This window comes from Dermacentor andersoni, chromosome 8 (assembly GCF_023375885.2).
Source record: "Dermacentor andersoni chromosome 8, qqDerAnde1_hic_scaffold, whole genome shotgun sequence".
Taxonomy (NCBI): Eukaryota; Metazoa; Arthropoda; class Arachnida; order Ixodida; family Ixodidae; genus Dermacentor; species Dermacentor andersoni.
This window is the reverse complement of record NC_092821.1, coordinates 58697741-58821184: the sequence shown is the minus strand read 5'-3', so window position 1 is coordinate 58821184 and position 123444 is coordinate 58697741. Positions and strand designations below refer to the sequence as shown.

Here is a 123444-nt window from a genome sequence, read left to right as displayed (position 1 = left end):
TCTTTCCACTGCATATCATAGGCAAGTGTACAAAAAGTGTTCTGTAGTCTCTGGTAGAGCGCACCTCTTGTGGTCTGAACTGTCTGCAGTGTCGACATGGTGTAGGTAATGCCTTGGCAGTTTGTGTAGCAGCACCCACCCTAAAAAATGGAGTAGATAGAAAAGGGGAGTGTGCAGACCACAAAATGAATGCTTCCCAACTTGCTCACTGTTTGATTTCAGCTTGAGTTTGGTAACACCGAGTGAACAGGCAAATGCTTGTTGTACTGAAATGAACAAGTACATGAAGCTTCTATTAATGGCTCCATGGCTCAAAAGCCATAATGGTTGCCATGACCACCAAAGGCATTGCTTAGTCTAGTGACACCAGGGGCCCTATTCTGAAGCAATCCACTTTGGTAGTACTGTCACCAACGCCACACCTTCGCCACATGCGTGCACTAATTGGCTGTTTTAGCAAAATTGGATGACCTGCATCATCCTCAACCAGCTAATCTGCGCGCACCCAACGGCGAAGCTATCGCCGCGGCGATAGTACGTGGTTCGTTTCAGAATACAGCCCTAGGTGTTTCACATGTTAGCAACCTCATTCTACGACACCACTCAAGGTTCCACATCAACCTGAAATATTTATTTCTGTGCCTTATGAGGAAATGGCAGGCACTTTCTAATGATTTTCTCTTTTCTTTAACAACCAGGAACTTACCTTTAATGGTATGCAATCCTTCAGCAGTTGCATGAAAGACTGCTAAAAAAAATATTTAAAATTTTCAATCTTAGGTGTCCTCACATTAAAAAATTCTTTAAATTATGGTTTTGCTAGGTATCGACCAAATGTCCAAGGTGAGATGTGCCCTGAATTTTTTTTTAATATGTGCCAGGGATGTATGTGGGACGTAGTGACCTTGGCTAAATGGAGTTGTGCGGTATGTTGTCTGACGAAATTCGGACTATCAGGAAGTATCTGTGCCACTTTAGCATGTCCGCAGAATCTATGAGGCATAGTTATTGTTGCTGGGATGGACCTTCGTAGCCCACAGAAAGACTCGCACTTGTACAAAAACGCCTAGTGAGGGCTGCCATCGTTCTGTTCTGCTCTAATATGAGTGGGACGGTGAAACAGAGGCAGTCCTCTGCACAATGGTGCTGGCGGATCCAAGGGGCTACCCCAGGGGGTCTGGGCGGCTGGCATGCTGGCACTTCTGTTGCACTGACAGCATTGTGCGAGCAGCGAGTACCTCCTCTCCCGACAAACCTACAGCAGTGGAAACTGCTGTAGGTTTGTCGGGAGAGGAGGTGCAGTGGGAACTGCTGTAGGTTTGTTGTAGGTAAGTTGCATAATGACAAAGCAGTACAAGGTGCGCATGCAGAACTTTTAGTCAGCATCATTTGGCAACATTAGTGTGGAATCTTGCCCCCACCTGCGAGTAAGTTCTCACCTGTAGCTAAATTTATATCCTCGAGCAAAGTTGCATACGCAAGCAGTACTTGGTGCCATCTTGTGTGTTTTTGCACCGGCGATAGTTGGTACGTATAGTATTCCCTTAGATGGGAATGTTTTCGTGACAATGGCCAGCATAACAATAAGCAAAGCTGGGTGTATCCACCAGAATATGATGTATATGATATGTTTATTCAGACAATGAGGCACTAATTGTCCTGGACACTGGCAAAAAGGCAAATAGGTGCTTTAGAAAGCACCAGTTACCCAAAGGCACTTCCCTACCCTTAAGGAACGACACTCATTGTGAATAACGAGAGAGAGAACAATGTTCACTGCATGCAAAAGCAAAAAACAAAGCAAAGTGGGAACTTGACTGTAAGAAGCTAAAAGTCGTAAAAGCCCCATATAGGCTACAAGGGTACACAATGCATGCGAGATATTGCAACATCAAGAGTTAAATACTATTCAAACACTAAGCGATGTAATAAACAAGAATGCAAACAATAACAATTCCTTACAACAAAAGTCTGTAATCGATTACCTAATTTGTCAGTACTGAATCTTTTAAAGGTATGCGTGCATACCTTTTCCCAGGCACGGACAGAAGTGCTTTTCTCTATAATTGACAGTAAAATGAGGTGTTTAAGAAATTTGGTATTAAGGAATCTAGCTTCCGGGTGTCGTAGTCAATGTGCAGTTTGGCCTTCTTATAAAACGTATGTCACAAGTCATGGTAGTCGTCTCTCCGGAGGTATTTATTTACCAATCCAGAGAGACCAGATATACTCTGGTTGTATATTGGACTAGCTTTCTTCTTAATCAGTGTATTAGCAATAGTCAGCATCTGCTGCTTTTTAAATATTGGAGCTGTGTGACAATGGTATGACTTACCTTCGCTAATATGCAAGACTCTTTTTCGGAGTACGAGTCGAGCCTTTTCTACCTTGATATTGTCACGTGGTCGTGACGTCAAAGAACACAGTAGCAATACTGTGAAAGGCAAAACTAGCTTTTATTGGGCGAACCTGTGCCCACAAAACAGGCTACACTTAAAGCACAACGAGAGCGGCAAACACAGTCGGCGATTGGCGAAAATCTGATCAACTGGTCAAGCGCGTCTGCTTTTATACATCAATCGTCGAATGTTCCAGACTGATCGCTGGGACCCGCGCACCTTCCACAAAGTTCTACATTATTCGCGTCGCGCACACATGCAATCAGATTACACAAGTTACGGCCACAGACAGTGGATGGAACCATCAATAACATTCCAGAAACTTCCCACACATGCAAGCGCGTCCTGCGCTGTGCGGTAACATTTGTTAGGCGGTGAAACATGTCGCCCGATAAAGACAAGTACACGTGTCAGTATTCATTATACATGCAGCTACATCTAACATGCATACATCCTTAGGTGATATTTAATATTGCACATGCTGCATGGCATTCAGCTCCAGCATCAAGCAGCCTCATTCGGCAGAGCACAGCGGTGTACATGACATGCTTGATGAACAGCGTGATAGCGCATGAGTGAAATCGCAGGCACTTCAGTTAGAATTTCTGGCAGTAAGCCACAGAAGTTTCACTGCTTTCTGTCATGTAGAAAACAAAATGGGCGGCACAGAAAGTGGAATGGAGATGCCATTCTGCTTATTACGAAGCATCAGTTTCATGTATGATGTTTGTTCCGTGAGCGATGGTCTCCAAGACTGAATTTAACTGGCAAAAGGGGTCATGTTGGCTAGAACACACAGTGTGACTCAGTTGAAGATGTTGTGAACAGCGATCGTGCCTTATCGAACTACAGTGGCATAGACACATTCAGAGCATCATGGATAGCATGGCTTATGCTAGAAAGGGAAGGTGGAAGCATTTGTGACAGCAGAGCGTTGCAGCAGATGTTGCCAGAAGTGGCGGTGTGGCTGTCGGTACTTGGATTGGCCTACTTATGCAGTGTGCTGGATGAGCACGACCAGACGGAAATAATAAAACAAACCCTGCAAGAAAGATGGAGCAACCTTGGCAGGGCATGTAGAAATCCAGGCACAATGCAAAAAATATGCATTGGGATTACTTTGCGCTCGGTATGAGTAACCGAGCAGCATGTAAAGCATTTACTTTTGGTCTACTACTCAAAACGGGAAGATACGCAGACCAAGCTGCTTTTTCGTTTTCTACGTCGAATGGTGTATGGAGAGGCCATAAAGTGCCAAAGAAAAAGGAACCAGAAGAAGTAGCATGCTGCAACGCCTACTTTCGTGCTGTCAAGAGACAGACTTTCAGAATTTTTAATGTTTTTGATATATTTGTGCATAGATGCACTTATCTAGAACTGATTTAATGTAAAGTTAGTCTTTTTTTGTATTTTGACGGGGGCTATGTTGCAGCACATGAAAAAAAACTAGACAAGAAAAATAACTTCTCCTATTTAAGCCGCCGATAACCCACAAGTATGACTTATTCAGTCACTTAACTTTCTTAACCTGACTTCCCATTCACAACATGGGTTTAAGAGGAAGCTTTAGCTCGGGCCCAACTCCGACGCGGCCTATTCAAATACATGTAAAACGCAAAAACATTTTTATGAGATAGCCCCTGCACCGATTTTGATGAAATTTGTTGAATTTGAAAGAGAAAGTTAAATTCTAGTGACTGTTGGAAGCGGAATTTCGATTTAGGGCTTGAATTTTCTTAAATCGATTTTCAAATATTTGACCGTTCGAAAAAAATGGAAGCATGAAGTTTACAAATTCATAGCTCTGCATCAAGAACTGATATCGCGGTTCCGTAAACGGCATCCATTAGATCATTCAAAGCGGACAAATTCAATATGTCATTTTACATCTTAAGTGAATTTGTTACGTTGGTTACAACGGTTTTGCAAAAGTTGTATTTCTCTATGATTAAATTATTTTTATATTCATGTGTAACATATCAATTTTGTCCGCTTTAGATGTACTATTAGATGCAATCCACAGAATTGTATTATCATTTTTAGTGGTTGAGTTACAGAGTTGTAAACTTGATAGTTTCGTTTTTTGAAAATTTTCGATTTTTGGCAATTTTTAATAAAAATTTCACGACCTAACTCAAAAATTCGAAACCAACAGTAACTAGATTTTAAGTTTGTCTTTCAAATGCAACAAACCTAGTCAAATTTGGTGCAGTGGTTGCCGAGAAAAACGAATTCTCCTTTTACATGTTTTTAGATAGGAGCACTCGAGCTAAAGCTTCCTCTTAACACCGAACGATGAATTTCTGTTCGAAATGCAGTTCAAGCAGGGCTGATATAATCTATCAAAAGCCTTTTCCAACTCTGTACGACTTGTGCATATTCAAGAATACTAGTTGCTGACAGGGTGCATGAACTCTCTTATTATTCTTTTACCCGGGAAAAGATACACAAACGCAGCATGGTGTATCTGAAATTCAGTTTTATAGGCCTATTATAAAGCTTGGGAAACATGAAATCTGGAAAAGTGATGAGGAAACAAAGCACCATGTCGGAGCACATGTCACACGATTGAAGCTTCAAGTTGCGTATTCTTTCTCTTCTGCCATTCCTCACTTCGTTTTCTCCTTTCACAATAAAATTTAGCCCTGTCAGTGCACGGAACTTTATATAAGTCTGTTAGTTACATTTGTCCTAAGTTTGCTGCAACCAACTGCGTCGAGCCTATTGCTTATCGCTTCTGTCTTGAGGGTGCATGAAAGTTGTTCTAAACAAAGTGACACTATGGAATACGCCGAGAAAATGGGAGACTCAGCACTGTGAAAGCCAGCTAACACTGTTGCCACCTGAAAACAGCCATTAAATGAATTACTACTACACTCAGCTAGGGTTGCATGACTCAGTGTCGCGCGGTGACCACTGCAATACCCCCCCACCTTCTAGCCACCATAGCATGGCAGCTGCAACAAAGCAATCATTGAGAAACTGTCACATGGCTTTGACAAAAGGATGTGGGCACTGAAGCAAACCAATGTATGTGAAGCAGTGATGATATACGGTAGAACCCACTTATGACAACATTCAAGTGCCATAAGATTGTTGTAACCAATATTTGTTATAACTTGGTGGCACAAAATAAGCGAAGGGGACAAGAATTCAAACATTTTAACTAGAAATGCAGTCAAACCTACTTATAGCATAGCCTACTTAACCTACTTATAGCTGTTGAGGTGTCTACAGTGTGTGAGACAGTTACCATGGTTTTCATCTTTTTATAGCCACATCTCTCTCTCAATGAGAGGCGGTCAGGTACGTGAGGCCGGCGATACAATACGATAAAGGCATGCTGTACAGGGTGCGCGGCATAAAAGGGAAGGAATGACAAAGCGACTCGCCTTCTTTTTCAAAGGATTTTGCGTTCCTTTTTCTTTTGGCACACTAACACTGTAGCCAGATTTAACTGTTTGAACAGAAAATGTGGCATAGGAGCATTGTAGTAAGCAGTTTATTTTACCATAGGACACATACAAAAGATTACGGTGCATCGGCTGCTCATTGTTATATCTGATATGCTGTTAAAACCGGTATCACTGTTAAGTTTGCTCGACTGTATTATAGAATGTTTGTCATCATGTACTGCCATCACTTATAGTGGTGTGTGATAAACGGGACAATGTGACAACACAGTTACATATACAAGCAGTAGTATACAGAGTGTTCCACGTAACTTGAGCCATACTTTAAAAATATGCAAATGCCACGTAGCTGGACCGAGCCAAGGTAATGTTGTTTGCCATTGCTTGGAGATACTCCGATTATTTTTCGCATTCTGCCTAATTAGATAATTAGTATTCATTAATTAATCAGCATCTCTATTATTATAATTAGATGTGTCAATGCAAAAATTGTAGAGCAACATGAAAACCCCCTGATACAGCTCTTTGTTGCTCAATAAGTGCTACATAAAAGTATTTTTCTGAGAGAAAGAAGCTCACGAATAAAGGCAAAATTGCCACGAGGCACTTTGCATGTATTCGCAGGCTTTCACGCTTGGAAGAGCACTTTAATCTAGCACTGACTTCAAACTGAAATTTATGTCGCAATAGAGTGGAAAATGAAAACAAGGGTAACAAAATGCATGCGTGTTCACATGCAAGGACACAGGGTTTAGGGGGTACACTCTGAATTTTGTAAGCAGGTTCACTTCACTTTTGGACACGTTCAGCTCACATGAAGCTTGCTATAATTAGCCCCATAATGACCAGTGTGTGTTTTACATACAGTGTTACATGCACAACTTGAAAAATACTTGGGTTTCAGTTCTAATGAAAGCGTTAGTTAAGAAAACATGAGAAGGCACTCCAATTATATTTTACAGCAAAACTGTTATTGTGAGACATTGTGAAAAAGATTCACTCTAAACGTCAATGAAAAGTCACTGAAATAACTACCTATTTAACCTAATGTAATAAAATTTGGAACGGATGTTGAATATGCGGCAAACGTTAAAAGCGTGGGATAGCTAGAGGGATTGTAAAAAATCCGCAAAATTGCATTAATTTCACTTTTTGTGCCATACAGAGAGCTGTATCATCAGTGTGTTGTATCATAACTATTGGATTTATTCAGGACAAAGTACATAGTTATATAGAATAACAGTTGTATTAGGAGGGACATGCTTTAGAAATTTCAGTATTGTATATTTGGAGCCACTTTAAGGAGTTATAAAATTTATGTTAAGTGGTGGCTTTTCTACACTTCTCAGGGGACAAAAACATTTGCGTTTTATGAACCACTAGGTGTATCGAGAGGAAATTTTTTACAAATAATGTGCGTATTTGGGGAAACATCTATCTAAGCGAACGTGGACAGTGTACGATGGTTAGTAACAAATTGGGAACTAGTCGCTGACTGATTTAGTCAGCCAGACACCTGGGTGTGAACCGAGGGTCACACTCAGGTGTGACCCTTGGTAGTCATGACTACCAAGGGTCACACCTGGTACCAAGGGTACCAAGGGCCAGTCAAGACACGTAGTCATGACTGGCCATTGACTACGGCAACAGGATTTGCTCTGTCTTTTATCTGCCCATGCTTCAATGCATTCTGCACTGTATGAGAGAACTACAGAACGTAGCTGTGAGCAGCATGGCTGCCACAAACCATGTGCTTGTTGGACTTCAGTGGCTATCTTTACGTCAGCGAGTTGTGTGCAGCCAGGGCTACTCCCACATGTTGGAACACAATTGAACGTGGTTGAATGTTGTTACCAGGTTGATAAGACGGTGCACAGTTGATGTAGGCACATGTATGTGAATGTAAAAAAAATTCAGAATAGCAAAGATTGTGACACAAATGCAAAATTTACTTTCTATATTCATCATTACATATACATCATTCAGCTCAGACCGTAAATTAAAGACACATGGTGTAAAATTGTGCAATGAGCAATGCCCAAAAGTTGATCTCTACATCTCTGCAGAAAGACCATTACTAACCTTTTACTATAGCTATTTATAACACAGAAGATTCATAGGTTCAGGTTGGATTAGTAAAAGTGGATACCTTGTCTTGCCTGTAGTCTATTATTTTGAGTTCCGACAGCCTTATGCAACATTAGAATGAACTGTAGTTTCTTTCACTACAGTTGTTCACAACCATGTGCACACATGCAAGTTATAGAAATTTATGCCAAATACTTTTTGTATTTATCCAAATAGTATGCACAGGTCTTGGCATATGTGACTATGATAATGAATTATGAATAAATGGGATGAAAGTTCTGTTGCTTAGTCTCATTTCGGTGGATCTGTTTTTAAAATAGAAGCAAACTAATTATAGGCATGGAAGAGGTGCTTATATCTAGATAAGACGTAAGACAGACTTCTCTGCGCTGCCAATTATAATGCAGCTGCTTTATTAATTGTTACTGTTTTGGAGTTACTAGCAAAGCAGTCCCATCAGTAACAGTTACATTTTATGTTAATAGATATAACAATTAAGTAATGATATGTCTTGAATTTCCTGTAACTACTTATGCATTTAAAATCTCATTAACCCTTTAGGGCACTGTGTACACATTCGTGTACACTAAGATTGTGCATCAACTGCAAAAGCATTGAAGAAAGTAATGATATTTAAAATGTGCAGCATACTTCCTGAAACACTTCTGATTGGAATTGTGCTGCAAGCTTGAATAATATGTGTAAAATGTTTCAGTAAAAGGATTTGGAAGGTAGACGGTTGGGTGTTTTTGCTTGGTGTGAGTATGTCATTGTATGCAGCCGGTTGACTTCTTTCATTGTTTCTCACAACGTGCTGCACCAGGCATAATTTTGAAGTGGCTTGACAGGTGCTTTTCAAGCCTGCTAGACATGAAATGGTTGATGTTCTCATATCTGATGTTTCCGTAGTGAGTTTTCGCATGGAGTCTGCATTCCATAAACTTGACAAAAGACACTAAATAATTTAAAATTCTTATTCTATTCTGCAGCTGTTTGCTCTCTTCAACGCGACAGCCTTAAGAGCCTCGTGTTGCAGAAAATCAGACGACAGAATTGTCCGTGAGCGAAAGTTTGCATACATATTTAGGTTTATGTATATGCCACACCTTCCTATATGACATGCAGTATGTGCAGGTTATATTGCCACACCATTCTGTCACTAAAGTTGCACATACACCTTGTCTTACATTCGTCACAAAGTTATTCCTCAGAATTTCGAGAATGACAGCCCACAAACAAATGTCATGAAACAAAACACCGACAGCGCATGCCTTTTATGTTAAATCTTCTCAGACTTAAATATTAAAAGCGCGAAACAATAACAGAAATCTGAAAATGATGACATTTTTCTGGCGCGGCTGTACAGTACCTCTGGGAACGGCCCATGCAAGAGGCCGCGTTTCACCAGAAAGCTCGCCTTCGTGCATAGTGTTTGCTACCAGCATTTTCCGGTAAACATTACGGTTACATAAGCGACAGTTGCTGGGAAGCGTGAGAACCAGTCAGGGATCTTTGAATGCTATTGCGTTCCACTTTTAAGGGCAAAGCGTAAGCATCCTCTAAGCTTTTGCGATTATGAAGATGCAAGATATGTGGTGAAATTAAGTTTTAAATGGAGAATATATCGGCCCCTGAAAGAGTTAAGCAAAATTTTCCAATAATGGATATAACCCTTTTAATGCGTAAGCATTCCTTGGCGAGCACCCCAGCCCTGTCACGTGAAAAGTATAATGCCTTGTATCTGTACAAAAATGCATAATTTGCAAAGTTAAGACATTGAATTGTTACGATAGTGTAAATGTAAATTATTGGTAGCTTTTAAGCGATAAGAAACAGTTTAAAGGGAACAAATTAAATAGAGAATACCCATAGAGATACATAGGGCTCCTTAGAATATTCATGGTGAAGCTAATAGTAGGGGTGAGCCAACTGAAATTTGGGGTTTGGTCAACTTGAAATTTGGGGTTGGGCCAACTTGAAATTTTGCGTTGGCCCAATGTCCAATTGAACATTGCTGATCATCCTTCGAGTTATGAACACCTTGCGGGCGCTGCCTCCTTTGTTACAATCTCAGGTGCTCTCCCGAGACCTCCGTTTGCCAGTTACATGTACCCTCCTGGAGCAGTACTTTCAAAAAATCCAATCTATCACCGCGACGAAAAAAGCGCCCCGCGACTTCTACAACACCAGTCAGAACATTGCCCGATAGCTAGGGAACACCAGCAGGTGCCGCAGGAGCGCAATCGTACCAACGCGTTGATACGCTTGGCACGTTTTCATAGGGCCTTACCGAGGCGCTGCCAGAACGCAGACGAGAGCTTATGTGGACAAGGAACGCGCGCATAACACAGGCTTGCGAGAGTGAGTACAGCGCAGGTGACACGGCTTCGCGGCGATGCACTCTCCCCTCACGCAATAACGTCTCACGTGCTCCTGCGGCACCTGCTGGTGTTCCCTATCTGGCAATAATGTTCTGACTGGTGTTGAAGACGCGGGGCGCTTTTTTCGTCGCGGTGATAGATGGGATTTTTTACAAGTACTGCTCCAGGAGGGCACATGTAACTGGCAAACGGAGGTCTCAGGAGAGCACCTGAAATTGTAACAAAGGAGGCAGCGCTCTGCGCAGGATCTCCAGGGCACCCAAGGGGCAGCGGGGAGGCAATAGCTGGAAGCAGGGCGGCCCGTGGTTGGGGCTGCCGAGATCGAAGAGTGCCAGGGGGTGTTCGCACGAAAGCGGACAGCCGAAGTTGTGCACCCCTGGCACGCGCAGGCCTCGGCAAGCCCCAACCCATGGACCAGTCCGAGTACGTTCTAGCTTTGGTGTCCCCGTTGCCGCTTTGATATGCTGGAGGCGCCGGCAATAATACGAAATAATGACGTTACAACTAGCAAAAAAAAAAAAAAACACGATTGAAGAAATGTAATTGTGTCCAGTCGCTAACTTGTGACGCTATAAGTTCAGCATTACCACACCCCGCGACTTCTACAACACCTGTCAGTACCTTGCCCCCTTTCGACCGCTCTGCGTTTCGGCTCAATTTGGGTTGATTGCTCATTACGATTGCCTTGAGGGGCCGGGTGCAGTGAGAAAAACCGGGCAGCTTTCTACTAAAGCCTATAGGCGTTCTTTGCCGCCAGAAAGGCCATGGGTGCATGGACGCGCATAAGCTAGGAAAAGCAAATAAGCAAAACTAAGCGAAAACGAAGCCACAGCTAGCCGACCCAAACAGTGCATACACATTAGCAGACAGTTCTCAGAACTTGTGTAGCTTCTTTTTTTAAAGTTAATAATGAAGATTTACTGATTTAGCCCCAGTTAGCCATAAGTCTGGCAGTGCGCGATGCTACTCATAACACGCCAAGTGCAACAGTTCAAAACTCCCGCAAGCTGTTGGCCAGCTGGCAACATGTCAAACTGGCCACACCGTATTGTGTGGTATTGTTGGCCATGCCCCAACACTACGGGACCGCGCTGTCTGGCAGTGTCCCATTCTGTGATTTGTCATGGTTCGTTGTAGCTTTTTGGTACATGGAGGAGGGACGGTTCATACATGCCACACATACTAAGTGTGGCCATGATAAACTGCTGCACATGCACAGAAATGTTTTATTAAATTTTTTTGAGGTTATGAGAGCGAATTTCATAACGATCGAGTTTGTTTTCCAATATTTTTGCACTTTGTCACAGGACTGATCACCATGATGCCTTTATCACCAGGATTATTCGGCGGGACAAATTATGAGAATGGAACATTTAAAAGCACACAAAATTATCTGGGGTTTTACGCCAAAACCAGGATATGATCATGAGGCGTGCCGTAGTGGACGGTTACAGATTAATTTTATCCACCTGGAGTTCTTTAACGTGTGCCCAATGCACGGTACATGGGCGTTCTTGCATTTCGCCTCCATCGGGATGTGACCTTCACAGCCATGATCTGATCCTGTGCCCTCGAGCTTAGCAGCGCAATGCCAAAGCCACTGCACCTCCAGGGCGGGTAAGGATGAAAAATGACATGAATCACCACAAAATGTAACCTCTGAGCCTGTATTCTGTGACATTCCCTAATTGCTAATTCTGTTTGTAGTAATTAATATGTAATTAAAATATATGAGACATCATTAAGCTTTCAAACATGCTGGAGGACACCTTTAATGGCCCAAAGGAGTTTGTTTTCCAACCTCAATGCACATTCATTTGCCTTCTACGTGGGCATGCATTTTGGTAGCTGAAATTGTCCAGAAGCACTTGCTTGGTTTACAGCACATACAGGCACTATTTATTTAAGCAGCGCATCATATATGAGGGGCCAGAGAAGTGCATTGCACCAAAAGCATTCTTATTTTCTCGATTCACAAGTCCTGCGCTTGGTGCACTGGTGTTGTCACCTTTTTCTCCCGACTTGCCAAGACTTATGAAAACAGCTGTGCTACGCGAGTTTACGTAGTACAATCGAAGCAGATGGGAATGGCCCCGCAATGGTGCACTGGAGTGCGATACCTTTATGAGAGTGGCGACAATCAACACCTGCCAGTACAGTGCAGTCTCATTGATACGATACAGCATTATATGTTTTTCAGGATAATATGCGTTTTATTTTTTTCGGACCACTGTCCCACAGCAGCAATGTATCTTCATACAGTTATTGCAATTGCGTATTGGCCTGAAATTGGATGATACGACTGCAGAAGTGGGCGCTTCCTGGTATTCCTAAAAATCATAGCTTTATGTTTCAGTGTACTTGCTTAAATAACATTCCAACAGCCCTCGAATGTGTTAAGCCCCAGCCACACTTAAGGAAAAACGCACGCGCCGTGCCACTGGCGGTAAAACGCCCCCGAGGCAGTGTGACCGCACCGACTGGCAGTGCACCACTGCTTGGCTGAGTGGGGAAATGGTGGCGTCTTTTTCAACTTCGAGACTAACTTTTTTTTTACGGGAATTGAAAATAAGAGAGTCCAGGGCAAACTGCTGAGCTATATAAACATTGCTCAATAAAAGCGCGTTAGCTGCAGGTCATGTGGCGTCGAGTGATGCTGCTCCCCATAACATGTTACGCAGAGCAGTATCATTCGACGCCACACGAACCTTTGCTATTTAGTTTGTCACCGAATACGCCTATTTTCATACTTTTTGTAGCTTGCTTTGGATAATGCTATTTTCGGATGATATGTTTTAGTTTATGGTTTCCTTGAAGATCGTATCAACAAGATTCCACTGTACTACAGCAGAACCTTGGTGATACGATCCCGTTTCGTACGAATGTTCGTGATCAAGAACACGAAAAAAAATGACTCGATGCAGTTACGCTTTGTAGACCGGTTAATATGTTCCCAAAAAACACGATATTTTGACATCAACAATCAGTAAACTGCCAAACCACGACTGTACGACACGTTTTCCGGCCGCTGGATCCTATGCGAAGAAATGGCGCTTGGCATGTGCAATGAGAGCAGTAAGCGCCCACGACGGCAGCTTCCCCCCAGTATGCACCCAAACGTACCACATGAAAATGCCCCCACACACCGCCTTACCTCAGAATTTCTTTTCCCATACCACCAAATCTCCTCGCAGGTTGCAAGTCGCATTCACCACCGCCAACCCTATTGCGATAAGCCTCTTCACCTATCAGTTCCAAAGCGTGTGTGGCATAATTCCGTTGGAAGTGTTCTACATGCTTTCAATATGCGATAACCCAAACGTGCCGCCGGTTCCTGCTGCAAATAGTGCAGAGTGAGCATTGTGTTTCGCTCTGGCGGCATCGTATTCCGGTGTTGGCAATGAGCTCGATCTTGTTTTGGTTTCCCGTTGTCGTCTTAAAACACTAAGCAATAAGAAAACAACAAAGCACCTCTTGTGCCGCTCGGGCCCCATCTACTCAATGCACGTAGGCATCTCGCATCGTAACAATGCTCTCGGGCTGCTTACCACCAGCTCGGCGTGCATTGGCGTCTCGTGCTGCAACGATTCGCGCAACACTTCGCATTAAGTAGATGTCAATAAGGTGGGTGTGCCAAATTTTCAGCGATTCAGATCGTATGTTTTCCCAGTTGGTAAGTTTTCTCTTACGTTTCTTTCCAAAATGTATGAATGAGATTCTACTGTACATACTTTTACAGTTACATGATTTTGTGACAGGGAATAGCCCATAACAGTTATTGCTGTAAAATACTAATGGCCCAGTAAATGTACGCTAATGTTGCATAAGTGAAATTTGTTTTGAAATCATTACAATGTCCTTTATGCAGGGGATGTTTTAAAAGTTAAGCCATCTTAAGTTGGTTCAAATGATATTTGTTTAAGTGCAGTATTGTTAAAACCCTGCGCAGTGTATGTATAAGCTTTGTGGTTATGTTTCTTATAATCTTACAACACAAAAGTAGGCATATAATTTTCTCTTCCAAACACTTGATGGTGAGCACACTCTTGTTTTTATTTCCTGAGAAGGCACTTTCAGTAACTTTCTAATAAACTAGTGGCAATTGCAATTATATAAAGCAAGATTACCCCTCTCATGCATGGAGGTTAGAAGATGCCTCACTGGTGGAACTTGTGCCTGCCAAGGCCATAAAAACGAATGCCAAAACAATATGTATGTACACAACAGACCATGTAGGCTAAGGAAAACTCTTTGCACCATCTCATATAACAAAATCACACAGAAAGAAGTGTACACAACAAAGATTTTTCATGTACACAATAGTCCATATTTAATAATTCAACATTATATTGCAACATCACAGCCAAACCATTCCTACTAGCAACACAACAAAGATATTAAGCTCGCACTTGCAACTCATGCAGTCATGCCCCTACCAACATGGAAGTTCTGGTTTGGTCACATGTGGGAGGAAATCTGCTCATGGCACATGAAGAGCTGTTTACACTTACAGTACAGTATAATGTTAAAAGGGACACCTAATTTGTATTCAAACCAGCACAGCATGAACATATGAAAATTCATAGAAAAAAGTGCTTGATGTGATTTGCTTACTGGACCTATACAGTAGAATCTCGACATAATGAGCATGGTTATATGAATTATAAAATATATAACAATGTAACTCAATTATTTTCAGCCATATTAGAATGTAATATGTGCTTGTAACAAATATCAGATATAACGAAGGTATTTTCGCATAGATGCGTTATAATGAGGTCCGAGTGAAACAGGAAAATATTAGTGCTGATGACTTTGTGTCAAAACTGGGCTGTAATCGTTGAAATGCTAATTAGGCGCCCCCAACAACAGTGAATTATACTACATATGTATGTCTCCACACCATGTGGCTACCTATCACATTAGCTAATTAGAGATGCGCAGCAGAAGGTATGCAACAATATAGAAATCACAGCAAGGAACATCATGTGTGGAACACATGAATTGCACAACTAAGTTCCATTTAGTGGCAATACAGGTGCATGACCAGGCAACCAAAAGCAACCATATCCTTAATGCTGAATGAACGTGGGGTAAAAAAAAATAAAAGACAGCCATGAGAACCCATGCAGGAAATGATGAGGAAACACACTCTGTCTTTTAGGCTCACAGATATAATTCTTTCCCAACAGCAGTGTTAATTGCATTGATCTTCTGGACATTCATAGCGATACTGAAGCGACAAGGCCAGGCTGTCTTGGCTAACGTTTGTTTTAAAGGATTCAAAACAGCACAAACATAACTAACACAAGGGACACAAAAAAAAAATGCATTGGCGATGCTTCTCAGACGAGTATCCCATGGGAAAGTAACTGAGACACAGACCTGCCATCCTACGAATGTAAAAAACACTACCACCAAAGCTGACAAATACTAAAATTTTGCGAGAAATACTAAAAGAGGTCTTGACTAATGAAACCACTTTTAGTGGTTTCATTAATCAAGACACACATACTATTAAGAAATTTGCCTGACCTTGTTTCGAGGGGGCTGTTCTCTATGTTCACATGAAAAAATTATTTGCATCACGGAAAAATGGAAATGTTCATGATGTTCGTTCGTGAATTATCAATGTAATGGCGGCCTAAATTTCACTTGCCATCTTAGTGTTGCTGCCGCTGGTGGTAGGTTAGAATAATCGAGTGGGTCCAAGAAGAAAAGTTCTGAAAAATCGCTCGACGATAAAGGCACTTGTGTTCATCAGAGCCTTGAGGAAGGCAAGTTTTCCTTGTCGAAACCTCGGCTCTTGACCGAGGCTTGACCTACTATTAATCAAGCCACATGTAAGAGCACACATATGAAAGCATGCACCAGTCTGGTCTCAGCTTTTTCTTTCTTTGGCTGTGCCTTTGTACAGCTGTTATTTCTCCAACACAGCATAATCAACCGAGAGTGTTTTTTCCTGTCCTTTGTCCCCGCATTCCTCGTGCAGTTCTGAATCTTTTAAACTGAACTTGTTGATATATAAAAGCGAAAAAAAAAAAGAAGCGAATCTTGCTTTGAAAAAGAGATTTCTGAATGGGACTAGTGAAGAGGACTGTATTCAGGAGACATCATTCTGCAAATGGTGAGTAAGAAATCGTTCAACCAGGCTTCCTCACACATCTTTTTCATGAATGAGAAGGTTGCTATCCCATGATACCGTTTCCAGCTCAGCTTGGTGACCAGAGAATGGCAACTCTGTGCATACTGTGCATCTGTGAAACAGCTGAAATCACGAGCTGCACACTTCACAATGTGTGGCTGCTTTAAAGCGAATTAGACACGGTGATAATACTTCGCTTTTTCTATAGAGCGAATAACAAAAGCAAGAAATGGCAATACTGTGCATGGTCTAGTTTTTCTTTTTTATCAATTTGTCTTTCAGCCAACTGCAATGCAGAAACGATTGCCTACGAGCATACTCGTACGGGCGATTTGGAAATGCACAATTCACCGTAGGTAGTGCCCGGAAAACAAGGACGAAAAAAAGAACCAAGCCATTACAATGCTAACATTTAGTTCATGCTGCAGCGGTGCCTCTACGTTGCTTTCATTTCAATATGCTTTCAATTTCTCATCTGCAGACATATCGTCTTGCCACTGGCCCGTTTAAATCAGTCAATCATCTTACACCGTCAAATGTATTTTGTGTCGCCGCTCTCCTTAACATTAGTCCTACTAAATTTGTGTTAAATTCTTTGGTACCTGTAACACAAATTATGGTCGACATACTGCGCATTTTTCTGCTCACATTAAGTCTTGCATTAACCACTATTCCTCACTTGGTACTTTGAAAACCAAAAAAATATTAGTTTACTTAATTATTCAGTTTCACACTTTCTCTTTTGAAAATCGTTAAATGTTTATAGTTCTCATATTGCTTTTCCCGATATGTGTGTTAATTATTGTGTTACAATGCAACTAAGTTTACTGATGTTAGAATGTTGCTTTTGCAACTACTCTTGATTGTAATCTCCAACAGGAGGTCTCCCTCCCTCTATCTATTTATATGTATGTTGTTCTCTGCCACAAACTTGATTCTAATGGGAGACAGGGACACAAGCACTGCCAAAGCAAGTGAAATTTAGCACTACGTGTGTCCCTATCTCTCCCACGTCCTTGTTTTGCATGCACCACCCATGTTGAATTGACTACACATACTCGTATACACGACTGCTCGTTTCCTCATCATTTTTTGCACTTCATAGTTGGCTCTTGCCTGCACTTTGTTTTTCTTATGCTAAAAAAAGAGGTCAGGTGTTTCTAAAAGATGTTCAGTCGAGAGATGGCATCCTTTTCATCCATACTTTCCCATGTCCATGCCGTGAATGTATTCCAACTTGCCCACTTCGCGATTCCTCTTTGTGCTTACCACTCGTCCTTTAATTTCAGCACGAGTATCACAGCCTGGTGTCAGCCATTGCCATTGCACTGGAAAGGCAACAGTGTTTCTGTTTCTGATGATTGGAGTTTTTTGGCGCAAGGACCAGAATCGGCCAAAGAGCGCTGAGGCTATGACAATAGGCTGCCATTGGTAAATTAATAAAGTGTTCTGTTGGAAAGGTGCCGAAAGGTAGATGCTTATGCTCCCAGTGGGCGTGAAGCATAAAAGAATGCTCGCATGCTCTTCCACGCTGTACCATCCACTACGAGTGCGCAAGTCATTGGTTCATTTTCTTTTTTCCAACTATCTTATTGGGAATGCTATGAACATGTGGAGGAACCTAGTTATATAAAGCTGGAGTTTATCTCTTTCACTATCAGGCTTGTTAGTTGAACGTTTTGGAAATACAGCAGTGCAACAGGGGAAAGGGGAATAGAACACATACAGCAACGACTTCCATTGCTTTGTCCTTAGTGAGCAAACATCTTTTAGGAAAAAGAAGTGTTGGAAGTTGGCGCTCCGTGTGTCCTCTTCTGTTTACTGTCCCGTGTTATGCTGTTTTAAATTCAAGATTCTCATCTCTTGCCTGCAAAATTTCGTTTCATTTGGAATACCGTCACCTCCTGCTGGGAAATCTCAAAGTGGTGTGTGGCATGACTTCGTAGGCCTAAAAACAATTTTGGCACTGGTGAATGACCACAGAAGACAGTCACACTTCATCTATCACAAATCACTTTTTTGAGTACGGTAATCATACCAGATCTACCACTGGCTCCTTCTTCATTCAGGTAGGAAAAAAAAAAAGGAAGCAGTTACATAATTTGTATAAACTGGTAAAACTATCAGCAGAGATCTGCTTATCCTATAATGCAGTACACATCACAATGAACTGTTAACACATCTGTTAAGGAAGTGCTGCTTTTAGTAAAGCCACCTGTAATGTGTACTGGTCAAGACAGGCTTAGCTGCTCTTTTAAACAATAGTAAATAGAGCAGTAAAATGCATGTACAGTTCACAGGAAATAGGCACATGGCATACACTTTCTTTATGTATAGCTTGTGGCAAGCAATGAATACAACATGCTTATCTGTTCTTGTTCAACAAACTTTTGTACAGCAACAAGGTGAGTGTATGTACAGGGCATGGGTAGTACACACGTGACACATGCAATGCTTATATACAAATAATATATATATACATATACACAATAAATACCAGGGTGCACAGGTTTGGAATTGTTCACTTTGGCTCATGAAGGTCACTCGAGTGCCGTGACGCACATCATGACTGCATATTCTTGAGGTACGGGTTGGTGGAGTACATTCATGCTAGGAACTCTTCTTGGGGATGGCAGGCCAAGTGGTCACCAAATCTCACCTGCCATAACACGAAGAAATGGTAGATGCAGCACTTTGCTAGGAATTGAACACAAGCACGCGACCGTCATCCAATCCAACAGCAGCCACCATTGATCCAGAGAGCTCAGTCATTGTCACACTTGTTGAACTGCGATACCACATGTTGGCCACGGGGTTGCCAGTGAAGATGTTCCAAATCCGTACGCCGTAGCCCGGGGCGACACATGCCATGTAGCGACCTTCAACGCGAATGCTACACGACCTGCAGGAGAAATGGAATTCAAAATCGGGGCAATAAAATTTGTGTGGTGATGCTATTTGCAGCTACGAATAATGTGAAGGCACACTAGCTGTGCATCAATCAAATCTGACTGATGACTCTTTCCTAGTGAGCCAGTGGCCGTATGTGCGTGACGGCAGTTCAATTTACTCTCAATACAACGAAGTTGCATTCGGTAAAAAAATTTTACTGTTATATATTTCTTTGTTATATTCGATATTTGTTCTGAAAGAAGGAACAAAGACTGGCATTGATCAATCCTCAACAAATCTCAAGTTCCATAGATGGATAAGTCAAGGGGAGCACTGCATGTCAAACTTTTCACAAATGCAATTCATTAAAAAAAAAAAATTATTATGGGGTTTTACATGCCAAAACCACTTTCTGATTATGAGGCACGCCGTAGTGGAGGACTCCGGAAATTTCGACCACTCGGGGATCTTTAACGTGCACCTAAATATAAGTACATGGGTGTTTTCGCATTTAGCCCCCATCGAAATGCGGCCGCCGTGGCCGGGATTCGATCCCGCGACCTCGTGCTCAGCAGCCCAACACCATAGCCACTGAGCAACCTCGGCGGGTCAAATGCAATTCATGGCCAAATAGGATAATGTATTGAATGAATACGTTATTGTAAGGAGCAAGCCAAAGGCTTTATAGATAATTGCTGTTGTTGCAGCCCGTGTATAATTGCTGTTGTTGCAGCCCGTGTCATATGCGAGTTCTGAACACTTCAATCAAACTAGATTTTTGTCACCATACCTTGAGCCTCCAGCTTGTGCCTTAGTAGCCAGCTTCCAGGACAAGCTGCTGACTGCCTCAGCCTTACAGCTAAATGGGTTCATGGCCACCAGTGTTGACGTCACTTCATCGAATGACTGCATTAACACGAACAACAGGCCCTGCGAGGTAATTGTACAATCATCCAAGATCATTAGCAACGTGTTCATATGAGATCGTTGGCACATCTTGTCAGACAGCAGATCTTTTGAACTCTTTGACGCAGGATGATTTGATGCACTTGTAACCACTGCTCTGTCCTGTGCTGCGCTGTACAAAACATTTTCTGTGTGACAGGATCAAGGATCCATTTATAAAGGATCCATTTATCAAGGGGTGGTCTAAAACATTTAAAAATTAATCACTGAAGCCTGGAGCATCATCAAAGAAAAATATTAACTCGAACTAGGTCGGCAGATTATTTGTCTAGAATTCTATAATAATTTTCTGTGTGCCAAAATGCAATTTTGTCACATAGAAAATTGCTGCAAGAGATTTCATTCCTGCTCCTCAATGTTGAACTGCCTTGACCAAAAAGAGTTAATGTTATCTCCATGTGACCTTCCTCTATGGCGCTCTCTGTGAATCGGATAAGTGCTGATGTCACAGGAGAGGTACCACAGTCCAGAACAGGTGGCACCACTCCAATTTCTCATTTCCTTCATTTTATCGCTTACAAAAGCTCTGTTCTCACTGCGAATGATGAATTCATTCTTACGGAAGACTAATCCTTCAATCTAGCTCCCTTTAACACCAGCTGCAGAGCGTGCACAAGGACATGACATTTACACATGCAACTTTGGGATGCACTTGTAACCACATTGTCCACATTGTCCCTGCAGCTTATGGCTAGCAGGCTGCTGCTACCTATTGTAAATAACTGTAACTCTGCTTATATCTATCATGTTTCAAGAAAATGCTAATGCAAGCGTGCAGGGAAACCCTGTCTATACAACTTACCCATGGTGCCACTGGCAAGGAAGCATGAATTTTCCATTTAAGGCAGGGGCCACTAAAGAGAAACACAAAGCTAGTTTCTACTAGTATTCTTTCAAGACTCTATTTTCATAACTTTCGCAGTAACAGGTTGATTACTAGAAAAGATATTGAAGGCCACACTTTTAAATCCTGGCTGAAACCATTGACGCTGATGGTGGCTATGAAGTTAGGCATTTGCAAACACAGTTTTTAAGTCATACTTGATTGCACCATGCGCATAATTTTTGAACCAATCTTATTCGAAAAAAAAAAAGGCCATGCATTATGATAAAGTAAATACTGTAATTATTCATTCTGCACTACCAGTCCCGCTTGAAACTCTTCCTATGACAGGCCAAGAACAGGCATTTGCAGCAGGAGATATGGTGTGTTCGATGTATTCACTGTTTCGCAAGCTCCACCAAGACAAGCACTGCTGCAAAAAGGGTCGTGGTTGGGGTTACCATTAGGGTCAGGGGCGTGCATGCTGACCAGACAAGTTCGGATTATCTGGCAAAAGCCAATTTTAGGATTGAAGCAATGAAAGTTTGGGCCCATAGATATGTATGGGCACAGGCTGGGATCGGATTAACCTAAATTTCTAATTAACTGGAGTCGAATAAATAGAGGTAGGTCTGCTGTGTAAGAGGAGGCATTGCAAGCCAGAAAGGATGCAAGAATGAAAACCAGATGGCGACACTGCCCTAAAGTTGCTACACTAACTTGATATTCATGTGCTAATGTCATGAATTTTGACAGCATCTATGTGAGCGAGCCTACTGAACTGTTTAAGGGTAGGAAAAGACTTCATTACATTCTAAACGAACAGAAGACTCAACCTAACAAGTTTTAAAAAGTTTGCCTTTGTGAAAACAGGCTAAATTTACAAGAAAACAGAGTCAATGACCAATTAACCAGACACCAATTAACAGGACACCAATTATTCGGACAGCCCCATGGCAATGCCACTAGCCCCATAGACTTAATGTATAAGGATGACCGAAATTCAGACATCTTACAGTGCATTGTGTGATAATTCGGACTTCGACTTCACAAGCATGTGCTAATTTGGCCACCAAGTCAAGCAGAAATAGGGATATTTTTGCTTTGAGACATCGTTGGTGATGTTGCTGGCACTCAGTGAAACTGAAACTAGCAATACCCAGGCAATAGTTAATAGCCAACGAGAATTCGGTGCGTGCATTGGGTGTACCTTTGTCGATGTGAAGCAAAGGCATGAAAATTGTCGAAATACGGGCTGAGATTTTGTACCAACGCTTTCCGCTCGATTCTATGCCACCCTTATCATCCACTGTTCATGGTTGGCTGATCCAGTTGATAATGCCTGCAGAGCACCGCTCTGACCACTGACGAAGCATGAAAAAGGAAGAACATAAAATGCATTGCTAGTAAATCATGGCCCTGGAATGTGTACACCAAAGACAAGTGCCATATGCATGCAGCAACATGAATTGAGAAACTTGGGTCATATTCTTGGACAATCATTTTTAAAAGATACTATCATTTCTGCAATATTTGGAGTGACAAGCCCCGGATGCGTAGACAGGCAGCATTTCCACACTGTGATAAAGAGAACATGCTTGGCACTGGGCCTAGGATGACATCGCTCGTAGACGCCGACACATCTTGCGCTAGTCACGTGAAAGGTAGCATGCTTGGCACTGTGCCAAGATTTCGAAACGTCTTGCTTTAGTTGCACAAAATGAAGATATCTCCGAATGTGACGATCCGAGAATACAGCACACCTTTCTTGGCCAATTGCAGAATAGTCACTTATTTTTGGCCAAATCCGGTGTTTCAGACTCCCAATTATTCGTAAGTTTTGGTGGGCACTATCGCGTCCAAATTATCGGTTGGCGACTGCATAACAAAATTTGTGACGTCTCCATGAAGTACCAGCAATGAGAACATTACACAACATTCAAAGGGATGTTTGACATTTATTTTCTCTAGTAATAAGCAACCTTTTCCAGCTTAAAAGGAGTAAAAACAGAGTTTTGAAAGACTGCCTTACCGGCATAAAGTAATTAAGAATTCCTTTTTGCTTACGAGTACACACAGCACAAGCAGGCGGAGATTGAGCAAGACGCAGCACAACAACAAGCCCGAGGAGACCTGTTACCTCCTGTTTACTGTCTCTTTAAATTATTTTCTTGTAGTATTTGGGTTGTTAGAGCATAGTAAGAGATGTAAACATTCGCCACATATAGTGCAAGATGACTTCTTCTTGGGCGAGTTGGTGTTTAGTGCAAGAGATGATTTTTGCAACAAAAAAATTCAGAAAAGGAACAACCAGTGAAAGAAAAGAGCAGACAGAAAGACAGGTGCTACTCTTCTAATGGCGCCGGAAATCCCCCGCTTTTTTTCTTAATGGGTAGAGATGTGCCACGACCTGGCACTTGCTTGTTCATATGGGTTCTCATCTCGAAAGAGGGCCCTATAGAGATTTGCGAAGGTCTCTGGGTGCCGCTTGACCCACCACAGCTGCGGTGAAATAGTTGAGCATCCGTCACTGCTGTGGGAGGCACACGAGTGCTGCTGTCAGATACCTACCAGTGAAATAGGTACAAGCGTGCTCCCAACCAGGTGCTCGGCAACTACGGGAGTTCCAGACACTTCGAAGGATGCCCACCTATTGGGAAGTTGACGGCATGGGACTGCTAGACCCCTTTTTCTGAAGAGTATTGGTACTTTGTTCATCTTGGTTCTTGCAGAGCAAGCATGGTGGTCTGTACGAACCTTTCCCAAGCAATGCACCCATGGAGAGCCAGACCCCTGGCCAGGGGGCTGCTTGTACCAGTCTTATAAACCAATGGTCATAAAACACGCACATGCCTTTCTGTCTGCTAATTTCTTTCACTGGTTTTTCCTTTTCTCAATTTTTCTCCTACAAAAATCATGTATGGCTAAATATACTCTCTGGCTCCTCTTAATTACAGCATACTTTATCTTCACCGATAAAAAGAGCAGACTGCGTCAAATTTACGATGTCATCTCACGAGCTGCTGCAGAAACTTCCAAGACAGTGGCACTGCCACCCATCTTTCGTTGTGTCCTTTCCTGCTTATAAAGCTCCCTCTCATGGTAAGAGTGGCTTTTTTGGCATCGTAAAAGAATAATTTGCTAATACAGCTCAACTTTTTTTAATACAACTCATCTTTTTTTTAGGTGTCCCTTAAAAGATGTTCAAACATCAACTGTCTTAAATTTTGGCAGCTGCATTCCTCTGTTGCTGTCAAAGGATAAGCCAAAGGCTGCCTGCTAAAGGGTTTCATGCTTAGGCCCACTATCAACAATCACACAAGGTCTTTCTTCGCTCACCCTGTCAGAGCAGCACCAGGAGATGTGCTGCAGGTCTCCAAACACATCTGGCTCGTAGATCATCTTCTTCACCAGCACCCTGTCATTGCAGTCCCTGGACAAGAGAAAAGTCTTGGTAAATTTTCACACCAGGACACTGGGCATTTTCGATTTATTGTCCCAGAATACCTAGGACTGTCCCAGAAGCTGCGTATGCCCATGCTTATTGGCTGAAGATGGCAGCTTGGACAGTTAGGGACAGTCTACGACAACAAAATAAAGAGACCTACCAGCACACACACGGCACAATTGATGCGCTACTCTCTTGCCCCTGTCAGCATTGGATTATGGTAGGATCCCATTATTTAGACTCCGGTTAATTCTATATATTACCGAAGGTTGCAGCCAGAGCCCATGCATTTCTATGAGCCCAAATGCTTGTTATTTTGAACCCGAAATTGGCATTCGCCAAACAATTCGTACTTGACCATTCAGCACGCATGCACCTGACTCCTATCGTGACACCAAAAGTGACACCTTTAGTGGCCGTATGTCTCAGCAGAGCTAAGGGAAAAGCAAATGCGATGAACACACCTCACCTCTCATCGAAAATGATGATTTTCGGCCCGCCCTAGGAAAATTTTCAAGCAATACCGATCAGTCACAATGTTTGATTATGGTATTTACCTAATTCTAATGCATGCCTTTTGTTTTGCAAGAAAATTGGGTCGAAAGTTGCCTACGTGGTGCGATTGGATACGAAATCAAAACAGCTTTCATGGCGTTCATATGCTTTACCACAAACAAGGCTGTATAGTGGCGAAGCTGACTTCAGAAAACCGGCTGCCATTCTAGCAGATTGGATGCAAGTTAGATTTCTGCTTTGTTTAGGAGCTTTAATGTCATCTCTGTTAGTTTTCTATTCGGGAAACACAGAAAAGTGGGTGCATGTTTGATTCGGGGGTGTGTTAATCTCTCGACAATGCTGTCAAATGAATCAGCAGTGTGCAGTTTTTTTCTGCATCTTGTTTAACTCCATCCGCCAGAAAATTCAATCAATTTTGTCGGTCCCATCAGGATCGAATTAACGGAAGTTGACTACTCTTTCGAACTCGATGTTAATTAACCAAGTGCAAGTTACAATGACATGGTCATGGCACAAATGCGTAGTAGATGCTTTTCCTAATCTGCAAGAGGACTTCTCTGCATTGCACATCTGCCGAACTACACACCACTTGTGGTTCAAGTGAAGAAGAACATGCGGGGGCTTCACTGTTGCATATGGTTTCATCATGTGAGCCATGCCTACATTTTTCATGTCATAAGACAAGCAAGCTGTGCTTGTATGTCATCATCAGCCTATTTTTATACGCAGTGTATGACGAAGGCCTCTCCCAGTGACCTACACTTATCCCTGTGTTGCACTAACTGGCTTCATCCTAAGCCTGCAAATTTCCTAACTCCATTCCGCCACGTAATTCTCTGCCATAACCGACTGTGCTTCCCTTCCCTTATCACCCATTCTGTAACTCTAATGAACCACCAGTTACCTGCCTTGCCCATTACATGGCCTGCCCAGCACCATTTCTTCTTAGTGTCAACAAGGATATCAGCGACCTTCGTGTGCTCTCTGATGCACACTGATGTCTTCCTGTCTCTTAATGTTACGCCTATCATTTTTCATTACATTGCTCCTTGCGCAGTGCTCAACTTCTTCTCAAGCTTCTTTGTTAACCTTGAAGTTTCGACTGTATGTGCTTGTATATGCTAACTGCAAAAATTACTGCTGCCATTAGCTTGGCAAGCTGCCTCGAAATGAAGGTTACTTTGCAATTACAGAAAGCTCTCGTTAACTTGAACTCTGATTCCTTGAAATCGGTCATGTTGAAAAATTTTGTTTCCCAGCATGGCGTCAGCTCCATGTGTGTTTGGCCTCTTATCTTAAAAATGTTTTGCACTGGACTATGGATACCTTGAAATCTTGAATGCAAAAACACCAGGGAAAAGTTGTAACCCAAAGGCTTCCATACTTTGTGTGCACCTGCAATATCATCAAAAATGAAAACAGAATTCTGTAGCTATGGCAACTTCCAGTTAACGCTTTGAGGGTCAGTGCCATAAATATATGCCATCGCGAACTCGTCCAAAACGGTCAATGCTGTATATTTACGGCGCTGTCTGTATGTTCTAAAAACACGCCAATTTTTGAACTCTTTGTTGCCCTACAAGTGCTGCCACCCTGTGTGCATACAGGACCTTTTTTTTATACGAAAGCAAAAAATGACTCACTGAGCAAGAAAGCAGGTGTCCAGCGTCTGTAGCCGCCTTAATGCCAGTTCACTGCAATGCCATGGCATGAGTGCGCCTCGACGGAGCAGAATGGGTGAATCCAGTTGTTGCGTGAGGCGAGAGGGCATCGCCACAACCCTACGTCACTCTTGCTCTTGTAAGCCTGTGTTATTGGCGCATTCATTGTCCATGCAAGCTCTAGCCCGTGTTCTAACGGCGCCTCAGTAAGGCCAAATTAAAACATGCCAAGTGTCTCAATGTGCTGGCTTGCCCACGAGGAATTCATGACTTGAAGGACCTCTCGGCGACCTTCAACTGGACATTAATGCTTTCGCATTCAGAACTCTTAAGAAGTGCTCAGGTGTCCTCGGATATTTTGCTTCCTGGTCTCTTGGTTATCGTTCCACAGCTTTATGCTGGCGTTTCAGTGACCACTCGCACCTCCGGTTTGTATCGTTAGTATCGGTTAGTTTTGGTTTGGTTTCACAGGCTGTTTCCATTCTACATGCTCGTAATAACTGGCTTCTAATCTCTCAAAGGGTCACCGCTATATGCTTGCTCGTTTGTTGCTCACAGGTGGGTGCTTGTACATACGAACAATGCTGCCATGCCTGCATTTCTTTTCTCAAGACTCGCTCGAAAACTGATGGCCCTTTGTTGGTGATGGAACAAAGAATTAATGCATGTCTCTGACTGCCTTGGCTTTTCTGGCGGGTGCACAGACATTTCTTGTGTATGCTCACATATACTGTTTGATTACGCTATGGCTGTGAATGCTGGTTGCTCTGCTACAAGTAAGTCAAGCAGCGATTCCTCCGATGCAGACTACTACAGTTGTTAATTTGGATTTCACAGGTCCAAAAGAAATGTCTGAATTAACCGAATGCCGAATTACTGAGGGTATCAAAAAAACAATAAACAAAAGCTTACTTCACCAACAGGCCCTTATTCACCGAATTAATCAGCAAATCCTCTTTCCATTTTGCAAAAAAGCAGTGTGGAAGCTGCAATTCTCGTCATCTCATGACTGATTGGCGCTTGCAGCAGCGAAGGCCTCATGACTGCCTTCACAGCGCGGCTGTGGCGCGCGTCTTCATCTGAGACACTCTTTTCACTATCGCACGCGCATCGCAATTACTTTTCCGTCAGTTTCACTAGGTCAGCGTCCATCGCGATATAGACGGTGGTCTTCATCCACGGTAGCTCTGCACTGAGTAAAAACAAAACTACTCTTTGCCACAATCAATGCGGATGAAACCGCGGCCGCTGTCGGAGCGGTCATGGATGGCGATCTTGCGGTTCTAAGGCGTGCGGCCGATGCATGCACCAAGTCAAAACGAAACTACCATTAGCTGCAAATGCAAACGAAACCATGGGCACTAACTGTGATCACGGATGGCAACTACGAATTTATGAAGGCACGTGGCAGCTGGCGTGCTATGTGCGACGGCAAACGCAAGAATAAAGGCTTTGAAGGCACAAATAGGCATGCAGCGTTCTGGCGTTGCTGTCATTCACGTACGATTTCCACTAATGACTAAAGCGATGCAAACTCTGCTGCTTTGCTTCGGTGGACACCAACGCCATTTTTGCTCTTTTGCGTCACACGTTTGGGCGGTCCACGCTCGCGGAGCTCCGGGAGTTGTCCGAATTAACCGATATGCACCCAAATGCATCCGAATTAACGAGTTTGATTGCATTAAATAATGCATACACCTGCCGTGACCAAAGGGCGAGTCTGAATTACCTGATTTTCTAAATTTACGCGGGTCGAATTACCGAGGCTTTACTGTAGTCGCCTACCCAAGTGATGAATCAGAATATATTTACTTCAGTGCATCTACGTTTTTATTTTAAGTATTTATGGAAGCCCACCTGTATTCACGAATAAACAATGTATGCTTACCTATGGAAAATGTTTTTTTGTCATTTTATGGTCACACTAAAGAAATTATGGCAATATATATATGTGTGTGTATGTGTGCATATATATATATATATATACTATATATATGTATTTTCTTTTTACAACAGGTCAGTCTGAAGGTTTTAAACCTGCAATAAAAAAAATTTGACTCTGGGGCTTCCCATTTGGCGAAACAAATTTGGTGAAAAAAAGCAACGTCAATGAACCTTAGCGTGCACCTTGTGTTTGCAGCAGGTAGTGCAATGCTTGCAGGAGAGGCCTGACGTCAGTCCCGGTGAAGCACGGCTCCACACTTTGCGTCATGCCACCCGAGGTTGTGTCAGAGAAATTAACTAGCACCTTTAGCAAACAATGCTATTTGGCCCAAAAACAAGGAAATCACACACAATGTGCGTGGAACTCTTCGTAGGTGACTGCTTTCCTCTCTATACAGAATACAAAGCACAGCAAGAACAAAGGACAGGTTCAGACAGGACAAGCGCTGACTTTCAACGTTGGTCTGTGTGACGATGTACTTTATCTGTTTCAATGCAGATCTGTATAATGAATTCCCAACATGCCCAAACCTATTCCCTTCTCCTCCCTAGGTGCCCTATTTCACTCAGAGTGGAGCCCGCCTCCTTACTTTGCGCCGTGCCAACCATGGTTACTTCAAAGTGAGCAACCAGTGCCCAACTGTTGCTATTTAGCCCCACGAACGAGGGGAAGAACTTACATGACTTTTGCCAAACTGTGATAGATTGATGGGACCACTTTTCGTACACAATACACAAGATTCAACACAAGACTTCTACCACTAGTGAATTGTGCCACAGTAAATCACCGATGTTTCATGTAACTTCTTTTAAGTGTTACGGATATACCTCATGCTTCTCCTATGACCCTTCTACGCACATAAACTGTACACCTTTTATTTCTAACCACCACATTTTAATTTTATGCATACATTGATGGTGCAAGTGCACAATTTCTCATGTTTTGATGCCCATTAGTTGTTGGTATGCAGGCATAGTCCAAATCTCAAATAGCACGCTGTAAGGTGTCCGAGATTTCTGCCATGACCACACCACCAAGGCTGTGCAACGTCAAAAGGCACACATTGGTGGTGGTCAGAAGTGTGTAGATAGGGTGTCTAGCGGGGCTGGCGCGTTTCTTTTGTATTTTTTAAAGTTATAAGCGGTGCACTTGGTATTTTCTTGTAATTATATGCCAAAGTCGCAACACGTCACGTGGGAACAACAATGTATCAAAGGGGATTCCAATACATATGTCTACGATCCCTTTGCTGGGACTGAATTTTAGTGATATAATACCCAGCAAAAAGTATGAACAAGGAACAAATTAGCAGAGTTCTACAGTATTTACCCAATTTCAACATGCCTTCAAATCGAACGCGCGCCTATTTTCTACGCATCAAAAGTAGAAAACTAACATAGAGATAACATTAAATCACCTAAACAAAGGTGAAATCTAGCATGCCTTATGTTTTAGCAAGAACGATGGGCAAGGGTGTTGCACAGTGGCGGCCAGTTTCTTAAAGCCAGCTTTGCCACACATTATTTTAAAAGTGAACTTTGCCGCAATAAAGCTGTGTTATTTGGCAAAGCATATGAATGCCACAAATGCAGTTTTTAGCCAAATTTTCTTTTAAAAAAAGCACATGGTCAAATCGGGTAGATACCTCAATCAAATATTGTGAGCTAGTGTTACTGCTGGAAAGCTTCCTAGTGCAGGCCTAAAATAGGTGTTGTCGATGCCGAGAAAGACGCTGCCAGTAAAAGGGTTGTTAGTGGGGTCAACATAAAATCCCACGTACAAGCGTTTGCATCCTGACCGGTCAAGTTCAAATTGTCCGGTGAAGGCCAATTTTAGCATTGAAATTACGTAAGTTTGGGCAATAAACATGCATGGGTGCTGGCCGAGACGTTTGGTCAGGATTGAATTTACTGAAAAATCAAATTAACCAGAGTCGAATTAACGGAAGTCTACTGTATCTGTAAAGGGGACTGAGCCCTCGTCTGGCAATTTAGCCTTCAGCCTAATTTCAGCCAATTTAGCCTTCAGCCTCGAGCTGCTCTTTAACATTGTCTAAGGAATGAAATGAAAATATCAGTACCAGCTGCCCTGCTATGTGCCTTGGTAACTGGGCAACGTCGCCAGTGTTGCTTGCACTCACTTTTTGTTCGGCGGGAGCAAGAAATTGAGGAGTTTTTTTTCGAAATGAGCCAAATCCACAAACCGAAACTGGGTCAGATAAAACGGTAATGACAAGAAAAACTAGGCAACTTTCTCATAGAAAAACCGTTGCAACGAAATGGGTCAAATAACGCCAGGCGAACGTGTTCGCAGATCGTATTTTGTATCGAAATTGAGCCAGATCCAGCTGTTGCACGGATCAAAATGAGCCAAATCCATTTGCCCAATAGGAGAGCGCTTTTGGCATGACGTCATTTAGCCATCGCTGCCTCCTTGTCAGTTCCCGCCAAGGAGTTGGTTCCCGCCTGACAGCTCAGAGTGTTTCGTTCGTGTTTTCGCGAGTTCTTCGCTTTTTTGATATCGTTGTTCATGGATTCGGATGGCAATGAAGAGATCGGCGAAAGATCTATCCCTAGACGTCGACGGCGAAGTGAAAAAAAGCCGCATCACCACCGTAAAAGCAAGAATGCGCCGTTGCCAAAATGTAAACACGCGAAAAAGACTCTCAGGTGTGCGCTTGTGACAGAAGCATCCACTAAACGTTTCAAGGAGAAGTTTTACGAACTGTGTAGCGTGGAACAAAAGGCGTTCGTTTTGATGTACTGCACGCCAACAGCCGTAAAACGTAGGAGAGGAAAAGAAGCGGAACCTCGTCGGAGCCTTGCTGTTGTTTACAAGGTACGGATAGAAAATGGCCAAGAGATTCGTGTTTGTCGCGATATGTTTTGCGCAGTGCTTGATATTAGTCACAGCACAGTTACTCGCTATATAAAGCACAAGCATGAAAAAGGTGAAGTGAAAGCCGACAGTCGTGGAGGTGACCAGAAGATCAAGCGCTACGGTCGAAAGCGATCAGCTGTTGTGGGTTTCATTAAGCGACTTCGGGCAAGAGAGTCGCACTACAACCGGAAGAAGACAAAAAAGTTATACCTTCCAAGTGAGCTGAAGAGCATCCGAAACCTGTGGCAGATTTATAACCAACAAGCACCCGAAGATGTGAGGGTGAAGTATGGCTTCTTTCACGACATTTTTCGAGCGACGTTCAATCTTTCGTTCAGAACACCGAGGACAGACGTTTGCTCTGTGTGCCTGAAAAATGCGTATGAGATGAAAACTTGTGGAGATGTTTCACAGAAGCAGCGTGTCATAACAGAGCAACGTGTACACAAGTTGAAGTATAAGGCTTTTTATTCCCTGCTGCGTGAGAAGAGGGAAGACTTGAAAACATTCTCATTTGATTGCCAACAAAATCAAGTGCTCCCCAAAGTTCCGGACCAGGAAGCCTACTACAGCCGCCAGCTCTATCAGTACCACCTCTGCGTGGTGGAAAACCAGGCAGATGGATCAATGCCCAAAGAGGCCATCCATTCCTACACATGGAGCGAAGATGAAAGCTCCAAAGGAAGCAACCAAGTAGCCAGTGCGGTACATAATACACTTCGAAGCGCTAACTTCGAAGGAATTAGAGAGGTGCGGTTAGTAGCCGATGGCTGTGCTGGACAAAACAAGAACAGTACTGTGCTTTGCATGCTTCTTTGGTGGCTCCAGAATGAGGCTCCAGCAGGTGTCTCAGTAGTTTCCCTTGTGTTTCCTGTCACAGGACACAGTTTTTTACCCCCAGACAGGGTATTTGGCAGAATTGAAAAAGATGTTAGACGACACGAAGAAATCCTGAATCCACAAAGCTACCAAAGGATTTTTTTAAATCACGGCACTGTGTTAGAGCTTGGAAAACATTGGCATGCGTACGACTGGAAGGCCTACTGCACGGCGGTGATGAAGTCGACATCCAGCTTGCCGTTCAAGATAACCGAAACGAAGGTCTTCTACATTCAAAGAAATGCAGCTGGTAGGAGTCCTCAAATTAGAGCAGAGCCTCACTATAAAGTTTCTGTGTCAAATTTCGTGTCAGTGCTAAAAAGGGGAAGGTCCCTTGCACAAGCACCCATAAGATGTGCACTGTACGCACACCACGTCAACGAAATGAAAGTCAGAGATGTGGCCAGCCTTCTTGTGAAGCATTTCGGAAATTCCTGGCAAGACAATGAAGAGCTTGCGTACTTCGTTAGTGTCTTCAGGCGCGCCCAAGGAAATGATCCTGCGGAAGAATTAGAAGAGAGCTGCTTATGCTGCCAAGAAGACGCACCTGCTCTTCAAGTATAGTTCTATTGTTCTTGAAGCACAGCAAAGCCCTGCTGCCAATGTTATTATAGCTTTTCTGTCATTATTACATGATGCCATTCTGGAAAGCCAATTTTAATAAAGTTTTCATAACAATACCGCCTAAAATCCAGTGTTTCAATTCAATACGAGCCAAATCCAGAGTTCTCACCCTAATATTGGGCATATCTGCCGCATAATTTTTCATTACTTGTGGTCGTAAACTTGCCCTAGCCGACATGTAAAGCATATCATATAATAGCTTTGCTAGCGTTGCATTTAGGTCCGGTAACAAATTTTTGCTTTTTTCTCAACTTTTGTTTACGTGGATTTGACCCATTTCGAAAAAAAACTCCTCAACTGCACTGGCGCTGAGCTGCAATCTCTGCTTATTCTTTTGCTCTCTTTTCTGCATCCCCACTTGTATGCACTTACTCACCTGCTCGCCACCACTTCATTGTGGCCTTGCGCAGCAGCAATGAGCTGGGCACCGAGCTTTCGTTTTTCTGTTCTTTTATTTAGGACACTATGAGTGACGCATCAGTGTGGTTACAGCATATTAATTGTTAACTTTAGCAGGCACGATCAGTTCATGCACTGGCCTCAAATGAGGTGAGCATTTGAGTTCACAGCATTTCGGCGACATCGCGGCTTGATAAGGATCCTTGCTTCATGCTCGCGTGACGGTGAGGCATAAACGACGCGCCACTTGTTGCTGGCTGCTAAAGGCGTGACAACTGTGTTCCGAGGTACAGTTTCAAAATGTGTGGTAGCGTGATCAAGCAGGTGCCGAGAGGCCAGGTGAGCAAGCATCCCTTCCTCTCGCCCAGCCGTGACTGTGCGCAGCTGTCAGTTCTGCCGAGCTGAGCATATCTTGGAGGTAATTTGTGACAGGTACAAATGCTAAGGGCGAGCCGAGATGGCTGGTGGCTTCATGTGCGTAGTGATCCCACGTGCCTAGTATTGGAAGTTGCGTAATCTCAAGTTTTGGAGACACGTTAAAGTGATAGGCAGCACAAAGTGCTAGCTCCCCATTGCTGAGGCTCTTCATCACGACAGCACTGTGAAAGCGAGCGTTTGATGTTATCAAGTGAGATTTGTTCATGTTGCACTGTGTGTGCATGACACTATGCTTGTTAACTTAAGTAGCAGGTTACTCTTTATTGCAATTTACACAGCCAATAAAACTGTGAACCTTAATACGTGTAGTCTAATACAGTCGAAACCTACAATAACGAAGCCCCATGACAACTAAATTCTCGCGACAACAAAATATTTGCACATCCCCGGCGAACGCCCATAAAATTCAATGCACTTCGCACCTCTCAACAACGAAATGCCGCTGGACTACAATCTCGCATCAACGAAATTTGCCACAACGTAACCCCACATATTACCTACTCGCGTAAGGCTAGCAGCTCCAAAATGTGCTCAAATGCGATTGCTTTGCGCCAAAATTGCATAAAATACCACCATATTACACTTGTGTGGGCACCGCCATTTCTGTTTACAAAAACAGCCCAGTGCCGGGAGCAATTGTGCGCACCAGAAACATGTCATGGACGCCATCTTGTTTGATGATCACTGTTCGAAACGGCACGCATGTGACTACCAACATGTACCGATGGTTTTTGCACACTTAGTGCAGTGCGTAATGTGCGCCACGAGAAAAATGCAGCAAAAACAAGAAAATCCATGTCCTACCAACCTGGAATTATTTATGGCGCTTGAGATGGCGGTTGCAGCATAGAGTGCCACGCATCGGGCTGTGATTGAGCGGTTGCCCGGGAAGACGCATTCCTTGCTTCAAGAACGCTGGTCTTGATGCAACCCAACAGGCATTGTATGCGGATTCGGTGCCATGCGTAAATTTGTGCAACGGGGCCGTAATCTCGAACAATTGCCTTCGGGTATACACGATACGATCACTGTCGCACACGGCACCGGACGCATTGTTGCCTACAAGCGACAGCGTGCAATGGAGAAATGCTGCTGCATGCTTGGAGCACTGTTGCTCTGCGTCCGGTGCCGAGTTATGCAAAATCTAATAAAAGTTATCAAATGTCCGAAAGCAATTGACTGTGAACACTGCTGCACGGCAGTGGTGCCACTTTTGGTCGACACATGCGGCACATCTTTTGTACTGTCGGCAAGTGGTTTTATATCCTCGAGCTAGCTTGCCAAACTAAGCTAACAGAATTTTGACAGTAAAGTTTTGTTCTGCGACGTATTACCTACCTGTGCTGTCTCATTTCACAACTAAACTCTTGCGAAAGCGAATTTTTCTCGTAGTCCTCACAAATTTCGTTATTGCGAGGTTCAACTGTACTACTCTGCTATTCCTATCAATGCTATCACTTGTGAGCAAAACTGAGGCTTTTTCTAAACAGTAATTCCAGTAATTCATCACTTTGCCTTGACTAACTTTTGCCTTTGGTTTCTCTCCAGAGTTCACCAGCTCAGCATGTTTGGTTTGATGTTAAGGATGGTAAAACAGAGCGAATGACATGGACAAAAGGAGAACGTGAGACACACACGCAGGCCCTGACACAAGCTCAAAGGCACAGCAATGCCTGTGTGTGCTCAACATTTTCCTTTTACCTATGTTTTCTGCATTCCTTTACCATTTTTAATACTCCAGAACACTCAATCAAACCACTGTCCATTCTGCAATATGCACCTTTGCACAATTAGTTTTTCTTGGAGCAACTTGAAAAATGCAGAGAAAATAAACTGTGCTTACCACACGTAAAATATGTTGGCAGAGTTCCCGAGCAGTGCATCACGTTGTCCTTCAATGCTGACAAGCGAGTCAAGCGGGCTTGATGTGCATCCCAGCAAATCCGTCTCATCACCGAGTTCTCCGTGCACGTGACACAGCCGATGAACGCGCAACAGCGTGGCTCCGCCGGTGGTCCTTAGCGCAGTTGCGAACCAGCCCTCTCGGCTTAGCTTGGCTATACGATAGATGCGCTGACTTCTCTTCAACGAGAGGCCACTGGGAGTAAAAGCAAAAGGGGAGAAGGGGGGAAAGAAAAAGAAAGAACATGAGAAGGGTTGGTTTAAGAGGTTGAAAGGAATATCCTTGTGATATCGTTTACTTGTGTTTTTTTGCTTGAAAGGTGAACTGCGATTATATTTTGTGCTGCATAAAAAACCTAGTTTAAGACAGCGTCTATATAAAGGAGCCTCTGTCCAAAATTTGATGTTTGAAATACAAGAGGAACCATTACGAAAAGGTCTTAAAAAGGCAATTTTTGATAGCAAAACCTAAAAAAAAAAAAAAACATCTGCCATTACCGCTCGCCAGAAGTGACATATAACCGAGAGTGCACAACTCTGTGGCACAACCACCAGGATAAGACGGTGCTCGCAGGTGACTGTGCCGCGCTGAAAAAACTCGGAGGAGGTGTGCTGGGACTTGCGCCATAGTAACAACCAACAGGTGCACGTGCCATCTGTATAGGTGCTGGCTGCTAACAAGAAAACTACAGAATTAAAAGCGCTGCAGCTTCCCAAACATTGCTTCTGTGGCATACACTACTCATCTATAACAAATTTAGACAAAGTGAAATTTCATTGCAGTTAGCCTCTAAGTGGAGGCCGTTGACCTCCCTAGAAACCCTGGAAGAAATACTGGCAAAGCTCAGAGTGCCCTAAGTAACTTACTGTAATAGCTTTTCCACCATTCAGTTTTGGTTGCTTTCCCCACCAGGTGTGTGCCTTGTCATGTCGCGGCATAGACATTGGTCAGGGTGGGCGCAGGAAATCATGATGCTTTGGTGCCTGTTCTGGCTCGCTTGGTGTCCTGCTGTGTTGCTGCTTGTTGCGCAGCCCAACAGAAGGCCGAGCGAGTCAAAGCGAGTACCAAAGCATCAGAGCCAATGCCACTTTGCTCTTCTTCTTTTTTATTTATTTCAATAATACAGCACAACATGAGTTCACCATTTACTGAGGGCTGCTTAGATTAAGGGAAAGGGAATGTAAGGTGTGAGTGTTGCTTTGATATCTCTCTATCGCAACAACCAGAAGTCATCAGATACGGCTGTCGAAACAGTGACATAGAAAATTAGACCTTGCACAGTTCAGTGGTAGTCCAGGCAGTTTCGGATTTGAAGCAATTTTTAGAGCAGGAAAAATGTTCTCGAGCAGTTCAGCATCAGCCACACCAGCATTTAGGAGCAGTTCTGGAGCAGAAAAAGTTGTCTTTTTGGAACACTTGGAGTAGTATAACAGTAATCTGTAGCCATTTGATGAAGCATGTAATTACTGTGCACTCAGCAAGTGCTGCTCAACAGTGAAGCAAGACATAAAGTCAACAGCAACCAATTAAGCTTGCCTTCCTATGGGCAGTATACCATGCACGGTATGTTGCAAACATTTTTATTTGGGTAGGCAAGGAACTTAATTTTGTAAACAATTAAATAAAGTTTTGGAGGCTAATGAGAATAAAGATATGTGCCTGGGCGCAAGACAGACATAAAATTACAAATGAGCTAGAACAATTTGCGCTGTCAGGCACAAGACAAAAAGTGATGGCAAATGTCTTATGTGCATTCCAAATGACGGGAAGTGCTTTGATATGCTTCATTGTACTAGACAAAAAGTGTATTGCACCCAATAACAATGCTAGAAGCTCGACAAGAGACTGTGTCTCTGAACGTGACCAAGATGAGATGCCACCGTACGATGTGTCGCAAAGATAATGATGGCAGTGGAGAACAATGTTCGTACTGTCCCGTACATTTGCTTTTGTTGTGAGGTAGTTTGTCAGCTTCTCGTGTGTCATGTGGCCTCTGCAAATAGATACGAGTTGATTCGGCTGTTGTTGCCCATACCCGACCGACCTTTCGAAGCACTAACTTTTACTGCCACCAAGGGCTCAAATCGCCACAGGCACGTGCGAAATAGCTCTGAAGGCCTGCCAGTACAATCACTAGGCATATCGGTGCGCGTAATGTGACAGGAGACGGCGGGTGCATGCGTCTATAATTAAGGAATACATACTCTGTCTCGTGACAGTTGCCTCTTCCCACTCTTGGTATGCTTCACCGCAATACTTCACGCATGCTTCACCGACTAACACTTATGTACCGAGGCGAAGCTGACTTTCGAAAACCGGCATTATGCAACGCGTGTGCTTTCAGAGCTTCAGAGCCATTGACGAGGATGACAAAGGCGGAGTCGGTGCCATTGCTAACAGTGGCGAATTGCTTTAGAGAAAAGCACAGAATAGCAAGAAGCTTGGTAGCGAACGCCGAAGTAACTAGGCCTAGCGTTGCCGTGGTAGTAGCTACATCTGCCAGCGGATCAGCATGCGAGAGCGCCTGTTAGAGGCGGTGAGTTAATCAAAACGGCGGCGGTGGTGGCTTCGCTCAATGCCGTTTTGGACCTGCAGTCCTGGCAGAAAGTCTGGAAAATCAGATGGCAAAAGCTTCTTGCGTTCGAAATTTCAGACTTTGTTATACATTGACTCGATGGGGTACTGTGGCGCCACGGTGCCGCGAAGGCGTCCGAATTATCGGGCATGTCCGAAAAATCGGCGTCCGGAAAATCGGTCATTGAGTGTAGTTGCATAATTATGCAACAACACAAGCTTGACTGCTTGGTGTGCCCCAACACCTCCTCAAGGAGCATGACATCCACTCCTTGCTGGTGTTGCTACGTTCCCCAAGAACAGAGCAGGAATTCACTCCAACAGATTTGTGAATAGCCTGGAGCAAAGACGAGGAGTGAAGGCACATACAAAACAAACAGGAATTTACGATGGCTCACTCTGCACTGCCAAGGCTGCCCAGTGTGAGCAGGAGCTGGCTACCATCCTGGCCATTGTGCGTGTACCACTCCAGGCATGGCAGTTGCATGGGCGTCCTGGCACTCAGGTACACCAGGACGGTCCACTGATCACAGCTCAGGAGGCAGTGGTCCTCTTCCACAGAGAACTGCAAGGTGGCACCAACATTCCTTTCATCGCCACCTTCATCAGCCTAATTTATGCCCACTGCTGCACAGAGGCATGTCCCAATGATTTCAAGTTACGTGAGCGTACACTTCGTTAGTCGACTCTGTCCTATGCCTCCGAGCGTATTATCTGACCAAGGTATTCCTTGCTGTCCTCGAATGTGCTTTCCCACCCTTGATACTCAGTCTGTTAAAAAATATTAGGTTATCTGCTCTGCACACTACGTGACCTACCAAACACCTCTTAATCTCAACTGAAATAATGGCTACATCTATTTGTTCTCTGACTTCGGGACTTCACGCACACAACTGGTAGGAAATGTCTGGTGCACTGAGATATGTGAAGGAGACATGATGTAAAGATGGCAATCGACCGAGTCGTCCTGTCGAAAGCCTCATGGGAGTCAGTTTGTGTAAGCCTGAGTAAGCCATGGGACAAGTTCCGACTCACTCACTTTGAGCTTTCTCATCACCAGGCTGTGTTGCCAACCGTGCTGCTCCAAGTGCCAGACATTGATGGCGGATGCTTGCACTGACACCAGGAATGGGTGTGTCACTGCTTGGACCAGGTGCACACTTGTTATGGGCTGCTCCTGCTCACACTGTCCATATGGTGCAAAAAAAAAAAAAAGCTGGTCAGAAAGGGCAGTTATGATTGCATAACTTACAAGCTAACACTCTTGTCTTCTTACAGCTATAGCTGCTATGGGTTATTTCCATAATAGTTGCCTACTTTTCACTGCTCTTTTTGTTATTTGTATTAAATATATGAGCCTCTCTCACAACTTCTCAAGGAGTTCCAGGGTTCAGCTATATAAGAATTCTGTCACGTTCCTCTTGTTTACATGAAAATACTTGATTAATTTCAACTTTTCTGTCTATTGCATGAGCCTGGGCCTAATCCAGCTATGCTGTTTACAACAGAGGGTCTGTCCAAACCCAACAGTGCAGAAGGATCCCATCCGGCACAATATGGAAGGCAAATAGCTGAAGCTAAGCTCAATTATAAGGCATTGCGCTGGTAATGACAAAGAAAAAAAGACTTCTCACATACAGAATATATTTCACAGTTATCTTTAATTACAAGCTTTATAAAAATATGGGGCTACAATATGCACAAGACATGCAGTTCATTGGTTGTTATACTAAAGGCTGTTCACCGCTTCTGGCTTCAGACAACTACAATGCTGCTACATTATAAATTCTAAGCACTCAAGGGTTGTTTGCCACTTGTATTAATTTCTAGAAATACCAAGATTTCTTTCACCAAACAAAGCAAGCTGGGGTAGTTGGTCTAGTTTGTTCTTCCAGAACTGTTATTCAAGTTATTATGGTAAGTATTCACTACGGTCATCATGTTGACCATTTTTGCATGGCCTCTGTGTTCCAGCCTGGAGCTTGGCCTTTGCATGTGGCCCAACCTGCCCACTGAAAAAATTTGGAGGACGCTTAAGCTTTGCCTTTAAGAGTGGAACACGACAGCATTTAAAGATCCCTGACTGCCTCTCACGCTTCCCGGCAACTGCAGCTTATGTTACTGTAATGTTTACCGGGAAATGCTGGCAGCAAACGCTATGCACAAAGGCGAGCTTTCTGGCAGAAACGCAGCAGCCTATTGCGTGGGCCATGGATGCACGGAGGCAAGCGCCATTTCGATAGTGCTGCAAGTAACTGGGTGCGCCGCACAATGAACAGTAGAAAAGCTGGAAAAGGGGTTTGTGTTTGAGTTTCGGCATAACAAAATTATGTTTTCTCGTACATTCAAATTACAATCCGATACTATCATGTCTTTAGGTGGAGTGTAAGTCATACTTTATAATTTTTCTGATGCATTTTACTTTGAGAAATTCAATTAGTTCAGTAATGTCATTGCACTACACGGAGGGCCTGCATGGTTGATTACGCGTGGTTTGGAATGAATTTTTGCTCACAAGATGGTCAATGCTGGACATGGGACGCCGACGCCAGATTTTCTGCGACACAGGGTCCTTAAGATTATCAAGTTAAAAGATATAGTAGCCCAGGGCTAAGTGTGGCCTGCAGGTCAGACTCGGTACGGTTTTCCAAGCCAGCCCGAGCTTGAGCAGCCTACATGCGTAGACAGAACCACAGAACCAGCTTCTTCACAAAACATCATGCTTGATTCAAGCATGTGCATAGAATTTGTCTAAATGGTTTTTAACACTTTCATCAATTTTAAAGCACAAACAGTATAATGCAAGCACATTTCTTGAAGCTCAACATTGCCATTACCGCAAATATGAATTCTCTGTATGGTATTTTATACAACACACTGCCTATAGAAAGTGATCTCAAAGAAGCAATCTACTAGCGACCTATAGCTGATGAACCCAAGAGCAATGTTAAAGTACATCAGACTTCCGTAAATTCGACTATGGTTAATTCAATCCCAGCCGAAGGTCCCGGCTGGCGCCCATGGACTTCTACGAGCTCAAACTTTAGTTACTTCGATGGTAAAATTAACCTTTGCCAAATAATTCAAACTCGACCAGTCAGAACGTATGCACCTTACCCCTATTGTGACTCCGATAGCGATTCCTTTAGTCACAGCGTCTGTCTTGGTGGGCAGAAGTTAGAGAGCAGTGAATGCATTGAACACACATTACTGCTCATGGACAATTATTTTCGGCCTGCCCTAGGAAGATGTTTAAATATCTGTAGATCACAATGTCTGATTACATTATTTACCTGATTCTAACACGTGCCTTTCTTAAATATAAAATTGGACTGAAGACTGCCTGCATATTGCAATTGGACAAGAAACTAAAGCAACCTTCACAATGCATAACATGGACGCATTGCGGCGAAGCTAGCTTTAACATACCGCGTGGCAAAGCTCCCTTTAAGAAACCGGCCGCCATTGTGCAACACTATTTATTGCTAAACACTTGCATGTGTGTTGCATTTGTACTTTGTTTAGGAACTTTAATGTCATTTCTACATTAGTGTTCTACTTTTGACACATAGAAAGTGAGCGCACGTTTGATTAGGGGGCATGTTAGAATCTGGCAACTATTTGCAAAAGGATCAGTGGTGTGTTTTGGCATTTTTCCTGCATTTTGTTTAACAACATATCCGGTGGGTCAAATTAATCATGCCAGGGCCAAATTAAGAAGGAGACTGTACTAAGAGAAACTTTTCTGTTGCTGTGTTTCTTTTCACTTTTGAACGCTGTAATTGCAATATGAGGCCTTAATTCCTTGGATACACACCAAACTGTAAATTATGCTATCTTTTTAATGTGGCCATTCAAAATGCATGCCAGAAGGATTGCAGCTTTAGGTGCATTGAAAAGCTCCACCAAGTACCAAGAATTAGAGGTGTTTGTAGTGTGACACCACTGACGAGCAGGTCAGTCAGTCATGTACGGTAGTTACAAGCCACATTATGATCGTCCGGCAAATTTCTGCAAAATCCTGAAATGTGGATGACAGTTCACAAAAGGGGAAATTGACATCCACCCAGGAGTATGATGAAACTACAAAGGAAGCCAATATAAGTTTCTCAGAAAGAAAGCCTTTCAGTTGATGAAAAAAATTGTTCTGGTCTGGAGATCGAACCTAGGACCAATGGCTTTTCAGGGCAGTTCCTCTAACATCTGAGCTAACCAGGAGGTTAGCAGATTACAGGGTGAGGGTCAATTAATCAACAACTTGAAGCACAGGGACACCGAATATGGCAAATCAGTTCTGCAGAAAATGACAAGGTGAAGGAAGTTTCACAAAAGTGAAATACTGTCATCTGCCTGAGAGTAGTATGAACCCTGGACAAGTATGAATTCTTCATTTGCAAAGCTTCCTTCTTAAGAAAGTCATATGGTTTGCCTATGTAGCTTCATGCTACTGTTGGGTGGATGGCAATAAAGTTGCCTTTCATCATGATCACCTCACTGAAAGCGAAGCACATTGGGCACACAACACTGAGGTGAGAAGGGCGTTCTGCATTCTGAGGAAAGTGACATCAGGGGATGAGGGCTCTCTCTAGTTTCATGTGCAGTAGTGCAAAGTGAAAAGGGGAAACATAAAAATTTTAGGGGATGCTTAAGCTTGACCTTTAGGAGTGGAACGCTATAGCATTAAAAAAATCCCTCACTGCTTCTGACGCTTCCCAGCAACTGCAGCTTATGTAACCATAATGTTTTCCTGGAAATCCTGGTGGCAAACATTATGCACAAGGGCGAGCCTTGTCTTTCTTCTTTGATGGTGTTGCAACGAGCAGGCCGCACCGCTCCTACAAAGACTGACCTCAAATGGCAGCTGGAAAACACTATAGCATTAAAAAGGGTTTGTGTTTGAGTTTCTGCGTAACAGAATTGTTTTCTTTTATCTATTCAAATCACAATCTGCCACTATCATCTGCCGCAGGACCGTTAGCGTTGTCGCTTTAAAATGTCCAATGCAGTATGCGCCCAACTTGTGGTGAAATGGTCACTGTGTGGCTTGCGAGCACTGCAACAGGTTGAGTGATGTGCTCGTTAGAGATTCGTGACACCATAACAATATCTGCCATGGTATTGCCATAGTAACCCTGTGGCTATGGTATAGTGTTGTTAAGCTCGAGGTCGCAGCTTGAATCCCGGCTGTGCGGCCATGTTTGAAAGGGGGCAAAAAGCAAAATACACATGCGTACTTGGATTTAGGTGCCTATTGACACGTGTACTTGTTTGTCTTTATCGGGCGACACGTTTCACCGCTTAACAAATGTTATCGCACAGTGCAGGACGCGCCTGCACCTATCGGAAGTTTCTGGAATGTTATCGATGCTTCCATCCGCTGTCTGTGATCGAACCTTGTGTAATCTGATTGCATGTGTGCGTGACGCGAATAATGTAGAACTTTGTGGAAGGCACGCGGGTCCCAGCAATTACTCTGGAACATTCGACGACTGATGTATAAAAGCCGAAGCGCTCAACCCGCTGATCAGATTTTGACGATCGTCGACTGTGTTCGCCGTTGTCGCCATTCTTTAAGTGTAGCCTGTTTTTGTGGGCACAGGTTCGCCCAATAAAAGTTAGTTTCGTCTTTCACAGTATTGCTACTGTGTTCCTCATACGTCACTCCACGTGACAATATTAAAGAAGCTTAGGTTGTCAAAATTAATCAGGAGTCTCTTTCTAATCACATCTTGGTTTTGGCACATAAAACTTGAGTTTCTTTTAATACGATTACCAATGCCTCAAGTTTATGATATATGGAGTAGTACCAAGTCATAATTAGGCAGAACACTTGTGTCAGTGATACTTCCCTGAGCCTCACTGATAATGAGATGAGTTTCCTTAGCAGTGGAGTGTAATAGTAACAAGACTGTTATGTATCTTCTGCAATACTAATTGTTTGTGCATGTGCTGGGAGGCTTGCTGGAAAGTACATTTGTTTTTCTTCCGTAATAAATTTTAGTTGATAGTTCCAACCTGTCGCATTCTTTACTTGAAATTGTTTTCATGTTTACCGCTGGCTTTTTCCTATTTGTTAACAGCAGTACATACCTTCAGCTCACAGAAGAACAGGAGGGGATTGCACGTGCCAAGCAAGGAACCACGATGACAGGTAGTGACTTGGTTCGGTTCTTCATATGCAACGCCTGTGTTGTCCCATCCCGCTCCATCATGGTCTTCCTCACCCAAACCATCGCACTTGCCATCAGACTGCACAGGCGAGCTCAGGTCTCCACAGCCGAGCTGCTGGTCGCCTTCGGCACTTGGCACCACACCCCTTTCTTCCATTTCATCTGAAAACCTTGACATGCCTGAAAGAGCTTCGAGGGAGTTTGAAACAGACTGAGAACACTGGTCTTCTGATGGCAACTTCCTTTGTGCCTCAATGCTATCCCTAAGTGCAGGATCTGGTGAACCACATTCCGCTTCCTCTGCATCCTCTGTTCCCTGGCTGTGGTTTTGGCCGTCAGTGCGTTCCCTGTCAACGCTGCATTCATCGCCTGACTGATGTATCTGCAAGCTCTGTGGCAACATGCCTGCTGTCTGCGACATGCCAAGTTCACTGCGTGTTATCTGGACTGGTGTGTGGCGTGCACTGCTGTTTCTGCAGCCGCCAGCAGCTGCTGACGCTTCATTAACCGAGTGTTCTTTTTGGATGGCAATGACACAACTCTGACTCCTGCTTCCACTGTCGTCGGTGTCTGCTGCATTGACAGGCCTAGCGGCGCTGTCGAGATCTTCCGACCACTCGTCGAACATGCCTTCCAGTACTTGCGGGTCCAACAGGGCCGACAAGTCCGCATTAGAGGCTGAAGCTTTCTTGCCAACTGAGGCATCAGCAAAGAGCTTCTTGGCAACACACCTTGAAACAGCATCAGGCAGGCAAGTGGCGGTCTGTTCTTCTGCCTTGCTTGCTTCAGCTGCAGACAAAATGGGTGAGCGATGAGAACGCACATCTGTAGCTTTGGTGCCACTGCCTATTCCTTTTTTGCCAGAAAGGCCACATGATGGTGCACAGGTACTAGAAGCAAGTTCTGCAAAGCCTGAGGGAAGATCCGATGCCTTGCTGGCAGCTTGTAAAGGAGACGAGAATTCGGCATTCTTGGTGTTGTCCGCAACATGGCCAAGACCTTCTTCTTTGCTATCCAGTCCTCCTTTTTCAGCTTCTGTAAGCAGACCTTGGTGTCCATGCGATGGTGACAAGTGCCTTGGTGTACCGGCTAGTTCTGGAGTCAGACTTTCAGGTAGGTCTATATTGTCTGCAGCAATGAGGCAATACACAGATAAGAGGTTTACTTACACTATCTTTTTGCAAACACATAGGGTAAAACTCTATACGCACAACATTAATTTTGACAGTGGGAACAAGCAGCTGAAAGCCAATATATTTTCCTATCCATCAGTGGCCCACAATGCAACATTGGAAAGTGAACAACATCCGTGCCCAGAAGGTTGTTGGTGCCTCGTACAAAAACTTAAGTCAGACCTTCTCAGACAGTGCTGCCTTCCAAACATGAATAACTTAACCAACAGTATTTTGCTCAAACATGCAAAATGAGAAGTGGATAATTCTCAAAAGTATCCAAGCCTGTATTTGGTAACAGGTCGATGCAATGTGTGTAACCGGTGGGCAATAAGATGAGGGACTTAAGGGACATTAAATTTTGAAGTCTTCCCTACCTCAGTGAGGAAGTTTTCGTTGCAGTTAACCCACCTTACATTGATCCTGAAAGCTTCCTTACTAAGGTGCCCTTAGTTACTCGGTGATTTGTGCCCTTAGTGAGTTCTTTACCATAACGGCAGTTAGCCCGAAAGCCACTTCCATGCAACATTTCCTGTACAAGCACTTTACCTCATCGCTCTCCCATGTGATGTTCGCCTGTGGAGGTAGTGCATGCTGTCACCTGTTGCTGGACGGCAGTGAGACCCAAGTGTGGTATGAAAGGAATGGCCTTTCACAAGGCAATAGGCATGGTGGTGTTGCCAGATCATGTCACATTTTGTGCTAGCCACTAAAAGTCAGGTGCACAAACACGGGTACACATAGGAATGAATTGGAAAACGCAAATGCTGCATTCGTGCAGTTCTTTTTATTCTTACTCTTGTCCATGCTTGCATGCCTGCCTTTCAGTAACGTGAATCCCTGCCAACTTTGCCAACTTTCAGTTATGTCAATCTGTGGCAATCTTTTGTTTTAAGTAAGCCAGACTGTAAGAAGGCAACCACCCATGTGTATATTAGCACTTTGAGGTAAAAGATATTTGACCAAGTTCTTATACTTTATCATTGAAATGCATTTAAATCAAGCTTATGACAGGTGCCTTCGAGCCCAGATGCATGGTATACGTTTGTTAGGGACCATGAAAACTGATTTTCAGTCTTGATTTCTGCACTGCAAACTAGTTCACTGCATGTTACGTCCACAGCAAACTGGCAATATTTGAGTACATTCCATGTGGCAGAAAATTTTTATTTTTTATTATCACACTTGAATTGTATAGCAGTCTGACAACACTAAACGCTGACAAAATGATTCACACCCCCAGTATCGCTCCCTCAAAGTAAAGAAAGCCAATCTAAAATAAACCACGCCTTTTTGTACTGCAAGCACCAGAAACAATTGTAGCAATGAGAAATATGTCACGTTCCCAATGCGTTTTTATTTTTGCACGTGCAGCTTGGTGGTCAGCTCGAGCTAAAATTTCTACAAGTATTTTCTGGTTTGTGCTCCTTTTATTGTGCAAGTGAAAAAATTGTGGGCAGTACTGACCAGTAATGCCCCTGCTGCCACATTGGGTTCCAGAATGTGCAGAGGAAGATGTCCGATGTGGTTCCCAACTGTTTCGAAGCAGTCAACACAGCAGCCCCACAGTTCCTGACTTCCCGCAACACATGCCAAAACGGCATTTGCTGTCAGCAGGAGAGACTTAAAGGTAGTGATTTCAAAATTTAAATTTCATGTTAAAATGTGTGCTGAAAGCCCAATTTCTTTTTATGTGTAATCATACTGGACCCTCCACCCCCAGTTACAATGACAAACTGAGGATTGTTGGAGAACCCTGTCAAGGCCCTTTTTAAGTCTTTACCTCCCAAATTATTTTCGAAAGAACATTCCAAAATACCGTTCTTTTTTAATGCTAGATAGACCAGCATTATTACATAAGTAATTTGCCAGACATATATTCAGGATGACATATTTGTATGGAAAACACAAATTTTGTTATTCCTAAAGAAAGTTGGCTTCAGCACGGTGCTTAAATTTAGCTTTTTCAGATAATAATAATAAGAAGATTGAACATCCGAAATGTGACTTCTCTGCACTGTGAGGGTTGTGACACAGCTGACAGCCACGTGACATCACATTTAGACATGTAGAAAGCCATTACTTAGTGCAGTCTCATTCAGTGTGGCCTTTACCAAATGACTATGACGATGCCATTTTAATGCGATTAGCACTCTTTGCCTACTTCATCTGTTTTGTGCCTCTCTGTCTCTCTATCTTGATGAAACATGGCTAAAGCGTTGCGTGTAAGGACAAGACAAAGAAAGAATTCATGGAGAACATTGGTGATAGTCCTCCGTGAATTCTTTCTTTGTCCTGTCCTTACACGTGCTGATTTAACCATGTCTCATCACACCAGCAACCAACTAGCCCATCTAAGCCTCCTCAGTGCGCGTTTGTCTCTCTCTTACGCTGACCCTGTAGCCCAAGTTCAATGCCTGCTTTGGCCATTTGATATGCACTCCTAGAGGTGATGCCGTCGTGGTCACTCCATTTTCATTCTAACTTCGTGATATCTGACTCTTGTCAGGGTGTCGTCATCACGCCTTCTACCCCAACCCTTAAGATGTCTAATACGTAAGGCCACTAGGTATGGGCTCGTGGCCATGATGCCATTGTGCTCGTTGCATTGCCGTCATTCCAGCTTTGTCATCTGACATTCATCATGATGTCATCATGCATTCACTGTCACACCCCCACAGTGATGCTGTTGTGGTCGTTTGATCATCATCATTCCAGCTCCATGGTCTGACTGACGTCATGCTGTCATCGTCACGGCATGTACTCCAAACCCACCAAGTTGTCTCATAGCTTGGGCCACTAGGTATGTGTTTGGAGTTGTAAAGCCGTCGTGGTCGTTGCACAATCATTATTTGAGTTTTGTCATCTGATCCTCATCACACCGTCGTTATTATGCCACCGACGTTGTCATTCAATCATGATTATACAGGCTATGTCATGCCGTCATCATCAGAGAGTTGCTACCATGCCTCCATTGTCAGACTATCTTCACAATGCTGCCATGGTCATGTCATCATCGTCACTCCAGCTTCGTCATAAGACTTTCGTCACTCCGTCTTTGTCACGCAGGTTTCGATAGTCATACCATTTTCATCACTGGATTGTCATCATACATTCGCCATCATGCATTCTTTGTCATACCGTCAACGGGTTGCCATCATGGTTGTTCCATCGTCATCACTGTAACTTCAACATCTGATTATCGTCATGCTGCCGTAGTCATACCGTTGTTGTCCTGCTGTCGTTTCACCATCACTTCAGTATCGTCATCCCATTGTAGTCATGCCATCGTTTCGTACGACCTTCACCAATCCATTGATGTCATTCCCTGTTCATCATACTATACTCATCATACTGGTTGTACTGTTGTTGTCATTCCCGCTTCATCTCGCTGCCACCGTACTGTCAACATCATGCCATTGTCGCCACCTCATTGTCCTAACATCGTCATTGTTACTTTGTTGTCATTATATTAGTGTCATAATTTACTAATCAACATCTCATTGTCACCATGTCACAGTTGTTATGCACCTTTGCTGTTTCATCAATATTATTACGATATCGAGCGATGCTCAAGGGAGGGGCCGCCGCGAGAACGACGACGAAGTGGTTCTGTGCCCTTGGCACGAGCGAGTGTCGACCTGGCGGTCTGGCTCCAGTGTAAATAGCCTGTAAAAAGCCTATTTCGTCTGTCTTTCCACACGTAACATTCCGGTGGAGGTTAGCGATCCCCGTCCTCACCACGGAACTCCGGAGTGGTCGGTACACCGAGCTTGTCACCATGCCTCCCGGTGACGAGACTGCCTCCGCAACGGCTTTGGCTTGTCTGACTGCTCCAATCATCACGGTTGCCCAACATCGCAACCCTAGTGTGTTCTCTGGCCTGGAGGGAGAGGAGGTTGATGAATGGATCAAGCTCTATTAGCCAGTGCAAACAGGTGGGACCCAACGGAATGTCATCTTTTATCTCGGCGGCACCCCACGCGTGTTGCACCAAACGCATGACGACGAGATAGCCAGTTGGGACAGTTTCAAAGAAAAGCTCAGGAAACTGTTCGGCGACCCCATTGGGCGCAAGGCTGCCGCGAGAAAGGCTCTTGCGTCTCGTGTTCAGACATCTACAGAGCCGTACGTTTCATACATTCTCGACGTCTTGGCTCTATGCCACAAAGTCGACGGTACTATGTCTGAAGCAGATAAAGTGTCGCATGTGCTAAAAGGCATCGTCGACGATGCTTTCAATTTGCTTGTTTTTGGCAACGTCTCGACTATCGACACCATCATCAAAGAATGCCGTCACCTTGAACAAGCTAAGAGCCGTCGTATCACACACCACATCACGCGGCTACCCAACACTGCTGCTACGTAGACATGTAAGGGTCGACCGCATCAGACCACCCCCTGTGACGATGTAACCCGTATTGTTTGCCGCGAGCTCGAGGCTGCCTGTTCGCCAGCTTTCTCCGCGACGCCTCCCGATCCACCAGCAATCACGATTGCGATGGTTCAGGCCGTCGTCAGACAGGAATTTGGGAACATGGGTCTTAACGCCGTGTGTTCGTCTCCACCCACGGTTCCCCAATTCTCTAGCAGTCCTCCACATCCCCGGCAGTCCTTTTCTGCCACCTCCCGGCGCAACCCATACGAATGGTGTACCTCTGATGGCAGGCCGATCTGCTTTCACTGCTGTCGCATCGGCCACGTCGCTCGTCACTGCTGCAACCGATGGCCACCACCTCCTCGGACATACGCTGCTGCTTATTCCCGCACCTTTGGACCTTCTGTTCCCTATGCCACCCGCCATGAACCCACTGCCGCTGATGCTCCTGCTCCGAACCTTCGCTACAGCTGCTCGCCCTAACCCCGTTGCTTCTGTCCGCCGCCTATTACCTCACGGATCCAGCTGGAAAACTAGGCACTGCAGCTTCTGGAGGTGAAGCTGCGTCGTCCACCCTGCCCTCAAATCCTCTGCTCACATTAACTACGAACCAAAATCTTCTTGACGTTGACGGCTATCCTGTCACGGCACTCATCAATACAGGAGCACACCTTTCCATTATGAGTGCTGCCTTCCGACGACGACTGAACACACTCCTCACTCCAGCGTCAGCACGCGTTGTCCGAGTTGCGGATGGCAGTACTGTGCTTACCATCGGCACGTGTCGCCGGCCGCCACACCCCTCTTCACCGTGATTGCTCATTGCCCCCACAACCTCACTCTCAGCCTCGATTTTCTCTCCGCGCATTCTGTTCTTATTGACTGCTCTGCCAGTACCCTTTGCCTTGAGTTGCTGATTCTCACAGAACCTTCTGACGCACCCCAGTGCCGCCTATGCCCCACCGGCTTTATTCGCCTGCTGCCAAAATCAATAGCCTATATTGAACTCTTGTCTTCCCCACCAGTTCCTTATGGCGAGCACGTCGTCACTCCTCTGCCCGACCTTCCACTACAGTATGACATTACCGTGCCTCACAGTATACTTACTAGTACTGCGAACCACACTTTCATGCCTATCTTTAACTTTCGTTTGGCAAAGCAAATTCTACCACAAGGTATTCGCCTTGCCAACATCGATTGTCTCGGCGACCATCACGTGGCAACTTTATCGACCGATGCTTCTTGCGAGCTTAGCAGGCCCATCATGCCCGTCTCGGCCGCCGATCCCAAGATACAGAAAATGGTTGCGACGGACCTGTCTTCTGCGCAGGCTGAAGACCTTTACTAAGTATTATCGTCCTACAGAGATATTTTCGACTTCGACGGTCGCTCTTTAGGCCAGACGCTCACAGTCAAGCATCGGCTTCTTACTGGCGATGCTACTCCTATTCACCGACGACTGTATCGAGTTTCTGCGTCGGAACGCCGAGTAATTCGAAGTGAAGTGAACAAAATGCTAGATAAAAACATCATTGAGCCTTCTTCGAGTTCCTGGGCATCACCTGTGGTGTTGGTGAAGAAGAAGGATGCACGTGGCGCTTCTGTGTAGACTACCGTCATCTGAACAACATTACTAAGAAGGACGTCTACCCGCTCCCACGTATAGACGACACCCTTGACTGCCTCCATGGTTCCAGCTATTTCTCTTCTATTGATCTTCGTTCTGGATACTGGCAGATTGCTGTTGTCGATATGGACAGAGAAAAAAAAAACGCTTTCATCACACCTGATGGCCTATACCAATTTAAAGTAACGCCGTTTGGATTAGGCAATGCCCCTGCCACCTTTGAACGCATGATGGATTCCTTGCTCCGAAGTTTCAAACGGTCCACATGTCTCTGCTACCACGACGACGTCATCGCCTTCTCACCCACGTTCAACACTCACCTTGAGCGTCTAACGGCTATACTTGATGTATTTCGAAAGGCGAAGCTGCAACTTTCGTCCCAATGTCGTTTCGGCTGCCGCCGAATTACTGTTCTGGGCCACCTCGTTGACGCTTCCGGAGCACAGCCTGATCCTGACAAAACTCGCGCTGTCCGAGACTTTCCGGTTCCAAAGACAGCCACAGGCGTTACGTTAGAACTATTGTAGGGCTATGCTCGTACTTTCGTTGTTTTGTTCAAGATTTTGCGGCAATTGCTAGACCCCTCACTAATCTTTTGAAGAAAGGCGTAAAATTCTCGTGGGGTACTTCAGAAGTCGCTGTCTTCTCTTGTCTCGTCACTCTTCTCCTCCTCATCACCCATTCTCGCCCACTTCAACCCTGATGCCCCTACAGGATTGCATACAGATGCCAGAGGTCATGGCGTAGGTGCCGTCTTAGCCCAGCATCAGCGTGGCCAGGATCGCGCTATTGCTTATGCGAGCCACCTCCTCGCACCATCGGAGCGCAACTATTCCATTACGAAACGAGAATGCCTTGCTGTTGTCTGGGCGGTTGCGAAGTTCCGTCCTTACCTTTATGGTCGCCCTTTTTCCGTAGTTACTGACCATCGTGCTCTCTGCTGGCTCTCATCGCTAAAAGATTCTACAGGCCGGCTGGGTCGATGGGCTTTAAGGCTACAAGAATTTTCATATTCCGTGGTGTACAAGTCTGGCCGCCTGCACCAAGACACTGACAGCTTGTCACCTTAGCCTGTTGACGACTCTGACTCCTCCAATATTGCCAGTGCTGCTTGCGTATTCTCTGTATCCCAGCTGCTACATTTCGCTGACGAGCAACGTTGTGACGCCTACATCAGAGCACTCATCGACCGTTTTGAACACTCTCTGGCCAATGCCACTCTACGCCTCTTCGCCCTCCGCGACGGTACTCTGTACCGTCGTAACCTTCATCCGGACGGCTTTCAGTTCCTACTTGTAATACCTAAACACCTCTGCTTAACCGTTCTAGAAGAGCTTCATGATGCACCAACGGCAGGATACCTCGGCGTATCTCGAACTTATGACCGTGTACATCGCCACTGTTTCTGGCCGGGCCTTGCCCGTTCCGTAGGACGTTACGTCGCCGCTTGTGAACTTTGCCAACGACGCAAGAAGCCTTCCCAGCTCCCCCCTGGTTACCTGCAGCCGCTTGACATCCCTGCCGAGCCCTTTCATCGTGTCGGCTTAGACCTTCTCAGCCCATTTCCGGAATCTACATCAGAAAACAAGCAGGTTGCAGTCGTGGCAGACTGCGCGACCCACTACGCTGTAACCCGCGCTCTTTCGAGCAGTTGTGCAACTGATGTTGCAGACTTCCTCCTGCATATCATTTTGATTCATGATGCTCCGCATCAATTGCTAACAGACCGTGGCCGTACGTTCTTGGTCAAAGTCATTGATGACAAGAGAATCATGCGTGCCTGCTCAATACAGCATAAGTTTGCCACCTCCTACCACCCTCAAATGAACGGCCTCACTGAGCACTTGAACCGCACCCTTACAGACATGCTATCCAAATACGTTTCAGACGACCACCGTGACTGGGACCTGGCTCTACCTTACATTACCTTTGCGTACAACTGTTCCCATCTCGAAACTGCTCGCTTTTCGTCGTTTTAACTCTTGTATGGCCGTGAACCGACGCTACCACTGGGCACTGTGCTTCCGTCCACCACAGCTTCAACTAGCGCTTATGCCCATGATGCTATCACCCATGCCGACCATGCTCGCCAACTTGCGCGTGCTCGTCTACAAGTCTCTCAAGACAAACATAAGTAACGCTACGACCTCCGTCACCGTGATGTCCATATTGTGCCCGGTTACCTCACGTTGCTTTGGTTACCATGGAATAAAGTTGGCCTTTGTGAAAAACTCCTTTCCTGTTACACAGGCCCATATCGCGTGCTCCGCCAAGTGACCGACGTCACCTATGAAATCGTTCTAGCCACGCCCACTACATCCTCCGCTGTGACAACCAGTGACATTGTCCACGTCGCTTGACTCAAACCCTACAACTCTCCACGCGCCTTGGATATTTATCAGCACCGTGACGGTGCTTTTGCCGCCGGGGGGTGGTATTAAGATATCATCGAGCTATGCTCAAGGGATGAGCTGCCGCGAGAACGAGCTGAAGTAACGAAAGTCTCAGAATTACCACTATACGTGCTAAATAATCGTCACTTCAAGATATGGTCGGTCGCTACATCGCTTGATTGCTATTCACATTACTGTTGAAATTTATCGCAAGGTAAGTTCTGCCATAATTTTTTCTCTTGTTGCCAACTTCATAAATGCTTCTGCCAAGATTTCACATCTATTTTGCAGTGCCATCTGTGACTGAAAAACATAACTAGATGCGTGTACACACTCACACTGTCTTTGGTAAGATAGATTAGCTCTTTTTACTGCGGATTAGACCACCTCCTCCATGGTAGCTGGCGTGCAAAATGTGGACTTGCCAAGCTAATCTATGGGAGGTAAAGCGTTAAGAAAGTGCTGGTTTTGGGAGGATGGATGAAAAGAGCTTTCAGAATAGACTTGCTTCCTCCACCAGCACTTCACAGTAAAGAGGTGCTAAGGTGTTCATATAAGGTTAGCAAGTGATCACAAGGAAGTTCAGAATTTGGACCTAAATCATTTAAGGACAACGAACCACACATTGTGCATTAGTGCAGGATTTTCATGCTGTGTCAACAACGCAGCGTGTCCGCAGTCTGTCGTCCTTTGCGAGTACAAAAGAGGTGGTGTAGAGGAAGCACATTACCACAGTGTCAACAAAGTGGCACAAAAATGAAGCATCAATAAGCACTTCTGTAAAAAAACAGAAAAAAAAAACACCTGGCAATGCATTTTTCTTTATGTTCGAATAACTTTGAATTTTCGAATGCTTCTTCATTAGCAATTGTTTATTTGTTTCCACTGTTAGCCTCAATAAAGTGCCATTACAGGGGTGCAAATACAGGTCACAACCATTAACAATGACTTTATATGCATCATTTCATAACTAAAAAAAGGTTGCATTGACGTTTTACATATTACACAGTTGACATGTAAATGAACGCTGATCAAAACAACTGGTGCAAGCATGGCTCAGCGCAAGATGCTGAGCAGTGCAGACGCCAAGGAATCACTGCCAGATAATTCACGTCACTAAAAACTGGCCCCATATTTACAAAGTACTGGCACCACTTCCCCAATATTTACATGATATTGTCATTTATGAAAAATGCTCTTAACAACAACGGCTAAATGGCCTGCTAAAATAGATGACTGATGATCTCGAAAAGCCAACACTTACCAGGAGTCGCACTGTCACTCTGGCTAGCCTGGCTGTCCTGCGGCTCATCCACAGGCCTGTGGTCTGCAGCACCACTCATCCGTGGATTAAGCTGTGCTACAACAGTGGTGACAAACTCGTTGATTTCACCTCCAGCACTGTCACTTTCTTCACTCTGAGTGAACAGGTTGCTGTGCGCTGGACTTGTTGCTGCCAAAGCATCCTCGCCGTCGCTACACTCTGAACCTTGCCCATTGACTGGTTTGCAAACATCACTCCGTGTGGACGACATTGTGCACCTTATGTTCTCTAGTTGCCGACCATTTCTGTCAAGTTCTTGTGAAGAACACTTGTCTTTGCAATCAAGCACACGTGTTAAAGCAGTAAACACTTTCCTTGTAGTTCTACAACTATTTTGCGTGTCTACAAGGTGCACATGATTTCCGGGCTCTTGTGGACTAGTAGTTAGGTTTCTGGAAGTGCTGCCGACGTCATGCAAACACATTTCCACTACCGTGTGCTTCTGAACTTCAACAGCAGTAATTTCACAGGAGTCGATAGCTGTGCTAACACTTACACCTGACACTTCTCGACTTGTGTGTACGCACATCGAGCTTTGTTCAACCTCCTCGGGTAAAGCGGCAACTTCACAGACAATTGTCGAAGACACTGGTGTCTCAGTTTTTTCACACTGTTTTCTAAAACACTGATCCACAGTACGGCTTGCAGTTCTGCCACCTGGGAACCGAGCCACTTCCGGCAGTTGCACATGAGGTGTTGTGTGCTCACAAACTGGAGAAGATTCTTTTGGCTCCGCATCAGTGGCTCGACTACAGTCATCAGTCATGTTGCTGACACTGCGCACAACAATACCAGGCATCGACCTCCCCTTTCTGCTGGACCGGCCACCAGGAGCCACAGTGGAGGTTGCGATACTTTCCAGATGAGCAGAGCCCGAAGAAACAGAAGATTGTCCTTTCTGGCGGCGACTACGTCGGGTCTCTCGTTTTTCACAGTCTGTTGCGTTCTGTGGCATTTTATTTCTCTTGTCTGGCAAGAGCGACAGAGCTACGGAAGCCGATTCAAACCTCCTAGAGGACATTGGTGTCTGGAGCACAGAAGGGCTATCAGTATTCATGCGTCCCTTGACCTGTTCTGCATCTGTGCGAACGGCCGTCTCATCACAACAGTCCTCTGACAACAAGCTACCACAAAACCCATTTTCAAGCCTCTGTAGATTTGCTTGATAGCCAGACATGCCCTTCGCATCCCAATATTGATGCAAGCCCAGCTTCTCAAATTGCAGCTGAAATGTAGAGACGGGTAGCTGACGTGCCTGTTGAATGAGCCTTTGAAAAGCGCCCAGGACATTCTTGGCCTCTCTGCTCATTGGTCTCATTACAGGAGGGCTGTGAGAAAGCCTTCGTTGTCTGAAATTGTAGCTTTTTGTGTCTGCAGCGGCCGATAGTGCCGGTGGCTTGCACATTGTCCGCCGCCTCTTGCGCTTGGGAGACCATGACTTGGAACTGAGAGAATCTGAAGTTTCTGTTGTTTGCCACTGAGGCTCTGTCATTTCGGTGCTCTCAGTTGCAGACTCTTCAGTAACTGTGACAGTGTCTCTGTTGTCTTGGCTGTCCAGATATACCTCCTGCTCTTCAAACATCTCCTTCTGGGAGTTATCCACAAGCTCGTCATGCAAGTTCTCTCTGTCTGGAACGGGCAGCAACTGGACATCATTCTGAACAATTGATTGCTTTTCGTGGCATTGCACATTTGGCATGGCTACATAGGCAGAAGTCACACATGACTGTTTGGAGCTTCTTCCACCTCCAATAATGCCGATATGAGACGACCTTGCAGTGTGCTTGCCATCTTCTTCCTTTTGTTGAAATAGACCCACTGATTGGTTTCCATGTTGGTTGACTCCACCTCGTAGATTGCTAGGCCCAAAAGCAGCGGGAAAACACTCAGCTGTGCTAAGCACTGCCACGTCTTCGCGTTTCGAGATGTTAAGACTGGTTGCTGAACACAATTCCTTTCCCGGACTACAGCCTGCAGATATAGGATCTACACTTGCTTCCGTGACCGAAGTATGTGGACTGTGGACAGGGCTCACGAGACATGGCGAGAAGTGCGAGGTGAGTTGTACTCGAGAATCACGGCTTCTTTCAGCAGGCGATCTCTCGACGCTTGAATATCGGCAGTCATCGGCTCTCGACGGGTGTTTCTGTTTCCCCTTTGATGGCCCGGGAAGCGCGTCCGACGGCGAAGCTCTTCCACATGCCGACGCACCGCATTGCTGAACTTCACCATCTTGGGCACTGGCAGCCGCTTCGCGTTCACCGATCTCGGTTCGCGTCCGATCGACGTGCGAACGGCGTTCACAGGCACTTTCGTCTGTTTCCCACAAATCAACTTCTGTTTCCCGTAAATGAATGTTTTTTTCTTGCGGATCTATTCTCCGGAGCGGCTTCGAATGGCAAATTTCACTTTGCGAAAGCGTCGTTTCAAGCGGTCGTAGAGGTGACCGAACGCCAAGAGAAGCCAGCAATCGAGTGTCTTCTACCGCGATGGAGCTGTTTTCGGCGCTGTCGTAACTTCTCTTCTGAGCAGACAGACGCTTCAGTTTCTGTTGGCGCCGAGAAGATGAAAGAAAGGAAGGCACCGGCATGAAAGCATGTCACCATGCGTCGGAGTAAAGATCAAGTTTGCCGAGACAAACTCAAACGAAGACACAGGCAAATAACTAACCTGCAACTTGCGTTCCTTTCTGGCAATCTCCTTGCGCATTTTCTCCAATTGCCCGAGGATCTGAAGAGAGACGAGCGAAAAGAAAGTTTCATTATAGAGCCAACTTTGCTCGAAAAGGCGGCACAGCTGGGGTTAACTGCGCGATGAAAAGACAAAATAAGTGTTGAAACAGTACTCAGATACCTCTGATTGTCGGCTAGAGACGTCCATGGTGATGTGTTGGCAATATCGCGAACTGTCATCCCAAATTTCGCGAGCTCGCGCGGCTTACAGAGAAAAGTTGGCAGCGATCAGAACCAAAGACTGGCGCGCGCCGCCATGTTTTTCTCTCTCCGCCACCTGCTGCTCGCAAATCGTTCCAGCAGTGTACTCGCGCTTTCACGCATCTGAATACCCTGTAGAATTGTTTGATCTTTATTTTAGGTGCTTTAAGTACAGCAGTTTTGAGAATAGCAGCAGCCTTAAAAGATCAAGACTTGCTCTTATCAGTTCTTGTCGCCAGGTGCCCCTGAGGTTCTTGGTGTGTTGCTGGCCAGCTCGCTTTTAGAGCTCTCGACCAGCCAGCCAGTGTGCGTCGGTTGTGTTGACTCTTTGGTTTTCTTTGTTGTAATTCCTCAGTTTCTGTTTGGAAACGACGCTACATAACTTTTATCTTCTCCATGATCAGCTGAGAGACGAATTATGAGGTAAGCAAGCCGTGATCCTGTTTAACTTCGTGCACAGTGCGTTGCTGCTTTTTTTCTTTAATTTTTTTCCCCCTTAGACTACCCATCGTCGGCGCGCCGCAGCTGATCGCGGCAGCAATGCACTGTGGTTCCGTTTTTCTGTATTACTTCTTAGTTATTTTGTTTCACTGCGCTTAATTTCGCTTTTCGGTGAAGCGGGTGCCGTTGAATCACGGCCAAACCTGCCTTTCGTACTCTTTGTTCCGTCCTTACAGGTGTCGTCGATTGTGCGCATTTTTTAATTTCTCGCGCATCATTGCACGTTTAATTGTCGCTCAGCAAGTTCGACACGAACGTTCTGTGCAGCAAAGATGATCATTGTCTGGATAAATCCCGGGCGTCCTTCGGCATCGTAGGGTACGCTGGGAGGGTAGCGTCAGTTGAGACGTCGCATCCGTTCGAGCGATTCGGTGGGACACGTCCTGCCAGCGCATTGTTTCGGACGGGGGTTTCGGATATCGGAGACGGCGCGTGGTCGCACGGTGCCTTTGCGTGCTTCGGAAAACGTCCGAACGCGTGAATGGGCCGAGTGGAAAAACACCTGACCACGCAAGGAGCGAATGCACTCGGAAGATGTGCGCATTTTGTTTTTGTAAGCGCGTTCGTGTAATATATAACTACTCGCGCCGCACTCGTTAGTACGTGGAGGTGTGCCGCGCGCGCGCGTCTACTCAATTTGTCCGCATTGCAGCGTCAGTGTAGCGGCACATTGCGCTTGCTCCCGTGCGCGCGCACAACCGAAATGCGTCGAGTCACATATTAGCGAGCTCTACGTGGTACGCGCTCCTGCGAATTTAATGCGAGAGCGGATTATCACGGTTGCGTTGTCGTTGCGGCAAATTGTCCCCAGCGGTAGAAATGCGCTCAGCTGTTGTCCCAGTGACCAATAATAGTGGCGTGTTAGTAACTCGGCGGTCGCCAGGGTATCCGCTGTTTCTGCACGCCTCTACATTGTTAGAGGCGTCGGTTCTTGCTTTTTTTTTGTAATTTTTTTCTTCATTGCCGTCAGCCGTGCCCGTCGGCTCTTTTCATCACGCGAGTGTTCTCGCCTGTACGCAATCATCGACCCGCTGGCGTGTCAGTCCGGCACGTTCCGGGTCATTTTTGGCCGGCTCGCTGGAACGCGCGGTAATTGCGGGGCGTGTACTTTATTATGACTGGCTTTCGTTCTTATTTTTGTCTGGTATTCAAGGTCGCGCAGCACCCAGTCTGGATTTGCCGGGATACGCGCTGCTTGCAATTGGGTTCGTTTTCTTGCTTTCTTTTTCTAACTATCCCTTTTTTGGTAGTGTGCCACCGCGAAAAACCACACACACCTAGCAATCGGCACGCTGCACGTAACACCGCACTTGAGTCTCGGAAGTTTCCACGAGCGTAAAACGGGCGGAGAGCTTAGTTGCAGACGCCGGGCCCGCTTCCACTGCCGTGCTGTGGAAGCGAGAGTCTGCTGTGGAACCTTTCTCTCTCTCGCGCGCGCGCTTTTTCTCCATTTTGTGATCGCGCAAGTGTCCGTTTTATTGCCCGCTTGTTGCGTCCTCGGTCGCTGCCTTTCGTCTTGCTATAGTCTATTCTCAAGGCTCTCCCAGCTGACCTTTATGCACTATCGCGCGACTCTGAGCAGTAACTGGGCGAACGCTTAAACGACCAATCGGCAACGCGCATTTGAACTGTCTACTCAACTTCCGTTCCACTATTTAATATATACACACACACACGCATAGAAGCTGCTGACTATTAACCTCTAGCCTCCTGATCAAGCGTATACTCATGATTATATGTGCTTTGCAAAGCAAGAGTCTGGGAGAATAAGGCTTTGACTGAAGGTATCGTCGAAACTAGCCTCCAGTCCTACTGGCACTTCCTCAATGAAACGATGCAGAATTCACATTTTTATTGACTCGGCAGCACAATTTTTAAATGACAGCTGCAGTGAAGGCACCAAATCTTTTGTCGGGTTGTCTAATTTTCTGATCGGTCGTCTAAGTTGGTTTAACAGTGCCTCAATAAACAGTAAATGCTCATGAGTGCATGTCATTTTGATAACTCTACTAATATCAATTACAATACTATTCTTCCCACTGTCGGTCGCTTTCATCCATCACCCTTGTAATGTACAAGTTATTACGTTCAATACTTCCCGCCGCGTGGGTTTTTCACTCACACAAGCGCACACAGTCGATTTCAGGCCAACCTTCGACCGAAGCTTGACCAGTGGTCTAATCTCTTATAGTTTGAACATCGCCTATGCAAGTGCCCTTATTCATTACTGTACATTATTCTGAAGCACTCCACATTACTTACTGTAGTGTACAGGAACTGAACAAAACACTTGCAAGACTCTAGCGCCATTTCAACCCTTACTAGACCAGCTTTCTTGCACAGAAAAGCTGATTGAACACAATATACAAGAATGAGGAGGTTTCTGCATTCTCACTGAGCTGACACCCATTGCTTTGCGATCCTAAAGAATGCAGTAAAAAATGAACCAGGTGCCTGCTGCCATTAGTAAAATATGAATGCTCTCTTCACAATAGAAACTTACTCATTTTCACATTTGCAAAGCTACTGCTTTCCTGCATAGCATGGGCTAGTATTGATGTCAACAAATCTGCATAATGATTTTTTTTTTTCGTCTGACTTAAATTTGTTGGGAACTAAGAGCCAGAGGGCATATTTTATATATTTAAGATTTTTTTTCTCTCAATACTTACACAACCTATACTTATATACTTATACTATCAGGTTATATTTTGGAACTACTGCTTCTTTAAATAAAATGTTAAAACATAAAGGACCGAAAGTAAACACATTTATTATAGCAGTAGGAAAGGAATTAAGTGAGCTGCAACTTGGAGAAATACGTACATCTGAGGAGATGCGTGTGCATATTCATTTACTGTAAAAATTGCTGCTGTTTTGCTCCAATAATATAGCAATTCTTATGCAGTTCAAGGCATCTGTATGCCAGATATATTTGTCTCAGAAGTATAAAGTGCTGTATATAAAAAACATCATTAATAACGTTGGCACGTATTATGTGTAAGGGACAAACTGCGATATGTACATGTGGGCAGCACGCAGTTGCAGCTCAGTTGCACATAGCAAAGCGTCCTTGTCCTACACAAACCTCGGTATGTTGGCACACGAAGCTACCAGTGAGGTGCTCCACAGTTCTCGCAGAATGCAATAGAAAATGCCGAGGTGCCAGCATCACAAAGCTTGTTATTTTGCGCCGTAGAAATGCGCTGCAGTTGCAAACGCTTTGCGAATTATTTCCTCCCAGCTTTACTTGGCACCTGTGACTGCACTGAACAGTGTATTGCAATTTTCACGTCCACACACAAACACACACGCACACCACTTCAGTAAAGCATTCAACAAAGCAACACAGCTTCTGTCGTGACACTTTCTTTTTCTGTAGTCTGTTTAAACAAGTTAACTCCATCATCATGCTCTAGATATTGTCCCCAGGCATACACCAATAGAAGGCAAGCATTGTGTTTCATTTTCTTTTCTTTTTTTTTTCCATTTATAACGGGATTCTGGCAATTTACTACTTGGAAAGTGTTGGAATTGCACTAATAGATTTGAGAATTCGGAAATCTATCTCCGTGTTTTGAAAGGAATTGTTTTTGTTCTTACATTCACATTTACCTTATTTACTTGATTCTAACGTGCAGGTTTTCTCAGGAAAATTAATTGGCATTATGATGCATGTTATAATCAAGTAACGAAACCAAAAGTGCGATAGGTGATGTCCGAATCCAAGTCTTGCACCCTACCTTCCAATGTGGAAGGCCGTGCAGCCATGCTTTGCCGTACTGTGGGCGCCACGAAGCTGCTGCAAGCACTTGAAGTTTCTCATCATTGGAGTCCAAATTGCTCTTCAGCCGCCTTATGATTCTAAATTTTCCTTTTCCAATTAGAGCAAATCACTATTTCTCCCTCCAATGGTAAAGGTCTGGTGAGGGGACAATCAAGGGCTGTTGAATTCTGAAATTTTTTGTTGTAGGAAAATCGGGGTGCACCTTTGCAATTGAGGACATTGAATTTTCAATTTCTGGCTGTGAAAAATCAGCTGCAGGTTACAGTAGAGGGCACTTTAGATTCGTGTAGGTACAGTAACTTTGTGGAGCAAGGAAATTGTGTATGACTCGTCAGGGCGGTGTTCTTGCTGGTTGTTTGAGAGCATCTTGCCACAAGGATAGGAGTCAGCCAAGTATCCCATAGCAACAGACACAGGGCTATGTTCGAGTCGTAAAGAAACACCTTTCTGTTGAACTGGGCATCTCGTGGGAGACTGTTGACACAGCTTTCGTTTCGTATTTCTTTATTTTCCTTCCCAAAGGGCCCAACCCATTTACCTGTCTACCTTTATGTACAGAGACAGAAGTAGATAAAAAAGAAAATCTACTCCCTTTTTCTAGTCAGCGCATATGGTGTCTTCTGGCAGCTTTTGTGGCACTTTTCATTTGCTTTTTCTTCCACCTTCACAAGGCCTCGTAAAATGACACGCTGCTCGTAGTGACACACACAGTGCCAGTGTGTGTCCTGTCTTTCTTTTTGTGGCTCGTCTTAGTTGTTTGCGCTGTTACGTTTATTTCAGAAGTATGTGCCAACTAGGCCCAAAAAAAGTGTTACTGAAATTCCTTGCTCGTAGTGAGCTAGGCAGAACGCGATGCCTGTTGTACCGTATTTACTCAGTTGTAATGCACCTCTCATTGAAAAGCATGCACCCATTTTCGTTATAAGTGCAATGCCCCTAATTCTTCCGATTGCAGTTTTTTCGTGGTAAGAGAGTGTTCGGTGCAAGGGGCTGAAGTGTTCTTTTTTTTTTCTGCATGAAGTCTAAAGTGGTTGTTCCGTTTCTGTGAACCATGGGTTGTGCGTTGCGGTGGCGGATGTTGGAAAGAAGGCCCTCGATCTGGAAAACAGGAAGCAGACGAAAGAGGCTGTGGGCCTTCCTGGATAAGAATTGTGGCGACAATGAGCCGAGCAATTGTGGTTTGGCAGTGTACTTGTCTTCGAGGCATGCTGAAAATGCTGTCACTGAACCAGCTTATTATAGCCAGCTTATTATTTCAAGTAGATATCGGTGTTCTACATATCTTGAAGAGTATATGTGTGCCAAATTTTGTTAGTGCGGGATAATTCTAAGGGCACAAGGTTATCCTCATGCGATTGTGAAAAAGATTTGTTGAACTGTGCTTACCTTTTTTTGCGTAGTTCCACTAATAGTAGATGCTGTTTGGATAGATATCAGCACATTACAGTCTAAATAGAGCTAAATAAGGTGCAGCATGGTGATTTTGGTGAAAATGTAATGCACAAGAAAGTGCCTGCAAAGACCTCTACATTTTGCTGTTGTGCAAGACATAACTCAAGAAACAAAGCAGCTAGGCAAAAACTAATGACATAGTCAAAATCCACTTGAAAATGCTATAATTGGCTAAATTTTCAAACTTCTAGTGCAAGTAATAATAAAACAATTTCAAGGAACATCTACCCTTACCCTATAATACCTCAAACACGGTACCACATCAAGGAAAGTTAAAGGTGCTTCTTCACTTTCATTTCTGGCTATCGATCGCACACTTGTAGAAAAAAAATCAAGGGTTAAATCAAGTGTTTATGGCAGCATGAAGGTGCACCCCGATTGCATGGCTTATTCTACATCAGGTGCCGCTTGGCCCTGCCCCTTGAAAATTTAGTTCTAGCACATTTCTTGCCTCTTCAGCATCGTTAAACAACAACCAACAGGAAAAGAAAAATTCTTGAATCCTTCTTTGAGTTTTGTCTTGTGACAAATGTGGTCTCCCACACTTTATTCTTGTAAGTATACTTCACGTACGTAAGTACAGTTGCGTGTCTTTCACGTGCCTTGGGAAACAGCCAGTGATGGGAATTGTATAAACAACTGTAAAAAAAGAACTATGTAAAAGGACAGTGTACTATGCAGCCACATAGACTGCTCAGTAATTAAAACATGATACTGGGTCGCATGGTGGCCGTTGCCACAGGAGAGTGCTGGGTGATTGCTGGGGGAGCAAAGGCAGTTGCCGTGCGTCACAAAGGCTCTCGCCTTCCTCATATACATACCACAATTCATTAGCTAGGTGTCCCCAGCGCTCGGCACTTGTGCAAGAAGTGCCAGCAGCCACGCGCTCCAAGTATCACATTTCGTTCGCGGAGCACTGAACGTGTACTGGAAAGGCTCGTAGGTTTAGGCTCCGACTTAATTTTTTCCTTCCAACACTGTTCGCTCATAATAGTGCAGTGCAAGTCCAGGCAGAATCATCTCGTAGATGTAACTCATGTGCTTTAAACATTGTTATTTTCATTAGTCCTTCTTATTTTGAGAAATGTGCTGGAGTCTACCATCTGGTCCTCTGCGAAAGGGAACACACGAGTGTGGAGCACATGCACATTGTTTCCTCTGGCAAACATGCATTCGCTTGTCTTCGCAGCACATGACCAATGTAAGCCTCTGCTGTAATTTGCGGCTAGAGTGCCAGCTAGGTCAGAGCCGCACGTTAGGAGTGTTCCATTTAAGAGTGGACTGCACTGTACATTCATGTGCACAGTACCTGAAAGGGATGTACAAAAGTTGTATGAAAAATAATCTTGAAAAAAGACAGTGTTAGGACAAGACAAATTGTTAGAAAGCAACATTGCCAAGACTGTTCTATATCAGGCAATACTTGCAATATTGAACTTGAAGCACAACAAAGAAAATGCCAATGAAAACATCTGCTTGTAGGTCGGAATTTGTGTTTTTTTTTATGGACTTGAAGCTCTCGTATTTCTGTACTCAATTTGAAACACTATAAAAGGCTGCGGGCATTCGTAGCCAGAGTTAAATTTCCATTTCTCACTTTCTCTTCTATGATGCCCAAGGTTTTGTTCCATCTTTGTTGTGTATTCTGGCTCTTTGTTCATATGGAGAAGTCCACATACATTGTGAGGCTGAGGCTTCATGTTCAATTACGAAGTCTTTGTCCTTTGTGATAGCAAACAAACAGCTATTCATTGTCACACTTCACTGTTTGTGGTTTCGCATGGAGCGGCTGCTATAGGAATTAGGTAGCTTCTGTTGACTTTGCTGTCGTGGAAAATTGTTTGCCCTCAGTGAAAAGTTAATCTTTGCTGTTTCAGTAGTGTAACTTTCAGTTGCGTCCTCCTGCAATAACAAGCTGAACTGGACTATTGTACAGTTGCCAGTTATTACTGATAGCTGTGTTTCTTTTCCTTACTTCTAGTAGAGTTAAATGGGAATGGAACATGGATCCAACTTAACGGGTTGGTTCTGTTTGCATTTTAAATACCACAGTCTCGTAAAATCAGTTGTTGTTTTGAACACTAAAGGGGGACACATCATCAGCCCAACTTGCATCCACTGCTGGATGAAAGCCCCTCCCAAGTGATCCCCAGTTACCCATGTTTTGCAGCACAAATGAAATGTGGTTTTGGTGTATAGATAGCGCACCTGCTTCAGAGCCATAGTGTTCTTAGATTGAGTTCACTTAAATTTGTTAGTTTTCTTATGTTGTTTTTATCTCCGATGCTTCAATCTAATGTTACAGGGACAGCCAGATACCGACGTCTTAGCTGCTTAGTGCAGTGAAAAAAAATGCTTTGGTAAAGTTGTAGTGCTTGCCAATTATTAAGTAATAGCTTAATTGTGTGAGCACAGTCATGAGTGATGTTTCTTTTGTTGTGGACTGGCCATTAAATACAAAACAAACAATTTTATTTACACTCCGTAACCGCCACCATCTTGGGCTGTGAAAGAGATAATTTGTATGCAGTGATGTCAGCTTGACGCAGTCGTGAAACACTGGGCCCTTGGATGCAACTACATGCTTCAGTGGACATGAGTGGCATGGATTGGTTGGTACTGTTACAAAATGCCCCTGCTGGCAGCACACCAATGCTTCTGTACAATAGTGTTTAGATCTTAAGGTAACCTTGCATAGCAGACATCACGGAAATCGAAAATACACTTTGTATAAGGTGCATTGGAACAGCGGGCTCTTGTGATTTGTTGTCACGTCATTAGTAATGTATTGGGCATCACTAGTACAGTGCAAGGTAAATGGAAAAAAAATTTTAAACTGTGCGAATAAACAATCACAGAGAGAGCTCACAAAGACGGGCACAAGGACTGCACCTGTCCTTGTGTGCTCTCTCTGTAGTCGTTTATTCACGTGGTTTAAAAAATTTTTGCTAATATGCACCAACTTGCCCAACAACAAGTTCTTTTAAACAAGATGAATGAGTGCAGGATTTTTCAGAGCATAAATATCTACAGTATTGATTCTGCCTGTGATAATACATTGCTTGCTAGCATCTGTGGTGTCTCTCCCATTAAACGCAGCTGTTGTGCCAAGAGATACGACAGGGGAGAAGATTACAATTGATGATTGGGTGTCCAGGAAGCTCAGTGATTCACTCTCCGGTTGTTTTGACGAGTCACGCGTGAAGGTTGCTGCCCCGGGGTTATGAGTGGAAAGGTGACGCAAGGACAGCTAGACATCACATTCGTAGCTTGCAGGCCTGTGTTGTTGTATGCAGCACAACGCGCTCACATTTTGCCCAGTTGGTCTCATCATTTTTGCACGTGGCTTTCGCGCACATGCTTTTCCACTCTACACAAAATTTTAGGCTGAGAGGTAGCTTTAACTCCCACCCTCTGTATTGAAGAAGCCTTCACAAATCAAGAATGATGACCTTATAGGCAGCTGCTGAACCGATTTTGTAAGATTGATCACACATTTCAGATAAATAAATCAAACACTGTGGTACCAGAAATTTGGAGCAAGTTCTTGAGTTAGGATTCCAAGTTTCTTGAGAATTGGACGATAATTTAATCATCGAGTTTGCTACATCATAATTCCACAGCAGCAGCAATGAGATGCAGCAGTTATTTAAAAAAAGAATGACAGAGCATATAAAGCAACAGAAGTGATCCATTGTGCCTCTCTAGGCAATAACGTCATATTGTGAATAAGACTTCTGAAAGCTCCTGCAAACAAAATGTGTGTTTAAACTGCATATTCAATAGAGCACATATGACTGCTTTCAATGCTCTGTTTGCAGAGTTGAGATATTTGTTTCTGCTGTTGTGGAGCTGCAAAGTTGTCAAAGTGATGCTTCAAACTTTCTTGCAAGCTTCTGATTGGCTTAAATTTTTGCAGCAACTTTAGGTGCTAAACTCTGCTTGCTGCAGTCTCCAGAGCTTGAATTTTGCTTTTAAATTCAACAACGTTCGTTGACAGCAGTTCTCCTATTGCCTTATGACTCTTTCCCGTGTTTCACGCATGTTTAAATAGAAAAGGTTTTTCTTCCTCTGAAAGTCTTGGAAACTTTGCCTTGGTCGCAATAATTTACAGGCAAGGGAACACAATAAACAATTTAGTTCTGTATCCGCTGTATCAGTTTATCAGTGTTAGTGAAACTGTATCTTAAAATTGAGACTGCATTTAATAGAAAAGGCTAAGGAATCTGTTGACTGTTTGGAGTAGATTTCTCACATAGGCCATCCATTTTTATTTTATTTTTTTCTAAAATTGTCAAAAATTTGATGATCCGTGAATCTAAATAAAAATCGCTAAGCTTATAATCCATTTGCATGTATTAGGAAATCTGAAGCAGGAAAGATTTATATTTTTTGCAGTGCTTCGAATTATACCGATTATTTGTTAATACAGATTTTTCAAAGCTTATATAAAGAGCTCACACATGCTCCAAACTAATGCATCATATTTGTTCGCTTGAAGATCTAACAGGTAGACCTTAGTGAATTACATTATCCATGTTTGGTGTGCAGCAAGCACTACAGAGTTGTTGCTTCAAGCTTTCTGTTTTTTTTTTTTTTTTTTTTTGCAGTTCTTGTAAAAAGTTTGGTTATAAATCGAAACTGTGCTGCCAGCAGGAAATCAAATTTGTTTCTCTGTTAATTCCTGCAAATCTAGCTCAAATCAGTTCAGTAGTCGTATGGAATCATTTCTGCCTTTCACATGCCTGTTGAATAGGAAGCGATGCTTTCTCTCAAGAGGGTATGTCGTCAGCTTTGATCATCAGTGCACACGTCATGCTCTGACTGTTGTGCCTGCAAGGTATTGCACAAATGTACAGTTGTGTTCAACATGAGCTGCAATGTGGTACCCGCGATAAACGCATTGCAAGACGTGTGTGGTTGTACCATCCTGCAAAAATATTGGTTTAATGAATACCAGTAATTGAAAAGGTGTCTAATTCTCAGATTTCCTGATATTGGTGGTGCTGTTCAATCTTGGACTGCTTTCGAATTCGGGCACCGTATTGCAGCTCATGTCGAACACGATTTTACAATGCAGAAAAAGAAGGCAACTGAAAGTTCAAGCAAATGCTTTCTTGCTTTTCTATTTAAGGTAGCCAAGAAAATCTATTGATCAGCAACGACTGCTTTCTGTAGCTCTTGTATTCATATCACAGGTACCAACTAGAGAACAAAGAAAAACTGCGCAAAAAAGAACAAGACAAGGGAAGAACCACACGACACTGCGCCCGTGTCATGTGGTTCTTTCCTTGTCTTGTTCTTTTTTGTGCAGTTTTTCTTTGTTCTCATAATGTCATACCAACTAGCCCCTCACCGTACGCTTCTAGACACCAGCTAGAGTGCAGAAATAGTCGGCAGAAACGTGATCAATGTGGGGATTCCCACAAACTGCAGAGCGTGGAAAACTGCTTTCAGAAATGCGCTGCTCAGCTAATAAAAAGTGGAGAGAAAGGAAAAAAGAAAAGCAGATCCAATGCAGTGTTAGAATCTAAATGATATGAAGCTTTGTGTGAGTTAGCGACAACGAGGTAGCAGCAGTGCATGGCATGCCGTTGACATGCACATGCCGTTGTCACCCGCAGCTGTTAGCTTTCCGTGTTACAAGGACAAAGGCAATGTGTGATGCTTGTTGCGGATGGAATGTTGCCTTTTTGTTTTGTTTTTTCAATCTTTATCTTCTAGCTGCATGGCACACTTCCAGTGGCTTATTCTTATTAAACAAGTTACCAAGGTCACGTGCCACAGTCGGTGACATTGCAGGTAGTGTTCTTATAAGGAACTATGCGTACATGTGACTTTGGCTATCTGGCTGGAAGTTTCAGGTGTTTTTGGAATATGCAGCAATTCGATTCCTCGCAGACAAATCTGTCGCCGCATGACTACGCGCTGCGCTTGTCAGTTTGTAATGCTGAAACCTGGCGAGTGCCTGTTGGTGTCACAGCCCTTTCTTTGAGGAACAGATGTCTGCACAGTTTCTACACTGGGGAAGCAAGCTCAACAGTTCAGAAAGGCTTCGTCTCCTCAAACAAATTGCACTTATTGCAGAGACAACTTTCGTTCAAGCCACGGGCTTAAATTCGGGCTTGTCATGTGTAAAATCACATACAGGCACAGTGACTTAAAACCAGGATGCAGATGCAAGTTAAAACCAGGATGCAGTTGGTCTTTGTGTAAGCTGGCCATAACAAACAGCCAAGCTATCTTTTATCATTTTGCCAGCAAGGAAGCAAGGCAAAGAAAGGGACTGCTTCTGAAAGATAAGACAGTCACTGCCACACCAGATGGAAGTGAGAGGAAAACTGGTCACATCTAACACTTGAAGGGCGAACCAGGCATCAAGTTACATTTCAGCTATCTGCTTTGAACTTGATCTGTGACACTTGAGATGTTGCCCCTACTCCAGCCTGTCCTGCTCTTAGAGCAGGAAGAATAAGGTGAACTGAGGCGGCTTTAATTTTTGTAACAACCACACGAAGCGAACACGCAATGAAATCAGGGAAACAGCAGGAGAAATCAGCTGTGGTTTTTAATTGTAATGTAGAAATAACGATAAAGAAAAAGATGAGAGTGCATGAACAGACAAGTTGCTGCCAGTGGGCACTGAACACACAATTCATAGTTTTCTTACCGCACAGTTTTGATGCACAAAAGACAGTACAGGGCTCGGGCAGGAACGCAAACTAACTGTTTTATTTTGCATGTGTTAGCATAAGATTTATACCAATAGGTAGAATGGTAGGAGCTTGTCCTATTCATATAAACGTAATGCTAACATGTACAAAATAAAAATTATTTTCCCGTGTCCTGTTCATTTTTTTTTTTAACCTTTACCAAAACAGTGCAGTAAGGAAACTAAGTACTATGTACAACCAACTAGCCCACATTGCAGCACTTGTGAACCCACAATCTCTACATGATGCTTGTCATGCTCCACGTATTATTGAGCCACAACAGCGGCGGTCCCCTGATGAACTTTTTTAGGTATTTGTGTATTTGTAGCCAACATAGCTCTGGAATTGCGTAACGCTAACCCTCACTATCGCATGCAAGTCTCTCAACCCTGGAAACCTTGATGTCTTTTGTACATGTACACAAATGTGTACCTGTTGTAGCTTAATTTGTAGTGCATATGTCGTGGGTCTTGCCCCCATTAGCGAAATTTTTCCGTTTATCTGCTGTCAAGAAAAGGTAATTTCTGCTATGGTTTCCTTGACTTTATCATTTGTTGATGTAAGCTTCATGTAAGCACTGTTTTTTTTTTAACTGCAGAACCTTGTATTTTTCAAAATAAAGTTGATATTTATTAATATATGAGTGTGACATTCTTTTATCAGCCTACTTGTACTAGCCTCATGGCATGAGGCCAGTAGGACTTCTGTGTGAATCTACAAAGGAAAAGCAATAAATGCAGTGCATGATTACATCAGATCCCTTAAATTAAAGAAGTACTACTGTGATAAAAATTTCTATTAGACGACAGTAGATTAAAACAGAGCCCGTGTCATTTAAAATGGGCATTACGAGATATCTCTGACCGAAAGAGTTTTCACCGGTTCCGAAGCTCTGTTTTCATCTGCCATGAGGATCCTTGACCATGCACAATTTTATGAAACCCCCATTTTCTGTTCAATTGCTATGCAGTTTGTGTAGCTTATAGATAATTGTGCTTAATACAACCCAGCCAGTTGAGTTTTGATGAATCTGCACTACGATTATTGAAATGAATGTGAATGCTGGCATGCATTAATGAAGATTTTGGATGCATGTCAGCATTCCCTGTTGGTGACTTTTCCTGAGCTTGCAGGTTTATGTAGTACTCTTACTGTTAGTTGTTTGTTCCTTCACTTCTCCTTTTTTGTTTAAAGTAATGTAAAAGAAGAAGAATAAATTTACATTAGAGTGATGACAGCTGTTTATTTTCAATATCAGTAATAAAAATAACAATATATAAAGAAAGACATCATGGCCTCATAGTATCAAGCACAAAGAGAGCTAAGAATAGTAAACAAGCTCACAATGTAGTCAAATATATACAGGAGCATGTACAAGGTGTCTCAAGTAGCTTGGAGCATGTTAAAAAAATGTGAAGCCAACAGTGCAGCAAAACCAAGTTTATGTTGCGAGAAACCTCTTAATGGAACCTCCAGTACTTTTTAGGGTCTTGTTAAGGAATTGGTACTGGTTGATTAGCTAGTAGCTTAATGAAAAAGGTCAGTACAAAGTTTGTAGAGCACACTTGAAAGCATCATGGTCAATTGTTTGCACAAAACATAACCAGAGCTAAAATCCATCTTGTAACCCTTTAGGTTCACTGTAGGACAATGGCTTCTCTTGGTAACCTTTCTGTCTCGCAACAGCACCTTTCACTCCACATGCAAATTTTCTGCCCTCATCAGTTCATATACCCCTGTGTTGCCCTCGACTCTGTTTTCGTCTTGATGCACCTACCCTGTTGCTCTAATTGACCACTGAAGTTTGAAATTTATTGATTTTTGTGACAATACATAGGAAGGGAACTCTGGAACAAAAAGCAACAAAGGGTGGCTTTAAAGTGGTTGAGGCTTGGCAGCAAACACAGAAAATGGTTGCACAAAAATGGGTGTTAACGAGCACTCGTATTACTGATAAAAAAAATAAAATAAAGCAAGAGAGAGTCATTTTGGTGGACATTAAGCAATTGACGTTGCAAATTGGTATCTTTTATGCAGAAAAAAAATAATGGCCAGACAACCTATACTGGCAAAAATACTTATCAATATCATTGTCAACTTTTCGTTGTTCATTGTGGCAGCAAAAAATAACGCAATCACATTACTAGTACTTAGGAACATTCGTATCCAAACTAGCCAGTGTATCTGGCTATTCATTGCACTTGTCCGCTGCTGGCATGGGACACCATTATGTAGTAAAGTCTGTACAATCTGTAGCAAACATGCAACCACGCGCACTGGAGATATTCTTTTCTTTGCTTTAGTTTTTCGTCATTCCACAGGAGCTGCATATAGTTCCATCGCAGGGTCTTCTGCTTCCGCGAGGCAGCTGCTTATCTTTATCTCGCTCGTTGTGTCGTTGCATGACCCTGCTTTATTGGTAGTCGTGGGGCACCGCATGGAGTGCTCATGATGACCACGAGTGTAGCAGTTGGTGGGGGCCAGCCATTGCAAGATATGCTGCACACGTGTCTTGGACACCACCCACAGACGAGTTTGCTCCATTCGGGCATGTGATCTCCGTGAAACTTTTTGGTCGCTTCTGTGCCTCATTTCGGGGTTGCACGTAGATTCTTTCATGTCGTGGAGTGTACACGTATCTTGCCAGGTGCACAAATTTTGAGCTAGATTTGCAGGGATTAACCGAAATACATGTTTGATTCCGTGCTGGCAGCACAGTTTCGATTTATAATCAATCTTTTTACAAGAACTGCAAACAAACAAACAAAATCTGAAAGCTTGAAGCAACAACTCTTAATGCTGCACGAAGCACAGATAATCCAATCCACTAAACACTGTTAGATCGTCAAGCAAAAACATATGATGCATTAGTTTGGAGCATATGTGAACTCTTTATATGAGCTTTGAACAAACTGTATTCACAAATAATCGGTACAATTCATAGCACTGAAAAAAATATAAATCTTCCCTGCTTCAGCTTTTCTAATGCATGCGATTGAATTCTAAGCTTAATGATTTTTCTTTAAGCTTATTTATAATGAAAATTTTGACAATATTAGAAAAAGAAAGTGGATGGTCTATGTCCGAAATCTGCTGTTTGCAGGATGGAAGCATACTCTTTAAAAGAGCCAGGGCTATCACAAGTGCAGAAAGAGTATGAGTATATTGGGTGCTTTTTTAACCCTACAATAATTTTCAAAAATTGCCTGTGGCAGGCGGCACAATTCTAGTGCTTGAGCTGGATTGCTTCAAGAGATGGAGGTGTACTTTCATGAGAAGTTGAAATACAATAAGCTCAATAAGCTTTTAATTACCCCTTCTATGGCATATGTTGCAAGTTTGAAATTGTACCCGTCTTGTTACCCAATGATGTGTTAAAAATGTAATTGCAACAACAGTGCATGAAAACCGGTGCCATCCTTGAGCGCTGGTAATTTAGAGGGGTTGGGGAGCTGGGGGCGGCTGCTGCTGTCTTCTTTCACTTCACTTCAGTTTATTTCCAACACAATGTTGGGGGTCCTCGAGGCAAAAAAGTTGTTATAGACAAATTGAGGGGACCTGGGGACCATACACACAGCAGGCAAATACAAGTAAGAGTGTCGAAAACTGAAAGGAATCTTCATGTGCAAGCAGGCACTGTCAATCCAGTGGACTTAGTCTTTCCAGAAAACACGAAGTAAAACTAGAGAATATTGAAAAGTTGAAAAATGAGCAGTGCAAAATCAAAATAATTAGAGCTAAAGGGAACTGAACGCCAAGAGTTTTTCCAGGGAAAAGAGTTCAGATGGCAAGTGAAAGCAATGAGTACGAATGCAACTCATGTTGAAAGTTGGCGGAGAGAGAATGGAGATTGGCCAAAAATTTAGTGACTAAATAAAGTACAAGACGTTGAAGGTCAACTAAGAATGATAATAATTACTAAGAAAAAGTGAAAAATGGCTTGGGAGAAAAGAAAATCATTGGAATTAGGGATGTAAGGTTAGCTCGGTTCTAGCCAGATATAAGAACAAAAAAATTTAGTGCTGCTGTTTACATTCGTGTCATTAGTATAACGGATAGTTGGAACAATTATGTCTGTTGGTCCACTGTGTTTAACTTATGTGCGGTGCCGCTGTGTTTTCTCTCTTGCAGAAAATATTGCCCCTCGGTTCCGTTAAGTCTCCTTGACAACTCAGCATTGTGTCAGTGCATAATTTTAAGAGACGTCAAAAAAAAAAAAAGCACTTGCAGCAGCCATACTGTTTCATACCTAGCAGGCTGTCTAAGTATTGTGGCCACAGAAGTTTTATCGCTCCACACATTTCGCAGCGCAGTTGTTTTTTTACCTACGACTCTTCCTGTGGAACTAACTACTTCACATTCTGTGACTACAACTTGTAGCCTTTTCTTAAAGCAACCATCTCGGGAGCCTAGCCTCACAGCTCATCACATGAGGTCTTCTGCAGAACATGAAGGCTACAGACTTCAGTGTCTGACTGCAGACATGCTGTATTTTAATAGGAGTGATTGATCTAGGCCCATGTCAATTCACTCTCTGTTACCCCCCCCCCCCCTGCTATCCCTCTCCTCACGTGTAGGGTAGCAAACAGTTAATTAACCTTGCCTGCTATGTGTGAAATGGCATTTATATGCTCTAGCCAAAAGTGACACTAAATTTGCCCATTTGATTAGGGTGTAAGAGACGAGTGTCATCAACTTATAGTCCTTTCAGAGGCATTGACAGCGCCTTCACTGCAAGGACATGCAATGTTGAAAGCGTCAATGTGTGCTCAAGATTGTGTGCATGGGGTCTGTTCCCTCCACTGCACCAAGGCATTGTTTTGATTCCGCTCATGCGCGACGTGGCTGTGAACTCTTAAGTGTCTGGCAATGCGTGAAGCCATTGATTGGCCTCGCTTGAGGTTGCAGGCTGGTTGAGAGAAATATGCAGTTGCGCTGCTTCCTTGAGTTGGTGCTTGTTGGCGTACATTTGTCTGTCTAGACGTTTACAGCCGTTAAACGATGAAGTGTGCGCATGTGCGCCTTGTACTGTTGGGCTTCATCTTTGTGGATGAGCTTTAGTTCTTTTTTCTTGATGAATGAGGCAAATAATAGACAGTACCAAGCGTTACACTCGGTGATTAGGACCATAATGTTCTTTGTCTTTTATTTGTCTTTTGTCTGAGGTCGACAGGTCTTAGTCACCTATCATCTGACCTACTCTAGAATTTAGTGAAGAATGAAGTGTTGCTCACCAAGCAAGGAAAGATGCTTTCCATATATAGCAGGCACCTAGCTTGTGTTGCTCCTTTCCAACCACAAAGCCTAGGCGCAGGGCTTAGTGCTCATGCATGGTTCAACTATGCCACGCTACACTCATTGGAGGCAAACAATAATGGATATTGCTGTACTCTCTCATGCTCCTGGCCTGGTGTCCAGTGCAGGAGTATGCGGCATGGCCGTGAGGAGTGTTATTTACTTGGCAACATGCTAGCTGCACCAGTTCTGTCTAGTCGCCCTCAGCGCAGAGGCCTTTGCATCCCATGCCACCCCAGCCCGGCCATTTATATAGGGTCAAGTGTTGCTGGATATTGGCTGTAAATAAACTGCTTCTCTTTCATAAACTTGATCGCTACTGTATTTCTTCTGGTGCGACTTTTTGTTTCCTTTGGAGGTCCAGCGTTTGTACCGGTGCATCAGTAATCATGCAGCAACAGCTGACTAAGCTAGAACTTGCAGCTCGCAGAGCTTGAGCCTAGGGTGGTCACTGCTTTTTGTGCATTCTAGAGGGGCTGCAAGTTCTTTCCAAGTGATTGAGCGTGCAAAAGGAAGTACATTCACATGCTAGTTAGAGCCAGTCGCTGCGTGGTTTGGTAATTAATTGAAGAAAGCACTCCTTTATTAGGGGACACAAACAAGAAATTATGCACACAGGTACCAAGTGGCAACTCTAATGTTTTATATTTGGAATGGAAGTTCTGACATTCTGTATGGTGCACAGAAGAATAATCTATGGATTACTTTCAAGGTATGCCAGCTCTTTTTAAGAATGACACAGAAGGCTGACTCATGCAGAAAATGCCAGATGTTTTTGTGCTTTGTGGCACAGGCATAGATGTCACAATTTTCATTACAAATAAGCAACACATTAGGCTTGCTGGTCAGCACTCATGCACATCATTTGCCTTAGGTCCTGTAAAAAAGCATAGTTTTCTTTTGTTACCCGAGACTGGTACATTTTTCCAATATTTCTTGCAGTTTGCTAAGGCAAGGGCTTTGATGGTGGATCAAGATTGTTGTTTATCTTTTCTGCTGTTCTTGTTATGAATGTGGCCCCTTCCTCTTACGCTTCAGTGTACTAGAAGCAATTTCACATGATATCTTCTTTAAACGAGCCTTTCGCAATAATTATGTATGCCTCCTTTCTCAAAGGTGGGGCTGCCTGATATCAGTTTCACCCGGCGCAGCTATCTGTCAAGGCTCAAGGGCACTCGAGATTCCTACCAGCGGACATGACCTTATCTATCAGGGACGTGTGCCGATTGACAGCAGAGTGGCTGCTGATAAACCTCTCAGCCATGTTATCTTATGGCCACTTCAGAAATTAACACAAGTGCAGGCACCAGTAAGGGTCTTGTGAGGAGGAAACAAGGAGTGCCAGCCGATATCTGACTTGAGTGAAAAGGAAAGTCCACTAATCTCACACAATGGAAACTTGTGAACACTTTACCACATTGAGAGGCTACGACCAGCACGTGCAATGTGTTACTCTGCCTTTCGTTCCCCGTGCACATGTCTTATTGTGGCCCATTTGTTGACTCTGGCTAGTCAGTGACGTCTGCTCATGAGGAACCTTGCCAACATCGTCAACTCTTGATGGCTTCTGCTGTGCAGACGTCTGCTTTGGACACGAATGCCTGGACTTACAAGGGCCTGCTTATAGTGGTTGCCTGTTGTAGCTGTTTATAATGGCTGCCTGTTGTAATTAATGAAGGCAGTCTTAAGATTGTGGAGAAAACTCTGGTACGTAGCATCCTTTCAAGTTGAGGCAGCAATGAGAGAAACAGCAGGGCACTTTTTGCAAGCTGGCTGGCTCATCTATCAGACGTGTGCATATATGTATAAACAGTCCTTGTGTAGAGGTTTGTCTGCTTGCTGCATTGCTTTCTATTGAGCCTTTGTTGCTGTCTGCGTCAGCTTGCGACAGCATACTTGAAAGAGCAACATTTGGGCATGAAGCGGAGTTTCCTCCTGGGAGACTTTTTGACACCAAACACATTTTTAATTCAGGATTTGTACCACAAGTTCAGATGGTCATTTAGCATTTTTACATTGAAATCCTTAAGTGGTTGTGTGATGTAGTCAGAAGAAAATGCCCCGATTCGTGCGATTCTCGGGCGAGTGGCTTGTGCACCATGGCAACGGTGCCACTCAGGTGTCACCGAACATGGGGCATTTCCTGACAAAGCGTGGGATGACCTCATCCTCCCTGCTCTTCCCATATCTTGAACCCTGTGATCTTTTACTTCCAAGGCTGAGGCGAGAGCCTAGAGAAAAGTATTTTTGAGATGCAGAGCACATGAAGAGGAAAAACAATGGAAGCACAGAGGCCCGCTAGTTTGCAGGGGTTCCAGAACTGTTTTGAGTTTTGAATAGAGTGCTGGGACATGTGCATTGCTTATCAGGGAGAGCCCATTGAAGGTGATTATTGTTTGGCAACGCTTGATGCAATATGCAAATAAAAAAATGTGACAATGAAATATGGAATATCTGAAGGGAAATTTTGGGTCCCCCTTTGTACATTGCTCTTAGTTTTTCAGTGTCTCTTTAAGCGAGTCCCTTGAGGGCTAAAGCAGGACTCACGCGAGTGAGTTTTTCTCTAGATTAAATGGGTCATATGAGACAAAACAAAGAAATCCTAATGTTTTATGAAACTGGGATGAGACCTTGCAATTTCTTTTAAATGTTCTCTTGTGATTAGTATTACTTGCAGTGACTTTTTTTTCTTCTTCCCGCTGCTGTCCCTTACTCATTGTCACTGTTTTGCTTTAGTCTTTGTGATCGTTCATCTTGTTTTTGCTTTCCTCTTCTCATCTTCCTATCCTCGACTTTGTCCATAATTTTCATTCCTGAAGATGAGGCAGACGTTGTGTCCCTTTCAGTGGCGGTTGCCAGTCTGCTCTTTTTGCTTCTTTTCCTCTCTGTTAACTGTTTTATACTTGCCAACTCTCCCGCATTTTTCATAAAGTTTATGAATTTGGGCTCATTCTAAGATTTTACAACTGTTGCATCATGTTTAAAAAAAAAGTTTTTTTACTAAAAATGTTTTAAAGGTGTTCAAAGGTGGGTTGGCACAAGATGCCGTGTGTACTAGAGGGGGTACTTCCTTTGAGCTAGCTTATTCAGCATAGTTCGCGAAGCCGGCAAAATTGGCGATGGTAGAGTCGCTAAAAAATCCAGTGGGATCAAAATTTAATGCATTGCTTATCACAAGTTATCACAAATCACTGCTGTTCCAAGTCTATTTCTGTGCTGCATTTCAACTTGAATCATCGTTAATAAAGTCCATATGTATGCTGTAAATGTGTGTGCCAAGGGCAAAGTTTTTGAAAGTGCGCGCCATCTCCTACCATCCCCCTCCGCATAGGCGCTGACTACGGGAGGAAGGGGGGGTGGGTTTGTCTTCGGGGCCTAAGCCCCCTCTGCCGGAGTTTCCCCCCTAAGCAATGTTGAAGCCCCCTCCCCCCCCCACACACACGCACCTAAACTGCCATTACCAGTGCTTTGTCACTTACATAATTTGCGGTTTCTTTTGACTTCCCTCGACCTTTTCACTTGAAATTTTACTGGGGTTAATAGCTTACTGCATCATTGTTGATGTGGACGTGCACAGCTTTTAATTCATACTTTTGCTTTAGTTCTGTAAATCCTGACAGTAGGAGGACACATGCATTAGAGGCACTAACGCCTGCTGCCTCATCTGTATTTTCTTACTTCAACATTATTTAAATTTCCACTGTAAACAGTATGCGCACACAGTATGTTTACATATACACACAGGACTAAGTTTATTATATTTTTGAATGAGATGGAGGTAGCCAATTAAAAATTATTTCTAAAGGTATGAATAGCATATGCCTAAAGAATGAATATGTTGCTGTATGTTGACCGCATTTCAAATTGCTTTGCATGCTTTTTTTGACCATTGAAAAACCTGTGGACTTCAGGGACCCTATCGGCAGTCTTTGATCAATGGTGGGCGAAATGCACGTGAATGTTGTGTGTCTCAGTATTGCTTCTATTTCCAGTAAGCAATGCTAATGACTCATGAAAAAAAAAACATTTATAGTAATTTACAACATTTATTAGGGATGGAAACATCATCAGTTGCATGCAAAGGTCATAAATATATGCAGGGTGTCCCAATTAACTATCATGCACCAAGAGTTAAAAAAGAGCCATGCGTTACTCGAAGAAAACCTAGTGCATATTGTTTAGAGTACAGTGGAGTAGCTGCCAGGAATTTTTTCGTTACTGATATTTAATTAGGTAATTGTAATTATCTAACTTGAGACATCATATTTTAATTATGAAAGTGTCAATGAGGCATTTGAAGGCACAGCCAAGGGACATCTGACTGCGGTATTTTGAACGACATACTAATTGTGTACAAATTTTTTTTCCATCTAATAAATAAACCCCACAAAATATGAAGAATACCACATGACTGCGCTCTCACGCAGATCATAAAGCGGTGCCCTCGAACAGGCCCCCTCCGAGTTTTCCAGAACGAAATAAAGCCAATAAAGAAAAACATCATGATCGGGCTGGTGCCTTATCTGCCACACCCCGGCCGAAGTAACACGTCGCATTTCGTGTTAATTGAAAACAAGCAGTGATAGCTGTTGTCTTAGTGTAGATAAAGTGCATGGATCTTTTTTTTTTTTTTTTTTTGCCACAATACCTATCATCACAAAAGCGAATTGACGTCAGTGCAAAGGTTTAAAGGTGCGTTTTGGTTCATCCCAGTCGTCGTGTCTTTCTCTAATGAGCAGAAGGAAAACATGATCCTTGCCTTGGGAGCTGCAAATGGCAACAAGAGGAAGGTCGCAAATATATATATCAATCATGGAAGTGTGGCAGTAGACCAGACGCATTGACTATCGTCAGAAATTGTGAAAGCCTGAGACTAACGGGCAGCTTCAGGAAACAGCGTCGGAGGACTCCATCTTTGAGTCCTAGCCTACGCACGGATGTTCCAGTATTTATGGCCTCAAACCCCCACGCTAAGGTGTGGGACCCCACCCAGGTACCAATTTCCAAGTCATCAGCTTGGGGGATTCTAAACGATGGCCTTTCACCCGTACCACTTTAACCAGCACCAATGCTTAGAAGCTAGGGACCTGTAGAATCGTCTAGATTTCCCGAATTGGGTCCTCACAAAAGCCGACGAGTCACCGGACTTTTCGAGCAACATCATGTGCACAGATGATGCCAGTTTTCACAGAAATGCCCAGATAAATTTGCATAATGCACACTATTGGAGTGACTACAATGCACACTGGATAAAGCACAATTGGCACCAGTACCAGTGGTCATTCAGTGTGCAATTCTGAATGTACGCCGGTGTTATAATCAGTCCCATCTTCTGCAATCACACACTGACTCAACAGCGTTACATGGACGAAATCTTTGAAGGAGTGGTGGATAAGTTTCTCAGCGAAGCCCCACTGTCACGTCTTCCACTTCTGTGTTATAAGCAAGATGGGGCACCAGCACACAGCACCAGCCGAGCACGAAACTGGCTGGATGCAACTTTTCATGCGCAATAGATCAGAACGCACGGGCCTGTAAATTGGCCGGCTAGGTCGTCTGACCTCTCTGCACTCTATTTTCTTCTTTAGGGTTATATGAAAGATTGTGCTTACATGATCGAGACAGACGTCAGATTAGCTAAAGGCAAGGATAACAAATGTATGCCGTAGAATTCCAGCGTCGATCATCAAGGAAGCCATAGAAGATGTGATAGAGCGGACTCAGTACTGCGTAGGTGCAAGAGGAGACCTATTCGGACATGTCCTCTAGGCAGCAGCTGGTGTTCAACGTAGCTTGCGAATTCATAGATAATAAGGGCACACTGAAATCTGACGGTTTTTTATTTTCTTTTTTTTTGTGCAGACATACTGATTGCCGATTCGGCTCATTTAGAAGTTGTATATTTACTTTCTTGAACGCATCGGCTTTGCCTTTTCTCTATTTGTTGGTCGCTTGCCGGTCTCCTTATTTCGATTTTATTTTTTTACACGAACCTGTTTTTGCAGCATGTATACACTTTCATGAAAAATAAAACGGTCACTTTAATTTGGCTTTGTACCGAAGCAAGTTTCTAGCGCAAAATATAACTTCGCCCGCACTCTTTTGATGCGGTGCGAGCAATGCCTGGACTTTTAAATATTCTTTGGCCATTCCATTGCTTTTAACATTTCGTGCGTGGCTGCAACAGCGCTTCGACCGCATTATCAAGGGGCTTTTCTTATCAATGTGGTCAGTCAGCTTTGAGAGAGACGGATAAGTGTGACATAGAAATGAGAAGGAATAGCTGCGAAGCCTCGAAACCTGCTGATGGTGCTCCTTCAGTACCATTATCGAGGTGATGCGCTGTCTCTTCGGGTTTGCGACAGGCAATGCAGTTGCTTTCAATCAGCTTATTTGAGGGCGCTGCTTTATTATGCGGGTGGGAGTGCACTCTCATGGTATTTTGCATGCTTCGTGAGGTTTCTTTGCCAGTTGGAAAAAATTGTAGCCAAATAGTATGTCACTGAAAACACCACATTTAGATGTCATTTCGGGGTGCCTACAAATGCCTCATTGACACTTTGAAAATTAGGACAGTGCCTCTCGAGTTAGATAATTAATTGCAATTTCTGAATTAAATCTCAATAACGGAATAATTACTGGCAGCTACTCCACTGTACTGGAAACAATATGCTCTAGGTTTTCTTCAAGTAACTCAAGTGCTCTTTTTTAGTCTTGGTGCGTGATAATTGGGGAACACTGTATAATTCACTCGGTAACCGAAATGAGGCCAAGCCGGATTTACTCGAAATTAGAATCAACAGCACTCATGCGTAGCAGCGCTTATACTCTGACTCGCGCACAAAAATAATGAACAGAGAGAAAGAGGCTGCAGTTTTGCAGGAAAGGCGAAGTAGTATTAGTGATATCCAAGTGTGCGACAATTGCACAAAGTAAGATTACACCACTGAGAGGACTCGGGCTGTGCAATTGAACTGTCTGGTACTATGAGGTTTTGTATATACTTGTATAACGTCGTCACTTCAGTGCGCGATTCTTCGACGGGACATGAAGTTTCTTCAAGTGGAAGAAACATATATAAGTGGGGTTTGGAAAGCTGAACCTCCCCCCCCTCCCCCCGAAGAAGGAAAACTCTCCGCCTATGCCCCTCCACATCATTTTCTTACGAAATTTAAGTTTGCAGGCTGGCAGGCATGTTGTTTATGTGTTTGAACACCAAAAAGTCAATAATTTTAATTCAAAACATGTTGTGTGCGCATTGAACGCATGTTGGCTGTGAGGCAGTGCGGCAGTCATTTTCAGCTGCACTCATTATTTCTGATTAATAGACGGTTGAGCCCTTCAATGCGAGAAAGTGATTAATCTTAAAGTTTGCATTGGCTGCTGGGAATTAACTGTTCAGATGAGCAGTTACTGTTAAACTTTAAAATGTAAGAATGAACTTTAATTTTTGAATATAGTGCAGGGTTAAACACACACTCTATGAGAAGTAAAGAAACATGCTAACAACCAGAAGCCGCAAATTTATCTTGGAACATTTCACTTTTTTCTTGTGCTGTCTTGCCACACTCTTACGAATGTGAGTGGATGGCAGAATGAGTATGAAGAAACACAGACTGCGAAATTGTTTATTTTTCATGAAAAAGATTGTATATCCGGGTATCTTTTTTTGAGGTTTATATATATTTTTTCTTTGTTAGAGTAGAAATCTCGTCGGAATACTGTAGATGAAATCACATCAAAAGAAGCAACTCTTATGTGTGTATATATATGCACTCACAAAAAATAAAGCATTTGGTATGTTGCATTTCATTGTCTCCCTTGTGTTGTCCTGCCATGTTTGTGAATCATGCCATGCTTGTGAAGTGTTGTTGACATAGCGCTAACCCCTTTCGTTGGTTTGTCTAACAACAAATTGAGGCACCTGCGCAAAAGTGCTAGCAGCACTCGAAATTGGAAAAAGTTTCTCCAGTCCACGCTAAAATGAAACTTGCCCATGTTTATGGTCAATTAAGTGGCACATTGAAGGCACTGCCATCTTGAAGGCTTTTAAAGGTTAGGCCATACGCTTGTGCTGCTGTTGTGCACTGTTTCTATTGCACAGCTGCTTTCAAACGTAAACAACTCTGTTCTTTTTGTTTTCCTTTTGTTGTTGTCATGTTTGCTGCGAGTCTCGCTAGGTTACCGTTGTCCCCTTCCGAATGCAAGCTGTCTCCCAGATGCATATAAAAGCGGGACCCACGTGTAGCTCCTCTTCTGACCGGAGGAGCTGTTTTTGTGGGGTCTTCCCCTACCTGGAAGCTGGCCAAATGGCTGCTGCTTACCTGTGCGGCAACCAAACAACCTGCCGCCTTTGCTGCCTTGTGCAGGGGGATATTTCACTTGTTTCTCTTTATTGCACTTCTTACTGGTTACAACACGAAAAATAGGGGGCACACACAAATGCCCAAGTATCCCCTCCCCCTCTACTTCCCATCTTAATCTGGGCGTGATGACGCAAGCGCATACAGGCCCGGAAGAAGTTGTTGGGCATCGTCACGCATCACTTAAGTCGGGAAAACAAACAAAGGAAGGGCCTTGAATTGATTGCATTCTCTGTGGACAGGCCAAGTTCAAGGTTGCGACAGGCTGGGTGGTTAGGGGGTTGGTCTGAGGTAAATATAGCACCTCGCTTTAATGCTTTCTGGCATCAAACAGTGCCAACACAGCTGGACCAAGTGCGTATGCAATTGCGTCAAAAGTATCTCGGCCCATTTTAAATGGCTTCCCAATTCACGTTGCTCCAAGGCATATAGGTTACTGCCCTGACCACGGCTTTGTCAGACTGAGAGGCCTTTTATTTTTTCTGGCCCTCCCTTTTTCAACTTGTATCATCTGGGGAAAAAAAAATAACAGTCAATCAAACAACCAACCAATCACTTGATTGATGTGGACAATAGAGAAAGACATTTAGGACAGCATTTGGCATCTTTCAGATGTCATGCTTGCCACAATGTTTTAGTGACTGTGGCATCCTGTTGTTGAGCACAAGGTTGTGGGCTTGATTCCCTATTGTGGTGAGATGCAGAACCACATTGCACCAAGTACTGGGTGCAGAGTAAGCAACACCGAGCCATGTTCGAGATTGCTTGGCAGCCCTTGTCTATGGTGCCTCTCATAGACCCCTCATGTTGCTTTGGGATGTTAGACCCCAAAGAAATCAATAAAATGCGTGACGGCCCATGCATCTATAACCTCTATGGCTATAAACATCACAAAAAAATTTTTAACCACTATTCTAGCATAGTTCTGTCATTGCATTGGAGAGAGAGCATGGGAGGTTCACAACCTTCGAGGGTTTCAGCTTCAGGTTATTTATCCCTGACTTAGAATTTCTATAAGGAAGTCTGCAATTCCATGTTGATCCTACCTCTGTGAAGTGTCCACAATGTGATGCGACACTCTTTGCGCATGGGTGTCGCATTGTGTAGGCGAGGGTTTATAACTTGCACTAACAGTGGCACAGTGCTTGAGTTACATTGTCTTGTTCATTCATTCCTTTGGGCCTTCTGTATTGTACTGTGCAAAATTTGTGTGCGCTAATTATTTTAAATGTTAATGGACAATTCTACAACTGTGCTCATTGCAATAAGTGATTCACATGTTACGTAGTAGTGATAGTGGTATGGTGAAAAAAAGAAATGGAAGCACAGTGATAAGCATAGTTAAAAAAAGACAGTGTTACTATTCTGCTTCATAGGCACAAACCCTCTTGCCAGTAATCTCGGGAAGTTTTGTAGCTTCTTAGGCCGTGCATATCTTGCCATTTCTTCTTCTGGCAATTCGACATTGTACGGCTGCTAATGGTTCCAGTTCATAGTGAATAAAGAAGTTGAGTGAGCGCTTGATATTTAGTGCTACCCCTTGACACTGCATTTGGCCTCGGCTAAGTGATATGAAGAGTAGTGAAGCACACAATGAGGTGCGCTGAACAAATGCCGCATATTTACCATCACTCTTCTTTCCTTTGCTACAGTAAAATAACCCTTGTAGTGTGCAAACTGGAGTAGGGAACAGATAGCGAGCTTTATTTGCCCACTCCAGAACGTCCACTTTCCATTCCTGGAACCTTGCCTATTTTTTTTTTTTTTTTTTTTTTTTTTTTTTTTGCCTACTGTGCACCTTGCATTACGAGCAAAAACCCTTTTTGCCCTTATCAGTCAAGTAGTGCTCTACAACGACCGTTTGAGTCGTTTTGATGGCCTCGGGTAAATTTGTCTGATGGCCTAGGGTGAACTCCCTGGTTGACCTATGTGCCCTTCCTCTTACATTTGTACAATGAAAGAGCAAAGGCACGGATGTCAACCAGGGAAGTCCGCCAGTACAGAAAATCCAGCTTGCTACTCCACACCAAGTGCCGCAGAGAAGGTAAGGTTGAAGAATGGGAAGGAAATTGGAAAGGAGACACTGCACATAATACGTGCCCAAAGGCATCGGTGCAAGTCAGTGTGGACCAGCGCTAAACTTGTCTGCACAGGTTGCACAAGTCTTATCGCCTCCATAGAGGTGTAATAGTACCTTTGACGCCCTCTCCTTTAATGACTGGTGATGATGGCACACCAAAACAGTCAGTTCTGAAAGTAATTGTTCAATAAGGTGGGTTAGCACAGTCTGTATTTAAAGTGTAGTACTGGGTACTTGTGATTGACAGGTTCTCTGAATGTTTTATTCAACGGTTGGGGTCATGTTGGAGCTGTGTGTTGCTGTATAAGAGATAACTGCTGAGCATATCTTTTACTCAGTAGGGTTACATAAATTTATGAGGTAAAATATTATCTTGTACTTTCAACCCCTGAATGCTTCACAGGTTCTGCTGTTTGTCGGAGTAAATCACTTGGGAAAAAACTTGGTTTGTCGTTGATGGCTCATGCATTTTGACTTTATATATATGTATATATTCACCCATGCTCCAAATAAATTTATTTTCATATGTAGTCGCGTGTCTAAATACGTTCATGTTCGCTTGCTAAGAAAGCTTTTCTGTGATGGTAGTTAAGGCTTGAGACAGTTTGCTTGGTTTATCAGTTCCGTTGTAATTAGGTGGATGCTGTATCAGTGTGTAGAGTGAGGCCTTTTCACCGGATTGCTAGAGTTTTTTTTTTTTTTTTTTTTTTTCAAAAAGTTTTGGGACATACCGAGGAATAACTGGTGACTTGGTTACAGTTCAGAGCTTGAGGAATCGAAATCTGCTGACTTTAAGATTTTTTTTTTTTTTTTTTTTTGTAAGAACTGCAATAAAAAAGGCCAAATAATCTTCGGCCTAGGCATGGAGCCAACATATAAGGCATGCAGTTATGCAGTACATCACCTACTTTTGAGCTCCATGCTCCAGCTAGAAAATTGTTTGGAATTTTTCCAACTTTCCTGCATTCCATAAACTTGTGTCAGCAAGTACACATGTCAACGTGTGAAGTGTGTTGTCATATAGACATTCAATCATCTGAGGTGCTTCAGCAGTTGGCAACTACAGACAAAGTATAAAGCTCAAGCATTGAAGTGGCTGCAGTGCATGGAGCTGTGTTTCCTAACTACTTCACTTTTTCATACTGACTACTGAAATGCCTTGGGTACTTGAAGGGATACTAAAAACAGTGCAGGCAGGAACTAATATTTTTTGCAACACAACTGAGGCAGTGGCCATCGTATTTATGCGACAACTAACTGATCGAGGAAGCAAAATTCTCAATTTTCTTTTTTGTAGGGGCGTGCAATTATTCGAAGTTCAACCACGAATCGTCTTTGCTATGTGATTCGCATTCGATTTGAGAATGCAAAACTTCCAAGTTGTCAAATATTTGTGTTTGATTATTGATTATAATGCATTGTAACACTTACTGGAGCCTTGTGGGAACTTGGTAGACCGATGCTAGTGGGAATTGTTCTGAATTATTCTGCGGCTAGGGAGCCGTGGGTTGTGCAGAGGCATTAGTCGGAGGGCATCCATTGATGATAAAGCATAGAACTGCTGCTGAATAATTTTCATTCATCCTGTAGGAATACCTTGCCTTTAGGCAATTCAAATCGATGTTTTTTGGTTTCCTCATGTTTGCATCGCTTTAAAACAGTTTTGCACTGCTGTAGTATTGCATCAATCTCCTTTTATGAACAGAGCAGTACTACATGCATCTGCTGAGGTGATGTCACCTTGTACCATTACTGTGATGTGATTGTATGCTAGGTAACTAACTGACAGTAGTTTGTCATTTACAAGGTTCTCAGTGAATTAGATGTGCGCTTGCAAATGGTATTGTATGCATATGTCACAGGGTGTAACTAAGCCAATTTTAACCAAATGGGTTGCACGCAAACTTGATATTTTGCTTTTCTTAAGAATTAGAAATTATATGGTACTTGATCCGATATGCAATCTTCTTTTCTGATAGTTGTATTTGAGTTAAGAAATTTCACTGTTTGAACGCCCCTGTCTTACGATGAACTTTAGTGGAGGAGGGGGAGGGGGGTGCGGGCTGGTAGGTTTGTTGGTTGGCATCTTGCTACTGCAAGATTGAAGCCAGAAATTTAACAAAGGCATACTACTTTGTCAAAAATGTCAGGCCTAGCACGACTTTGAAATGCATGCTCAATTGTGTATGAAAATGCCTTTTTATGTTTCAGTTAATGCTTTCCAAGGAAAATCCTGTGTGGAACAAATAACTGGTGCAGCAGTGGCACTCTGCCAGTAACTTTTGAGTATATATTTGTCAAAAGTTGTGCTAAACAAGGGATACCAAGAAATTTTGTATGGCTTAGTGCCAAAACACTTGGCAGTTGGGCTGTAGTGGTTGAACAAATGCCGATGTTGTGACGGTCACAGTGAGCCAATTTCTGCACCTTATAAGCACTTGAAAGCTCCGATTAGTGTCTTCTGTAACCAATTCTACCGACTGTACATTTAAAAGATATATAAGAAGAGAAAGAAAGGTTAGACAAACTGGTATGAATTTTGCATTTTAAGTGTTCATTCTGTAAACCTGCATTGACGAATTCATCATGAAACAAGTTGGTGCTGTCAGTGTGCTTGGTACTTGTGTCCGATAACAATAAGGTGCAAATGTTGGTGACATGGTGATAGACTGATTGCTCATTGATGCAGTTATTGGTAATTGGAGATCGCAGGGAGAGGCCTTCGTCCTGCAGTGGACATAAATCAGGCTGATGATGATGATGAGGAGGAATCAAACTGTCTTGGGTGTCTCTTGCGACTCTTGTCAAATACACTTTGCACTAGCTTTATACCTCCAAACACCAACTCCGGCCATTCATTGCATTGATTCATACCTTGTGTCATTTGCTTCTTCAAAAGATTCGTTGAGTACTTTAACTCTTATGGAAAGTGCCGCTTCTCGGTATACCATATCGGGGCAGGGACTTTCCTTTTTCTTATCGCTGTCTGCGAGACACCGTCCTCCAGCTCCTGCGAGTGTGTGTGTTGCGGGGTCCTTGAGTTGCGTCACTTATCTTTAGTGGAGAACAAAGGGAGTGCCTTATCTGTGCACTCGATTCCGGAAAATATGCCTCTGTGTCGAAAGAGCCCATCGTAAGGTTGTCATCAGTGTGTGTCCTGGCTCCTGAATGCAGCGGTCGTGCCGGTTGTTGGCATGAGCTGTGCGTGACCGCTGTCTGTAGTTGCCATGGAGTGCGAGTGCAGGTGGTTGTGATTCCGCAGTGCATCTTGCTGCGCCGTGTTGCCTTCGGAGCTTTGAAGGCTGGTTGACTGTTCCTTGCAACTGGACTCCTCATTCAATAATTTCCTCAGTTCGGATTGCATTGTACTTTAGAAGGTGGGTTACCTCATGGACTTTTGCAGCAGCATTTCAATTTATTGTCTGTTTCATATCACAGAGGAGAGGAGAGGACGATGGAATAGGTTAGCCATCAGATTATCATATCAGTTCTTAACAATTGAATGCATTGAGTGAAGACATTGGTCGGTAAAGGATATGAAGGATATGGGATAGGTAGTGCCGTCGGAACATTGACTGTGTGACTGGTTGTGTACAATTGGCAGTCTGATCTATGTAGAGGGAATAATGAAAGAGAGCTAGTCTCATTTAATTTGTGTAGTTCATCTATGTGTTCATTTATGCATTTCGCTTTTGAACTGAAGCGCTATATTTGGGGAGTCTCGAGAAAGATGTGGTCCGAATGCGATGTGAATATACACCTGACGCGCACAGCTTCAAAAGGCCACAGGTGTACATTAAGAGGATTAGTATTGATATTCAAGTAACCACCAAACGAAGCCAACTACCTTTTAACAATTCTCCGCCCTGGTTCTTGTTACTTGTCATCACCATTATTTTCTGACCGTAATGCTTCTAGTTCTATGGATTTTTTTTTATAGCCTAGTGGGAGCCAGTCCACTTTTTGTGATCCTGAATATCAGGCGGGTGCAAGAGATATGCTGAAAAAAGTGGTTATAAGGAGCAGTATGAACATGCACTAGATATTGAGTTTCTATCTAAGGAAAGACAAGAACTTGGGCAAAGTTTGACGGCGAGCTAAGAGGAACTATTCTAGAGAGATGATTGTGTGTGTGCAATTACTCACATCTCTTTAGAACGTATCAGAAAATCTTATTCTCTTGTTCAGTGATGTTTTCTTAGTCTTTATTAAAGTTCCTGGACCTCAGTGGTTGCTTGCTTTATGTTCAACCGTTGCTATAATATTTGTTGTACAAGCGCCATAGCTGTGTTTCACCATCGAGGAGCCAGTGTCTTTGGTCTTGACAAACTTTGACAACTTGGCAACTTTGGCCTTGACAAATCACCTTGCTTGTCTTCCTGACGAAGGTGAATATGCAATGGCCCATTGCTGTGATATGAAGCTGAAGTGTTGCAGGCGACAGCTCATTGTGTTTTTACATGTGCGACAGCACGAAACTGAAAGCAACAAATGCTATACCTTAGTACAGGATATGCCAAAGAGTAATCGGCTTTCTAATTTGTAGCAGGCAAAATACCTTGGCAGCATAAAATAAGCAGATCAAACAAGCAAAACAAGCAAGCCATTCACAAACAACGAGACATTGTGGCGAGCAGAATTGGAGAATGTGTTGAATTGGTTGACCAGAACCAGCTATGACACACCTCCCAGTGTGCATAGGTGTGCATTAGTTTTTATTGAGACTTTTGAAAACAGCATACCAATTGCAGAGCAAACGTGAAGTAGCTGATATTCTTCTGGCATCTTACTTGAGCATGAAGAAAAGGTGAGTTTGGCAGGTCATGTATTGCATATTTTTTTTTTTTTTTAAATTTCATACTGCAGACCTAAAACAGGTTTATGCAGGGTGGTTAAACACAACAATATTACAATGCATTATTCAATCAAGTAAGGTGGTAAGACACAACAGTAATACAATGAGTCAAACAATTGAAACAGGCAACAACGAGTTATTCCAGTCTGTTATAGTTCGGGGAAAAAAAGAATACTTGAATACATCCGTCCGTGCAAAATAAGGTGTTAGTGAATTCGGATGATGGTGTCGAGTAAGCCTAGACGTTGTACTGAGCAGATACGATTCAGGATTAATTGATAAGTCTCCATTAATAAGCATGGTAAGAAATCGAATTCTTAAGTGTTGCCTTCTCTGCTGAAGGACTTCGATGCCATTATCATGCATTATTCGTGAGGGGGAATCATAGCGAGAGAATTTAGAATATATGAATCGTACGGCTTTTTTCTGTACCCTTTCGAGACATTTAATATTTTGTTTAGTAAACGGGTCCCAAACAACACATGCGTATTCAAGTTTAGGTCTAATTAATGAATAATAAGCAAGCAGTTTTACATTAGGTGGGGAATTTCTAAGTTTATGTCGCAAAAAGTATAATTTACGCAAGGCTGAAGAACAGATATTATCAATGTGTAAATTCCACGATAAGTTGTTAGTAATTGTGACGCCCAAATACTTATATTTTGTTACTTCCTGCAAGGCCAACGAACCTAACGTGTAACTAAAGGTTAGTGGAGCTTTCTGACGAGTGAAGCGAAGAAAGACCGTCTTTTCAGCGTTAAGCCGCATTCCCCATGTTTTGCACCAATCAGTAATGCCAACTAGAGAAGCATTTAAATCAGTTTGATCATTGGTTGAAGTGATTTCCCTAAAAAGCACACAGTCGTCAGCAAACAACCTAATTTGCACGCTGGGATGGATTGAAGTAGTAATATCATTTATATAGAGTAAAAAGAGCAGCGGCCCTAGGACACTTCCTTGAGGAACTCCCGCTATGGGGTTTATTGCAGTAACAGAATGGAGAAACACGTTCTTGGCCCATGGACTAATGCTGCCTGTGCATCTCGTGCAATGAAGGCACTTTACACTGGTCCCATTGAGACACTTTAGTTTGTTGAGTGTTGCAGTGTGTGTTGTGTGTGTGGCATAACTGCCTCATGCACTGTGCATATCATTTAATTTTTCATTATACGCCATAGGGTTTCATGCTAGGCGCTGATGCCATGCAAACCTCTCCAGGATTCATTAAAGAGCCCATTAATTCCCTTTGTTCATTCTTTACCTACAACTTTGAGTGTTGTGAAAAAGACATATAAAGTTGAGCAGAGTTAAATGAATTGCTGTGCCTTAATTCCAGGTGCGAGAAAGCATGTTGTCAGAAGCCATGGTTGTCATTGTCATCTTTCTGTCATTGTAATATAATTGTTACCTAAAGTTGGCCGTTTTGCACATGAAATCCTTTCTTTGGGTGCTGATGAATGCCACTGGCTTTTCTTTGTTCTCATATTGTGCACCACTGAAATGTGGCGCCTGCAACACTGCTGGTAGTGCTCCTTCGTGGCAGCTTTCTGAGACTCTGTCAGAGCAATGCTAAAGTTTGCTATCGCTTTCACTGCTTTGCCTTCTGACAAAACTGCTAATATGTCCGTGGTGTGCTCAAAATCTCAAAAGAGGCTGTGGTCCAGTTTGTGCGTCTTATCTGCTAGCCACAGACTGCATGTATTGTCTGCATAAGCATTATTTAAAAGCTGTCAATTAGAAAATTGTACATTTACCAGCGATGTAGCTCTGCTGAGATAGTTTAAATAATATATGCTACTCGGCATTTAAGGCTTCATTTAGATAGTCTCCTTACCCCATTTAAGTGGCCTCCATTATAGTGCGCATGCAGTATGCTTTGAAACTTAGTCACCGCGACTCAGTGATTTTCCATCGGCCTTCATAAAGAAATGTGAAGGAAGGTAAGATTGAATCACCAGTTCATTGCACTGGTCCCTCAAGGATGTGCTCAATGGCATGTTGTTGTGCCTCTTTCACAGAATTGATGGGATCAGCGGCAGATCAGAGAGACCGCCAGAGCAGCACGTCTGGACGGCCAACCACCTGCGCCTGAGTAACAAGTCGTACGCTCTGCAACGCCCCATGGCAAAATTGGTCCTCCTGCAGCAGCTCGGAATATCAGTGCCTGAAATCTACAGCAGCAAGAACCTAGAGCAGCAGCACGCGCTAGTCATTTCCTCCTCACCCGCCCTGTGCACGCAGCCACAATCCAAACTCGAACCCCTCCAGTGTAGTGCAGAGACCACCCCCCTGCCTAGTGAGTGCAAAACCCACCTGACACCCGTGGCCCCAGTTGTAACAACACTCTTGCCCCCGTGTGTCGCACCAGCATGTCTGTGGACACAGAGCCCAAGTCTCAGGTGCCTTCTGGCCAGCAACTGCTAGACCAGCGTTGTTCGGTGCAGTCTTCATCTTCGTCGTCGTCATCTTCGTCGAACGATGGTCGCTGCCGCCGTGCCACACCACCGGACGGCGGCTGGGGCTGGGTGGTCGTGTTTGCCTCCTTCATGATCAACCTAATCGCCGACGGTGTCTCCATGTCGTTCGGCATCCTCTTCGTCGACCTCATCGACTACTTCGAACAGAGCAAGGGCAAGACAGCATGGGTGGGCTCTCTCTACCTGAGCATGCCACTTCTCACAGGCCCCATTGCGTCGTCACTGACCGACCGCTATGGCTGCCGGCGCGTCTGCATCGTCGGCTCGCTTCTAGCTGCCAGTGGCTTTGTGGCTTCCTACGTTGGCACGTCCCTCGAGTTTCTTTTTCTCACATTCAGCGTGTCTGGCTTCGGCCTGGCCCTCTGCTACGTAACGTCCATCGTAAGCGTTGCCTACTACTTTGAGAGGCGACGGTCACTAGCCACTGGTCTGGCTGTCTGCGGCACAGGCATTGGAACGTTTGTCTTTGCTCCTCTGACCATCCGCCTGCTCGAAACATATGCCTGGCAGGGAACGCTGCTCATTCTGGCCGGCTTCTTTCTCAACATGGTGCTTTCTGGTGCCCTCATGCGAGACCTCGACCTCTTTGGCGATGACGACGAAGATGAGAATGGCACAGACACACACGAGAAGAAGACCCTGCCCTCTGCCGGAGGAAGTGACCAGAGGCTCTGCAGCTCGCTCATTCAGCTTCCGACGTACATCACGGACCAGCGCGGTGCGCCCCTGGATGTGTTGTCCGAGAACTACAACAAGGAGAAGGGCCACCTGAACTCGCTTCTGGAGCAGCACCCCAATATCTGGAACACCATCGACCCTAGCTCGACCATCAAGAGCATGCCACCAAACTTCGTGCTTCCACCTTCAAAGGCCAGTGCCGCCACCGGCCCGACAGCAAATGCCCTGGGATGCCGCGACGGGCCGAACGGCTGGGGTGGCGAGCGCCGTCTGCAGCAGCGGGCTGACTCGGCGTGCCTGCGTAACATGCGGCTCCAGCGGGGCAGCCTCACATACCGCGGTGCCATGCTTAACATCCGCCGCTATCGGCTCCGAGCATCGAGCTGCCCCGACATCTACCGCAACAGCATGTTGACCATCAGTGGAGAGGACAAGGTGAGTGGGAGCCATGTTTTCATTTAGCTTCACTTGTTGTGGTCTTTAGGACCACAATAAAGCACTTGTCCATGATGCACTTGTCCATAAGCACTTGATGTTCCTTCAGGCTTCCAATTTTACTAGTGAGGGAATATCAGCTTGCCCAGTCTCAAGTCTTGCTCTGTAGCACAGAACAGCCAAAAAGGGCTTACAGTAAGAAAATTAATTATTTAATTAAAGCCTGGAACATTACATCATTCGGAGACAACCAACAAGATTGTCAGGAGAGGCCTTCATCCTGCAGTGAACATGAATTAGGCTGGTGATCACAGTAATGATCAGCCCCTAGACAGCAGTTATGCTCAGCTGCTCAAAGCTTTTTCCTTGGCATTATTGATCCTAGTGTCTGGCCACATTATCATAGGTAGTGATATAGTTACATATATAATGCTTATAGCTTTAGGTTAAGCATGCCCACAAGTGTTTGTTGAGAAATACTAGGGCATCTAATATATACTAGTATACAATAAAACAATTGGAAGGCATTATTTTTTAAATATATTTCCCATATTAAAATTTTAGGTACAGTTGTGTCACCCAGCTGTGTGAATTGACCTGACAATATTTTCAATTCATACGACAGTGGCCTGCAGTTTGATTCAGTGTTTCTGGCTTTTCAGAAAGCATTTTACATTGTGTCTAGTTCCACTATTACAGAAAACGACCTTCCTAGGGTTCTAGTAATTTTCTTTGATACAACTATCATAGTTGTATCACTAGAAAGCAGCCTGTTGTGAATGGCTGGTATGTCTTACTCGTATGTTGATATCGTTTTCATTGTATCTCAAAGCTCAGTTTTGGAGCCTTTTCTTATGCAAATCGTTTCCCTGAATTGATGACATCCAACATAAAGCTGCATGCCAGTGATTGTGCTACCTATAGGTGTATTGATGTAGCCTGTGACATTGATGTTTCAGTGTATGATCTTGATAGTAAGGTATTGGCTGCAGCAAACGGGCAGTGTGTTTATATGTAAAGAAGCACTCTTATGATGATTTTATCTAAAAATGTGGACAGGTCATGTCATGTTTTGGTAATCCACTTGACTGCTTTAATTTTAGTAGCTTTGTACGTATGCTTTTTCTAGAATATCATGAAATAAATGCATTAATTATGTTGGTTATGAATCTGATGGTGTGCATATTGAACGCAACTGACGGTGTTAAAAGTCTGCCCAAAATGCCTTGAGGCCTTTGGTACATCAATGCACATTCAATATTTGAATATGCCCTTGTTAGACTACATTCAAAACCATGCTACATACTTCAGTAGCATTTATGATTTAACAGCCAATGCTATAAGCATTAATAAGAATCACATTTTGTTGAAAAACCTCTTCAGCAGAGAAGAAACAAGTCAGTAGCTTTTCATCCCATCTGTACTCATTAAACTAGCATGGACAGGCATTCTTGTGCGACGGTCCCCTGCTTTATTTCCCAGAGAATAGACCACATGAAAATGCTATAAGCTGTTGCACACAAGTGCCCACGAACACATTCTTCTTTTTAACGATTTTTGAAGGAAATCGTTTAGACACTAGTATCATCAGCATTCGTGTGAACACATTTTGCTGTGCTTTGGGTCTTTTGTATGATGTAATTTCTTTTTCCATGAATAAATGCTGGGAAAAATAGTGGCAGCTAATGCTATACTGCATCTCCAAATGGATTTCTTGAATAGTCTAATGTTGCATGCACGGCAAATTGGTTTGTTCAGTTTGTTAATATATAATGATTAAAATTCAGTAACTCAAACCTGGATCATTGACATTGGTGCGCGTTTTGACATTGCAGAAATGAAGCTGGATCCACTTAGTCACAGTCAGATCCACTTAGAAACCCATGACTAGAATGCGTTTTGAGAATATTTGCCTCCGAAATATCGAAAAAGAAGTGCATTCACATTCTCCATTACTTCTTTCAGTCCTGTATAAGTGACTATACAATTTGAACTTTGCATGCATTGGTCATCGTCTCTGGTCTTATTTCCATGCTCTCTCTAGGAGTAAGGTGTCTTGCGCCATGGTCAGAATGCACTTGCGATTGTTCAAAGTTTGCTGCCAAAATTCAAAGGCACAGTACATAAGAGAAACTAAATGTATTTTGTTGTGTGTTCAGAATGTAGCAAAGTGTGCACAGAAAGAATTCCCATGGCAATTCATTGCTACAACCCACATAAGAAAAATGCCAGAAAAGGCCCATTTTTTGTGAGTCTTCAAAAGTTAAGTCTGTCATACTTTGTTTGTGTAGTTGGCTTGTGCAATAAACTGAGTTTATATTATTTCCACATAAGTAATTGAATGAGTAAGGTGTGCTTAGAAGCGGTTACTTTTGAGGCTCTTTCAAAGTCAAAATATTGTGTCATAGCTCATGGTGCATTTTTCACTATGTTCCAGGTAAGATTTTCTCATTCTGAAACTGGAGGCTTATGCTGCAAAGTAAGCTACCGTGTCATCATCATCATCAGCCTGGTTACGCCCACTGCAGGGCAAAGGCCTCTCCCATACTTCTCCAACTGCCCCGGTCATGTACTAATTGTGGCCATGTTGACCCTCCAAACTTCCTAATCTCATCTGCCCACCTAACTTTCTGTCGCCCCTTGCTACGCTTCCCTTCCCTCGGAATCCAGTCCGTAACCCTTAATGACCATCGGTTATCTTCCCTCCTCATTACATGTCCTGCCCATGCCCATTTCTTTTTCTTGATTTCAACTAAGATGTCATTAACGCGCGTTTGTTCCTTCACCCAATCTGTTCTTTTCTTATCCCTTAATGTTACACCTATCATTCTTCTTTCCATAGCTCGTTGCGTCGTCCTCAATTTAAGTAGAACGCTTTTCGTAAGCTTCCAGGTTTCTGCCCCGTACGTGAGTACTGGTAAGACAGCTGTTATAAACTTTTCTCTTGAGGGATAATGGCAACCTGCTGTTCATAATCTCAGAATGCCTGCCAAACGCACCCCAGCCCATTCTTATTCTTCTGATTATTTCACTCTCATGATCCGGATCAGCAGTCACTACCTGTCCTAAGTAGATGTATTCTCTTACCACTTCCAGTGCCTCGCTACCTATCGTAAACTGCTGTTCCCTTCCGAGACTGTTAAACATTACTTCAGTTTTTTGCAGATTAATTTTTAGTCCCACCCTTCTGCTCTGCCTCTCCAGGTCAGTGAGCATGCATTGCAGTTGGTCCCCTGAGTTACTAAGCAAGGCAATATCATCAGCGAAGCACAAGTTACTAAGGTATTCTCCATTAACTTTTATCCCCAATTCTTCCCAATCCAGGTCTCTGAATACCTCCTGTAAACACGCTGTGAATAGCATCGGAGAGATCGTATCTCCCTGCCTGACGCCTTTCTTTATAGGGATTTTGTTGCTTGCTTTATGGAGGACTATGGTGGCTGTGGAGCCGCTATAGATATCTTTCAGTATTTTTACATACGGCTCGTCTACACCCTGATTCCGCAGTGCCTCCATGACTGCTGAGGTTTCGACTGAATCAAACGCTTTCTCATAATCAATGAAAGCTATATATAGTGGTTGGTTATATTCCGCACATTTCTCTATCACCTGATTGATAGTGTGAATATGATCTATTGTTGAGTAGCCTTTACGGAATCCTGCCTGGTCCTTTGGTTGATGGAAGTATAAGGTGTTCCTGATTCTATTTGCAATTACCTTAGTAAATACTTTGTAGGCAACGGACAGTAAGCTGATCGGTCTATAATTTTTCAAGTCTTTGGCGTCCCCTTTCTTATGAATTAGGATTGTGTTAGCGTTCTTCCAAGATTCCGGTACGCTCGAGGTCATGAGGCATTGTGTATACAGGGTGGCCAGTTTTTCTAGAACAATCTGCCCACCGTCCTTCAACAAATCTGCTGTTACCTGATCCTCCCCAGCTGCCTTCCCCTTTGCATAGCTCCCAAGGCTTTCCTTACTTCTTCCGGCGTTACTTGTGGGATTTCGAATTCCTCTAGACTATTCTCTCTTCCATCATCATCGTGGGTTCCACTCGTACTGTATAAATCTCTATAGAACTCCTCAGCCACTTGAACTATCTCATCCATATTAGTAATGATATTGCCGGCTTTGTCTCTTAACGCATACATCTGATTCTTGCCAATTCCTAGTTTCTTCTTCTCTGCTTTTAGGCTTCCTCCGTGTATACTCGTGTAAAGGCCACAGGTTTTATTCCCAAGATTTGGGGTGAAAATCGGGGGTACAGCCATTACATGGAGAAAAAGTTCTTTTTTTTTTCATAAATATTTTCGGTGGTATTAGCCTTTATTGAACTACAGTACTTGCTTGTACCGGCTCTGGCTATTCTTGGCTGTTCCGTAGCACGTCACCTTCCGGTTGGAATAAATGGTGACACCCCACAGACCAGCGGCTGCTGCCTTGTTTCACCGCCAACTAAAGAATGAAATGCTTCGGAATTCTCGCACCGCAGAACAGATAACACTGCTAACCTTCTCAGAAATCAGGGGTGCAGCTTATGCACGGGTAATTCATAAATATATTTTTTGTTGATTTTTTTATGAAGTTCTGGATGCGGCTTTTACACGGGTTTGACCATTACACGAGCATATGCGGTAATTTAGGTTTACGGAATAATTTTGCTATCTTGTTTGAAAATTTTGTTGACATCAAGGTATAGATGGTATACACTCTTGCGATTATTGTCCTTATCTGAACGCACCTCTCTAGTGTTGTGTTCTCTCGCCGAGCTGCCAACCGCTGTGCCCCTCAAACACTATGCAGACGTGCCAGTGGCTGAGCGACTTGAAGGAGGTGCTGCAGGACTCTATGGACGTTAAGCTGTTCCTCAACGGCCGCTACACGCTACTGTGTATCTCCAACTTCCTGCTCAACGCGTGCGTTGACAACCCCTACATGTACCTGCCCGACAGCGCCATCCAGCTGGGTGTTGACAAGGACCGGGCCTCCTACCTCATCTCCTTCATTGGCATCCTCAACACCTTTGGCGTGGTGGGTTGATGGCACGGATCACTTGTCGGGTCTCTTTAATTTACCCAGTTCTTAAAATAGTGTGTGTGTTGTACTCTGCAATCAAGATGTTACTGTCCACAGTGCTAACATTAGAGTAGTTTTGTTAAGAGCACCATTGTGAAAAAAAGAAAGATAATTCTTTTCTGATCTGCTGATGGTTCTCATCCTTCATAGTGCAGTGTTGAAAACAAGCATAATGTTAATACAGTAGGTATAAATAACAATATATACTGCCTACAGTCGGTAGACTTTATCTTTTTGTTTTACATATAAAAAGCATCATCAAAATTAATGCATTGGGTGCTGAGAAGCATTGATTTCTTTGCTCCCATGTGCTTATACAGTCGCCGATCGTTTATTCGAACCTCACGGGGACTGCGGAAATGTCCGAATAAACAGGTGTCCGAAAAAGCAGATTAAGAAAAAAAAAGAAAAGGAAATCGTAAATGCACCGTTGCATGCTGTTCCGTTTACGCGCTATCAGATAAGCCTGAATCTCGGAGAGGGTCGTACAGTCACTATAGGCAGCTGAAAGCAGAGTCACTGCTTGTACATGCTCCGCATGCGACGGCAGCGTAGCACATGGTGGGTCATCTTCCGACTCGGAGTCATCGTCCGGCGGTGCAGCAGAAACCTGACGGATGATCTCACCGTCGTCGAGTTCTGCGCATGTCAGTACAGCAGTGCCAGCAGCTGGAAACTGTCAAATGAGACGGTGTTCGGAATCGCAATGCAACCACTGTGCAGGTCTCGGCAGAACATTTTCGGCGTCAGTAGGGAGCACATCGGAAGGCAACAAATCCTAGGCCTCCAGGGCACCCGCTTGCGGCATTCCCCGGCGCAGTCTGCGCGGGCACTATCGGTGCCATTAGACACTTGACGCGATGTTTCCGTATGCCACGTTGGATCACCGCAACCTCGACACAGCTCACAACACAAACATCACCATGCCATCACGTCGACACCAGTCGCACAAACGAAAAACGTGGCCTACTCGCAGCGTCGTGCATGAAGAAACAAATCAGCTGCTGGATTGTCTTGACATGACTTACTAAGCTGAGACCAGAACTGCTGTGGCCACGAACCAGGAAGAGACGATGATGATGAGCGGGGATTTGCAGTAGCGCCACTTCGTGGGGAAGCAAGGAGGCTCTGTTCAAAACAAAAATGGCGTTCAGCAAGTCGAACCATGCACCAGTCAGAGTCGGTGCATGGTGCTCTTGATCGAGTTGGCTCAAGGAGTGTCTGAAAAATCAGACGAGAGGTTGCAAGGTGTCCAAACTTTTGGCAGTTGTTATACATTATGGTCTATGGGGAGAATGGTGGTGTCGCGAAGCAGACCGAATAATCGAGCATGTCCGAATTTTTGGAGTCCGAAAAATCAGTCTGTGACTGTATTGGCACTTGAAGGTAAAGGCTTTCTGTTAATTTCGCTAGTTGTGCAGACTGTCTTACAGATTGCTTGGTAGGTCATGTGTTGTTGCTGACTGCTCCAAAAAGCAAGCTTCACAGCTGTTCTTCTTTGCCCCTGTTTTCCGAGCACAGCCGCACTCTGTTTATGAAAGGACTAACCTACAGATAACCTACTTACACTGCCTTTTTGGGATATCTACTCATAACGACTACTATATGGAAAAGATATCCTCCCGATAATCAGTGTGGTTATTTATTATGACAGCACTCTACACCAAGTGTTTGAACAGACTGTATGCTAACCTTAAATGCGAAGTGTAAACTTTTGCACTTCTGGTTATCTTTGACTTGCATGTGTACCAATGTGATGCATGCTGGAAAGTGGAGCTCAGCATGAGGGTAGGAGTTTTTTTAAGTTTGTTTCTTTTTTATGGTTCCCCCCCCCTTTTTTTTTTTGCACTGTGCAATGCGTATTGCGGTCTCCCCATTGTACCTTTCGTTTTCGGTAAGTTGTACGTATTCAACATTGACGTTGAGCATTCGTTATGACGATTTTTCCATGCTGCTTGTGTGACACAGCTTTGATCATATTTCCATCACTGCCTACATTTTGCCAGGGATGGCAGGCAACCAAGGTGTTGTGGCTGGAGGCCACTTTGCATATCTTTGTGCTGTTGTGCTGCTGCGGTGGCTTCCAGTTGAATTCGTGAGAAGGATATTTAGATGTGATGCAAATCTTAGGTGTCGCGCTTATTCTTACTTTTCTGCCTGTTAATTTTTGCTGCTGCAGCATAAGTTTTTAAGGATATGTCTCTGGTGGTCCGGTCCTTGCTGGTTTCTTCTGGTTGCCTTTGATATATGCTTGGTTCTGTGGCTTCGAGCCTCATGCCCACGAGAAAATTTTGCTGTTGAATTGTCTTTGGTTTCCTGCCCTTGTTTTTGGTCCAAGCAGTGTCGCTTTCTGCCACATGTTCACCTGACTCTTGCCTCTGCACCAAATGTTGTGTAAATAGGAGTGTCCCTCGTACATGACTCCTCTGCCTAAACCTTTGGCTTGTCTGTACTGAAATTTCAAATAGGGGTGGGATTTCACTGTGGATGTAGTTAAACACCTCGTTGGGACCATTGCTTGCTTGTTTCGTGTTGAGTAAATGAAAAGTAGGCAGTCCTGCAGCTGGTGCACTCTATAATGGTCATTCTAGCACATGTTGTGTCCAGTTAAGGGCATTTGGAAAACTTACTTCTATCTCGTTTTCTGTCGGCTGAGGCGCTAACATGTGATGCTTGCCCACATGGCTCTCGCACAGGCTTGCGATCACTTTTTATGAGGCAGGCGCACGCAAATTGGCAATACTGCTGCGCGTCCGTCTTTTTTCTTTTCTCTTCCTTTTTTTCTCTTTGTGAGGCATGTAAGGACTGACGGAATTAGTCTAGAGATCTAACATTTGATTACTGCAAGTTTCTCACTTATTTCATTTCCGTGACGAATGCACATAACTGAGCTTGCTTGTGGGCGCTTATGTGGCATGCCTCGCTTTCGCTGTGGCCACGTGTCCCTGCGGCTGTATTCTCTGATGAGCCACTCCACTTTTACTCTTCTGGCTCTTCTACATTGCTTTGGGTGTGGACCGGAGACTGCTGCACAGTTGCCTTTGCTGGAATGGCTGGAATGCTGGAATGAATGGAATGTTTCAAAATACAAGTCCTTGTTGCGTCAAACCTATTTAAGACAATAAATAAGCTGTGTGAATATTATGACATTTGCGAAAAATTGTGGCAATTTATCCATGGATTCAACCATGAACCATGTGTAAAAGTGCACGGATAATTTTTTTCTTGCTTTATTGTTATGTAAAAAATTACTTCCTTGTTTTTTTTCTCAAAATAAGTCACTCTAAAGAACCTAAAATCTGTAACACAAGAAAATATGAATCTCGAAGGGTCAAGTTGGACCCGGACAGGCAAGAGTGCGTGCCAATAGCACAGATATAATTGCGGTGTAATAGGACACGAGACAAAGTGAAGGAGGGGCCAGGTGAAGAGTCGCACTTGCAGCTGCGATCTTTCCTCCCCTTGTCTGACTTCACCTTGTTTCACTTCCTACTACGCTGCATTAAGTGTGCACTCATCTGCATGGATGCCAGACACGTGTAAGATATGTGGGAATGCAATGGTGGTGGCCTCTGTCACAGTAATGGCAAAACAGGTGTACACATACCCTAAGTATTGTAGGAAGGCAAGGACTTGCAGGAAACTGCACAGAGTATCAGCCTGTCACCATGTCAAGGGCTCAACGAAAACTTGTCTGGTCAGGTATCATATTAGGTAAAAGACAAAGGCTTCTCGGCACTGAACAAGTCTGAAGTCAATTCATGTTCCAGCATTGTGGACAAGGAACCCCTGTATAGGTTCCAAAACGTCTGTGAACTTTTGACTTGGTCAGTGTCCAGAAGCCTTTGTGATGTTTCTAATCCTATCGCCTAGAATTTTTTTAGTAAAGTCTGCAGCACCCATCAAATAAAATTACGCTGCTTTGATGTATTTATTGACAGTCCCTCATAATTTGTGACTGAAGGGATCAGTTGCAATGCACAGGGAGCTCTCACTGAAAAAGTCTGCAATACATCACATTCTGTTTACGGAACATTGGGCATGTCAACCAGCTCATTCTCGAGCCCTCAAATTTTAGTAAGAGAATAACACAAAGGCCAACAAAGACGTAAATGGGACGAAGACGAGAACAGGCTTCCAACTGAGTGTTTATTAGTTGGTGCACTGCCTGTTCCACTACCTGTCAACAACGGCAATCGCAGAAGCACTGCTGGTGACATGAGTAGCGCTGCTCACTCACTGGGATGAACCACCTGCCACTTCGGTCGGGCATCGTAGTCACCTAAACTTTGTTGCCACCACCCCTGTGCAGGTGATAGTGGGCTACCTGGGCGACAAGTCGTGGCTGGAGCCCACACTGCTCTACAGCCTGCTGACGGCCGTCAGCGGAGCGGCCATTGCGGTGCTGCCCATGGTGAGCAGCTACATGGCCCTGTCCCTGCTGAGCTCGGTGTACGGCTTTGCCATCTCTGCCAACTACACGCTGGTGCCGGTCATCCTGGTGAACCTCATCTCGCTGGACAACTTCACAGGCGCCTATGGCCTCCTCTTGCTCATCCAGGGAGTGGCCGGCCTCATGGGACCCCCCATTGCAGGTGCGTGTGTAGCTTCTGGCCATGTGGTGCCACGAATGCGTGGTGTGCCGTGGTGGGTCGCATCAGCTCACGTGTGTGAGCACTTTCGTGATGACAGCGGCACTCTAATAATCTCTGATGCTTACACAGACAGTTTGCCGTAGGTTATAAATTTGAGTGTGCTTCAGTCTTGCACTGTAGTCTATACCACTGCAGGCGCAGATTTCTTGAAGCCATTCGTCATCGTGAGTTTTCCTTGTGCATTTGGCACCACCAGTAAACTGAATGGAGCTAACAAAAGAACTCTGTAGCTGTCTTGCACTACCATGCAGTAGATGGTGCCCTTTATTTGTTGAGTTTGTTTCAGTCCTTGGACAGCTGAAGGGCAGACCTCTTGCTGAAAAATGCAGTGAGCAAGGAGATACTCTCGAATCTCGTTATAATGAAATGGGATGTAACACAAGAACGGATATAACAAAGTAAGGAGGGTTCCCCTTGAAACCCCGTAGAGATTCAATTTTTGTGCTGGCTGCGTGTGGCGACCAAAGAAGGATGTCCCAATGCACACTGCTTGGAGGGCTAGCCATTCATGCCAAAAGAACACAGGCAAGAAGGCTGGAGAAATGGAGGTGCAAGCTGGCCTTCTACTTTTCGAGAGGTCCCTCAAGAAGTCCTTCGAGAGGTCCCTCAAGATGGCCTTCGCTACACGACAGTGTTATCTGATGGCGACAGCCACACTTTTCTTGCTTTGCAAGAGGCTAATGCCTACGGCTATATAAAAATTGTAAAAGAAGATTGTGTTTACCATGTGCAAATGCTTATGGGCACAGCCCTGCGCAACTTGATCACGAAACACGAGGGGACAGAGAACCTCGGTGGCAGAGGAGGGCTCACGGGTGACCTCACAACAAAGTTGAGCTCTTATTATGGTTGGGCGCTGACATCGCACAAAGGAAATGTAGAGGCAACTCACAAGGCTGTGATGGTGACATGTCACCACATTACTTCTAATGATAAAGATGCTAATCACAGTCTGTGCCCAACAGGCGCAGGTTCTTGGTGCCGGCAGAATGCGGCAGCAGCACGAGGCGAGCCTACTCCCAAACACCGGTATAACTTGCTACCTCATGTGTGCAACGCATTGCTTCCAATTTATGAGCGCCTCTCGGGAAGGAAGCTTCTTGATTACTACCAGAGAGGTAAAACTTGGAACAGTGAGAGTTTACATACCATAATCTGGTTACTTGCACCAAAGCAATGCCGTGCATCACTATTCACTGTAGAAGCTGCTGTGGCAGAGGCAGTGATGCGATTCATCGCAGGCAACAGGAGGACATCGGCAGCAATCCTGAACGAGCTTAGCCTGAATCTCAGCCCAATGAGCAACGAACAGATGGCTGAGAAGGACCAACGCAGAGAAAAAGAATGGGCTCGGAGTCATTCCTTGGCCGATAGTGTTCAAGGGGCACTGAAGAGACGGCATTTAAACAGCAGCAGGCAATTAGACTACATTCCTGGTGGTTATTAGGAATGTACGTGTGTAAATACAGTAGAACCCCGCTGTTACGTTCCTCACTGCTGCGTTTTCCCGGCTGGTACGTTGTTTTCATCCGGTCCCGGCATAGCTTCCATAGGATCCAATGTATAAGGAACCCCGCTGTTACGTAGTAGCGGTGAAAACGTTCCCTCATGATGCGTCGCAACCCGAACCCGCCTGGGCTAAAGTAGGCAACGCGCTTCAACCGCCATATTGACTTTTGACGAATTTTGACCGGGCTTGGCCGGGCTTGGCTATAGAACTGGCTGCAAGAAGCCGCAGGCCAGTTCGAGAGGCCGCCACTAGGTGGCCATTCGTGAAAAATGCTCTCACTATCATCACTGTTATTACGGTCCCTGCATTGTTGGACGGGTCAACTCACGGAAGAAGGAAACTCAGGAGAGGCCCTGACGTCACTCTTTGTGAAGCTATAGCTAAAGGGAAGCCAGAAGTTGGCGTTGCTCCGCCTATCGGGCCAGCTCTCCTCTCTTGTTTACATTTCTCGCGAAACCACGCCGCGCTGCGCGCAAGCGGGCTGCTCGGACACGGGCGCTCCGCAGCAATACTAAACAATTGTTAGCATGATTACGCCAAAGAGGGCAAAATTTCCCGCGGATATTCCTTCGTCCGTTGCCATTGCCGTGGCGTGGTGACGACGAGGAGCACGAGCCGCATGATGCCAGGGAGTTGCCAAATCCTAGCTTTGGAGAAGCCGTCGCGGCTGTGGACCTCCTCCGCAGGTACGTCGCACCTCACAGCGACGCTGACAGCAATGCGGCCTTTCAGGCTATTGAGAAACGTGGGGTGATTTCTAGCGAGCGAAAGAAACGGCTAGCTACCATTCCTAGACTTTTTTTAAGTTCTAAGTGCACTCTGTGGAAATAATTAGTCTATAGTTGAAGCTACACTTTTTTCGTTCATTTTCGGAGCTTTCCTCACTGTTGCGTTTTCCCAGCTGTTACGTTTTTTTTCCTCGGTCCGGTGAAAAACGTATGAACGGGGTTCCACTGTATGTGCAAAACATGTGTTAATTTTCATTAAATTTTGTGCTGTTTGTTTTTTGCATTTTTCTCAAAACTCAAATTTTTGGCTTCGTGCAATATTGAGGCCTCGATATCTCAACACCCAGAACAGTTGGAACTGAAATTCTTTTTGCAGAATGAAGTCTAATGTGTACTCTATGAAAGATAGCAAGCAGATTTCTTACCTTTCATTTCAGAAATTAATTATTTTGCTACATTTTGTGCCACATGGTTGCCACATTTTGTGGGCTTACATTTAAAGGGCTGTAAAGTATCTATTAATGGTCACATCAAAAAAGTGTTTGCTATACTTCAGTCCTTACTCTTTATGCTAACCATGCCTTACAAATAATTTTTATTGTGCCATTTATCTTTAATTGGGGCCGCAAACAAGGATAAATGAATGTTATTTACCTTAAGCAATAATTGAGCTACACCAAAACGAAGTACATGCTTGAAATCAGTGCAAAAATATCAATAAGACGAACGAGTTTGATTAGTATGGATGGGAAAATAAAGAAGATTATTTATATAGCAATGTGTCCCCCTTAAAAGGAAAGTTAGCGTGTGCGCGGAGACGAACGGAAATCGGACTGCATCACGGGCGTTCGGAGTTACCAAAACTTGCATGTGGGACTGGCGCAATGAGAAGGAGAATATTTTCACCAGCAAAGCAACAAGGAAGGGTTTCAGTGGACCGAAGCAGGACCGCTTAGTCGAAATAGAACAGCTGCTTGCAGAATACGTGCAACAGCAGCGAGTGGCACATCGGCTTGTGACGACTGATCTGCTCAAAGTACGAGCAATGCAGTTAGCCCCTACAGAAAGGGCTAATGCGAAGTGACTTCAAAGCGAGTAGGTGCTGGCTATCAAATTTTATGAAAAGAAAAGGCCTTTCTCTTGGAAGGCGGACAAGGATATGCCAAAGATTCCCAAAGAATATGAAGAGAAATTGCACAGTTTTCAGTAGTACGTTATAAAGCTGCATCATAGAAACGGTTACCACTTCGGACGGATTGGAAATGCCACTCAGATGCCACTCTACTTTGACATGCCTGCCACCGTAACTGTTCAAAAAAAGGGGATGAAGCAAGTGCACGTTTTGTCTTCCGGCCACAAAAAAACTAGTCACCGCAATGCTTTGTTGCACTGCGGATGGGCACAAGCTGCCCCCATAATTGCGAGAAAAAAAAAAAAAGCGTCTTCCATCTTCAGATGGAAGATGCTCCCGAAAGGAATTGTGTTTCCGAGTGGCGTGATTGTGCAGACAAATGAAAAAGGTTGGATGACCACGGACTTGGTTGCTGACTGGATTGACAACGTTTGGCGAAAGAGACCCGGCGGCAGTTTGGATCTGCTTGGGATGCTTCTGCTCGACGCATTCAGGTGCCACCTTGACCGGTGCATCAAGGACAAGCTGGCTGCATGCAACACCGACCTTGTCGTGATACCCGGCGGCATGACATCGCAGCTCCAGCCGCTCGACGTTTGTTTGAACAAGCCAGTGAAAGATAGAATTAAAGTGCTCTACACCTAATGACTTCTCAGTGGCTGCCATAAATTCACACCCGCCAATAAAATGAAGCCTGCCTCATTGCAGGACTTTGCTGGATGGGTAAAAGGTACATAGTAGAAGGCCTTTAAGAAGTGCGGGATTTCGAATGTCATGGACGGCACCGAGGATGAAATGCTTTGGTCTGTTGATAGCGATAAGGAGCTGTCTGATAGCGACAAGTGATATCTATTGCCCCAAGCAACTCGTACCAGCGCAGTGAAAATCTTGGCGGCAAGGTGTGCCGCTTCCATTGGTGTTTTTATTCATCGCAGCTTTAGTGTATTGGGAATAAGTCTGCTTTTTCCAAATGAGAGAAAATAGTATTTCTATATGAAAGCACAAGGTGCACGGTATTGTGCTGCTCTTCTTCTTTTTTTTTTTGGGTCATGGAAAACAGTGCGCGTTGCAATCGAGGGCGCATTAGAATCGAGTAAATACTGTATTAGGCTTTGCACCCGCTGCAGATTACCTCCCAGGCACTTCCACCCAACCAAGGCACTGCCCAACCCAGGCACTTCCAACAAGACAGACTTAGCATGGCCTTTTTTATTCAGAAAAAACAAAAAGCCCACGGAGTTTAAAAAATACCATGTGACAGTGCGCTCTGTGCGCCCGAATGCGCTACGATTACAGCGCTCTCGACCATGCTTTGTGAAAAACATCGCTCGCTTCGTGCCTTTCATGCTGCCCACGACAGAGCTTCGCATTGAGCTTGGTTCCGAGATAAATGCCAATGGGTTTCGGGTGACCGTTGAAATACAGCGCGGCTCCCATTTCTGCGGCTATAATTGCATTCTCACGCTAGCAGAGTGCATGTGCAGGAAAAATGACAGGCTCATGAGCTCAAATTTGGAAGCAAGACCCCAACAAGCAAACACGCATTATAAGAAGCTTGATAACGCCGTGTGAATTACACTGGTTGTCACAAGAGGAAGAATAGTAAACTGATACGGAAGGTTGCTTTTTAGCTTCCTGTGCATTCCTTGTCGGCAGAGAACTTGTCATTTCATATTACTTACGTGCCTTTTCCACGTCGTACAAAAGTATCACACAGATGGCTCTTTTCATGGATAACGGTTGTAGAGATTTATTCGCTGTGATGTCTGTCTAAACAATGTGTTCAAACAAGTCGCCCTCTGCCATAATGCAGTATTGGCACCTTTTCGGCACGTCCTTTGCAGATTTTTTGATGACGCAAGACGGTATCTCCCTGCAGGCCTCGGCAATCTCTGCCTTTAGCGCTTCTGGTGTACTTGTAGGTTTGCGGTACACTCGGTCTTTCACATGTTGTCCCCACAAGAAGAAGTCGAGAGGTGTCAAGTCCGGTGACCTTGCAGGCCATGCCACTGGTCCGTCCCGCCCGACTCACTAGCGTTTGAAGGCTTCGTCAAGCCAGGCTCTGGCAAGGCTGCTGTGAGCTGGTGCTCCATCGGGCTGATACGAAGTTCGCTTAAAAAACGCAAGAGGAAGATCACAGTGAAAATCTTCGTCTGGGCCTTCCAAGATCTCGTTCATGTACCACTGAGCAGTGAGCATGTGGTCAAAAAATATGGGGCCAGTTATTCTTCTGTCAAAGATACTGCACCACACACTGAATGACCATTGGTACTGGTGTCTGGTCTGCGCCACCCAATGGCAGGTTCGTATCGCTCCAGTAATGCGCATTATGGATGTTCACTTGAGAATTTCTGGCGAATGTTGCCTCATCTGTTCAGAGCACTTTGTCAGCAAAATCCGGTATTTCGTCACTGTTCGCAAGAATGCAGTTTGAGAAATCAAGCCGCCCTTGAAAGTCTCTTTCTTGCAGCTTTTGATGCAGTTGTTCGTGACACGGATGCATTTCAGTCTTCCTAAGAACTCGTGGCACTGAAGACTGAAATGCCGACCTCACCACTCGCATCACGCATGATGGAATGAGAGTTTCCAGTCATGATGGCAAAAATGTGTCCTTCAGCCTCTTCACTGCTGGTCCCCTTTCTGTGCGGTGTCTTCTTGAAGCTACCTGTTTCTTTCAGCGTCGAGTAACTCCTCATAATTGTGTTTGTGCTAGGTCTTCCCTCACAGTGCCAATTTCGGTATACCTTGGCAGCTTTCCTCTTGTCACCCTGTGTCGCTCCCAAGGCTAAGACCATGTTCGCCTTCTGCTCACTTGAATACGGCATGCTTTAGGCACTGCAAACAAATTCTTCGAAACGGTTGCACTGCGCGACAGTAATAGACAGTCGAGCTCACATGCATCTAGCCGCTGGCACAGCTTGGAAGAAAAGAGGCGTTGTAACAAATGGTGCTGTCTCTCGCGCAGGTTCCAGATGTATGATGCATGTTTTGTAAGTATTTTTTCTATTCCGTGTCAGCTTGAACGCTGGAAAAAAAATTGCACTTCACGTCATATTGGAATAAACGGCTGATGATGGCGCGTTCTTCGGCGACAGGCACGAGCGGCTGCTAATGAAGCGCTTTTACAGAGCGCCATTGCCAGCCGCTGTCAGTATTGTCAGAGCCCAGCAAAGGTAGACGCCCTTTCTCGTAAGCGAAGGGAAGGCGCGGCGCTGGCAATATTTTTACAAATCATTCATGAGAGTGCTGTAATCGCGGTGCATTCGGGCGCACAAAGCACGCTGTCGCATGGTATTTTTAAAACTCTGCGGGCTTTCATTTTTCCCGAATAAAAACGGCCATGCTAAGTCTATCTCGTTGGAAGTGCCTGGGTTGGGCAATATTTGTGAAGCTCCACAACTTTCCTAGTGACACCTGAATGTTTCAAGCTATATTTAAAAAGGTAATTAATTTATCTCGGCTAATTACTAAAAAACTACAAGCGAAAATATGGCACTGTAAGATTAGATAAACTCTAACAACATCCACGCGCTTTCTGTACTGAAGAACGCATAGGCTTTTTCAAAATCTTGGTCCAAGTTAGCTGGGACACCCTGTATATATATACAGTAGAATCTCGTTACAATGAACTTCGCGGGACCGCCGAACTTAATTCGTTAATTTGAATTATCATAGTAGCGAAAAAGCAATATTTTCATCTCAGTAATGCAACACAACAATGAAAATTACATACCTTTGCAGCAGATGCGTGTTTGTACGTAAATAATAAACAAGAACACTGGGCACAGCTTAACTACAATTTATTGCTCGAAGAAGTCTGTAATCTTCTTCTGGCGAGTAGGCAGCAAGCGCTGCAGGACGAACGCCTCCACATCTTTGACCTTCCTCGGAACGTCATCGGGGGCATCTTCACAGCGCCCGAGGAATGATTGCGTCTTTTCTAGAAAAACTAAAACATTCGAGCTGGAAACGATCTCTTCCTCTTCGTGTGTTGATCCAGTGTCGGCGATCTACGTCACTACTGCAATCTTCTTGCTCATGCACTTTATACTCAACGTCTTCGTTGGTGAGCTCCACGGATGTAACCGCCGCGCTGTCAGTGCAATCATCGAAGGTCACTGCGGTGTCGACGGGGAGCTTGTTGGTAAGCTCATTCCACAGTTCTGGGTTGAGCTCCTCTGTTTCCTTGCAGTCTTGTGGCGTAGGTGAAGCCTTTAAAAGGCCTGCCTTTTGCCAGCAGTTGCTGATCGTGCTTGGTTTCACATTCCACCACGACCTTGTAAGCATTTCTGCAGCTTGACGGATGTCTACCTGGGCAGCTTCAATCGAATATTGATCAGGAGGCGCTGCTCAAGATGCTTCCAAAATTTAGCCTTCACACATCTGATGATGCCCTCACCCAAAGGTTGGAGCAAAGAAGTACAATTCGGTGGCATAAATTCAAGTTACACATTACTCTTTCGCATGTTCACGATATGCGCCGAGCAATTCTCAACGATGAGGAGAATTTTTCTGTATTTCTTCTTCATTGTGTTGTCGAGCTGCAGCAGCCACCGAGTGAACAATTCTCGCGTCATCCACACTCTTTTGTTGGCTCGGTAGTCACAAGGAAACGAGACGACGCTTTTCAAGCAGCACGGCTTAACAGACTTGCCAACAACTAGCAGCTTGAGTTTTTCCGTGCCCGTGGAGTTGTAGCAGAACAGAACCGATACGCGGAGATGCGATTTCTTTCCACCCTTGCACCTGATCGTTATAACCGATGATCGCTATATCTGGACTGCAGTTATAAAAAAAAAATTTAAACGCGTTTGCGCTCTTTACCTTTGCAGCTCTGAACTCGAATTCGCTACTTGCTCTAAAGAATAGATGATGTATACAGTAGGCCGTGAAAAACAAACTTTATTTCTAGCGCCAATGACCGTGTCAAGGATTAGGCGCGCCGAAATAGTCCGAAATCTGCACTTGCTTTTGCGGCAGCTTCAGCTTCACAACCGCGGTGTGCATGGATTCCAGCTGCTGCGCGAACACTGGCGGCAATCTTTTAGCATGCATAAAATCAATTAAGGAGTCGATCGACGACAGTGCACTTTGCGTGGACATCGTGGTCGGGGTCAAGGAGCCACTGTCGATCTCGTTGTCACTGTCGCTGATGCCGTCGCCACCGTCGCACAACTTTGCGTCTGTCGGACAGCACATCTTCGGCGATCGCCTCGTCGGTGACCTCATCGCAGAACGAGGCAGCACTGTCTGCAGTCAAAAACTCCTCCTTCGACACACCACCTGTGTCACCAGTAGGAACGAGCTCCCAGAGCTCGGTTATGTCAGCGACTTCCACCGGGTGGGTCTCAGCGGGTTGGGGAAGTTCGTCTTTACGCACAAAGCCCGCCTTCTTGAAGCAGTTGGTGATGAACCACTGGTAAAGCACCTCTTCAACATCGGCGTACAAAGGGTCTCTAACCCCTTTTCCGCTGATCGGAATGGCCGCTGATAGCTCCTGCCTTCACAATCGCGGTGCTCCCGGAGGTTTTCAAGATGGTTGATATCGTTAACTGGACGAGCTCATACTTCTTCACGAGGGCGCTCACCTTGAAGCCGCATCGAGAGTCCTGCAAAATATCCATCTTCGTGTCAAGCGACACAGCTTTGCGCTTTGTCGGCGCCATCTTCGAACTGGGTTGAACCGTTGGTTGCACGCTGCTTCGGTGGCGTCAGCCTGCTATCGCGAGAGAGACGCGGGACGGGCGCCACCGCGCCGCTTTGCTTGTCGCTTCCTTTTTTTTCTTTCTCTCTCTTTCGGAGCGACTGTGGCCGACGCGCATGAAGCAGCTAGCGCCATCTTGTGGCGCGCTGCGCCAACGTTGGCTGCGCCTACTCGTGCGCGGGCGGGGCGAGACGCGCTGCGCGGTAATGGCGGCAGATACGAACTTACGGAGGTAAACATCGCCTCGCCTCGACATCGTTCGTTTCAGGGAACTAAGCAACGCAAACGTTACGATTATTTGGCACGGAAAACGCCGTCCAGACTGCAAAATTTTGATCGTTATATCCGATATGCGGTGAATAACCTATCGTTATAAATGGTTTTTTTCCCCATAGACCTAATGCATAAAATGACACTCTCATGTCAACCCATCGTTATAACCGATTTATCGTTATATGTGGTATCGTTATAAGTGGACTGCACTGTATCAGGCAACAACTGATAAAAGAATGCCGTTTCATTGCCGTTGAAAACGTCGTCTGGAGAAAAAGACTCGATGATCTCTTGAAAGCACTCAATCCACCAGGCAACCGCACTCTTGGCATCTGCTGCCTTTTCTTCGCCACAAGCAACCTGCCACGCAATACCATTCCTTTGCTGGATGCGGTAAAACCATCAATAATGAAGCATCTTGGTGATTACAGGATTAAATTGCGTACATTATTCTGAAATATTCGGTAAGCTGAAATTCGCAGTACTGAAAGTTTATTACATTGAAGATATAGGCATTTTGGCAGGGAATAAAAAGAAAGTTGTAAATCTGAAAAGTTTGTTAATGTGGTGTTTGCAGTAACGAGATTTTACTGTATATGCAGAACATTGAAAATCTCATGTCAGTGCTCCATGATTTGTATATGAGTTTGTGGCCTTCTGATGTCTCCAACAATGCTGCTTCGCAGTCATAACCCGCTCTGCCTCGGTACACTACGCAGGCTGGCTGTGCGACACGACCGGTGCGTACGATGCCACCTTCTACTTCAGCGGCCTGAGCATCCTTGCCTCGGGCGTGCTCATGCTGCCCGTGGCCAGCAGCTGGCGCTGCCAGAACCCTGCCTCCTTCAACAACCGTGACACTGACAGCACGTCCTCCTCTTCAGCAACCGCTGCCACCACCGAGCGGCGCAAGCACGTCACGACGGTCCTCCTCCCGCAGAACGGCGCCAACCCTCCTGTGGCTAAATTCGGTGAAGAGGCGGCGGCTCCGCACGAGACCGTGGCACTAGTCAGCAACGGCATCTGCGTGTGAGCTTGCCCTCCATCTTCTTTCCTCCACGCTTGGATCTGGAAGCATGACGCCGGCAAGCCGCGTCAGACAGTCAGACTTTCTCTTTCTTTGGTTTTGTCAACCTTGTGCACTGCATTGGCAGTCACGTGATCTCTGGCCTGCACGTGGGAAAGTCAAACCGGCACATCTTTCCTCGCATTGCGTAGCAGCACATTGTTGGTTGTTACTGCAGAGGGGATTTTTAGCAAGGCGCATGTGGTCTCTCTGTGGTCTCATGTGATGCCTCTGAAAAACATGTGGCCCAGTTTGTTTCGTGCAGCAGCTGCTGGGGTTTGAACGTTGCTAAAGCCCGAGGCTCATTTTGTAACAATCCATTTGACTTGTCCATACATTTTGTCCTGTGGCATTGGCTCATAAGTCACTGTTATCACCGAGATCGGTCACTCTGCGCGATGGATGATAAGAAAAATGAAAATTAAACGAAATGGATTGTTACAAAATGTTGCTTCTGGCTATCTAAGTTCCCAAGTGTAAAGACGACTTCTCCTTCAGAATAACACAAGTGTAACAAAGGCTTTCCTAGACAACACATGGAGTTAGATGTAGTCACTTGCACAGTGGTTTTCTTTCTTTTCAAATGCAAGCATTTATTTTAAAGTGAGCACGAAGTAAGCAAAAGCAGCGAGATGCACACAGCACCTGCTTTGTGTATTAACATGCTTCTGGCCGTCTTGTTGATTTTTTGCCATTGCCTCTTCTTGTCTGTTTGCATTATTTTTTATATATCTAAGGTCTTGCAGAATTACATTGAAACTTGAATCAATTTGTACTTACACCAGCTTTACTTTCACACATCTATGTTGAGCATGTACAACTTGTGTCGGTTAACCACTGGTGCAGTGGTTGGTCCTTGTGCCATCATGGTTTACTTTATTGCGAACAGTACTTATAGCATGACATACTAGGATATTAAAAAGAAAGAATAACGAATCGGCACAGTGTCCGGCTGATCCTTTCACTTAACCATTTGTGGCTCATGCGCAGTGATGGTAAGCTTTCTTAAAATACAAAAGTTTCTTCTATTAAAGTTTGGTCCAGAAGAGGCCTAGGCAGGCCAAGATGAAATGTGAACAAAATTTTAATGTTGCAAACGCAACATGACTGTGCATATTGCAAACCTGTGTCAAACATTGTGATGCAGCTCACTGTGCATTTATGCGTCTAACCCACAGCCCCGGCTACAACCCTGGAAAATAAATTGTAGAGAAGTATGGCACGCATAACCTTATAATTGCATGCAACATTTATAACCTTGTAAGAGCACTCCTGAGGGGGAGCCTTTGGCACAAAATTAAGCTCTGTAAATGATCTGGTTTTGTATGTTTGGCCGTCACTTTTCAAGTGCACTGTGGTTTCATGGCAATTCAACCTCATAGTCCACCTTTATTATTGAATTTTTCTTTTAGATGGAACTTCACAGCAGCCCTCTGCTGCATTGCCATGAAGCCATACATGAAGGTGACGTTCGGCTATTGATAGGAGCCCTGCCTATTTCTCCCCCCTATTTGAGAAATTACTGGCATGGCTTATATGCTCAAAAATGCAGCACACTAGAGCCCATTATCTTGCAGCAGGTAAAATGTCAGTCGTCAAGGCTGAGTCAGTTTGCTCAGAATGCGGGGCAATTTGTGCATGCCAATGTTGCAAACTTATGTGTGACCATACATCTTCCAGTGAAAAACTTCGTTTCTGGGAAAGTTGAAATCTTCAAATCATGCAGCTCGATGCTCAGGCTTTCTGTGCAAATGAATGGGACACAGAGCTGTGGCCCAGCAGGCTGATCAGCCATGCGCTGTAGGAGGCAACATTTTACTAGGCACAATATGAAACATCTTGAACCAAATTGAAACTTTGCCGAGTGGTGCTGTGTTGAGCATTTTTGGGTGCGCAAACAACCCCGTCTGCATGACTGTTTGCTCTGCGCGATGACACGTGGGCACCGGTACTTTTTGCAGCCTGAAACCAGCAATAACACAGCTCTAGGTACGGGCAGTCTCGTGAAAAATACTGCAAACTGGTTCCCATGAAGTGGTCCCTTCTATTTGACACACTTTCTTGCTTAAATCTCATCAGCACTTAAAGCGCAGTTTGTTTACACAGCGCCACCCTTGGTTTTAGCTAAACATTGTAACTTGGCTAGTCTTTTGAAATGCCGCCTGACTAGAGCAGGTGTTTGTGGACACTGCATCCTCGTGTATAAACAGTCGCTTTCGCCGTGATGCCGTGTGCATCCGCTTGTTCTGAGGGCTGAAGGTCTGATTGCGCAAGTGCCATCTGCATGCGTTGTCACACCAGGGAGAAACGGGAATGTAAGGAAACAATCCAGAAGTGGAGTTCCTTTATCCACATTTGTGAGTGTATGTTGCACCGATGCAAATCTTAATCAGGCGCTTAGGTCCAGCAGCCATGTATGTTGGATCACACATGGCAGTTTCAAGCGACCAAGCGTATTAGGTGCCCTACTCTGAATTTCTCAAACACATTCTAATACCAGTGTGATGGTGCAGCTCGTAGCTGAATGTTATGATACATTGTGACAACTGTGTGCAAAAAGATGAATGTCGTTATTTTGCACCAGCTGACACAGGAAATGACTACAGAAAACTGGGACAAAGGCACGTCCCAGAGGAAGCTGACAACGCTTCTTCAGTCCGCTGTGGTTTGGAATGCCTAGGCCTTGAACTTCTCTAGGTAGCATGTTTACATTAAGCTTGAACTGTGGCCCCATTTCTTCTCAAGTGATGGAGCTTTATAAAGGCATTCAACAATACGGTTTTGTAGTTTTTGCACTAGATGCTTACAGCCTAGCCCTGGGATGCACAGCATCTCTGCTGGGTACGTGACCGGCACGTAGATCTCATACGTAGTCTGTCGGGAATCACCATCTCAGCCGTGGTTCATTTAGCCTTACACTGGTCCTGCCGATAGTACGGTACTCCCGAAGCACAGCTTTTTGACGCTCTTTGCTTGAGGTTCAAACTTTTTGCCCTTGCACCGTCTGGTACACCGTGGTACACCACGGATTTTTCTCTCGGCTCTTCACAACTAGTTCTTTCACCCGCTCTGTACAAACTTGCATCTGCAAGACAATGTATTTATTCTATTGTACACACGTGTGGAAGGCATGCATCTGTTTGTACACAATAGGTTTTTGAGCCTGCAGGTGCACAGAGGTCGTAGAGCCTACCTACCTTGTAGGAAGTCCTATATGCAATACATCGAGCTCAAGTCCTAGAATCACTGCACTCGTTTCAGTGCTCCGCTGCACCGCTGTCACGAAAACAGAAACTTGTAGTAGCAGCTGCGCATGTTCGCTTATGAAAGAGAAGCTAAAATGGGAATCCCCAGGGATTAAGGCAGTAGCACAACGTGTGGAGCTCTTGGCACAACAGCTGAGAGTTTCATGTGCCGAGCTACATTGCCAAGTGTTTCCCACTGTCACCTCTAAGGGCCTACCACTGCAAATGGAAACCACAAAGAAACGGGAGGGATTGTGCAATCAATTGCCTGCGCTGGAAGACTCCTGTATCCACATTGTGTACAACCAGGGGGCAATGTTATGTAATGATTCTTTTCTTTGAACTTTGCTCTTTACTTATCAGCCATAGCGCTTACTGGCCGATCTCGGTGATAACCATTGGTGTGGCGCCATGCAAGCCAATGACGTCGGAAGAATAGATTAGAAAAAGAGAAAGGAATTGTATGAAAACTTGGGCCTCTCAGCAACTTTCATACAACGCTATCAGCATTGCGAAACTAGATCCACATTCAAACAAGAGGCAAGTTTGCAAGAAGGTAGAGGTTTGAAGTGATTAGCAGTGGTCAGTCAAGGAATGTTGCTGAGGCTTCAGCGAGGTTGCTTGCTCAACCACTGTTATTCATCAACGTTCATGCATATCTGAAAAAAGTTATGTTTCTAAGGAAAATTTAGATGGTGTACTGGTTGGTGCACAGATTAACACAAAAGCAGATAAACAGCCATCCATGTGTCAACAAGTGTACTGCCTTTAGAACAATTATGGACAACTAACAACTAACTAGCCCTCCAATACCTGCTCAGTAAATTTTGCTGCTTTATTGCTTTAGCCATTTCATTATATTGATAAATTTCTTAAATTGTTATTTTCTTGGTTGTTGCGTCTGATATTGTATTTACTCGCATAATGATCGCACTTTTTTGTAAAAAAAAAAATGAAGCAAATTCAGGGGTGCGATCATTGCGGGTTAAATTTCCCATGGAAAGAAACATTTTCTGTTTTCATCTCGCATTTGCTGCGAGATGACAACGGGTCAACAAGCAGGCGGCTGCCGCTGTCAGTATGCGACACCAAAACAAAAATGGCTGCTGGCAGAGCAAGCCGAACGCGCGGAATGCGATTATTTTTCTTCTACTGAGTACATTACGTGCATTGAAAAAGTTTCTTCCATATCAGTAATGAATGACATCGTTAATATCTGCAAGTTTGCGACAATAACATAGCCATGTCTGCTTTGAAGGGACAGAAACAGAGATGGGCGCGTTTAGCTGCCAGTGACATAGAAACACATGGTGAGCATGCTGCAGAAACTGCGGCATTTGTCTTCACTGCTATACTATCCTAATATGGCATGTTTCCGCTAAGGGTGAGCGAATATCTTAGCTGTGTTACAAGCGTTGACGTATGGATAGGGTACACTTCTAATGTATCAGTGTAAACGTGGCCACTATCGTTGCCGTTCGCGATTTGTTGCTTGCCCACGAGTGCAGACGAAAAGAATCGAAAGGCGCCCTTTATGTTGTTGTTGACCAAAACCATTATGAAGCCTACAAATAATAAAGCCGAGGCAAGTTTGGTTGTACCTTTTTTTTTTTTTTTTTCATGGAAGTGCGGAAAGTGATGAAAGGAATGAAATGGGTCATCTGCTGAAGAATGTTTGGTGCGTGCAGACCGCTTGGTATGTCTTCAAGAGTCGTTTGCATAGCATTTGACAGATCATAAGCGCGATCATCATTAGGTAGACTTGGCACACAACATATCGCTACGACAAGTTCAGGGTGCAATCATTACACACGAAAGAAAGAAAATTGAATTTTGATGACAAAATTAAGGGGTGCAATCATTATGCGAGTGCGATCATTATGCGAGTAAATACGGTAATTTTTTGAAACCCAGGTTGCTGGCCCCTGGAAAAAAAAAAAAATTGAAGGTCAAAGAAGAAAGAGACAAAATTATGGCTACGATGCCAACTGTTGGGAGAACCTCAGTTGAAACAATTGACAAGCCTGCGTTGTTGAGAATGTTGCATTGACAAACTAATCAGCCTGTACTGATGTGTTTATTACAACCATTTTGAAAGCAACGTCGCATGGAAAAGCTAAGCAGATCCAAAAGAGTTATGAGGTTTGCAAAAAAATATGTACGCTTGCCCACAAATTATTGTGGGCCTTGCAGGCAATACGCTTGACTGCACAATGAAACAAACTTGCAATGGTAAAGTGATGCCTGGGAGCATGGCATCATGTCGTCTGCTACAATGTCTTAGTGTGCCAACAAAATGTTTACTTGAGTCGGCGATTCAATGTGCTGTGCTCGAGCTGGTGAAACTACTGTCTTTTCACATGTGGTACACAAATGCAAAGCTGTCTTGGTGCAAAGGCAATATGCTACTGAAAGAAAAGCTTGTGAAAAGCTACTGAAAGAAAGTCTGTGCAGGTTTGCTTCAATGCATGGCTGTACTGGCTGCTCTAGCTATCAGAGGAGCACAACCATCACACGGCCATGCGCTTGCGTGCCCCACAATATTTTACGGGCAAGTGCACAACAGGCTGGTTGAAGTCTTTGTTGGCTTGCCAGTTTTGCCGCTGTTCATCATGTGCTCCTCTGAAAGTGGATGCGTAATACTGAATTCCTGCCATTCACTTGCATAATCCCCAGTGCCCATCATCAATTTAGGCAATCTTACGAAGTTTGAACAGATCTTTACATAGTGTTAGTCAATAGCGCAGCCACTTTTTGGGGACCTTCCTTTAGTATATAATAGCATTACGTTTCATCGGGTTCCATGTGTAGCGCAGATGCGAGGTCTAATGCCACAACTGCATGCAAAAATTATTCATGAGTTCTCGAAACTTAGGTGTGAGAATAAATTGAACAAAATAATGCGCACATTCACATATTAGGGATGATGTGAAAGGTGCTCCGAGAAGACGGAAGGGTTATCAGTAAATTGTAGTAGAGTATCAGTGCATGAAGTGCAAGGGTGTTTCTGCCATCCAGTTGGAGTATTGTTTCGTAGGGACAGCACGTTCTGAAAGTGGCACATCATGCGCTACGTGATGACTTTGTGACGGATCGAGTTGAAGTGGCAATCTTAATGCCGTTGTAGGAGCAAAGGCTGAATTGCAACTTTCATGCCACTGTTGCACTGGTTCCCTCGAGGCCTGATTTTAGGGTTCGCATAGTTAACGTATGGATGAGGAGTCACACCCTTTCAGGTACGACTTAACAGGAAACGAATTTGCCAAAAATTTTGGCTAGACCAAAGCCGCGCTTGAAAAAAAGTTTTTCATCCTTAGAGGGAGGGTGCCGCATCATGGCTGCATTATTTTACAGAATTGTGGGGGAGGGGGGGGGGGGGCAATATGCTACACCTAACAAAGTGGGACTGTGCACATTCTTTGGTTTTTGTTCTAAGAGAAGCGGTGGCAAAGTACGTCTGCAATGCATGTTGCACTCGAATGGCAGGGTCATTTGTGAATGGTGGCCTTACCAGGATAGCTAAATTCTAATATTGACATCATGATTCTTTGTAGTTTTAGATCGTGCATGAGCTTCTCCTTTTCAAAATTAGTTTCTGGTACTTCAGAGAGGCACAAATATTCAGCCTTGGGTCTTAATCAATCACTAATAGCATTTTGCACTGGAGTCGAGGCGTTTTAACTCTATGCATGCTCTTCACCTTATTCACTCATCTCAGATGAGCTTTCTCAGTGCCACGCTTACAATTTTGAGACATTATCATTCACAACCCAGGCTAGCGTCACTTGTCTACATAGAAAACATTTCTCTTACTACTCCTTTTTCGAACTCTTTGCGATAGCTAAGTCTTCTTCTTCACACTGTGGTTTAGCTGCATAGGTATAACATTGAGACAATATTTTGCCTCTCTGCAGGCATTAAGACATTAGGATAGATTGTTAGTCAGTAGATGCTCTTTCTACTTGATGCTGTGGACGCACATGTCCGAAGTTTCTGGACGCAAAAAGGCTGTAGCCACCCCATTGGCGGGCCCAGGAGGTTTTCAGGATCCGAAACCTGATCCTTATTATGGAGACTGCATAATCATTTTGGGGATGTAGCTTTTCGTAATGATGTCTGTCCAAGTATGTCAAATCAAACCAGATGAACTTTTTACTCTGTCTGAAAGCACGGAAAAGGATTTGATGTGGGTTTTTTGTTTGTCTGCACTGTCTTGTTCACTATATGAACTATGTTTGAAGAATGAGAGTGTTTAAATGTGTTCAAGGATTGTTCAAGTTTTCATCAACAGTAGCATGGTCACGGCTTGTCAGTTGCAGCTGGAATGGAGACTGCATTGCCTGTATGTACACTGGCTTCCACTGCCCAGGAACCTCTCGTGATCTTTTGTGAGATGGATGTTCAATGAGTTCAGTAATGGAAAGGATCTCAGTGTTGCATCGCAAGACAGATATGATGTTGACCTTAGAGATCCGGATGGTTGCTTGCCAAGTTGTCCATGAAGAGTTGGAAAGGGGTGGGAGTGGCAACGAGCCACGTCTAACATGTATGTTTTTGGCAATAGCCCTATTGGTGCCTCCATTGCTGGTAGGATTGTACGAGACCACACATAACGCTCATTTGGTTTGGAAGTACGTAGTGCAAAGCAGGTCTTGTTCTTGGCTAGGCTCTCATGTACTTTTGTAAAGTTAATTTTTTCTTACGTGAGAAAAGGCACATGTTGTTGACGATCCAAGCACCATGGCTTGCATCAGAGATATGCCAAATGGTTGTGGCTTCATTTTCGAGATTGTGGCTTTTGTGTCGCACTCTGTATCAACCATGAATGAAGATTGTGGGCCTTGTTAATTTTACTGGTTTGTAATGTTCGAGCTTAATACTTTATTTTCCAGATACAATCATTTCGACTCAAAAGTTGCCACACGACTGATGATGTCACTTAGCACAGGTTGCAATGTGGAGTTTACTTTATAAATGTTAAGGTTTAACTTGCATTACTGAACCTGAAAAGCCAACAAAGCCAGGAGGGTTCGAAGTTTCAGGTGCCAGTG

General features: G+C 44.1%; 2 protein-coding genes across 3 annotated transcripts; one reads left to right on the top strand and one right to left on the bottom strand.

Annotated features, from left to right (window-relative positions):
* Positions 1-14313: 14313 nt before the first annotated feature.
* LOC129386844 (uncharacterized) lies at positions 14314-58417 on the bottom strand. The gene is made up of 10 exons (XM_055075100.2): positions 58292-58417; positions 58109-58168; positions 55379-57986; positions 44465-45672; positions 39414-39560; positions 38773-38939; positions 35741-35995; positions 24447-24540; positions 20109-20248; positions 14314-19328 (listed from the first exon to the last, which is right to left on the bottom strand). The coding sequence occupies exons 1-10, from the start codon at positions 58316-58318 to the stop codon at positions 19124-19126; spliced, it is 4911 nt and encodes a 1636-aa protein (XP_054931075.2). The 5' UTR covers positions 58319-58417; the 3' UTR covers positions 14314-19123.
* Positions 58418-58641: 224 nt separating this feature from the next.
* On the top strand, positions 58642-117924 carry LOC126526328 (monocarboxylate transporter 12-like). Of its 2 annotated transcripts, none has more exons than XM_055068145.2 (5): positions 58642-58794; positions 93436-95007; positions 99808-100035; positions 104393-104675; positions 114802-117924. In XM_055068145.2, the coding sequence occupies exons 2-5, from the start codon at positions 93787-93789 to the stop codon at positions 115113-115115; spliced, it is 2046 nt and encodes a 681-aa protein (XP_054924120.1). In that variant the 5' UTR covers positions 58642-58794; positions 93436-93786; the 3' UTR covers positions 115116-117924. The 2 variants fall into 2 exon arrangements, with proteins under 2 accessions (XP_054924120.1, XP_050030186.1); XM_050174229.3 differs by lacking the exon at positions 58642-58794 and adding an exon at positions 89538-89939.
* The last annotated feature ends 5520 nt before the right edge of the window (positions 117925-123444 follow it).

Coding starts and splice junctions, on each gene's coding strand:
- LOC129386844 (XM_055075100.2), bottom strand. CDS start 58,318: ATGGACGTCTCTAGCCGACAATCAGAG. Junction 38,940..39,413: donor TGGTGATGAGAAAGCTCAAA/GTGAGTGAGTCG, acceptor GCCACCTTGCAG/TTCTCTGTGGAAGAGGACCA. Junction 20,249..24,446: donor CCTGGTGCTGCTCTGACAGG/GTGAGCGAAGAA, acceptor ATTACCTCGCAG/GGCCTGTTGTTCGTGTTAAT.
- LOC126526328 (XM_055068145.2), top strand. CDS start 93,787: ATGTCTGTGGACACAGAGCCCAAGTCTCAGGTGCCTTCTGGCCAGCAA. Junction 100,036..104,392: donor TCCTCAACACCTTTGGCGTG/GTGGGTTGATGG, acceptor ACCCCTGTGCAG/GTGATAGTGGGCTACCTGGG. Junction 104,676..114,801: donor CATGGGACCCCCCATTGCAG/GTGCGTGTGTAG, acceptor TACACTACGCAG/GCTGGCTGTGCGACACGACC.